Source organism: Saimiri boliviensis, chromosome 20 (genome assembly GCF_048565385.1).
Source record: "Saimiri boliviensis isolate mSaiBol1 chromosome 20, mSaiBol1.pri, whole genome shotgun sequence".
In the NCBI taxonomy this organism is placed as follows: domain Eukaryota; kingdom Metazoa; phylum Chordata; class Mammalia; order Primates; family Cebidae; genus Saimiri; species Saimiri boliviensis.
This window is the reverse complement of record NC_133468.1, coordinates 40,940,771-41,058,526: the sequence shown is the minus strand read 5'-3', so window position 1 is coordinate 41,058,526 and position 117,756 is coordinate 40,940,771. Positions and strand designations below refer to the sequence as shown.

Genomic DNA, 117,756 nt, shown 5'->3' with positions numbered 1-117,756 from the left:
CCGCCTCCTGGGTTCAGGCAATTCTCCTGCCTCAGCCTCCTGAGTAGCTGGGATTACAGGCACGTGCCACGATGCCCAGCTATTTTTTTGTATTTTTAGTAGAGACGGGGTTTTGGTCTCGATCTCTCGACCTCGTGATCCACCCGCCTCGGCCTCCCAAAGTGCTGGGATTACAGGCTTGAGCCACCGCGCCCGGCCCCATTTTGTCTTTTTTTGAGACAAAGTCTTCTCTGTTGCCGAGGCTGGAGAACAGTGGTGTGATCTCAGCTCACTGCAACCTCCACCTCCCTAGTTCAAGCAGTTCTCTCCCTCAGCCTCTGAGTAGCTGGGATTACAGGTGCCTGATACCACACCTGGCTAATTTTTGTATTTTTAGTAGAGACAGGGTTTCTACAGGGTTTCATCTTGGCCAGGCTGCTCTTGAACTCCAGACCTTGTGATCCACCTGCCCCAGCCTCCTAAAGTGCTGGGATTATAGGTGGGAGCCACTGTGCTCGGCCTTTTTTTTTTTTTTTGAGGTGGAGTCTTGCTCTGTCGCCAGGTGCCAGGCTGGACTGCAGTGGCAGAATCTCAGCTCACTGCAACCTCCACTTCCCAGGTTCAAGCAATTCTCCTGTCTCAGCCTCCTGAGTAGCTGGGACTACAGGCACACGCCAGTATGCCCAGCTAATTTTTGTATTTTTAGTAGAGACAGGGTTTCACCATGTTGGCCAGGATGGTCTTGATCTCTTGACCTTGTGATCCGCCCACCTTGGCCTCCCAAAGTGCTGGGATTACAGGCTTGAGCCACCGAGCCGGGCTATTAGGACATTTTACAAAACAGTGTAAGTAAACAAAAGGTTAATCTATCATCAGAGGAACAAAGGTTACAGCTGCCTAGGTTACAGAGCTCTGCCCTGTGACTTAAGTCCCACAGTCTCATTCTTTTGAATCTCCAAATAATTTAAATTTCCAACAGCTCTGACTTTGAATTACTGATTTTTGCTTTTTACTTTTTTTCTTTTGAGATGGAGTTTTGCTTTTGTCGCCCAGACTGGAGTGCAATGGTGGGATCTTGGCTCACTGCAACCTCTACCTCCCCGGTTCAAGTGATTCTCCTGCCTCAGCCTCCCTAGCAGCTAAGATTACAGGCACCTGCCACCACGCCAAGCTAATTTTTTTTTTTTTTTTTTGAGACGGAGTTTTGCTCTTGTTACCCAGGCTGGAGTGCAATGGCGCGATCTCGGCTCACCACAACCTCCGCCTCCTGGGTTCAGGCAATTCTCCTGCCTCAGCCTCCTGAGTAGCTGGGATTACAGGCACGCGCCACCATGCCCAGCTAATTTTTTTGTATTTTTAGTAGAGACAGGGTTTCACCATGTTGACCAGGATGGTCTCGATCTCTTGACCTTGTGATCCACCCGCCTCGGCCTCCCAAAGTGCTGGGATTACAGGCTTGAGCCACCGTGCCCGGCCGCCAGGCTAATTTTTGAATTTCTGTTAGAGATTAGGTTTCACCTTGTTGACCAGACTGGTTTGAACTCCTGATCTCAGGTGATCCATATGTCTCGGACTTCTAAAGTGCTGGGATTACAGCTGTCAGCCACTGCACCTGGCCCGAATTACCGATTTTTACATATCGTATAAACTTTCACATCCTACTTTTTCTTACTTTTGTTGAATTTGGCCTAAAGCTGCCTTGTAAACAGTGAACTGTATCCTAATTTAAATGTGTAAACATTCCACTAAAGAAATATAGAAGTAAAATTTTAAAAAAAGAAAATCAAAGGAGTGTAAACATTTGGGGAAAAGCTTTTAGGCCTTGTCTGTTTCTAGAATCTATGTATTTCACTACGCTAGGGACTCCATTTCCAGTATTAAGGTCCATTTCCAGAAGGTCAATCTGGTGAGCATGAAAAAAGGGGGTGGGGAGTACACACAATTGCGTCTAGACCAGGATCGTAGGACCCGAGGGTCCTCTCTGCATGGCAGAGGCACCTGACGGCCGTACCTGATGTGACCCTGAGAATGACTTTGTGATCTAAGAAGAATGTGTGTTAGGAGCCCTAAGCTAAGGAATCCGGAGTGGCAAGATGTGGGAAGGATGCCAATCTATGGAACCTCGAGTCAAGAGGTCGAACTGGGCACTTGGTTTCTGAGGTCGCCAGCTTGGCCTCCTTTCAAGTCATACTTTCCTTCTTCCCTTTCCTTTCCTTCCTCTTCTAAAGTGTTTTAATACACTTTTTTTTTTTTTTTTTTGAGATGGTGTCTCACTCTATTGCCCAGGCTGCAGTGCAGGGGCGCGATCTCGGCTCACTGCGAGCTCCGCCTCCCCGGTTCAAGAGGGTCTCCTGCCTCCGCCTCCGGAGTGGCTGGGATACAGGCACGCGCCAGCACGCCCGGCTCATTTCGGTGTTTTTAGTAGAGACACGGTGTCCCTGTGCTGGCCAGGATGGTCTCCAGCCCCTGACCTCAGGTGGTCTGCCCGCCTCAGCCTCCCCAGCTGCTGTGCTGACCCGCGGTGCCCAGCCTCTCTCCCTGAATCTTTCTGTGCCTGCAGCGCCAAGGGGGAGCTCCTGGCCCCCGGGGCCCGGGGTCGAGGCTGCGGCCGCATCCCAAGGACGCGCATCCCCGCAAGAGGCTCCCCCGGGGCCCGCTCGGAGTCCGGCTGGGGAAAGCGGGCCGAGGGGCTCCTGGAAGGGACGGGGGAATGCCGCCCATCTCAGGGGTTCAGTCCCGGCCTGCGGCCCCGCATCGTCCAGCCTGGGCCGGGGCGGGGAGCAGACCTCGCCCTTCTTGGCTGGGGCTGAGTGTGGGGGTCCGGCTGCCCCGAAGTCCCAGCCCCGCGTTCCCAGCCCCCGCCCCGCCCTCCCCTCCAGGCCTGGCACTCGCCCTCAACCAACATGGCGCCCGCGGGCTCGGCACGTCCCGCGGCACGCCCGCCGGGCTCCGCCCTCACTGCGCTTACGCCCTCAGGCTGCGGCCGGGCGGCGGCGGGAGGCGGGAGGCGGGAGGCGGCAGGCGGCGGCGCGGGAGGCGGGAGGCGGGAGGCGGCGGCGCGGGAGGCGGGAGGCGGGAGGCGGGAGGCGGCGGCGTGGGAGGCGGTGGCGCGGGAGGCGGGAGGCGGGAGGCGGCGGCGCGGGAGGCGGGCGGCGGGAGGCGGCGGCGCGGGAGGCGGGAGGCGGGAGGCGGGAGGCGGGAGGCGGCGGCGCGGGAGGCGGGAGGCGGGAGGCGGCGGCGCGGGAGGCGGCGGCGCGGGAGGCGGGAGGCGGGAGGCGGCGGCGCGGGAGGCGGGCGGCGGGAGGCGGCGGCGCGGGAGGCGCGAGGCGCGAGGCGCGGCGCGGGAAGCATGGTCCGGGGTCGGGCGGCGGCCTGGGCCGCGCTGGGGCCGCTGCTGTGGGGCTGCGCGCTGGCGCTGCAGGGCGGGATGCTGTACCCCCGGGAGAGCCCGTCGCGGGAGCGCAAGTCGCTGGACGGCCTGTGGAGCTTCCGCGCCGACTTCTCCGACACGCGGCGCCGCGGCTTCGAGGAGCAGTGGTACCGGCGGCCGCTGCGGGAGGTGCGCGGCGGGGCGGGGCGGCGCGGCGCGCGGGAGCCCGGCGGGGGTTAAAGGTCAGCGGGCGTGTGGGTGCGGGGCTGGGGGACGGGGGACGGAGGGGGCTCGGGAGGGCGGTGAGCCCGGGCAGCCTCCTTCTTTTTAAGGGTTCTTTTTAATTAAAAAGTTTTTTTGAGACTGTGCTTGGCCCTGTGGCCCAGGCTGGAGCTCGGTGGCGCAGTCCTGACCAGCAGCTCGAGCGGTCCTCCCGCCCCTGCCCTGCAAGTTTCCTGGGGCCTCCACGCCTGGCTTATTAACACAGAACGAGACAAAACAACCGCTAAGACTCTTCCTTTGTAGGGTCGGTGTCTCGCTACGTGGCGCAGGTTGGTCTCGAACCCCTGGCCTCAAGCCATCGCCCTACACTGACCTCCCACAGCGCTGATGACGGGCGTGAGCCATCCAGACCCTCTGCTGGCCAGTCCGGCCGGAGCCGGGCCGGGGATCCGGAGGAGGGGGCAGTGTGGGCATCCGGAGGTCAGCTCTGCCGGGCCAGGAAGGTTCCTTGGTTTCCGAGTTCAGATATTGGACGGGGTGTGACATCAGGCCAAGGACGCCACCCTTGCTCCCCTCCTGACTTGGATGTGGCCGGCAGAGCAGTGGGACCGGGTGAGGTCTGGGCCGCTTCTGCCTGGGCCACATCCTCTTTTTCTGGCTTGGCGGCGTTTAGTGCAGGAGGAAGAGGCCTGGGTGCCAGCGGGCGCCCCGCTCACAGCGTGCGAGGCAAAGCCCCCCAGCCCCCCAGCCAGCCTTCCTCCCTGTGCCAGGCAGTGGGTCATCTGCCTCTTAGTCACGGTTCTGAGCCTTCTTTCTGGGGGTCTGGGACGTGGCCCTGGGCTCACTCCTCTCTCGCTCCGAGGAGGAACTCGTGGCCACACTGGCAGTTGACCTGTCATCAGCAAGTTCTGTCCATTGCACCAGGAATCCCGCCATGTGTCAGGGCATGTGCTAGGCCTGGGGGCACAGCTGTGAAGCACGCTGGTCCGGGATCCCTTTCGGGGCCTAGGAGCTGATCCCCGCTCTTCTCTCCACAGTCAGGCCCCACCTTGGACATGCCGGTTCCCTCCAGCTTCAACGACATCGGCCAGGACTGGCGGCTGCGGCATTTTGTCGGCTGGGTGTGGTACGAACGGGAGGTGACCCTGCCGGAGCGGTGGACCCAGGACCCGCGCATAAGAGTGGTGCTAAGGATTGGCAGTGCCCACTCCTATGCCATTGTGGTCAGTGTGGCCAGGAGCAGGCGGTGTGGGTGGTGGGCATGGCTGCTAAACAGCATGGGACCGCCAGCTGCCACCCACAGCCTGTCTCCTGGGGTGGGATGGTGGGGGCCCAGCCCTGGGGTGTGCCCTGTGTAGGGGGATGGGTGGCCTCATCTGCCCCATCGGGATGCCATTCTTCCTGTGCAGCTGGCAGGCCTCTGAGTCCCATGCTGCAGGTTATGAGAGGGAGTATCCGATAGCAGGGCCCCTCCTCATACCCCGACCTGCTGCCCCCTCCCCATGTCTCCTGTGTCTGCAGTGGGTGAACGGGATCAACACACTTGAGCATGAGGGTGGCTACCTCCCCTTTGAGGTCGACATCAGCAGCCTGGTCCAAGTGGGGCCCCTGCCCCTCCGCGTCACTATTGCCATCAACAACACGCTCACCCCCTCCACCCTGCCACCAGGGACCATCCGCTACATGAATGATGCCTCCAGGTGGGTACTGTCCTGCCCCAGCCCGTGGTCTTCCTGCTAGGGACAGGGTGGCCTTCGAAGAGCAGGCTCTGGATCTAGGGATGACCCAGGGCAAGGGCCCAGCAAACCACAGTCTTCCCACCCTAGGTACCCCAAGGGTTACTTTGTCCAGAACACAGACTTTGACTTCTTCAACTACGCGGGACTGCAGCGGTCTGTGCTTCTGTACACGACACCGACCACCTACATCGATGACATCACCGTCACCACCGGCGTGCAGCAAGACAGCGGTGAGGGCTTCTGGTAGGATCCGCCCTCAGCGGGGCCCAGGTGGCTCTGTTCCCTGTTGGGAAAGCTCTCCCAGGAAAAGTTTCTCCTGGCATCTCTAAACCCTTACAGGTGCCCATCCACCTACAAAGCCTAAATCCAGACTGTCTGAGCGGGCACAGGCTCCCGAAATCACCTGTGTGGTTGACTTCGCTTGTAGAAGAGGGGTCTGGCCTCAGGTCACACAGCCCAGGGTGGCAGTCCTGCCCCTTACCACGGTGCTACCCTCACACCAGCTCCCCTCTGCCCCTCCTCACGGTGCCAGTGCCGCCCTCACCAGCTCCCCTCTGCCCCTCCCCACGGTGCCGCCCTCACACCAGCTCCCCTCTGCCCCTCCCCACGGTGCCGCCCTCACACCAGCTCCCTTCTGTCCCTCCCCATGGTGCCGCCCCCTCCAGCTCCCCTCTGCCCCTCCCCACAGTGCCACCCTCACACCAGCTCCCCTCTGTCCCTCCCCACGGTGCCACCCTCACACCAGCTCCCCTCTGCCCCTCCCCACGGTGCCGCCCCCTCCAGCTCCCCTCTGCCCCTCCCCACAGTGCCACCCTCACACCAGCTCCTCTCTGTCCCTCCCCACGGTGCCACCCTCACGTCAGCTCCCCTCTGCCCCTCCCCACGGTGCCGCCCTCACCAGCTCCTGTCTGTCCTTTCCCACTATGCCCTCTCGCCAGCTCCCCTCTGCCCCTCCCCATGGTGCCGCCCCCTCCAGCTCCGCTCTGTCCCTTCCCAAGGTGTGGCTCTCGCCAGCTCCCCTCCGTCCCTCCCCACGGTACCATCCCCTCTCCAGCTCCCCTTGCTGCACATGGTGCTCAAGGGACAGGCAGTTTCAGGGGCCAGGTTTGGCAGTTCACGCCTGTCATCCCAGCACTTTGCAAGTGAGAGTACAAGGAGAATCACTTGAGGCCAGGAGTTCAGACCAGGCTGGGCAACATAGCGAGACCATCACCACAAAAAAATTCAAAAGCTAGCCAGGTATGATGATTCGTGCCAGTAGTCCCAGCTGCTGTGGCAGGAGAATCACTTGAGCCTGGGAGGTCAAGGGGTCAGGAAACGATGACCATGTCACTGCACTCTAGTCTGAGCAAAAGAGGGAGACCTTGTCTTTAAAAATTTTCTTTTTCAGCCGGGCGCGTTGGCTCAAGGCTGTAATCCCAGCACTTTGGGAGGCCGAGGCGGGTGGATCACGAGGTCAAGAGATCGAGACCATCCTGGTCAACATGGTGAAACCCCGTCTCTACTAAAAATACTAAAAATTAGCTGGGCATGGTGGCGCGTGCCTGTGATCCCAGCTACTCAGGAGGCTGAGGCAGGAGAATTGCCTGAACCCAGGAGGCGGAGGTTGCGGTGAGCCGAGATCATGCCATTGCACTCCAGCCTGGGTAACAAGAGCGAAACTCCGTCTCAAAAAAAAAAAAAAAAAAAAAAAAAAAAAGATGGGGTTTCTCCTTGATGGCCAGGCTGGTCTTGAACCCCTGACCTCAAGTGATCCACCCACCTGGGCCTCCCAAAGTGCTATGATTACAGGCGTGAGCCACCATGCCCGGCCTATTCCTTTTTAAAATATATCTTTTTTTTTTTCTCCTTTCGATGTTATCTAAAAATACATCTTTTTCTTCTGCTGAGATGAAGTCTTGCCCTGCTGCCCAGGCTGGAGCGCAGTGTGAGATTATTGACAGCTGTTGTGGGGCTGTAGTTCTAAGTTTAAAAGAATTTAGGCTGGGTGTGGTGGCTAATGACTGTCATCCCAGCACTTTGGGAGGCCAAGGTGGGCGGATCTCCTGAGCTCAAAAGTTCGAGACTAGCCTGGGCAACATAGTGAGATCATGTCTCAAAAATAAATAAATAAAAATTTAAACAAAAGTCACACAGCAAAGGTGATACAGTATAAAGTAATTTATTGCAAAGAAAAAAGTATTTTGGAAATTAATTGCAGAATAGGCCAGGCACAGTGGCTCATGCCTGTAATCCCAGCACTTTGGGAAGCCAAGGCTGGTGGATCACTTGAGCTCAGGCATTGAAACCAGCCTGGCCAGCTCGGTGAAACCCAGTCTCTAAACACAAAAAAATTAGCTGGGCGTGGTGGCGAGTGCCTGTAATTCCAGCTACTCGGGAGGTTGAGATGGGAGAATCGCCTGAACCCAGGAGGTGGAGGTTGCAGTGAGCTGAGATTGCCACACTGCACTCCAGCCTGGGTGACAGAGTGAGACCCTGTCTCAAAAAAGTGAAGTGAAAAATACGTGGTTCCCCCTGAGAGAGAGAGTTCAGGGCAGGCTGCTGGTAAGGATGAGACAGTGCTGAGTGTTACTGGGGAAACTCCCTTTCTGGGAGTCTGCATAATTAATTCCTGAGAAACTGGAAGAGGTGTTAACTGTAAGCATGTTCTGGGTCGTCCTCTGGGTGTACACATGTAGTAGCTGTACGTGCCTGTTCATGTCACATCTTCACGCCGTGGTCGGCACATCTGTAGGACACGGTCACTTCCTTGACCACCTATCCTGCCTCAAGGTCACAGCTCATTGCAGCCCCCAACTCCTGGCTCAAGCAGTCCTCTGACTTCAGCCTTCCAAGTAGCTGGGGCCGCTGGGGCTGCTGGGGCTGCAGGCACGCACCACCATGCCCAGCAAAGTTTTTTTTTTTTTTTTTTTTGAGGAGTCTTTCCCTGTCACCCAGGCTGGAGTGCAGTGGCACGATCTCAGCTCACTGCAACCTCCGTCTCCAGGGGTTCACGAATTTCTCCTGCCTCAGCCTCCTGAGTAGCTCTCATTATAGGTAGACACCACCACACCTAGATACTTTTTTGTATTTTTAGTAGAAATGGGGTCTTACTCTGTTGGCCAGACTAGTCTTGATCTCGTGACCCCATGGTCTGCCTGCCCTGGCCTCCCAAAGTGTTGGGATTACAGGCATTAGCCGCCATGCTTGGCCAATTTTTGTATTTTTAGGAAAGGTGTGGTTTCTCTATGTTCCCCAGGCTGCTCTTGAACTCCCAGTACTTTGGGAGGCTGAGGTGGGTGGATCATCTAAGGTCAGAAGTTCAAGACCAGCCTGGCCAACATGGCAAAACCCCATCTCTACTAATAAAGTACAAAAAATTAGCAGGGCGTGGTGGTAGGGGGCACCTCTAATTCCAGGTACTTGGGAGGCTGAGGCAGGCGAATCACCTGAGCCCTGGAGGTAAAGGTTGTAGTGAGCCGAGATCAAGCCACTGCAGTCCATCCTGGGCAACAGAGCAAGACTCCATCTTAAAAAAAAAAAAAGATTTTAAAATTAAAGGAAAGCAACAGAAACGTCGCTGCCTGGGAGAAGGCTGCGGGGCGCTCCCGTTTGTGTGAGACAGGTTGTGTTCCTTCCTCAGCCCTGGTCTCTCTCGCCGCCTGCAGGGCTGGTGAATTACCAGATCTCCGTCAAGCGCGGCAGCCAGTTCGAGTTGGAAGTGCGTCTTTTGGATGCGGAAAACAAAGTCGTGGCCGACGGGACTGGGACCCAGGGCCAGCTGAAGGTGCCGGGTGCCAACCTCTGGTGGCCGTACCTGATGCACGAACGCCCCGCCTACCTATACTCATTGGAGGTAATGGTGGTTTGGGACCTGCTTCAGGGAGGTCTTCTGCCCCCAGCTGGTGGCCCTGGCTTCGGCGGAAGCCCAGGACAGGTGAATGGGCAGGTGCGGTCCTCTGAGCATTCTGATGTTTCCCACCCTTGGTGGGAGGCCGTGTTTTTGTTTTGTTTTTTTGAGATGGTCTCACTCTGTCACCCAGGCTGGAGTGCAATGGTGTGATCACAGCTCACTGTAGCCTTGAGCTCCCAGGCTGCAGCAATCCTCCAGCCTTGGCCTCCTGAGTAGCTGGGACTACAGACACATGCCACCATGACAGGCTAATTAAAAAAATCTTTTTGTGTCCAGGCGTGGTGGCTCATGCCTGTAATCCCAGCACTTTGGGAGGCTGAGGTGGGTGGATCACCTGAGGTGAAGAGATTGAGACCAGTCTGACCAACACGGAGAAACTCCTCTCTACTAAAAATACGAAAATTGGCCAGGCGTGGTGGCGTATGCCTGTAATCCTAGCTACTCAGGAGGCTGAGGCAGGAGAATCCCTTTAACCGGGGAGGGGCCGAGGTTGTGGTGAGCCGAGATTGTGCCATTGCATTCCAGCCTGGGCAACAAGAGCGAGACTCTGTCTCAAAAAACAGACAAACAACAACAGCAACAACAAAACGGTGGGCATGGTGGCTCACACCTGTAGTCCCAGCACTTTGGGAGAACCAGGTTGGCAGATCACTTTAGGCCAGGAGTTCGAGACCAGCCTGGCCAATGTGGTGAAACCTGGTCTCTACTACAAATATGAAAATTTGCTGGGCTTGGTGGTACACGCCTGTAATCCCAGCTACTTGGGAGGCTGAGGCAGGAGAATTGCGTGAACCCGGGAGGCAGAGGCTGCAGTGAGTTGAGATCGCACCAGTGCACTCCAGCCTGGGCGACTGAGACTGTCTCAAAAACACTTTTTTTTTTTTTTTTGAGACAGAGTTTCGCTCTTGTTACCCAGGCTGGAGTGCAATGGTGCGATCTCGGCTCATCGCAACCTCCACCTCCTGGGTTCAGGCAATTCTCCTGCCTCAGCCTCCCGAGTAGCTGGGATTACAGGCACGTGCCACCATGCCCAGCTAATTTTTTGTATTTTTAGTAGAGACGGGGTTTCACCATGTTGACCGGGATGGTCTCGATCTCTTGACCTCGTGATCCACCCGCCTCGGCCTCCCAAAGTGCTGGGATTACAGGCTTGAGCCACCGCGCCCGGCCTAAAAACACACTTTTTTTTGGCTAGAGTTGGAATCTCACTGACACACAGGGCCTGGGGATTCCAGGCATGAGCCACCTCGTCTGCTCAAGGGGAAGGCCTGGTTTTGGAGGGCAGGTCCCAGGATCAGCCAGGGAAGGGCAGAGCCTCTGATTGCTGTGTCTCTGCTTGCAGGCCCAGAGGTGGCTGCTGGGGTGCGTGGGGCCTTCCTGCCGGAGGGCGGGCCGGATGGGGCTCAGGTGCTCACCCCTGGTGCTTTGGCTGTCGTAGGTGCGTCTGACGGCACAGACGTCAGTTGGTCCTGTGTCTGACTTCTACACGCTCCCTGTGGGGATCCGAACCGTGGCTGTCACAGAGAGCCAGTTCCTCATCAATGGAAAACCTTTCTATTTCCACGGCGTCAACAAGCACGAGGATGCGGACGTGCGTTGGGGCTCCTGGGTCCTCATGGGCTGCTTCCGGTCACCTTCCACGTTCGCCTTCTCTGCGCAGCTGAGTGCAGTTGAGCTCAGGGCAGTGAGGCAAATGGCTCCAAACCGCCCGCGGTGGGGCCGGCGCTGGGGCTAGAGAGGGGCTCCTGGGGTGGCTCCAGGGTTTTGACGCTCGGAGGAAGTGCAGCTTCGACAGGGACGGGGTCACTGGGCTCTGCTGTCCCCTAGATCCGAGGGAAGGGCTTCGACTGGACGCTGCTGGTGAAGGACTTCAATCTGCTGCTCTGGCTTGGGGCCAACGCCTTCCGCACCAGCCACTACCCCTACGCGGAGGAGGTGCTGCAGATGTGTGACCGCTACGGGATTGTGGTCATCGATGAGTGCCCTGCCGTGGGCCTGGTGCTACCGTGAGTCCCCACCGCACACCTGCTCCGCCTGCCCAGCCCGTGGGCCTCACCGTGACCGCTGCCCCTTCCCTCCTGGCCCGCAGGCAGCACTTCAGCAACATGTCTATGAATCACCACATGCGGGTGATGGAGGAGCTGGTGCGCAGGGACAAGAACCACCCCGCTGTGGTGATGTGGTCAGTGGCCAACGAGCCTGCGTCCTCCCTGGAGTCTGCTGGCTACTACTTCAAGTGAGTGCCCCCTGCCTGCCCTGGGCTGATCCAGAACGAGATCCTGGCGGGTGGCAGGCTGGGGTGGGCACGTGCTGTCTTTGATCAGCCTCGTGTCCCAGCCCAATGGGAGAGCCCTCTGTACCCGGACAGTTACACAGCTACCCTCCCAAACTGTGGTTTTCCTTTTCTTGTTTATTTTTTTGAGATGGAGTCTCGCCACCCAGGCTGGAGTGCAGTGGCACGATCTGGGCTCACTGCAGTCTCCACTTTCCAGGCTCAGGTGAGCCTCCTGCCTCAGCCTTCCAAGTAACTGGGATTATAGATGTGTGCCACCACGCCTAGCTAACTTTTGCTTTTTTTTTTTTTTTTTTTTGAGACAGAGTTTCGCTCGTTACCCAGGCTGGAGTGCAATGGCGCGATCTCGGCTCACCGTGACCTCCGCCTCCTGGGTTCAGGCAATTCTCCTGCCTCAGCCTCCTGAGTAGCTGGGACTATAGGCACGTGCCACCATGCCCAGCTAATTTTTTTGTATTTTTAGTAGAGACGGGGTTTCACCATGTTGATCAGGATGGTCTCGATCTCTTGACCTCGTGATCCACCCGCCTCAGCCTCCCAAAGTGCTGGGATTACAGGCTTGAGCCACCGCGCCCGGCGCTTTTTTTTTTTTTGAGATGGAGTCTTGCTCTGTTGCCCAGGCTGGAGTGCACTGGCACAATGTCTGCTCACTGCAATCTCTGCCTCCTGAGTTCAAGCAACTCTCCAGCTTCAGCTTCCTAAGTAGCTGGGATTACAGGCACATGGCACCATGCCCCACTAACTTTTGCTTTCTTTTTGAGATGGAGTCTCACTCTGTTGCCCAGCTGGAGTGCTGTGGTGTGATCTTGGCTCACTGCAACATCAACCTCCTGGGTTCAAGGATCCTCCTGCCTCAGCCTTCCGAGTAGCTGGGACTACAGGTGTGCACCACCGTGCCTGGCTAATTTTTGTTTTTTTTTTTTTTTTTTTTTTTTTTTGAGACGGAGTTTCGTTCTTGTTACCCAGGCTGGAGTGCAATGGCGCGATCTCGGCTCACCGCAACCTCCGCCTCCTGGGTTCAGGCAATTCTCCTGCCTCAGCCTCCTGAGTAGCTGGGATTACAGGCACGTGCCACCATGCCCAGCTAATTTTTTGTTTTTTTGTATTTTTAGTAGAGACGGGGTTTCACCATGTTGACCAGGTTGGTCTTGATCTCTTGACCTCGTGATCCACCCGCCTCGGCCTCCCAAAGTGCTGGGATTACAGGCTTGAGCCACCGCGCCCGGCTAATTTTTGTATTTTTAATAGAGACAGGTTTTCACCATGGTGGCCAGAATGGTCTCGGTCGCTTAACCTCATTATCTGCCCGCCTCAGCCTCCCAAAGTGCTAGGATTACAGGTGTGAGCCCCTGCGCCCGGCCAACTTTTGCATTTTTTAGTAGATACAGGGTTGCACCATGTTGGGTAGGCTGCTCTTGGACTCCTGACCTCAGGTGATCTGCCCGCTTTGGCCTCCCAGAGTGCTGGGATTACAGGTGTGAGCCACCATGCCCAGCTAATGTTTGTATTTTTAGTAGAGACGGGGTTTCACCATGTTGGCCAGGATGGTCTTCAACTCGTGGCCTCAAGTGATCCCCCTGCCTCAGCCTCCTAAAGTGCTGGGATTACAGGTGTGAGCCACCATGCTCGGCCCCTTTTTCTTCCTTACAATCATGTAGTTCTAACTCAGCGTTCAGAGGTGGATTTTTCACTTGCGTTAGAGGCAGCAGAGGTTGTAGAAATGCTCCTGGAGGCAGACGCCACACCCCAATTTCGTGGGAGTGCTTTGGGCTGAGCCAAGTCTGCAGCAGGCTCTGACGAGTCATCCCAGTTTGGGCAAAAGACAGTTCAGAGCTCGGGGGCACGGGGCTGTGCTCGGCAGGACTGGGCAGACAGGAGTTTTGTTGCGAAGGTGGTGAGTACAGACTTCCAGGAGCAGGTGCCTGAGGCTTCCAGACAGGCTGCTTTGGGAGGTGGCCAGAGGAGATGCCTGTTTTCTCGGGCAGACATTGGAGGCGTTGCCCTGGCTGGAGAGGGTCAGCCAGGCTGTCACAAAGCTTTGAAGCTTCCTGTCAGAGAGCCTGGCTGTTGGAGAGTATGGGTTTGGAACTTGAGGCTGGTGATTCTGTTCTGTCCTGTGCCAGCCACAGCTTTCGGATGAGCAGAGGAATGATGGGGGAGGGTGTAAAAGAAAAGAAATGGGCTGTGTACGATGGCTCACGCCTGTAATCCCAGCACTTTGGGAGGCCAAGGCGGGTGGATCACGAGGTCAAGAGATCGAGACCATCCTGGCCAACATAGTGAGACCCTGTTTCTACTAAAAAATATTCAAAAATTAGTTGGGCATGGTGGGGTTGCGGGTGCCTGTAGGCTCAGGTACTTGGGAGGCTGAGGCATGAGAATTGCTTGAACCTGGGAGGTGGAGGTTGCAGTGAGCCGAGATCATACCAGTGCACTCCAGCCTGGCGACAGAGCAAGACTCCATCTCAAAAAAAGAAAAGAGCTGAGGAAAGAGAAGAGGAGAACAGGCTTCAACAACCATCTAGGCTGGTGCAGTGACTCGTGCCAGTAATCCCAGCACTTGCGGGGGGCTGAGGCAGGTCGATCACCTTGAGTTCGAGACGAGCCTCTCCAATAGACAGTGAAACCCCATCTCTACTAAAAATACAGAACTTAGCTGGGTATTGTGGCATGTGCCTGTAATCCCAGCTAATTGCGAGGCCGAGACAGGAGAATCATTTGAACCTGGGAGGCGGAGGTTGCAGTGAGCTGAGATCACACCACTGCATTCCAGCCTGGGTGACAGAGTGAGAGACTGTCTCTCGGAAAAAGAATTAAGTCTAGCGTGGAGGCCTTGAGTGGGCGCGGGAGCTCTGAGCACACACTGGTCCCTCTGTCCGCGGCCTCTTCCCTTCATCCCTCCTGGTGATCTCAATTTGGCATAAGGGCTGTTTTTTTTCTTTTCTTTTTTTTTTTAAATTAAGAGACAGGGTCTCTGGCTATGTTGCCCAGGCTGGAGTGCAGTGGCTATTCACAGGCGCGATCCCACTACTGATCAGCACGGGAGTTTTGATCTGCTCCGTTTCCGACCTGGGCCGGTTCACCCCTCCTTAGGTAGCCTGGTGGTCCCCTGCTCCCAGGAGGTCACCATACTGATGCCAAACTTAGTGCAGACACCCGATCTGCATAGCGCACTACAGCCCAGAACTCCTGGGCTCAAGCGATCCTCCCACCTCAGCCTCCCTAGTAGCTGGGACTACCTGGCAAGGGCCGTTTCTTGAAGAGGCTGTCCCTGACTCTCCAGTCCAAATTCTGTTGATTGTCTTGTAGACCCCAGTTCCTGCCACCACTTGTCATTTCTATTCACAGTATTTCTTCTGTTGTTTTTCAGAGTCAGGGTCTTGCTCCGTTGCCCAGGCTGGAGTGCAGTGGTGCAATCACGGCTCATTGCAGCCTCGGCCTCCTGGGCTTAAGTGATCCTCCTGCCCCTCAACCTCCCAGATAGTTGGAACCACAGGTGTGCACTGCCAGACTAAGATTTAAGGTCCCCCTGTGCCGGCCCCGAGCTGTAGTCTTGCTCTGTTGCCCAGGCTGGAGAGCAGTGGTGCAATCTTGGCTCACTATGACCTCTACCTCCTGGGTTCAGCAATTCTCCTGCCTCAGCCTCCTGAGTAGCTGGGATTACAGCTGTGCGCCACCATGCCCAGCTTGGTTTTTTGTGGGTTTTTTTTGTATTTTTAGTAGAGATGGTTTCATCACGTAGGGCAGGCTGGTCTCGAACTCTTGACCTCATATCCACCCACCTTGGCCTCCCAAAGTGCTGGGATTACAGGTGTGAGCCACCAGGCCTGTCCCTAATTTCTAAATTTGTTGTAGAAACAGGGTCTTGCTGTGTTGCCCAGGCTGATCTCAAACTGCTGGTCTCAAGTAACCCTCCTAAAGTGTTGGGATTCTAGGCGTGAGCCACCTCGCCTGGCACCTGCACCATTTCTCTGTGTACATGTCTGCATTCCCGCTGCCCAGGACCTGTGGGCTTAGATCTGAGTCACTCCTGAGCACCTAGCACCCAGCCCCATGCCTGCCTCCCAGCTCCAACTCCGTTTGCTTGATGCATTAATAAATATCCCATCCGAATCCACAACCCATCCACTCCTATGTTCATGAGCTGTTTCAGGGAGTCAGCCTCATTTTCAGCAGTGTTCAGCCCAGTGACCCCAGCTCTGTGTACCTGCAAGGGGGGCCACTCCTCTGAGGGGATAGGATTTGGGGGCTGGGGGAGAGTGAGTGATGTTAGAGAGCTTGGTCTAGGACTAGAGGAACATGTGCCTGTATTGAAATATATCTCCAGTTAGGGAAGAAAGCAGAGGTTCCATGTTTGGTTTTTTCTTTATTTTTTTTGTTTGTTTTGACACAGAGTCTCGCGTTGTGGCCCAGGCTGGCCTACAGTGGCATGATATTGGCTCATTGCAATTTCACCTCCTGGGTTCAAGCGATTGTCCTGCCTTAGCCTCCCAAGTAGCTGTGATTACAGGTTCGAGCCACCACGCACAGCTAGTTTTTGTATTTTTAGTAGAGACAGGGTTAAACTATGTCAGCCAGACTGGTCTCAAACTCCTGATCTAGTGATCCACCTGCCTTGGCCTCCCAAAGTGCTAGGATTACAGGCGTGAGCCACCACGCCCGGCCAGTTGCATATTTTTTATTCAAAGAACTTAAAGTAAATTGTAATGATGTACAGATGCATGCCATGCCTGGGTAATTTTTGTGTTTTTAGTGGAGACGGGGTTTGGCCAGGCCGGTCTTGAACTCCTGACCTCAAGCGGTCTGCCTGCTTCAGCCTCCCAGAGTGCTAGGATTACAGGTGTGAGCCATCGTGCCTGGCCCTGTGTTACGTTCTGGCGGTGGAAGACGCGACAGAGAGGACAGGAGGGTGTCTGAGCCCGACGTGGACCAACGGAACCTGTGTCTTCTGCCTTTTGTGCACAGGATGGTGATCACTCACACCAAAGCCGTGGATCCCTCCCGGCCTGTGACCTTCGTGACCAACTCCAACTACGCAGCAGACAAGGGGGTGAGCCTGGGTTCCCCCTCCCACTGCTTCCTGCTTTGCTTGGGCTTGTCCTGAAGCCTGTTCATGGGAACAGCTGGAAAGAACTATGCTCTGCCAGTGTGGGTTTTTTTTTTTTTTTTTACTTAAAAAGATAGAGACGCCGGGCGCGGTGGCTCGAGCCTGTAATCCCAGCACTTTGGGAGGCTGAGGCGGGTGGATCACGAGGTCAAGAGATCGAGACCATCCTGGTCAACATGGTGAAACCCCGTCTCTACTAAAGATACAAAAAATTAGCTGGGCATGGTGGCGCGTGCCTGTAATCCCAGCTACTCAGGAGGCTGAGGCAGGAGAATTGCCTGAACCCAGGAGGCGGAGGCTGCGGTGAGCTGAGATCGCGCCATTGCACTCCAGCCTGGGTCACAAGAGCGAAACTCCGTCTCAAAAAAAAAAAAAAGATAGAGACAGGGTCTCGCCATGTTGCCTAGGTGGGTCTTGAACTCCTGGGCTCAAGCAGTCCTCCTGCCTCAGCCTCCCAAAGGGCTGGGGTGATAGGCACGCACCACCATGCCCAGCTGCAGCCAGTCTGTGTTCACAGATGGCCTCTGGGTCAGTGACAGTTCTCCCTGCTTACTCCCCAGGCAGTGTGGGTTTCTGAATCCAAGGAGGCTGGGCACAGGGAGATGGGCTTTGTTTGCTCAATTTGGACTCGGCGTTCTTTGCACTTCGATTTAACAGACTCATAAAATGTCAAAGATTTAACGGAGCTTAGAGTTCATCTGGCCCCAGCCTGGCTGATCAGAACTTCTAGGGGACATTTTTTTGAAAGGCCAGGTCTCTGCATGCCGAGATCCTGATGTAGTCACTCCAGGGCTGGAACCTGAGTTTTTCTGTTTATTTTGTAGAGGTAGGGTCTTGCTCTGTTGCCCTGGCTGGAGTGCACTGGTGTCATCACAGCTGACTGCAGCCTTGAATTCGTAGGCCCAAGCGATCCTCCTGTCTCAGCCTCCCAAGTAGCTTGGACTCCAGGTGTGCATCACCACGCCCGGCTAAATATTTTTGTAGAGATGGGATCTCACTACGTTGCTTAGGCTGGTCTCAAACCCTTGAACTCAAGTGATCCTCCTGCTTTGGCCTCCCAAAGTCCGGGATTATAGGCACGAGCCGCTGTGCCTGGCTGACCTTCATATTTTTTATTCCGTTGAGATGGAGTCTTGCTCTGTTGACCAGGCTGGAGTGTAACGGTACAGTCTCAGCTCACTGCAACGTTCTCCTCTTGGGTTTGAGCGGTTCTCCTGCCTCAGCTTTCTGAGTAGCTGACATTAAGGTGCCTGCCACCACGCCCAGCTAATTTTTGTATTTTTAGTAGAGATTGGGTTTCACCATGTTGGTCAGGATGGTCTTAATCTCCTGACTTCAGGTGATCCAACCACCTCAGCCTCTCAAAGTGCTGGGATTGTAAGTGTGAGCCGCTGCTCCTGGCCAGCATTTTTTTTTTTCTTTTTGAGACAGAGTCTCGTTCTGTCGCCCAGGGTGGAGTGCAGTGGTGCAGTCTCTGCTCACTGCAACCTCCACCTCTTGGGTTCAAGCTGATTCTCCTGCCTCAGCCTCCCAAGTAGCTGGGATTACAGGCACCTGCCACCACACCCAGCTGATTTTTGTGTTTTTAGTGGAGATGGGATTTTTCCATGTTGGCCAGGCTGGTCTCAAACTCCTGACCTCAGGTGATCTACCCGCCTTGGCCTCCCAAAGGCTTGCAAGTGTGAGCCACTGCACCTGGCCAGGATTCTTACTAGAAAGAAGTGTGTTCAGGAGGCATGAGAGACTAGCCAGCTGGACACAGAAGCCGTTGCTGCCCAGCCCTGAGCACCGCTTTGCTGAAGCTCGGGGTGGGTCTACGCGGTCGTCTGCTGTGCTCCCAGCAGGGACTGTTCCGGGCCCTCTGCAGCCCACAGCTGTGACGGCCGGGCGTGGTGGCTCACGCCTGTAATCCCAGCGCTTTGGGAGGCCAAGGCAGGTGGATCACTTGAGGTCAGAAGTTCGAGACTAACCCAGCCAACTGATGAAATCTCATTTCTACCAAAAATACAAAAAATTAGCTGGGTGTGGTGGCACAGGCCTGTAATCGGGAGGCCGAGGCACAAGAAGCACTTGACTGTGGGAGGCAGAGGTTGCAGTGAGCTGAGATCGCACAACTACATTCTAGCTTGGGTGACAGAGCGAGACTCTGTCTTCAAAACCAAACAGATTCTCTCTGAGAATGACTGCACCGGCCCCTCGGGTGGGAGCTTCCGTAGGGCGAGGTGAGGGAAGCGTGGTGACGCGTTAGTTCCAGTGCGGTGGGGCCCTGGGCAGTGGCTGAGGATGTTCTCAGCCCCGAGAGGCAGCTCTTCCCGTTCTAGGATTTTTTTGTAGAATCGGGGACTTGCGATGTTGCCCAGGCTGGTCTCCAACTCCTGGGCTCAGTCGGCCTCCTACCTCCGCTTCCCAGTGTGCTGGGATTATCGGCGTGAGCCGCTGTGCCCTGCTAATTTTCTTACTGCATGGGTTGTAGAGCTGGGGTCTTGCTGTGTTGCCCACACGGGTCTGGAACTCCTGGCCTCAAGCCGTCCTCCTGCTTCAGCCTCCAAGAGTGCTGGGATTACATCCCTGTCTCACCTTGTCTGCCAGAGGAGCCCCTGCAGTGTGTGAGTGCTGTCACGTGGTCTGTGTGTGAACGGCCCTGCCGCTCTGTCCTAGGCTCCGTATGTGGATGTCATCTGTGTGAACAGCTACTACTCTTGGTATCACGACTACGGGCACCTGGAGTTGATTCAGCTGCAGCTGGGCACCCAGTTTGAGAACTGGTATAAGACTTATCACAAGCCCATTATTCAGAGCGAGTATGGAGCGGAAACAATTGTAGGGTTTCACCAGGTAAGGGGCGTTGAACTCCGCTTGTGTGTTCTCTCCGCGCAGAGCTGTGCCCACAGCACCGCCTCCTCGCTTCAGCTCTGCGCTCACCTCCTGCCGCCTCGTCCATGCTCCCTCCCCGCCAGCAGCCAGACCTCTGCCCCACTCGCTTGGTCCTCAGAGACGGCCTCCGAACCGGCCTTGATCCAGACGTCTCTTATCATGCGTGTCCATGTGGTCCAACAAATCCAAATTCGTGTGTGTGTGGTTTTGAGACCGGGTCTCTTCTCTCTCTCACCCAGACTGGAATGTGGTGGTGTGATCACGGTTCACTGCGATCCTCCCACCTCAGCCTCCTGAGTAGCTGGGACCATAGGCACGTGCCAAGATGCCTGGCTAAGTGTTTTACTTTTGTAGAGATGGGGATCTTGCTATGTTGCCCAGGCTGGTCTTGAACTTGTGGGCTCAAGTGATCCTCCTGCCTCAGCCTCCCAAATTGCTGGGATTACAAGTGTGAGCCACTGCGTCCCGCCAGAAGTCAAAATTTTGGGAGTCCTGTCACTGGTTTCCCAGGCCCACAGGACAAAGCGCGCCCTCATCCCTGGTCAGGACACGCGGCGGCCTCTGCTCTGTCCTGGGTTTGCGTCGTCTTCGCCCCGCGCTCCTGGCCACTGACCTGTGTCCACTGCACTCGTTTGCTCCCGTGCTCTTGCCTGAGCCATTTCTTTTTCCTGGAATGCTCATGTTGGCACCGTAATCACCAACTAAAAGATCATTTTTCCTTTATTTTTTTTTAAGAGATAGGGTCTTGCTATGTTGCCCAGGCTGGTCTCAAACTCCAGGACTCCATTGATCTTCCTGCCTTGGCCTGATTCCCTGTGCTAGCCTTTTTTTTTGACAGGGTCTTGCTCTGTTACCCAGGCTGGAGTGCAGTGGTGCCATCGTAGCTCACTGCAGCCTTCAACTCCTGGGCTGAAGCGGTTCCCCTGCCTCAGCCTCCTCAGTAGCTGGGACGACAGGCATGCACCACCACGTGCGGCCTAGTTTTAAAATTTTTTGTAGAGATGGAATCTTGCTCTCAGGCTGGTCTTGAACTCCTGGCTCAGACTCGGGAGCCCTCCCCGTGCTCTGCCCCTGCTGCAGCTCAAACCTTGCTCTCCCTGCATTCTTGGCGGGCACTGTCGCTCTGTTTTTGGCTGTCTCTTTGACTGGACTGTGAGCTCAGGAGAGAGGAGGAGTGCCCTTTGTGGTTGCTTCCCAGGTACTCTGCGGTGTCCGACACAGCATGCGCCAAGTATCCGTTGAGGGCATGAGTGAGATCTTAGAGACACTTGGTCCTCTTTTTTTTGAGACGGAGTCTCGCTCTGTCACAGACTGGAGTGGCGTGATCTCGGCTCGCTGCAACTTCTGCCTCCTGGGCTGAAGCCATTCTCCTGCCTCAGCCTCCCGAGTAGCTCATTACAGGCACCCGCCACCACGCCCAGCTCATTTTTGTAGAGTCGGGGTTTCTTCATGTTGGCCAGCCTGGTCTCAGAGTCCTGACCTCAAGTGATCTGCCCGCTTCGGCCTCCTGCAATTCTGGAGCGACAGGCGGGAGCCGCCATGCCTGGCCTCATTTTTTTTGTCCTCACCAAAAATATGTTGCTTTGTCTTACGGGGTGTTTTTTTTTTTTATGTGGTTTCCTGAACCCCATCCAGCCCCCCTTCCCCATCCCAGCCAACTCACACTCGTTTGTCAGAGCTCCCAGGATTCCCATTGGCACACCCTTCTGTGTTTTTTTTTTTTTTTAAAGATGGGGTTTCCCTGTATTGGCCAGGCTGGTCTCAAACTCCTGACTTCAGGTGATCCGCCCACCTCAGCCTCCCAAAGTGCTGGGATTACAGGCGTGAGGCACCACGCTTGGCTTGGCACACCCTTCTTAATGTGCTTATCCTTTGCACAGGGCACAGCCACCCACAGTGGACTGCACTGTTCTGTTTGCACCCTTCAATTAATCATGCTTACTTCTGCAAACTAGTCAAGTAGGGGAAGTGGCTCATGGATATACACGCTTGCTCATCCTCCTTGAAAAGGTAACCAGCTCTGAATCCTTTTCTTTTTGAGACGGAGTCTCGCTCTGTTGCCAGGCTGGAGTGCAGTGGTGTGATCTTGGCTCAATGCAAACTCTGCCTCAGTGATTCTCCTGCCTCAGCCTCCCAAGTAGCTGGGACTACAGGCGCACGCCATCACACCCAAATAACTTTTTGTATTTTTGGTAGAGAAAGGGTTTCACCATGTTGGCCAGGATGGTCTCAATCTCCTGACTTCATGATCTGCCTCCCAAAGTGCTGGGATTACAGGCGTGAGCCACTGCGCCTGGCCCAGCTCTGAATTTTTAAAGTCTTGAGAGGGTCTAGGTCAGCACTGATCCACTCTGTAGTGCTGGGCGTGGTGGCTCACACCGGGAATGCTAGCACTTGAGAGGCCGATGTCAGAGAATCTATTGAGCCCCAGGAGTTTGACACCAGTCTGTGTAACAGACCCCATCTCTACAAAAAATTTAAAATTAGTTGGGCATGGTTGTTCTTGCATGTAATCCCAGCTACTTGGGAGGCTGAGGTGGGAGGATTCTTTGAACCCAGTAGGTCAAGGCTGCAGTCAGCCGTGTTTGTACCATTGTACTCTCACCTGGGCGGCAGAGACTGCGTTTTTAAAAAAATGCTTGCAATGATGGAAATGTTCTATAGCTGCTCTGTCTGAAATGGTAGCTGTTAGCTACATGTGGCTATTGAGGACCTGATACATGACTAGGATGACTTAATTTAAAAATTTCTCTTTTTGAGACAGTCTCACTCTCGTACCCAGGCTGGAGTGCAGTGGCATAATCACAGCTCACTGACCTTCTGGGCTCAGGCGATCCTCCCTCTTCAGTCCCCCAAGTATCTGGAACCACAGGTGTGCACCATCACACCTGCTAATATTTTGATTTTTTAATAGAGACTGGGTCTCACTGTGTTGCCTAGGCTGGTTTTGAACTCCTGGGCTCAAGCAGTCCTCTGCCTCAACCTCCCAAAGTGCTGGGATTACAGACCTGAGCTACCATGCCCAGCCTTGTTTACTTTAATGTCATTTTACATGCGTACATGTAACCCAAGCTGGAGTGCAGTGCTGCAGACACAGCTCGTTGCAGCTTTGACCTCGAGGCTCAAGCAGTCCTCCCACCTCAGCCTCCCAAGTAGCTGGGACCACAGGTGTGTGCTGCCATGCTTGGCTACTTTTAAAGTTTTTTTGTAGGGATGGGGTCTTGCTGTGTTGCTCAGGCTGGTCTTGAACTCCGGAGCTCAAGCGTTTCTCCCTCCTCAGCCTCCCAGAGTGCTGGGATGACGGCCATCAGCCACCATGCCTGGCCCAAAGACGGATTTTTACCTCTAGTGTGGTTTAGCCTTAAGACTGTACCAGCAGATAGAGATGGAAAAGTAAGATGAAGAGAATAGCACATTAACGTTTATAAATAAAGCAGTTACTAATTAAGGTTTTTTTTTTTTTTTTTTTTAAACTTTTTTTATTCTGGGTTACATCATTCCCTGGCTGCCTTTACCCCAGCAGCAGTGAGTCCCGCAGTCACTAGAGCCCCCTGCGAGGACAGATATTTTGGTCACCATCAAGTGGATGTTTATTTTTATCTACCATTTCCAGTGCTGCCAGTTCTGACTCTTGGATTCTCTTTGCCGTGAATCCCAGGACCCACCTCTGATGTTCAGTGAAGAGTACCAGAAAGCGCTGCTGGAGCAGTACCATCTGGGTCTGGATGAAAAACGCGGAAAGTACGTGGTTGGAGAGCTCATCTGGAATTTTGCTGATTTCATGACTAACCAGAGTAAGTGGCAGTTTGGCTCATGGGATAATGTACCTGTCCTCATTTTTCCAGGTTGCCTTGCCAAATTCTGGACAGTCTGGTTGTAAGAGTACTGGAAATGCAGCAGGGGCGCTAGTTTAATCCACATAGGTTCGGGTGAGAGTTTCCTAGGAAAAGTCAGTTGTGCTTAGGCAGCAGGAAAGCAATCAGGCCCTGCTTCCCAAATAGGGTCAAAAAGCAAACAGGAGAGTCTGCTACAGTGAGACAGAAATGGCCAGCTTGCCTTTTTCTTGTTTGTTTCATAGTCAGGGAGGAAGGAAACACTGGGCCTCATGGACTTACTTCTGGGGTACACTCATTATTCCACAGTAGGGTGCGAAGCCTGCAAAGCGTAAGGTATTTCAGTCTGTTTTATGTTCTGTAAAAAGCAGGCTCATTGAATACAGGTGAGTTTCACCATGCCTTCAGTGTCTTCAGGCCAAGCATGGTGGCTCATGCCTGTAATCCCAGCACGTTGGGAGGCTAAGGCGGGAGGATCGCTTGAGGCCAGGAGTTCGAGACCTGCCTGTTTAGCATAGCAAGACCCCATCTCTTAACAACAAAAAAAAGCTAGACATGGTGGCGTCTGCCTATAGTCCCAGCTGCTTGGGAGGCTGAGGTGGACCGATCACCTGAGAGTAGGAGTTGGAGGCTGCAATGCGCTATGATTGCACCACTGCACGTCAGCCTGGGTGACAAAATGACTTGTGGTAAGAAATGAGCTATAGGCCTGCATGGTGGCTTATGCCTGTAATCCCAGCACTTTGGGAGGCCGAGGCGGGTGGATCACCTCAGATTGGGAGTTGGAGACCAGCCTGACCAACATGATGAAACCCCACCTCTACTAAAAATACAAAAATTAGCTGGTGTGCATACCTGTAATGCCAGCCACTTGGGAAGCTGAGGCAGGAGAACTGCTTGAACCTGGGAGACGGAGGTTGCAGTGAGCCGAGATCATGCCACTGTCCTCCTGCCTGGGCAATAGAGTAAGACAGAGTTTTCTCCCTCTTGTCGCCCAGGCTGGAGTGCAATGGTGCAGTCTTGGCTCACTGCAACCTCTGCCTCCCAGGTTCAAGCAGTTCTTCTCCCTCAGCCTCCCAAGTACCTGAGATTACAGGTGCCCACCACGACACCTGGCTAATGTTTTTTTTTTTTTTTTGAGACGGAGTTTCGCTCGTTACCCAGGCTGGAGTGCAATGGCGCGATCTCGGCTCACCGCAACCTCCGCCTCCTGGGCTCAGCCAATTCTCCTGCCTCAGCCTCCTGAGTAGCTGGGATTACAGGCACGTGCCACCATGCCCAGCTAATGTTTTGTATTTTTAGTAGAGACGGGGTTTCACCATGTTGACCAGGATGGTCTTGATCTCTCAACCTCGTGATCCACCCGCCTCGGCCTCCCAAAGTGCTGGGATTACAGGCTTGAGCCACCGCGCCCGGCCTAATGTTGTATTTTTAGTAGAGATGGGATTTCTCCATGTTGGCCAGGCTGGTCTTGAACTCCTGACCTCAGTGATGCACCTTGGCCTCCCAAAGTGCTGGGATTACAGACATGAGCCCACTGTACCCGGCCGCGACTCTGTCTTAAAAAAAGAAAAACGGGCTGCGTTATGTTGGGCAAAGTCCCCTAAGCTTTTCATAAGCCTGTCGAGTGGGGATAGTGCCACCGCCTGGTGGGTTACTGTGGGGCTGCATTTGCTGAAGTACTTGGCAGCGCCTGTGTCCACTCACGGAAGAAACAGTCCGGAACCTTTTGGTGGGAAAGGCCTCCTTTCCATTTAACATTTCCATTTAGTGGGGGTCTCAGCAGGGGTGGCGAGTGTCCTGGGAGCACAGCCCTGACAGGTTGTTGCCAGCTGTGCTCCCCACCAGCCTCAGCTTGGGCCGAATGACCACCAGTGGTGGGCACCCAAGCTGGGCGTTGGCCCCAGAGGATTTTGAACTTCATGAGTAGGTCCCATGTAGGCGCTTGTGGCTGGTCAGGGCCCTGGCTCCCACTAGGAGCTGTCTCTTCAGAGAAAGGCGCAAGCCTTTCAAGGGCAGCTGTCCCAGATACCCCCAGCCCTCTGCCTACCCACTTACCAGGCAGTTGGGTACCGAGCATGCAAACCTTATTTTGCAAGTAAAAGATAAACTTTGGGGATTTGTTTTTGTTTGTTTTTTAGAACAAGTCTCACAGTTTCCCAGGCTAGAGTGCAGTGGTGCCATCTAAGCTCACTGCAACCTTCACCTCCTGGGTTCAAGCGATTCTCGTGCCTCAGCCTCCCAAGTAGCTGAGACTACAGGTGCCCACCAGCACACCTAGCTGACCTTTTGTTTTTGGAGACAGAGTTTCACTCTGTCACCAAGCCCCAGGCTGGAGTACAGTGGCACAATCTTGGCTCACTGCACCCTCCTCCAGGGTTCAAGCAATTCTCCTGTCTCAGCCTCCCGAGTAGCTGGGACTACAGGCATGTGCCACCATGCCCAGCTAATTTTTGTATTTTTAGTAGACATGAGGTTTCACCATGTTGGCCAGGATGGTCTCAATCTCTTGACCTTGTGATACGCCCGTCTCGGCCTCCCAAAGTGCTGGGATTACAGGCTTGAGCCACTGCACCCAGATGACTTTTTGTATTTTTAGTAGAGACGGGGTTTCATCATACTGGCCAGGCTGGTCTCGAATTCCTGACCTCAGGTGATCCGCCTGCCTCAGCCTCCCAGAATGCTGGGATTACAGGCATGAGGCACCACACTTGGCCACTGGGTTTTCTTTTCTTTTTTTTTTTTTTCCATAACAGACTAGAAAACTAGAAAATAACACACCAGGGAACCTGGGTGTGTGTTTGTGCAGAGCAGTGGTATTTAAATATTTCAACCCATAAATTGTCACTTCAGAGCAAGCATCCCGAAAACTGTAAGAGGGCATTTGGCTGAGCGCCGTGGCTTGTGCTTATAATCCCAGCACTTCGGGAAGGCTGAGGAGGGCAGATTGCTTGGGCGCAGTAGCTTGAGACCAGCCTGGGCAACATGACGAGACCTTGACGTAACTTAAAAAGCCAGGCAGCCAGGCATGGTGGTGCATACCTGTAGTCCCAGCCACTTGAGAGGTTGAGGCAGAAGAATCGCCTGAGCCCAGAAGTCGAGGCTGCAGTGAGCTATGATTGTGTCACTGCACTCCAGCCTGGGTGACGGTGAGACCATCTCAAGAAGGAGAAAAATTTTATTTAGTGCCTACTTTGGCTCCCGTGTGGGTCTCACTTGACCCCTCAGAAGTTGTCTGAATCGCTTTGTGTCTGTCTGTTTTGTTTTTTTTTTAGCACCGCAGAGAGTGCTGGGGAATAAAAAGGGGATCTTCACTCGGCAGAGACAACCAAAAGCTGCAGCGTTCCTTCTGCGAGAGAGATACTGGAAGATCGCCAACGAAACCAGGTATCCCCATTCAGCGGCCAGGTCACAGTGTTTGGAAAACAGCCCGTTGATTTGAGCAAGAGCTGCCTCTCGGCTGACACCGCCCGTGTCCTTCCCCCCGAGTCACGGCGACTGCCGCAGCAGAACACGTGTCTCCTGGACTGTTCACGGCTGGCCAGAATGTTTCCGGCCTGGGTTTTGTGGTCCGTCCGTGCTAGCGGGGAACACGAGAGGTGGAAATACGAGATTTTCTAGTATGGAAATAAAGAGTTCACGTGAAAACGGCTCCTGAAAAGAATCTGAAATCATTTCTGTGCGTCGGGCTGTTTTCAGAGCCTTAACTATGTGGACTTTTGAGAAACTCCAACACCCACACCACGTTCAGAGCAGCTGGTTCCAGATGGCATCTGCAGGGACAGCCTCGTGGTGCTAGGGCCGCCGTGTTTGCGGCAAACCCGGCCAGCCTCGGAGTGAGTAGAAGACTTCACTGCTTGGGTGTCTGACTGCGCAGATGGGCTGCGTCCCACATGTACCCACAAGGTCACAGAAGTGCTGTCGTGCTGCGGTACCTCACGGGCTCTGTGCACCGCTTCGCACATAGGTAAGCAGAAGTCTAAACTGGAAGCTCAGAGGTGACCAGTTCTCCCAGGAGTGTTCTGATCTCAGCCGTAGTCAGGTCTTGACAGGAATGGACAGATGAGCATAAAAACACATTGGCCTTATCGTAACAGATGCCACTGAAGGTGGCAAGACCCTTTAAAACAGCTATGCCTACAAATCAGTATTCCATGCCTGTACACCCCGAAATGGCACCACCTGCCCCCTCCCAGAGCACAGTCCTTCCTTAAGGAATCGCTCCTCCCTGTCCTCCCAGGCAAGGTTAGGGCAAGGATGGTACATCAATTCTGATTTAAAGTGCAGTGCTTTGGAAAATATTCCTTTTGGTGTCCAATCAGTGAACCAATACGGTTCTTTTTATTCTTGTTTTTGAGACAGTCTTGCTCTGTCGTACAGGCTGGAGTGCGGTGATACAATCTTGACTCACAGCAACCTCCACCTCTGGGGTTCAAACAATTCTGCCGCCTCAGCCTCCCAAGTAGCTAGAACTACAAGCACCTGCCACCATGCCCTGCTACTTTTTTTTTTTTTGTATTTTTAGTAGAGATGGGGTTTTGCCATGTTGGCCAGGCTGGCCTCGAACTCCTGACCTCAAGTGATCATCCACCTCAGCCTCCCCAAGTGCTGGGATTACGGGCATGAGCCACCGCGCCTGGCCTCCAATAATGGTTCTTGCTTATACAATTTGATTTCCCCGTCTGTGGTTGAACCCCCTCTCTCCACACAGAACCCCCTTTTCAGCTTTCCTTTGCAAGCTCCATGAAACAAAGAATAAAGATAATTTAGCCTGATTTTATTAGGCATTATCAGTCCACTTTTTAAAAATGAGACTGTAGTCAGTTCCAATTAGGAATCTAGGGGTTCCTTTTTTTTTGTTTTCACCGAACTTCAGTTTTTCAAAGGAATCAAATTTTCTGTTCCAGTATGTCAAAGTATAATGGATAAAAGCTGGCAAACATTAAGAAAAATTAAACGTAATAAATGTTTTACAAATTAGGGCAGCCTATTTCACCGGTCTTAAGCTTGAGCACAGAACACACCTGTTGTATTTCCATGAAGTATGGCTCAGCTGAATTTCCAACGGATGTATCTTTCTTGCGGATGCCACCTTTTTAGAGGGTTATACATGGAGTATTCAAGGAAAGCTAAAGTTAAACTGGAAAAACGGTTCATTGAAACATTCTAAGTGTTCACAGAACTGTAGGTAGTGACACTTTCGTCATTAATTCTTGACAATCACAGAGATCATAAACCCACAGGAATTCCACGAACTAGCGGTCTGACTCTGAATCTTCTGCAAGTTACATATCACTTAAAAGAAAAAGAACCCTGTATACCTTAGAAATGAGGTTACAGCATGGACTTCAAGAATATAAGGCTCCAACTGAGTCTAAAAAGACTCAGCTTCTTTTCTGGAATGCAACCCTGCAGTTTAAGAAGAATGGCAGTACAACTTCCACAGGTAACTTCTACGTTTATTTTATACCAAAAAACTTATGTGCAACAAATAAACATTCTTACATATTTACATTCGGTTTTATTTACCAGTTAGCAAAACGGTGCCTTAAATCTCTGATAAAGAATACTTCTATCTAGATTATTAACGGGGAAGTCTGCCCAGTGAACTCCATTTTAAATGAATGTTTCCTCTGGAGCTTAAAGCACTAGTAATGAGTATTTTTGATGGAACATATTAGACAGATCATACACCTAATACTCAGGCCATGCTTAATAGAGTTTCTTAACAAAACATTTCACCTTTTCTGGACAAATTTGTAGTAAAAAGATGTTTAAGTAGCTGGGGCTGCCACACTTGCCCCTTTTGTTTGATGGCAGAAGGGTCGTTGTCACGATTAGAAATCGTGATGCTGCCTCAGGTGTCTGAGGTGTTTCCCCAACGCTTGTGTGTTGGAGGAAGGGAGACCGGAATTGCATACGAGGTCACGAGGTCTGTCTCCCAGACAGGCTTCCAGAAATCACAGTGGGTCTCCTTGTTGGCATCTGTCTAATACTGATTTTCAAGACAAGCTCTCCTGTCACTCTTGGTAGCAATCTAAATTATGAAGTAATTGCTGAAGATAACTACTTTTGCAAACAGTCTTTTTAAAAACTAAATGAAAAACAAAAGTCAACAGTTTTTGTTTTTTTTTTTTTGAGACGTTTTGCTTGTTGCCCAGGCTGGAGCGCAGTGGTGCAATCTCTGCTCACTGCAACCTCCGCTTTACACTGCTGGCCAGCTGCAGCATTTAAATATTCAGTCTAAAACAGGCACGACAATCTTATAAGCTTGTAAGGTCGGTCACTCCCGCCTTCCGGGCAGAACAGAAAGTACAGAAAGGAACCCAAACTCTCTCCAGGGCAAAAAACACCCAATTAACACCCACCAGGGTTCTGCTGCTCACTGAGATACGGGCTGTTATTACAGGCAGCACGTGTTCCTCTCTCAGTGAGAAAAAATGGTGTTTATTCGACTGGGCCATAGGAGTGTGGCAGAAACTTTTATACAACTGAAATAGTGGTTTCCCCAGGGCTTAGGAAAGCAAAGAAAAACTGGAAGGGTCTGGCTGACCATTTTTCTGTTTTCTCAGGTAGGTAAGAGTTGAAGACATTTGCAAGAATGCAACGTCAAGACAAGCTTTAACTATACTTTGCTGATTGATACAAACTAGGATGAAGATCCACTGGCTATTGGGACGTGAGGAACTTGCTTAGCGTAACTGGTGTAACATATACCACAGTTTGAACCATGAAGCCACTTCCACTGTAGCTCAGACAGAAGAACCAGGGGACCGCCCTAGGGGAGCTGGATGCGCCCCCAAGATGGCCTCAAACGCGAGGCTTCCTTCTCCACAGACACCAGACAGCCAGTCAGTGCTTTCTAGAGTTCTTTCACTACTTCCGAACACAACAACAGTACATACAGACTCGAACGGCCATTGAAAGATTCACATTCGTGGGAAAACACAAGCCTTGATGAATCTTGAGTTAAGCTATCTTTTAAGGAACTGGTTAAAACTGGTGAAAAATTCATTACAATTCGGACTTGATACTTGCCTTGGACCAAAAGACCTGTGTTGCGGCCATTAAATAGTTAAGTTGGAAACCACTGAATTGTTGCTGACTACACATTTTAGTTCACAGAACAGCGTCTGTTCCCTCCCTTCAAAGAGAAGGCAAATAAAGCACTCCAGAGGTACCAGCCTCATTGACTATTTTTAACATAAAACGATTAATCACACTGGAAGCAAAACATTGCTGCTGCTTCTCAACCAGAGGAGTAAAATGATCACACAGGACCCTTCTGCAGAGTGCGAGTTTTCTACCTGACGGCAAAGGAAGGAAGGACACTTCTGCCCAAGGTCAACACACAAAGTATTTGGTTTGAGATTTAAGACAGAAGGCACTTTTAACATTCTGACATCAGATGTTAACCACAGAAACGTCCTGTCACACTGTCATTTGGGCTTACTCGAATCCCCTTTCCAAACTCTTCTTACTGCATGCGTGTCGTTATGAGAGCAGCGGCGACGTGACTGTATTTCGCCTTGAGATGTGTCTACCTGTTGCTGTTCCCCCGATGACGCAGACTGCGCAGCGTGTCAGCCCTGAAGGTCACAAATCCAGGATTTCACTCCAAAAAAAATTAGACATCCAAGTGGTTAGTGCAGAGAAACAATTAGCAAGAACACTGGCTCCCACTCTGGAGCAACGGGGCTTACGCTGGTCATTTCCGTCACAATACTGTTTGGTTGACTGGCACCAATATTAAGGAAAAATTATCTGTGTGAAAATTCAATTGGTGGAAGAAACTTTACCTAAAAATGCCATGTTTATATTTCCAGCTTTTCTCCAAAGAAAAATACCCGTCTTCCCATCCTAGTGTCCTCCAGGCCTCGGACTTATTCTGTAAGGTTAACAATTGCTCCAGTTTTACAACCAGACACAAATCTGACTTGAACGTTCCACTTCAATTTCTTCCTTTCAGAAAGTGGGAGATGAAAGGGAACCAACCACCCTATTATTTTTTTTTTTTTGCCCTATAATTTTTGTGATCAATGCTGCCCCCACGGCTGCCAGCACTTCACTCCAGATGCTGTGCATGGGCTATTCTCACTACCTCCTCAGTCCACGCTGAGCCGACAGTTCTTCAGTGCTAACTCCAACTAAACTGTACAGTAAGCTCTGCAGGGATGAATCCAATATTTCTACTTTTATTTACAAATATCACATAAATGGATTCTAGTTGAATCTACATGTTTAAATCCATCAGCTAAAAACATATTACATATTGTAAACATGGCAATATTTAATACAGTATCTATTCTAAAATATTTTCATGTCATGATCACATTTGTTATACCTGAAATTGAATTTATACACTTTAAGGAATGACTAGCAATGGTTGCTCACTTTACAACTGAGGGAAGGGGGCTCGGGCTACATTTTATCATTTCAAAAACATCTTCAAAGTCAAGTTAAAGCTTGTCTTTGATTGGCTTGGCGTATCCTTGTTGTATCCGTATTTAAAATGAAGATTGACACAAAAAATAGCGAGGGCCCGTTCTAATTTACAGGATTTTTAAAAACCAGTTTAAGATTCTTAGGGAAAGTGTTGTGAAGAATTAAAAAAAAAAAAAAAAAAAAAAAAACTGCTGCAAAATAAACGTAATGGAAAAGGGACTTGGGACTGCAGGGAAGAGTCTGTGGCGCATCAGTCCTGCTTGGGCTGCAGCTGCCGTTTCCAGGCTTCGTTCAAGTAAACCAGTCGTTTGTAATTGATGATGAGAAGAACGAAGTTCAGCACGTACGTGAAGACACAGATGATGCAGAACTCCTTCAGCACAAAGTACAGAATGTAGGCCAGGTACAGGGACCCCACGACCGACATGATGGAGGACGTCATGAGGATCAAAGCCGCGACGGCACTTGCTGTCATGCCTGCAAGAGAGGAGACGCGGGCTCCATCAGCCCTGGACCCCCAGACGGGGGCTTTCTGAGTGACAAGGCCTGACACTGTGTAATGTGTTGCAGTGTTTGAAGACTGATCTTCCTGCCAAACTCTGAAAACTGAGAACAGAAATACTGGTCTGTTTTGTTAAAATTATACAGGTTGACTCTGCAGATCAAATGCCAGTTTGTCTGTTTTAGAGATGGAGTCTCACTCTGTTGCCCAGGCTGGATAATCTCAGCTCGCTGCAACCTCTACCTCTTGGGTTTAGGCAATTTTCCTGCCTCAGCCTCTTGAATAGCTGGGATCACAGGCATGTACCACTGTGCCTGGCTAACTTCTGTATTTTTAATAGAGACAGGCTTTCTCCCTGTTGGCCAGGCTGGTCTCAAACTCCTGACCTCAGGTGATGCCCCCACCTCAGCCTCCCAAAATACTGGGATTACCGACATGAGCCCACTGTGCTCAGCCAAATGCCAGTTTTATAGCTGCAATGTTTGATTTCTCAATCTTTCAGGTGAAATATTACTTATTTCAGAAACTGCCCTTAGTTGAAAATACGCACACATAGAAAACATGCACTCTCACAATCACATGAAGCAATGAAGCTGACTTGTGACATCAACAGCCCCGAGTCCCTAAATGAACAAAGGGACCTGAGGACCACAGCCTTTTTCTTCTGAGCTGCACATAGGTGGTGAGAACATCTGTGGAAAAGTAAAATTTGCTTTTCCATGTTTAGATCAAATTGATGAAAAATCCACAATGAGAGGTGACTATACCAACAAGCTGCTGAACAGAGAAAAAGAGTATCTTGATAAACATTTCAGGAAGAGGTCACCCTGGTGGATAAGGGAAACCACCTTTAGCCCAATGGCTGCATGTGGGTCAAACCTGATCAGAAAAATAGTGGGTAAGTGTGCTAAGCCAGGGCTCTCAAGAAAAAAAGGCACCTGAGGCCAGGTGCGGTGGCTCACGCCTGTAATCCCAACACTTTGGGAGGCCAAGGCAGGCAGATCACTTCAGGTCAGGAGTTCAAGACCAGCCTCGCCAACATGGTGAAACCCGTCTCTATTAAAAAATAAAAATAAATAAATAAATAAATAGATCACGCCACTGCACTCCAGCCTGAGTGAAAGAGTCAGACTCTGTGTCCAAAACAAACAACAAAAAAAGGCACCTGAATTCTGGACTCTATCTTCACATGTATTGTTTTAAACTCCCTACAGCCAACAGCATGGAGAATATGTGCATTTATTTTCAAGGACAGAGAAGGCAGAGCATGTTAAACTACCCTCCTACCCAGCGACTCATGGGTAAGGATAACAGAAACAGGAAAAAGAATAACAGGTGCAAGTTTAAAGAAGTCAATCAAAGGGCTGAAATCCTGGTGCCTGTTGGCAACAGGAAGACGCCTGTGGACTGGCTGCAGCACAGCCAAGGGACTGGATGCTTTCCTGGCGCATCAAGACTAAGCTGCTGCTGAATTACTTATCGCAGGACTAGCAAATCTGGCCAGCTACCTGCTTTTGTAAATAAAGTTTTACTGGCACCCAGCCACACTCACTCATTTAAGTAATGTCTGTGACTGCTTCCACACTAGAAGGAAGGGCTGAGTGGCTGCGGTAGCTGGCAAAGCCTAAACTACTTTCTGCCAGGCCCTTTATGGAAAAAGTTTGCTGACTTCACTTATGCTAAACAACTAACATTTCAAAAATTAATGCGGTCACAATTTTATCTAAGAAACTGAATTTCAAAATGATATGGGCAAGTTTATTTCTTCCTCCATACCTCTCTTTTCTCAACTGTAAAACTGGGATAACAGTCATGCCTACTTCCCAAGACTGCTGGACAATTAAATAAGCTAGATAATGCAGGATTAAAGGAGCTAATATAAAGCACTTAGAATGCTCTGTAAATACCAGCTATCCATTAAATACTGTTGTCATGCAACTAGGTACTTGTGGCTCGGGGTAAAATTCCCTGTGGAATTCACAATATGCTGTAACTCTAAATAAGTGATGGTACAATTATGCATGGATTATTCTGCAGCTGTAAAAAAGAATGAAGACATTTAATGTACTGATACGGAAAGATTACCACATATCCATCAAGCAAAAAAAAGAAATGCAAGCTGCAGAACAGTGGATATAGCATTTGCCTTTTATATTTTAAAAAGGAGAAAAATTAAGATTGTGTATTTGTATTTTCTTATATATGCATAAATAAATCCTAAACAGTAACAAGCTACCAGTAGGGGCTGAGTAGCAGTGGAAACTGGGTAAAAAGGGAAGTGAGACAGATTTTTCATTGTGTAACATTATATATATATATATATATTTTCAAGATGGAGTCTCCCTCGGTTGACTAAGCTAAAGGGTAATTAATGGCTCGATCTCAGTTCACTGTAACCTCTACCTCCTGGGTTCGAGCAATTCTCCTGCCTCAGCCTCCCGAGTAGCTGGGATTACAGATGTGTGCCACCACACCCGACTAATTTTTTTTATTTTTAGTGGAGATAGAGTTTCACCATGTTGGCCAGGCTAGTCTGGAACTCCTGACCTCAGGTGATCCGCCTGTCTTGGCCTCCCAAAGTGCTAGAATCCACCGCACCTGGACATTCTTTTAAACTTTTGAACCACGTGAATGGATTATCTATGAAAATAATTACATTTAAAATGTTGTATCTCAAACAGCTTAGAAGGGAGTACAGACGCCATGCTCTGGAAACTGTTATGTTAGTTTGAATGTGTCTCCGAAGAAGGAAGGCAGCAACGTTAAAAAGGCCCGTGAAGTGTCTAAATGCAAGTCAAAAAATGCGGATGAAAAAACATCTGATACATGTGATTTAAAATCTGTACACACCATGACATGAAATTAATGGCATAAACAGAAATTTGGCTGTCACGCCTCTGTCTTCAAAAGTTACTGTAGTCGCCGGGCACGGTGGCTCAAGCCTGTAATCCCAGCACTTTGGGAGGCCGAGGCGGGTGGATCACGAGGTCGAGAGATCGAGACCAACCTGGTCAACATGATGAAACCCCGTCTCTACTAAAAATACAAAACATTAGCTGGGCATGGTGGCGCGTGCCTGTCATCCCAGCTACTCAGGAGGCTGAGGCAGGAGAATTGCCTGAACCCAGGAGGCGGAGGTTGCGGTGAGCCGAGATCGCGCCATTGCACTCCAGCCTGGGTAACAAGAGCGAAACACCGTCTCAAAAAAAAAAAAAAAAAAGTTACTGTAGTCAAAGACTTTTCTGAGGTTCTTTTCTCTCAGGAGAGAATGCCTTGCATTTTTGGGCTTATGCTTCATATTCTTCTCTAGAAACCAACACGATGGAGACATACAGAATACAAAGCGACATTTCTCCTCCTCCCCAGCCACCAGACCCTTTTCTATGCATTTAAATGCATGCATACTATTATACCACAATTTGCTTTGTTCACCAAATAGTGTCTTTATCTTTCTAGGATATAAATATAGATCTTCCTTTTCTTTTAATGGCAACATAGTATTTCATAGTATTGTCTAATTTATTCAATCATTACCTATTTCTAAGCTACTTCAACTTTTTTTTTGGCTATTTTAGACTGTACTGCTATAAATATCTTTGTGCACACATCTTTGTACTTCTGCAAGATATGGAACTGGGCAAACTTGATAGAACTACTGAGAAGAATTTGATTTACAATTTGCCTCATAACAAATCAATTTCAGATAGACAAGTTCCATGTATTTTTAATGAACCAAATCAGAAGAGCTGACATAATGAAATAAATAAAATATTAACAATTAAAATACAAAGGCATTCGTATGCAACAAGATTTTTAAAAAGCAGAAAAATAAAACGCAAAGGCAAAAATGAATAGATTTAACTCAAAAAGTATAAAAACTTAATACAAATTCATAACAACAAAAGGGATAAAGAATGCATAACATGTTTCTAATACATATGAAAATGTACTATTATCAGGATCTCAATAAGTAAATGGGCAATACAAGGAAATTAGAGTAAAATTTAAAGTAACAGGTACTACTGTGTAACTATTAGCAATTTTTCCAGGTGAAGATTATCATTACAGTTAAAAAATAAATTTTACAAAATACTTTTTAAAAACGAAGACTGCTGGAGCTTCAGGAAAACCAGAGAAGTGAGGGAAAAGCAATGTGGTAACACTGGTTAAAATTGAAAATATCTGTGTTTTTTGATCCTATGCCTAGAAATTTATTTTGTGGAGACAATTCAAAGCAGAAAGGAGGAGGAGGTCTTTAAACAAGTTGATCACTGCAGCATTATTTAGAAGCAAAAAGTGGGAAACCTAGATGTTAACAATAACATCTTAGGATAAGTAACACTGTTGCTTATCTTAGGATAAGTAACACTATGTTGAAACACAGTTCACATAAAATTATTATTAGTTTTTGACACAGGGTCTTGCTCTGTCCCCCAAGCTGGAGTGCAGTGGTGTGATCTTGTCTCCCTGCAACCTCCACCTTTTGGGGTCAAGCGATTCTCTCACCTCAGCCTCTCAAGTAGCTGGGATTACAGGCATGTAGCCAGCCACCGTGCCTGGCTAATTTTTGCATTTTCTGTAGAGACGGTCTCTCACCATGTTGCCCAGGCTTGTCTCAAACTCCTGGGCTCAAGTGATCTGCCCTTCTCAGCCTCCCAAAGTGCTGGGATTACGGGCGTGAGCCACCGTGCCCGGCCCAAAATTATTTGTAAAAGCAGAAGACAATAGAAATAGTGGATATGTAAAGGTGATGGGATTATGAATATGGTTTCTTGTTAATGTTTCCTTAATATATGATGTTTTTAAAAGGCTACAGAGTCTTTACGGAAAAACTTTACAGGGAAGATGGGAGTGATCATTACTTTGAATGGGACTGGTTTCTGGACATCATGAGATGCTGCTCTCCATGATTAAACAGCAATTGACATCAAGTTCAACATTAATGTAATAAAAATCTTTGTGAATCAAGTTTTCATAACACAAAAATGTTGTACACACTACTATAAATAACACATGCTTTCATTTAACATCAAGACACTTCAGGGTAAAGACACAAAGTTCTAAATGGATGATAAAAAACTTATTTTGGTATTGATACATACTTACCAAGTAATAACTGTAGTATATAAAATATAAGTCCAAAGACACTGTTTGGCTGGTTTAATACACCATCCTTTCCAAAAATGGAACCCAAAAGACCAAATCCTCGACCCCATCTGTAAAATAAGGAAAACCAATAACCCTATATTTGAATTTTCCTATTTAAAAAATGTAAAATTATTTGAGAATGTTATCCAATTCTAAAATCAACTAAGTTGCCAAATGTCTTAAATGTCCTGTGTGGAAAGAGTGATTTACCCCAAAGAGGGAGGCCAGTCACTAGATTCTGATTAAAAATAACGCTCTAAAATGAACATACCTAAAAATGCCAGTATACCCATCTGATTCTCTTAGTTGCCAATTTCTCTATATTCCCTTCTCCAAAGGGTAGGGCAAAGTATTCTTTTTCCAGTGACATTAGTATTTGCAGAAGGAGATCTCTCTATGCTTAGCCAGGGTCTCTTAACAGTGGACCACTGACATTTTGGACTAGATAATTCTTTGTGCTGGGGGTGTCCTGTGCATTACATAACTAACAGTATCCCTGGCCTTCAACCCAGGTGTAACTACCAAAAACAGTCACAGTCATTGCCAAATGTCCTCTGGGACACAATGGCCCCCAGCTAAAGTCATAGATTAAGCTGTGCTATTTATTCACTCAAAGAATGTAGATTAAAAAGTTGTTTCTTCACAAATTTCACCAGGATATTCATTAAGAAATATCCTGGGAATGTATTTTTTAAATGTAGGGCTAGGTGTGGTGGCTCATGCCTGTAAACCCAGCACTTTGGGAGGCCGAGATGGGTGGACCACCTGAGGTCAAGAGTTTGAGACCAGCCCGGCTAACGAGGTGAGACCCCATCTCTACTCAAAATACAAAAAATCAGCTGGGCGTGATGGCGGGCGCCTATAATCCCAGCTACTTGGGAGGCTGAGGCAGGAGAACCACCTGAACCCAGGATGTGGAGGTTGCAGTGAGCCGAGATCGTGCCACTGCACCGCAGCCTTGGCAAGAGCAAAACTCCTTAAAAAAAAAGTAGGATAATATCAGAAACTGTAGGTCTTTCCTGGAATCCTATCTCAGAAGTAAATACCTGGATATATTATATGTCCTAACAGTTTTTATTTGCAATTAACTTTAAATCTTGCATTTTTAAAACAATTTTTTTCTAAATTGTTAATACTGATTTGATAAAACTTGATACAAGTATCAAACTAACATTCACTTAGAATAAAAAACCTTTGAAGATAATGTTTCAACTATGGATAGAACAAGAGTGCTTCCTAAATACTAAAACAAATAACCAGTTGTGGGGTTAAAAGTCAGTAGAGAAACACTCTAAATAAAATCTAAACTTTGGTTCTGAAGACAATCTGCCCCCAAACAAGGATAAATAAGCTATTGGCACAATAGTTTAACAGCACTCAAGGACCAAGATACAGAGTAAAACCCCTTCATAACGATGATGTTGGGAGATAAAAATGACCCCGATTTTACAAGCAAGTAAAAGCCATGAGGATTTTTATTGTACAATTTCTTTTTTTTTTTTTTTGGAGACAGGATCTTCCGCTGTTGCCCAGGCTGGAGTATAGTCGGAATCATGACTCGCTGCAGCCTCGATCTCTTGGGCTCAAGGGATCCTCCTGCCTCAGCCTCTGAGAGTAGCTGAGACTATGACACTCAGCTTTTTTTGCTTGTTTGTTTGTTTTGTATTTTTTGTAGCATTGGGGCTTTGCCAAGTGCCCAGGCTGGTCTCGAACTAATGGTCTCAAGCAATCTTCCCACCTTGGCCTCCCAAAGTGCTGGGATTACAGGCTGAGCTACGACACCCAGCCTTCAGTTACACATTCCAAATAATATAAAATAATTTCCATTATACTCATTTATTCTTTCACTCATCTAAATACTTATTGAGCACATACTATGTGCACTGGGGCTAAGGGTTGGGGATCCAGAAGTGAACGAGCAAGACAAGGTGCTGCCCTTGAGGAGCTTAAATTCTATTTAGGGAAGAGAAGACAAACAGGTAAGCAAATGACCAAGTTACCTGCAGAAATGGACACAGCTTGTAACAGATACAGGAAATTAGAAGGGGTAACTCTAGATTAGTGCTTCTGGAATTTTAAAAGCGCAATCACTTCGGGGGCTGGTGAAAATGTAGCTTTTCTTTAAGTGGTGTGTGGTGGGGGGGCCTAAGATTCTGCAGTTCCAAAGAAAGCATAACACAACACAAAACACATGCAGGCAATACTGATGCTTCTGGTCTGAGGACCACACTTGGAGATCCACTGTGGACAGAGAAGGGGTGCAGGAAGCTCCTCTATCTGGACAGCCAGAAAGGGGCTTTCCCAGGAATTAAATTCTGAAGAAGTTCTGAGTGATGGGAAGCAGCTACCTCATGAGCAATGAATGGCAAGTCAGAGGCCTTGAGGCAGGACTGAGCTGTGCGTGTGCCATGGAGGCTGGGGCGTGGTGACTGGCGAGGGTGACAGGAGAACTAGGCACAAGTCCAATCGTTGACATTATTTACGGCCTTGTGTGTAGCGAAGAGTTTGAATTTCATTCAAATTGCAATGAAAGACGTTTGGTAGTTTTCACGCTGGAGAGTGAGATATACTTATTTACCATCGCTCTTTGTTGCTTATAAGGAACAAACCGCTGGGGGCTGGAGTACAGACAGGGAGAAACTACATGCAATCAGACCTCTTAGCCCTACTCATCCCAAGCAGGAGTTCAAATGTAAATCACTGCCTTTGGCAATAGAAATGAGTGGCATACTGCCAAAATTATCATGGCTAAACAGATGTTTCACATATTCAAAGCATTGGTCTATGCCTGATTATTCATGTAAGATCACATGGGTATTTTCCTTGCAAACAATGTAATCCACAAAGGAAGATATTATCAAAGTTATACATGCATAAGGTTTCAAAATAAGGTAACAGCAAAGCCTTCTAATACAGAGATGTTCCTTCCTCCAGCCCTCCCCAAGCGCCATTCTCATCCCCAGAGGCATCCACTCTGATGACTGTTAACTGTTTTCACTCTTATTTAACTCGACATTTTTTCTTTTTCTTTTTCTTTTTCTTTTTTTTTTTTTTTAATAAATAAGATGGGGTTTCACCATGATGGCCAGGCTGGTCTTGAACTCTTGACCTCAGGTGATCCACCCACCTCAGCCTCCCAAAGTGCTAGGATTACAGGCGTGAGCCACCGTGCCCGGGCTTAACTCCACATTTCTAAAAATATGTTTACATTGCTATTTCCTTTTTTTTTTTTTTTTTCCCTTTTTGAGACATTCCAGCTCTCTTGCCCAGGCTGGAGTGCAGTGGCACAATCTCAGCTCAATGCAACATTTGCTTCCTGGGTACAAGCAATTCTCCTGCCTCAGCCTTCTGAGTAGATAGAATTACAGGCATCACCACCACACCCCGCTCATATTTGTATTTTTTGTAGAGATGGGGTTTCACCATGTTGCCAAGCTGGTTCGAACTCCTGACCTCAGGTAATCAGTCTGCCTCCACGCCTGGCCCTAAATATTATCTCTTAACTTTCTAATATGGTAAGGCAGAATATTGTGGGTTTTTTTTCTGAGACGGTCTCACTCTGTTAATCATGTTGGAGTACAGTGGTGTGGTCTGGGCTCACTGCAACCTATACCTCCCAGTCTCAAGCAATTTTCCCTCCTCAGCCTCTTGAGTAGCTGGGAAACCACAGGCAAACACCACCATGCCTGGCTAATTTTTGTATTTTTGGTAGAGATGGGGTTTCACCATGTTGCCCACGCTGGTCTTGAACTCCTGAGCTCAGGCAACTCACCTGTCTTAGCCTCTCCAAATGCTGGGATTACAGGAATGAGTTACTGTGGCCAGCCAAATACTGCTTTTTTTTTTTTTTTTAAGTTTAGTATATAATAAAAAACTTCAAATGCATATACACAAAGTGAACAGAAGAGTGTAATAAACACCCATTTATTGTTTTGGTATGGTGAAGAGAAACGGTATTACAAAAACAACAAAAACCCCATGTACCCATCGCCCAGCTTCAATCATTATGCCTTTCTTGTTTCATCTCCACCTCTATATACTTATCGCTTGAGAGTTACTTTTAGTTCTTTAATTTTTAATTTTTTTTTTTTTTTGAGATGGAGTTTCGCTCTTATTACCCAGGCTGGAGTGCAATGGCACGATTTCGGCTCACCGCAACCTCTGCCCCCTGGGTTCAGGCAATTCTCCTGCCTCAGCCTCCTGAGTAGCTGGGATTACAGGCACGCGCCACCATGCCCAGCTAATTTTTTTGTATTTTCTTTAGTAGAGACGGGGTTTCACCATGTTGACCAGGATGGTCTCGATCTCTTGACCTCATGATCCACCCGCCTCGGCCTCCCAAAGTGCTGGGATTACAGGCTTGAGCCACTGCGCCTGGCCAATTTTTTTTTTTTTTTTTTTTTGAGACGGAGGCTTGCTCTGTTGCCCAGGCCAGAGTGCAGTGGTGCTATCTCAGCTCACTGAAACCTCTTCCTCCCGGGTTCAAGTGATTCTCCTATCTCAGCCTCCCGAACAGCTGGGATCATAGGCGCCCACCACCATGCTGGGCTAATTTTTTGTATTTTTGGTAGAGATGCAGTTTCATCATGTTGCCTAGGCTGGTCTCGAACTCCTGAGCTCAGGAGATTCACCCACCTTGGCTTCCCCCAGTGCTGGGATTATAGGCGTGAGTTACTGTACCTGGCTATATATTGCCTTTTTTAAAAAGTTTATTTTGTAAGAGAAAACTTCAAATGCATATACAGAAAGCGAGCAGAAGAGCATAATAAACACCCATTTACTGTTTTGCTGTGGTAAAGAAAACCCAAATAAAAACAAAACACACACACCAAAGAAACCCCCACATACCCATCACCCAGCTTCAATAATTATGCCTTTCTTGTTGTATCTCCACCTCTACATGCTCATCACTTGAGAATTAATTTTAGTTCTTTTATTTAATTTTATTTTTTGAGATGGAGTCCTGCTCTATTGCACAGGCTGGAGTGCAGAGGCACGATCTCGGCTCCCTGCAACCTCCTCCACCTCCTGAATTCAAGTGATTCTCCTGCCTCAGCCTCCTGAGTAGCTGGGACCACAGGCATGTTCCACCGTATCTGGCTAATTTTTTCTATTTTTAGACTTCAACTGATCCACCCACTCTGGCCTCCGAAAGTGCTGGGATTACAGGTACAAGCCACCGTGCTCAGCCACAGGTTAAACTTCTGATTACCTTTACTTACTGATTTGTTACTGGTATTTTGGAAATCATTTGCCTTTTTTGATGTTTAAATTTTTGTTACAATGTGCAATTATCTTGCTTTTACCACTTTAAGAACAGCAACATTTACTCCTTAACACAATAATCTTAAAATTCTCTTTACTTTATACAATAAATAAGTAAATTTGTTTATTTATGAGACGAAATTTGGCTCCTGTTGCCCAGGCTGGAGTGCAATGGTACAATCTCAGCTCTTAAACTCCTGACCATTAAAAAGGGAGAATGGGCTGGGAGCAGTGGCTGACACCTGTAATCCCAGCACTTTGGGAGGCTGAGGCAGGTGCATCACCTGAGGTTGAGAGTTTGAGACCAGCCTGACCAACATGGAGAAACCCCATCTCTACTAAAAATACAAAATTAGCTAGGTATGGTGGCTCATACTTGTAACCCCAGCCATTTGGGAGGCTGAGGCAGGAGAACTGTATGAACCTGGAGGCAGAGGTTGCAGTGAGCCGAGATCTCGCCATTGCACTCTAGCCTGGACAGCAAGAGCAAAACTCCAGCAAAAAATAAAAAAGGGAGAATTGACAATGGAAAGCCTAAAATGGTGGGAGAAACATCTGCCAGGCTTAGAAGGGTGCATGTAAGATGTTCTGAGGAACTTAGTGGAAGATCTGTATACTTATTTGGTAAGTTGCTGTTTTGTTTTTATTATTTTCAGTGTTATTACAGTTATACATATATATAGTTGAAAAAATCACAAAGTGCTACAGGACTCAGAACACAAAGCAGCATTCCTCTGACCCCTGAGGAATCCTCAAAAGCAACTCATTTTTAGTGGTTTTTCTCAATATTTACTCACAAATTTCTTTTTACAAAAATGCCTTATTATTTTTACTTTCTTTCTTTCTTTCTTTTTTGAGACGGAGTTTCGCCCTTGTTACCCAGGCTGGAGTGCAATGGCATGATCTCGGCTCACCGCAACCTCCGCCTCCTGGGTTCAGGAAATTCTCCTGCCTCAGCCTCCTGAGTAGCTGGGATTACAGGCACGCGCCGCTATGCCCAGCTAATTTTTTGTATTTTTATAGTAGACACGGGGTTTCACCATGTTGACCAGGATGGTCTCGATCTCTCGACCTCGTGATCCATCCGCCTCGGCCTCCAAAAGTGCTGAAATTACAGGCTTGAGCCACCACGCCTGGCCTATTTTTACTTTTTAATTAAAAAAAAAATTTTTTTTTTCCTGCCGGGCGCGGTGGCTCAAGCCTGTAATCCCAGCACTTTGGGAGGCCGAGGCGGGTGGATCACGAGGTCGAGAGATCGAGACCATCCTGGTCAACATGGTGAAACCCCGTCTCTACTAAAAGTGCAAAAAATTAGCTGGGCATGGTGGCGCGTGCCTGTAATCCCAGCTACTCAGGAGGCTGAGGCAGGAGAATTGCCTGAGCCCAGGAGGCGGAGGTTGCGGTGAGCCAAGATCGCGCCATTGCACTCCAGCCTGGGTAACAAGAGCCAAACTCAGTCTCAAAAAAAAAAAAAAAAAAATTTTTTTTTTAAGAGATGAGGTCTCATTATGTTGGCCAGGCTAATCTTGAACTCCTGGGCTCAAGCAATCCTTCCACCTCAGCCTCCCAAAGTGCTGGGATTACAGGCATGAGCCACCAGGCCTGGCCACTTATTATTTTTTGATAACCTATCACTGTATGCTAAACTAGACTATGATTTGGTGGACTTTCACTTCCCTCTCCCCCTCCCAATTACACCAGAATTTGTACTTACATCAAAATTTTTGGTTTTATCAGTATATATTGTTTATATATACATGGTTGTCAGTATATTGTCCGACACAGATCCCAAAATGGTCCATCCTAACACAAGATTCTGTAGTGTGAATCAAGTCACAGGTGATGAGTAAACAGACACAACACCAGGTGGCATGGTCCAGACATAATTTTCCTGAGCACGTTAAAAGTGTGGTAGCTTGGCCGGGCGCGGTGGCTCAAGCCTGTAATCCCAGCACTTTGGGAGGCTGAGGCGGGTAGATCACGAGGTCGAGAGATCGAGACCATCCTGGTCAACCTGGTGAAACCCCGTCTCTACTAAAAATACGAAAAAATTAGCTGGGCATGGTGGCACGTGCCTGTAATCCCAGCTACTCAGGAGGCTGAGGCAGGAGAATTGCCTGAACCCAGGAGGCGGAGGTTGCGGTGAGCCGAGATCGCGCCATTGCACTCTAGCCTGGGTAACAAGAGCGAAACTCCGTCTCAAAAAAAAAAAAAAAAAAAAAAAAAGTGTGGTAGCTCACACCTGGAATCCCAGCACTTTGGGAGCCAAGACATGTGGATCGCAGGAGGTCAGGAGTTCGAGACCAGCCTGGCCAATGTGCAAACCCCTACCCCCACCCCCCCATTTCTACTCTCTACTACAAATACAAAAATTAGCTGGGCATGGTGGCACACACCTGTAATCCCAGCTACTCAGGAGGCTGAGGCAGAATAATCACTTGAACCTGGGAGGTGAAGGATGCCGTGAGGATGCAGTGAGCTGTCATCACACCACTGATTCCAGCCTGGGCAACAGAGTAAGACTCTGTCTCAAAAAAAAAAAAAAAGAAAGAAAGAAAAAGGAAAAGAAAAAGAAAAATTCAGCCTGTGATCCCAACACTTTGGGAGGCTGAGGTGGATGGCTCACCTGAGGTCAGGAGTTCAAGACCAGCCTGGTCAATATGGTGAAACCCCATCTCTACTAAAAATACAAAAATTAGGCTGGGCGTGGTGGCTCATGCCTGTAATCCCAGCAGTTTGGGAGGCCGAGGTGGGTGAATCACCTGAGAACAGGAGTTCGAGACCAGCCTGGCCAACATGGCGAAACCTCATCTCTACTAAAAATACAAAAATTAGCAAGGTGTGGTGGCGGGCACCTGTAATCTTAGCTATTTGGGAGGCTGAGATAGGAGAATCGCTTGAATCTGGCAGGCAGAGGTTGCAGTGAGCCAAGATTGCGCCACTGCACTCCAGCCTGGGCAGCAACAGTGAATCTCTGACTTAAAAAAGAAAAGAGGCTGGGCGCGGTGGCTCAAGCCTGTAATCCCAGCACTTTGGGAGGCCAAGGCGGGTGGATCACGAGGTCAAGAGATCTAGACCATCCTGGTCAACATGGTGAAACCCCGTCTCTACTAAAAAAATACAAAAAATTAGCTGGGCATGGTGGCGAGTGCCTGTAATCCCAGCTACTCAGGAGGCTGAGGCAGGAGAATTGCCTGAACCCAGGAGGCGGAGGTTGCAGTGAGCCGAGATTGCGCCATTGCACTCCAGCCTGAGTAATAAGAGTAAAACTCCGTCTCAAAAAAAAAAAAAAAAAAAGAAAAGAAAAGAAAAAAAAATTCAACAAGTCTTTAAACTCTGCCAGTGTTTTTACTAGGAATATCATGGCTTTCATCATCTGGTCACAAGGTTACCTGGGTTTTGAGTGGTCTGCCCTATTTCTGTCCCATAACTTCTGGTACTTTTAAAAAATGCTTTTTGTTGGCGCATCATTACATATCATAAAGTACAAGTGTATAAAGCTCAATGAATTTCTATGAGATTAACACACCCATGAGCCAGTAGCAGGATCCAGAAACACAGCAATACAGCTGGGCATGGTGACCACGCCTGTAATCCCAGCACTTTGGGAGGGCAAAGTGAGTGGATCAGTTGAGGCCAGGATTTTGAGACTAGCCTGGCCAGCATGGTGAAACCTGATCTTTACTAAGTATGTGGCACCCCACGCTTGTAGCCCCAGCTACTTGGGAGGCTGAGACAGAGAACCAGTTGAACTGGTGAGGTGGAGGTTGCAGTGAGCTGAGATCCATTGTGCCACTGCACTGCACTCCAGCCTGGGTGACAGAGCAAGACTGTCAAAAAAGAAAAAAAAAAAAAAAGAGAGAGAAAGAAAGAAAGAAAGACAGAAAGAAAGAAACAGAACAGTATCAGCACTTCAAAGGCACCCCACCCCATGCCCTTGTTCCAGTTACCTCTCCTACCCAGAAGACCACTCTTCTGGGGTTTTTCAAAAAAACATTATATTAAAACCATAATTTAACAAACAATATAGTAAATATAAAATAAGCAAACAAAAATAAAATATATTTAATAATGTATTTTTAAAAATTATTTTTTATAAAGCACATATCCTTATAGCCACCACCCACACTGAGAAACAGAACTCTGGCAGGACATGGCAGCTCATGCCTGTAATCCCGCACTTTGGGAGACCAGGAGTTCAAGACCAGCCCGGGCAGCATAATGAGACTCTGTCCCTACTTAAAACAAAACAAAACAAAACAAAAAAACCCACTTGTTAAGTGTGAAGGCATATGCCTGTAGTCCCAGCTACTCGGAAGGCTGATCACTTGAGCCCAGGAGCTTGAGGCTGCAAGCAGTGAGCTATGATTGCACCAGTGTACTCCAGGCTGGGTGACAGAGTGAGAACCTGTCTTAAAAAAGAAAATAAAACAAAAAGGAAAAAATAAAAAGAAAAGAAATAGAACTTTGCTAGCCCCTTTCTATGGCCCAATGCGATTAAACACCTCTTCTTTCCTCTAAAAGCACTAACTATTCCAACTTTTATCCTTGAGTTATCTAAGGATTTATGACAAGTGAGCATTCCTAGACACTACACAGTTTAATCCTCACTGCCATTTTACTTGATATGTTGTTTAGGATCCTCTTAAGCTATAGATTCCTTGCCCTGGTATTCTCAGGGCTCAATTCTGTGAAAATAAAAATTTCCAGACATGTTATACTGTCCATAACAAAAATATCTAGAATTAACTCTCATTGTATTTCCTTTTGAGCAGAAATTGCTTTTCCTGGAATTAAAATTTACATTTTGTTTGCTTAGTTTTCTGTCACCGGTATTAGTTTTCTGAACCCCTTCTGAGCAATATTTTAAAGAAGATCACCCATGTCAAGAAATGCATGATTTGTGCTTTTCCCTGCAGGTGTCTCTACTGCAGCCCTTGGCCTTCCTGGTACACTCTGGATGACGTGGCATGGGCTGGCTGCTCTCTAGGCCTCCTGCAGCTGTCGCCCTCAGACTTCCAATCTCTTCCCTACACTGATTCTCCCATTTCTTATGTTTGGTGTCTCCATTTCTCCTTGGTTTACTTCACTTGGCGGCACAATCCTCTAATAGCTTCTTTCCTTGCGGAAATACACACTGGAGGTGAAATTTCTGAGATACTGGAAATCTAAAAATATCTTTCTTCTGCTATCATAATTGATTGGTTGTTTGGGTATATAATTATACATCAAAAATAATTTTCTGGCCAGGTGCAAGGGCTCATGCCTGTTATTATAGCACTTTGGGAGGCTCATGATTGCTTGAGGAGAGGAGTTCAAGACCAGCCTGAGCAACATGGTGAGACCCCATCTCTACAAAACATAAAAAAATTAGCCAGGTGTGGTGGCATGCACCTATAGCCCCAGCTATTTGGGCAGCTGGGGAGGAATGACTGCTTGAGCCCAGCAGTTCAAGGCTGAAGTGAAGTAGGATTGTGTCACTGCATTCCAGACTAGGTGAAAGCAAGACCCGGTCTCAAAAACATAAAAACTAAAAGTAGTAGTAACAATTTACCCTCAGAATGTCTTAAAGACGCCGGGCGCGGTGGCTCAAGCCTGTAATCCCAGCACTTTGGGAGGCCGAGGCGGTGGATCACAAGGTCAAGGGATCGAGACCATCCTGGTCAACATGGTGAAACCCCGTCTCTACTAAAAATACAAAAAATTAGCTGGGCATGGTGGCAAGTGCCTGTAATCCCAGCTACTCAGGAGGCTGAGGCAGGAGAATTGCCTGAACCCAGGAGGCGGAGGTTGCGGTGAGCCAAGATCGCGCCATTGCACTCCAGCCTGGGTAACAGGAGCGAAACTCCGTCTCAAAAAAAAAAAAAAAAGAATGTCTTAAAGACAATTTATTTAGTGTCATGATCAGATTATTACATTTGGCAATCAACCGCATCAGTGCAAAAAACAAAAAATCTACATTAAAATTCTTTGTTGGATTGCTTTACAGAGAACAGAAACTAAAATACCCTGTTATACAATGAGTCCAAAATACAGCCCTGGAGTCTTTTGCCCATGCACATGAGCACTGCCTGAAGCACATCTCTGAAGCAGCTGGGCCCTGCCACCACTGTGCCTGGCTGAGTCTGTGTATCCCTTGTAACCTGCGGCTTCCCTGTCCCTGCTCTGGCTACGTCTTATGTCTCTTGCTAAGCCTTATTTCCTGCAGTAATTAATGCCCTCTGCCTCTGCCACAGCTACTGCAATCACCACAGCCACGTTAGTATCAGGGTTTGGCAAAACATTGGCTTCTGCAACCACAGGGGCCAGAGCTTCTGCCTCCAAAGATTTTTCTCTTTATGGGTCCAAAATTTGAAGACTGACTGTTGTAACTACCAAAATCACTGTTACTTCTACCACTTCCAAAATTGCTTCCACTATTACCAAATCCGTGATAGCCAACCCCACTGCCACCATATCCACCACCACCATGGCTGCCACCAAAGCCACCACGACCAAACTTGTCACTCCCACCAAAACCACCTCCACCAGTTTCCAGAACCCTTTGGCCTCTTTGGCTGGATGAGAAACTAGTCATGTCCTGCTGCAACCCGGGCTTTCCCGACTTCACAGCTGTAGCCATTCGCAGGACAGTACTTCTGAATGACAATCTTATCCATGGAGTCCCGGTCATGAAAAGTTACAAAAGCAAAGACCCTTTTCTTGCCACTATCTCAGTCAGCTGTGATTTCAATCACTTCGATTTTCCTATCCTGTTCAAAATAATCTCTTAGGTGATGTTCTTTGGTGTCCTGTTTAATGCCACCAACAAGTATCTTTTCCACAGTCACATGGGCACCTGGTCTTTGAGAATCGTCTCTTCAGACAGCTCTCTTGGGTTCTGGTATGGCCTTGATTGAGAGCTGCACCCATCTCCTCCACAGTGGCAGATGACCAACCCAAAGCCCCTGGAGTGTCTGGAGTTTGGGTCTCAGGACTACACTGTTGTGAGCATTCCCCATGGCTCATAAGGGCTCCCAGACTCTTGACTGTTTCAAGGCTTCCCCAGCTGTTCAGGCTCTTTAGGAGAGGGCTTAGACATGCCCGGAGTGGGGAGAGAGGCCTGAACGATGCTTCCTTGGCAGCACTGAAGGCCACAAATCCTTCAACATTTTTAAAGATACTCTTCCACCATCCTGCTTTCAGAGTTGGCCCTTGAAAAATTTGATGCTATTCTGACCTTTAAATGTGACCTGTTTCTGCTCTAAGAATCTTCTTTTTAATCTGAGCATTATCAGATTTCACAAAGGATGTGCCTTGTTGTGGATGTTCAGCTGTTCACCGGGAAGGGCTCTTTCCATGCAGAAATTCACATTCTTCAATAGAAGGACATTTTCATATATTTCTCTCTCTCTCTCTTTTTTTTTTATAGAAATAGGGTTTCACCATGTTGGCTAGGAAGGTCTTGATCTCCTGACCTTGTGATCCACCCACCTCAGACTCCCAAAGTGCTGGGATTACAGGTGGGGGCCACTGTGCCTAGCCATTTTCATTTTCATACAGTATATTTCTTTCTTTCTTTTTTTTTTTTTTTGAGACAGAGTTTCGTTCTTTGCTACCCAGGCTGGAGTGCAATGGCGCGATCTCGGCTCACCGCAACCTCCGCCTCCTGGGTTCAAGCAATTCTCCTGCCTCAGCCTCCTGAGTAGCTGGGATTACTGGCACGTGCCACCATGCCCAGCTAATTTTTTGTATTTTTAGTAGAGATGGGGTTTCACCATGTTGACCAGGATGGTCTCGATCTCTTGACCTCGTGACCCACCCGTCTCGGCCTCCCAAAGTGCTGGGATTATAGGAGTAAGCCACCATGCCCGGCCTTTCATATACTTCTTAGCCAAATGTTGGTCCTCTAATTTTCTTTCTTTTTTAAAAAAATTTATACTAGTGTGAAAACAGGTCCTTTAATTTTCTTTGATCTTCTGTTTTCCCTCTTTTTCCTTATCCTCCATTTCTAGGAGATTAGCATGACTCTCCCAAACCTGTTAAATTCATTTATTAAACTTATTGCAACCATATGTTTATTCGTAAGTGTTCTCTCTTAGTCTCTGATTGTTCCTTTTACATAAACAGCATCTTGCTTTGTTTAAGGTTATCACTTTTTCTTAGATCTAAGGAGATCAAATCATTTATGTTTAAGTTTACTTACTTCTGGGCTATTTCAATTTTTGGTTGCTCTGAGTTCCTTGGACATATGCCCATGTGTGTCTGTCTCTCATACTAAAGACTTTCCTCAGATGTCTGGGGACCATTCACTGTCTATTCATTTGTAAGATCAAGGCATTAAAAATTGGAGTGCCAGCCAGGCACAGTGCTTTATGCCTGTAATCCCAGCACTTTGGGAGGCTGAGGTGGGGGGGATTGTTAAGCAATAACCCATGAGTTTGAGACTAGCCTGGGCAACTACAAAAACCAAAACAAACAAACAAACAAAAACCAAAACGCACAAAACACCCCCACCCCGCCAAATATTAATTGGGTGTGGTGGCGCATGCCTGTAGTCCCAGATACTAGCAAGGCTGAGGTAGGAGGATCACTTGAGCCCAGAGGTTGAGAGTGCAGTGAGCCGTGTTTGTGCTACTGCACTCCAGTGTGACTGATGGAATGCGACGCTATCTCAAAATAAATAAATAAATAAAAATTAAAAAAAAAAAATCTGAATGCCAATTCCAGTGCTGGATAAAATGGAACATGCCCACTACAAGCTGCTCTTCCTGATGGATTACACCTAAAAACTGGACAATAAAAAAAAAGCAACTAAGGATTCTGAGAGAAGTCAAAATTGGAAGAACAACTAGTACAATGAAGTTTCTTGGGTTCTCTTCCTAGCTTCTTTGCATAACTGCCTAAGGGGTAAGGGAGGTCGGTCAGACAGCAAAACAAAACAAAACAAAACAACACAACCCACAAAACTTCCTTCTGGCCAGAGGATGAGGAAGAGAGATCCATGTGGGCTGCAGAGTATGATGACAGCATGCTTTCACATTCATTTATTTTTTTCCCTCTTGCCTTGCCTAAACGTTGGCCAGCAGGCCAGGCACCTCAGAGCCTGAGAGAAGGCCTGTCTGTTTGCCTGGAAGAAGTGAAAATGTAAAAGGAATCCCGTTGTTTCTTCTCTTTTCTTTCACTGCCTCACTCTTCGGGTGATGCCAGTCACATGGAACCCTGTGACAGTAAAGGAGGTTCAAACTGTCTGAACGAAACCTGTCTTTCTAGCAAGAGGAACAGGGAAAGGGGTGCCTGGGAGCCAGAGACTGGGAAGAAAATCCCAGCAAGAAGAGGACCAGAGAAGAGAATCTCTTAATTCCGTGTAGGAACTAACACTAGTCCCAGACTCACTCCTGAGTGGCACATGCATGAAATAGATCCCAAAGGCACAGCGAAGTCTCTCAGAAATAAACTACGATATAAACCACCACTGAAGTTGCAGACAAATCACTGAGAGGCGCACGTGAGGGCAAACTCAAACAGGATAGCAGATGCTTTTAAAATGGAACTGGCATTGGACCCATCACCCACAGAAGGAGAGACAGAGCTTGTGGTACTGGACTGCCTGTTAAAGCAAAAGATGTTGACAGGACCCAGACTCTTACAGCATAACCTTCAAAATACACTGGTGATGCACTCCAAGATTATATGACATATAAAGAACCAGAAGAACGTTACCAATTCTGAAGAGAAACAAACAAGGATGAAGATATGTCAACCCTGAGATGACACCGATGTTAGAATTATCAGAATACAATTTAAAACAGTTATTACATCTATGTTCCACAAGTGAAAGTAAAGAGAAAGGACTGGAAAGATGCAGAGAAAAAGTAACAATAAAAAACAAAAACAAACGAACAAACAAGTGGAAACTATAGAACTAAATGATATAAGATATGAAATTAAAAATCCACTACATGAGGTCAATAGCAGAATGAAGACACCAAAGGGAAGACTCAGTGAGCTGAAAGATTAACATAAATTACCCAATTTGAACAACGAAGAGGGAAAACATACTTAAAAAGAAAAGAACAGAGACTTAAGGAATAATCTTAAATACCAATCTTATATCTTAAATATAGGATGCCTAAACCATATATATGTTTAACATCTTAAGTTAGGATAGTATCAAAAGGTCTAACATTTATTTCATTGGACTTATGGAAGGAGAATGAGATTGATACACAAAACAGTATGAAGAAATAGTGGCTAACTTCTCAAATTTAGCCAAATATAATAATTTATAGATTGAAAAAAGCAGCAAACATGAGAGCTGATTAAACTCAAAGAACACCACATCCAGACACATCATAACCAAACTACTAAAAGCCAAAGACAGAAAAGCTCTTGAAAGCATCCAGAGAAAAACGACACATTATATAAGCAAACAAGAATTCAAATGCCTACCAATTTTGCCACCTAATTTTTAAATTTTTAGTAGACACAGGGTTTCACTATGTTGGCCAGGCTGGTCTTGAACTCCTGACCTTGTGATTGGCTCACTTAGGCCTCTCAAAGTGTTGGGACCACAGGTGTGAGCCACTGTGCACGGCCTAGACTTTTTCTTAATCACTGAAGGGCTTTAACATTTCTAAGCTTATTCAGCCTTTAAAACAAGGGAGATTCTGTCACTAGTGACATGGATGGGACTGGAGAACATAATGCTGAGTGAAATAAACCCGGCACAGAAAGACAAATACTGCACGCTTTCACTTACATGTGGAAACTAAGACAACTGAACTCACAGAAGCAGAGAGTAGAATGGTGGTTACAAAGGCTGGCAGGGGCAGGGGGGCAGGAGGAATGAAGAGATGGTGGTCAAAGGATACAAAAATCTCAGACGGGGAATAAGTTTTATTTTGAGATCTATTGCACAGCATAGTAAAGACAGCAAATAATAGCGTATTCTACATTTCGAAACTGCTAAGAGAATAAATTTATAATGTTCTCAATCACAATAAAGGATAAGTATTTGAGGAGATGGATATGTTAATTAGTTTGATTTAATGATTAATAATTATACTGGTAAATTATAATATCATGTTTTACTCCATAAATATATACAACTATCAACTGTTAATTTACAATAAAATGGCTGGGCGCGGTGGCTCAAGCCTGTAATCCCAGCACTTTGGGACGCTGAGGCGGGTGGATCACGAGGTCAAGAGATCGAGACCATCCTGGTCAACATGGTGAAACCCCGTCTCTACTAAAAATACAAAACATTAGCTGGGCATGGTGGCACGTGCCTGTAACCCCAGCTACTCAGGAGGCTGAGGCAGGAGAATTGCCTGAACCCAGGAGGCGGAGGTTGCGGTGAGCCGAGATTGTGCCACTGCACTCCAGCCTGGGTAACAAGAGCGAAACTCCGTCTCAAAATAAAAAAAAAAAATTTACAATAAAACGATTTTTTTTTTTTTTTTTTTTTTAAAACAGAGATGGGGGTCTCCTGGTCTCAAGTGATCTTCTTCCCTCGGCCTCCCAAAGTGCTGGGATTATAGGCATGCACCCAACTAATTTACATTACAATTTTTAGAAAACTGACTAAAGATGTATCAAAAGACTTTTTTTTTTTTTTTTTTCAATTTCAAAGCTGTAAGATTGTTGGAAGCAAATGTAACCTTGTGGAGTGGAGTTTTCAATATATGTAGATGTAACACAAATGACAATTATAACATAAGGCGGGGGAGGATTAAGGAATCTTTATATTAATAGTTGTAAGATTTCTATATTCTCCTTAAAGTTGTTAAATATAAAATCTAACTAGAATATGAAAGGTTATGTGTGCATTCTGTAATCTCTAGCGCTACCACCTAAAAAGCAATTCACAGAGACATAAACAAAAAGTAAATAGATAAAATACCAAAAATTACCAATATCCAAAAGAAGGCATGAAACAGGGGAAAGGACAAATGGAAACGGAGAGGCTGACCTAAATCTAAACATACTAACAAGTATATTGAAAGTAAATGGAGCCGGGCGTGGTGGCTCAAGCCTGTAATCCTAGCACTTTGGGAGGCCGAGGCGGGTGGATCACGAGGTCGAGAGATTGAGACCATCCCGGTCAACGTGGTGAAACCCCGTCTCTACTAAAAATACAAAAATTAGCTGTGCAGGGTGGCGCGTGCCTGTAATCCCAGCTACTCAGGAGGCTGAGGCAGGAGAATTGCTTGAACCCAGGAGGCGGAGGTTGCGGTGAGCCGAGATCGCGCCATTGCACTCCAGCCTGGGTAACAAGAGCGAAACTCCGTCTCGGAAAAAAAAAAAATGTAAATGGTCTGAATATACCAATAAAAGACAAACATTGTCAAATTGAACTTAAAAGCAAGAAAGTCCCAAGTATATGCTTTTACAAAAAAACTCACTTTAAATATAGTATCATAGGTTAAGAGTAAAAAGATGAAACAAGTTATATCATATAAATACTAATCAAAAGAAATCCAGAAAATGGTTAAAATGCAAACTTTATATTGAAATAATTTAGCACAAGAAAAGAAAAGGCACAGTGGCTGTATTAATAGCAGAAAATGCAGTCTTCAGAACAAGGGAGCTTACCAGGGAATAGAGAGACACATAACGGTAAAAGGGTCAGTTAGCCAAGAGCCCAAAACAATCATAAATGCATAGGCATCTAACAAGAGAACTCCCAAATAAATGAAACAAAAACTAACAGAACTGAGAGAAAGACTACATCCATAATTATACTTAAAGACTTCAACCTCTCTCTCTCAGTAATGGACAGAACTGGTGGGCAGAAGATCAGAAAAAATACAGAAGGCCTGAAGAGAACCATCAACCAACTTGACCTGACATTTACAGAATACTGTGCCCAACAACAGTACACACATTCTTTACAAGTACACATGGAACTTTCATCAAGACAGACTACACTGTAAACAAAACAAACATATCGTAAACAAACTTCAAGTTTAAAATAACTGAAATCGTACAAAGTATGTCCTCTGACCATAGTGGAATTAAACTAGCAGTCATATAGAAAGACATCTGCAAAATGTTCAACTATTTGGAAATTGAATAAATTTCTAAAAAAAATTTATGCATCAAAGAGGAAGTCTCAAGGAAATAAATTCTGAACTGAATAAAAATATAACAAATTAAAATTAGTGTTATGCAGCTAAAGTAGTGCTGAGAGAGAAATTTATAGCATTAAAATACTTATATTAGAAAAGAACGTCTGAAATCATTAAGCTTCTGTCTTAAAAAACTACAAAAAGAACAGGCCAGGTGTAGTGGCTCACCCTGTAATCTCAGCACTTTGAGAGGCCGAGGTAGGTGGATTACTTGAGCTCAGGAGTTCAAGAGCAGCCTGGCCAACATGGTGAAACCTCGTCTCTACCAAACACAAAACTTAGCTGGAGGTAGTGGCAGCTGCCTGTACTGTCAGCTGCTTGGGAGGCTGAGGCAGGAGAATCACTGGAACCTGGGAGGTAGAGACTGCTGTGAGCTGAGATTGTACCACTGCACTCCAGCCTGGGCAACAGGGTGAAACCCTGCCTCAAAACAGCAAAAACAGCACAAAACTTCCTCCTTAAAAACCCACAAAAACTACCAAAAGAACAATTTAGATCTAAAGCAAGCAGAAGGAAGGAAAACAAAACAAAACTTAGATTGGAGCAGAAATAAATGAAATTTAAAACAGAAAAAAATAGAGAAAATAAATGAAACTGAAGGCTGGTTCTTTGAAATGATAAAGATAATCGATAAACAGGCTAGGTGCGGTGGCTCCTGCCTGTGATTCCAGCACTTTGGGAGGCTGAGGTCAAAGGATCACTTGAGGTAAGGAGTTCAAGAGTTCGAGACCAGCCTAGGCAACATGGTGAAAGCTTGTCTCTACTAACAATATAAGAAGTAGCCAGGCATGGTGGTGGGCGTCTGTAATCCCAACTACTCTGGAGGCCAAGGTATGAGAACTACTTGAATCCACGAGGCACAGGTTGCAGTGAGCCAAGATAACCTGACTGCACTCCAGCTTGGGACACAAAGCGACTCCATCTCAAAAAAGTAAAAAGAAAATCAATAAACCTCTAGCTTTTACTGAAAAACCTGTGACAAAAAAAATAAAAAGATACAAAATATTAAATATTAGAAATGAAAGGGATATCACTAGAGACAGTTATATACATTAAGAGGATAATCAAGAACTCTATGCCTATAAATTTGACAACTTAGATGCAAAGGACCAATACTTTGAAATTCACTAACGCCAAAACTCACTCAAGAAATACAGGATCTGAATATTCCTATTAATAGTTAAAAATCTTATATGAAAACAAAAATGGCAGGTCCAGATGGTTTCGTTGGCAAATTCTACCAAATATATACTAAATGAGACCAATTGTACACAATCTCTTCCAGAAAACAGAAGAGGAGGGAACACTTCTCAACTCATTTTGTAAGCCAGCTTTACTGTGACATCAAAACCATACAAAAGCAGTAAAAGAAAAAACCACTATAGACCAATATCATTCATTGGTCTCAACAAAATATTGTAAATCAAATCCAGCAATATACAGAAAGGATAACAGATCATGACCAAGTGGGATTAATTTAAATGCAAGGCAGGTGCGACATTCAAAAACCTATCAGTGTAATTCATCATGTTAACAGACTGAAGAAAAACCACATGATCATCTCAATAGACGCAGATAATATATTTGACAAAATGCAACATCTATTCATGATTAAAACTCTGCAAGCTAGGAAGAGAGGCAATTTTCCTTGATTTGATAAAGGTCATCTAAAATACTCCCACAGTTAACACCACATTAAATGGGGAAAGACGAAATTCCTTCTACCTAAGATTGGAAGACAGCAACATGTCTGCTCTTTACCACTCCTACTCAACACTGTACTGAAAGCCCTAGCTGGTAAAATAAAGGAAAAAAAAAAAAAATCAAAGGCATCACCTCAGAAAAGCAGGAATAAAACTCGATTTGCAGATGGCACAATTGTCTATGTAGAAAATCCCAAGTGAGGCCGGGCGCGGTGGCTCAAGCCTGTAATCCCAGCACTTTGGGAGGCCGAGGCGGGTGGCTCACGAGGTCAAGAGATCAAGACCATCCTGGCCAATATCTAATAAAAATACAAAAAAAATTAGCTGGGCATGGTGGCATATGCCTGTAGTTCCAGCTACCTGGGAGGCTGAGGCAGGAGAACTGCTTGAACCAGGAGGAGGAGGTTACAGTGAGCCAAGATTGTGCCTGTCGCCTGGTGACAAAACAAGACTCTGTTCACCACCCCCGCCCCCCGCCAAAAAAAAAAAAAAAAAGAAAAGAAAGAAAATCCCAAGTGAGAGACCGAATACAAAAACGAACAATGCCTAAACCATATATAAATACAGAACTCTGACCCACAACCTCTGCAGCCATCAGCCCAGGAAGCCAAACTACAGCCTCTGCAGCAATCAGTCCCAAACAGCCAAAACCTGATCAATAACTGCCTGATTCCCTCATTTTTGCTGTTTCTAAATTAGGACCAAGAAGAGCAAGCCAAATAGGCTCAACTAACAAATCACACAGGACAACTCACTTCCAGTGAGCCCTTCCTCCAGCTCCTCCACGACGACAACTTCCAGCCAGGGCACACCTCAAGTCCTTTCTTTCCTGCACTCTAAAGCTTTTACACCCCTCTTGAAGAATCCCCTTTGAGTCTACGACAAATGCAAACTGAACCGTAAGGAAACAATCTAATTTGTTTAAAGGCAAAAGATTTAAACAAACAAGTCACCAAATAGATACAGATGGCATATAAACATACGGAAAGATGTCCATCATCTTTAGCTATTGGAGAAATGAAAATGAAAATCCCAATGACACACCACGACACACCTACCAGAATAGCAAACACAACAAAATACACATACCCAAGTCCTGGTGAGGATGTGGAGCAACTGAAACTCTCATTCATTCTTGGTGATCACACAAAATAGTATGGAAGCCAAACTAGCAGTTTCCTATGAAGTTAAACATCTACTTATCATATGACCCAGCAATCCTCACCCTCTCTACCCCATTTACTCAAGAGAAGCAAAAAACTTATGCTCACAGAAAAACCTGTTTGGAAACGTTTACAGTAGTTTTATTTATAATTGTCCCACATGGTAGCAATCCAACTGTCCTTCAGTGGGTGAATGGACGAATAAATACTGGTACACACCCTGGACTGTCACTCAGCAGTAACAGGAACTGTTTCATTTCACGTACTCATGCATGAAACCACATGGATGAATCTCAAATACATTATAAGTGACCAAAGCCAGACTCAAAGGCTAGACCCTATACCAGGTGTCCCCAAACTACGGCCCGAGGGCCGCATGCAGCCCCCTGAGGCCATTTATCCGGCCCCCCGCCGCACTTCAGGAAGGGGCACCTCTTTCATTTGTGGTCAGTGAGAGGAGCACAGTATGTGGCGGCCCTCCAACGGTCTGAGGGACAGTGAACTGGCCCCCTGTGTAAAAAGTTTGGGGATGCCTGCCCTATACAATTCCATTTAAGTGATACTCTGGAAAAGTTAGGGATGGGAAAAGGTTGACTAAAAGGGGGAAATGTTCTATGCTAGGCGCACATGCCTGTAATCTCAGCTATCAGGGAGGCTGAGGTCAGAGGATAGCTTGATCCCAGGAGTTCAAGACCAGCCTGGGCATTACTGTAAGACCTCAGCTGAAAAAAAAAAAAGGTAGAAGGAAGGATTGTTCTAATGTTGATGGTAATAGTGGCTACATAACTATAGACATTTCTCTAAACTCAATAGTGGGTATCACTGTATAGAAACTTAAAATTTTCTTTCCATTAAAAAAAAAAATTCAATAGCTCTTGGGGCATATAGAAAATAACCTATATATGGGAGCCCGTTTTCAATCTAAGTGCCTTAGTATAGGTCTAAACAGGCTACATGGAAGTAAAGAGATAAAGAAGCAGAGTGCACTGAGCCATCACTGCTCCCCCACCCCTCCTTGCTTCCTGCCTTCCCTTTGACCCAGCGGGCAGGTGCCTATCGGCTGGGGCCCCCTTAACGAACCTCTTCTCACCCCACCAAATAATTTAGTTTAGGCCAGCTTGCAACATAAATACTTGTATGCTTTCTTATCAGCTAAGTGCAGTCACTAGGGCCGTTAAGACAAATGGTTGGAGAGTCCTGAGACACTTCCAATGCATGGTGGTCTACAATAAAGAAAGATCCTAAAGAACATACTTGAAACCTTAATCCAACTACCAACAGGTGACATCGGGAAGATTGCAACCCCGCAGTACTCAGTCAATGAGCAACTGGGGGAGGGACCTGGGCTGTAGGGAATAAAGTGCTCGTTGAAACCAGCTGGGTGTGCCTGCCGCCAGACACCCGATCTTGCTGGGCCATCATTAAAAATCTCACTTTCGCTGTTTTCTGGGTCTCTGAGTTCATTCTTTGGGTTTGGACAGGTGGGTTTGTTTCTTACAGGTACAAGAGGTTACTGGTTAACATGGATGAATTAAATAATATATAAAATTCCAGAATTCCCTATATATAATGAATCCATATCCATCCTACATATAGTGAATTCTGGGATTTTAATGCACCTATCACCCAGGCAGTGTACATTGTACACATTATGGTTTGTTTTTCCTTTTTTTGAGACATGGTCTCACTCTTGTTACCCAGCTGGAGTGCAGTGGCATAATCTTGGCTCACTGCAACCTCCATCTTTGGATTCAAATGATTCTCCTACCTCAGCCTCCCGAGTAGCTGGGACTACAGGCGCTCGCCACCACGTCCGGCAAATTTTTTTATTTTTAGGAGAGATGAGGTTTCACCACATTGGCCAGGCTGGTCTCAAACTCCTGGCCTCAAGTAATCCGCCGTTCTCGGCCTCTCAAGGTGCAAGGTTACAGGCATTAGCCACCGTACCCGGCCACCCAATATGCCCCTTATCCTTCACCCTTCTTCCATCCTCCCACTTCTGAATCGCCAAAGTCTAGTCTATCACTCCGTTTGCCTGTGAGTACTCACAGCTTAGCTTTCACTTACAAGGGAGAACATACTGGTTTTGGTTTGCCATTCCTGAGTTACTTCACTTAGGATAATGGCCTCCGGCCCCACCCAAGCTGCAGCAAAAGACATTACTCCATTCCTTTTTATGGCTGAGCAGTATTCCATGGTGTATACATACTGCCATTTTCTTTATTGACTCACTGGTTGATGGGCACTTAAGGCTGGTGCCATGTCTTTGCATTGTGAATTGTGCTGCTACAAACATGCATGTGCAAGTGTCTTTTTCATGGAATGGCTTCCTTTCCTCTGGGCAGATACGCAGGAGTGGGACTGCTGCTGGACTGAATGGTAGTTCGACTTACAGTTCTTTAAGGAATCTCCAAACTGTTTTCCAAAGAGGTTTTAATTTACATTCCCACCAGCAGTGTGTAAGTGTTCCCTTGAAGCTTAAAAATTAATTTTAAAAATTAATTAAAATTTAAAGGCAGAATAGAATTCTTATTGTTGGGTGTAGCTTTGTCAATACCCAACAGATGTTACCATAGGTGAATAATTGGGCAAAGAGTTAATTATATCATTAGTGGTCCCCAAAGGTCAATATCTGTACATATTTTTTTCTACAAAAAAAAAGTTTTTCTCAGAAAAACAAATTCCACCAGTCTCCTACTGCTGAGGTACAGATGGGAATGAAGATGCTTCGCTGCTACTGTTCCTGGACTCTGCCTATTTTCTCATGCTTTTTGTCCTTGTGGTTTTACACAATTTCTTGTATTCCTTAACTCTCATTTCCTTGGGTTTCCTAAGGGTATAGAAATAAGCACGTACATTAAATCCATTCTTTTTATCTGGGAATCTAAAATGCACTTATCCAAATTTTATCAAACACCTATATAACAAGCAATAGATGTTAGAAGCAATAAGGGCTCTGAAGGTCTGTACCAACTGAACATATATAGAATCTCAAAGCCCTTACTGCTTCTAACACCTACTCCTTGTCAGTGAACCAGTCCCTACCCTCAAAAAGCTTAAACAACTGGGAGAAACATCATACTCTGAAACATAATAAAATGTAATAAATACTGCAAAGCACCTATGGACTCAAATGAAGAGGCTGAATTCTGCCTGAGGGAGTCAACAGTCACCATGGCATTGGTCTACAGCACAGATGGAAGGGGTTGGAACTAGAAAGAGCGAGACCAACCTGGAGACTGTAACAGTTCGGAGCACTGAAAACGCATCCAAAGACTGAAGAGGTGAGACCAACGGGACCTGACAACTGGCTGAATCGAGGAGCAATGACTGACTCCCAGGCATCCAGGATAACTGAGCAGACTGTGAGGCCATTCACGGGACAAGGAACACAGGAGGAAGAACAGATGACTGAGTTTAGTTTTGACATACCTCTGAGTCACACAGATAACTATGTCCAATAAGCAGCCCAAAATAAAAACCTGAAGGTTTCTAGATGGGTCTGAAATGCAGATTTAGAAGCGTGGTTCTAAATACAACAGCCATGAAGAAGAATGTTCAGGGAGAATATGAGGGAAAGGGAAGATTAGGATAGAGTGCTAGGCAACACCAAAAGTGAAGAGAAGGACCAACCAGCAGGGAAAGCATCCCCGTTGGAAAAACACCGTGAAGGTAATGGAAAACAGCTGGAGTGGTGGGCGAACCAGGAGAACGGTAACAGGAAGGCACAGGAGAATCTAAGGAAGAATGTAATATTCAATAGCAAATGCTGAGAAAAAGATTCACCGAATACAGAGTAACAAGTACTTATAGTTCTTACAAATAAAAACTAAGCACTTCATCATTTGTTACCACATCTGTAAAAATTACTAAATAGATTTTCATCCAATCTGAAGGCCACATGTCACATAAAGTTTGCCATGAAGTGTACTGTCAAAGTCTAACAGTGGTTCCAGTGAAGAATACTGGAGGTTTTATTTGACCAGAGGCTGGCAAACTACAACTCATGGGCAAAACTAGCCCACTGCTTGTTTTTGTAAATAAAGTTTAATCAGAACACAGCCATTGGCATTTGTATTACTCTGGCTGCTTTCAAACGATAGTATTATACAACAGTCACGTAGTTAGTTGTGGCAACAATCCTATGGCCCATGAAGCCTGAAATACTTGCTTTTCTGGCTCTTAGCAGAAGCTGGCCAACTGCAGTATTATGTCATTATTGACAGATTGTGCCAGCCTAGGATGAAAAGACAGCGCTCAGATGAACAGAGGGCAAAGAGGAGTTTGCTGCTAAGTGGCTGACTGGCCACGAAAGGCCTCATAATGGGTGTTTAATTTGGTGCATTCAATGTGGTCCAGGGTCTAGCTTTGGGTTTTACCATCTCAAAACCTTGAAAAACCTTGGGAAGTTGCTATGTGTAGCCTCAGTGAGCCATTTACGAAGACACTAGAACATACGAATACCACAGTCCTTACTGGGAAGCCTACCCAGCTAGGTCACCCTCCACTACAGGCTGTAAGTCCCAACACATTAAAACTTTAGGGTGGTATCAACTCATGCACCCCGTAGTAAGGGGAAGCCTTTGTAATCAGGGTAGAAAACCAACAACCATCCTTATCTCAGAAAGTAGCAGGACCGATCTCGTTAGCCTTGCAGTATCCCTTCCACCTGTCATTGCCGGAAGGTGAGGCTTCCTAAGTCACCTATCATCACATGAACCTCACACTGCTCTGTACTTTCCATTAAAATCTAATTTCTCATCCCTCTCCTGTCCCAAACCTCTCAGCTCTGTCCTCTGAAATCCCTGCTCATTGATCAATTAGCTATTGACTTCAGAAACATATTTCTGCCTTCTTTTACTCTTCCCTGACACATGACTTCTCTGGCAGTCCATTCAGCTGGAAACACTTTTTGGTCTCACACTCCTCATCTGTCAAGGCCAGGAAGGAAAATGCCATCCTTCCTTTTCGTTTTTGCTGCCCTGAGTTTGCTCCTCTTTCCCTCTTGCAAATCTTCCTGCTCTTTGGAGGTGTGTTTCCATATAAAACACACGGCCCAGCCACCACTCTGTGTTGACACCTTAAAGTCACTCTTAAAGTCATAATCACACTTAAAGTCACTCCCTCACATGCTCTTACTCAAGAAAGCCATTTTGTTCCTGGCTCATCAGTCTTTCTTTCCTCCTCAACTACTATCATCTTTTTTTTCTTTTTGAGACAGGGTCTCACTCTATTGCCCAGGCTGCAGAGCAGTGGTGCGATCACAACTCACTGCAGCCTAGAGATCACAACTCACTGCAGCCTAGATCTCCCGAGGCTCAAGTGACCCTCCTGCCTCAGCATCCTATGTAGTTGGAACTACAGGTGTGTGCCACCATACCTGGCTAATTTCTGGAGACAGGGTCTTGCAATGTTGCCCAAGCTGGTCTTGGAGGCCTGGGGCTCAAGCGATCGACCTGCCTTGGCCTCCCAGCCACTGCGTCCTGCTCCTACCATCTTTTTAAGAGATGTCAGCATCACACAGGCAAACAAACACATTAATTACATGCTAGATAACTCCAACTCAGTTACATTTCCTATGATCAAATGCTCCCCTTTATCATCAGCAAAAACAGAGGGAAGAATGGGACAAAAGCAAAATTTGGAGAGAGAGAGTTATGGTTAAAACTTTTACAAAATTGAAGAAAGACACACTAAGCCATCGATTCAAGAAGTGTCATTGTGAGAAAAAAAAAAAAAGCATCAAACCCAAAGCAGGACAAATAAACACATATGCAAGCACATCAGAGTAAATGTTCTGAAAACAAAACTAGACATCTTTAAAAGCAGCCAGAGAACGGGGGAAGAACACAAAACTGTGACTGACAGCTAACACCAACAGAAAGAAAGGAAGCCGAAAGACAATGACTATCAAGCCACAATTCTAGATGCAAGTCTAAATTTCGTCTGAAATTTAAGGTTAAAGAAATTTTCTTTTCCAGATGAATCAAAACTGAATTTGCTCACATCAAAGGAAGTTCCTCAGGCAAAAGAAACATGATCTGACCAGGTGCGTGGTTCATGCTTGTAATCCCAGCACTTCCGGAGGCCGAGGTGGGCAGATCCCTTGAGGCCAGGAGTTTGAGTCCAATGTGGCCAACATGGTAAAACCCCATCTCTACTAAAAAAGAGAAAAAATAGCTGGGGGTGGTGATGTAGCATATCAGTAATCCCAGCTACTTGGGAGGCTGAGGCAGCAGAGCTGCTTGAACCTGGGAGGCAGAGGTTGCAGTGAGCTGAGATTGTGCCCTTGCACTCCAGCCCGGGCAACAGAGCAAGACTGTCTCAAAGAAAAAAAAAAAAAAAAGAAAGCCGGGCGCGGTGGCTCACGCGTGTAATCCCAGCACTTTGGGAGGCCAGTGCAGGTGGATCACGAGGTCAAGAGATCGAGGCCATCCTGGTCAACATGGTGAAACCCCATCTCTACTAAAAATACAAAAAATTAGCTTGGCATGGTGGCACGTGCCTGTAATCCCAGCTACTCAGGAGGCTGAGGCAGGAGAATTGCCTGAACCCAGGAGGCGGAGGTTGCGGTGAGCCAAGATCGTGCCATTGCACTCCAGCCTGGGTAACAAGAGCAAAACTCCGTCTCAAGAAAAAAAAAAAAAGAAAAAGAAAAAGAAAAAAGAAACATGATCCTAGACAGAAGCACTGCAAAGACGGGGAGAATGATAGAAAGGAGAAATTCGAGGGAGACTAAATGAATACTGTGTAAAACAAAATGTCTTGTGGGGTCAAAAATATGCAGAATTAAAATAAATGACAATAATGATACAAAGGGTAGGTGAGTAGTAAATGAAGCATAAATATCCCAAGGTCCACCACGTACTGATAGAAAAGTGATACGACTATTGATTGACATTAGACTTCAATAAGCCAAGGACGCATGGTATAACCTGCAGGTAAGGCTTTAAAATGAACTAGCTCACGCCTGTCGTCCCACCATGTCGGGAGGCCGAAGTGGAAGAATCCCTGAGGCCCAGAGTTTGAAACAAGCCTAGGCATCACAGTGAGACCTGATGCTAAATTTTTTTTTTTTTTAAATTAGATGAACATGGTGGCACACACCTGAAGTCTCAATTACTTGGGAAAGTGAAGTGGGAGGATTGCCTGAGCCTAGGAGTTTGAGGCTGCAGTCAGCTATGATCTCACCACTGCACTCCAGCCTGGGTGACACAGCAAGACCCTGTCTGTAAAAGGTAAATGAATAAGATAATACAGTAAGGGAAAATGGAATAAAAGATGTTTGATTAATCCAAGAGAAGGGAAGGAAAGAGGAAAATGAACATGGCACTGGTAGGAGAAATAGAAATCCTAAGATGTTAGCTTTATATCCAAATATATTCATAATTAAATTGAACATATAAAAAGTCTATAAAAATACCTACTAAAAATACTACTATCAACTCTTGTAGGATGTAGTTAACACTGTGTTTAGAGAGAAATTATAACCATAACTTCAAGCATTAGTGCTAAGTATCAATCTCAAAACACTGCAAAAATTACAGCCAGTTAAAATCCCCCAAAGTAAAAGAAACTAATAAATGTAAGAGGAGCAGTCTATGAAAAAGGAAACAAAAATAGTACAAAGATTAATAAAAGTGGTCAATGTGTAGAAAGACCCATATTTAACTTTCTTTCTTCTTTCTTTCCTTCTTCTTTTTCTTTCTCTTTGCTTTCTCCTTCCTTTCTTCCCTCCCTCCCTCCTCTCTTTCTCTCTCATCTTCTCTTTCTAAGAAACAGGGACTCACTCTATTGCTCTGGCTGGCCTTAAACCCCTGGGCTCAAGCAATCCTCTCACCTTGGCCTCCCAAGTAGCTGGGACTACAGGTGCATACCACCATGCCCAACGTAGCTTTATTTTATTTTATTTTATTTTTGAAATGGAGTTTTGCTCTTGTTACCCAGGCTGGAGTGCAATGGCGCGATCTCGGCTCACTGCAACCTCCACCCTTGGTTCAGGCAATTCTCCTGCCTCAGCCTCCCAAGTAGCTGGGACTACAGGCATGTGCCATCATGCCCAGCTAATTTTTGAATTTTTCGTAGAGACAGGGTTTCACCATGTTGACCAGGATGGTCTCGATCTCTTGAGCTTGTGATCCACCTGCCTCAGCCTCCCAAAGTGCTGGGATTACAGGCGTGAGCCACCACACTGACCTTTAATTTTTAACAGAGAAAAAACAGTGTCAGGAAAGAGAAAGTACACGACACCACAGAAGCCACTTAACCCTCATCTTTCAGATCCCAGCTTTTAACACCTGGACAAGAAGCGGCCTCCCCACTCCTGCTGTTAGCTTTCTATTTTATCCTCTTGTACAACCAAAGCTGTTTTCTTCAAGAGTTTTTATCTAAAATTATGTACATGAATCTAAGTGTTAATCAATTACCATTTCTCCCGTACCAGTCTACGCTTGAGGAGGAGAAGGATCATTCGGCAGTGAGTCCTCAGTGCCTAGCAGGGTCCAGCAGGTGACAGAGACCCAATAACTTATTCAACAATTACTTATTGAGTGCTAGGCACGATATCAGGTACTTGTAACACAATAAACAAAACAGACAAAATTATATGCCCTCATGGAGTTTACACTCTAATGGAGGGAGAAATGAGCAGAAAAACAAACAGAAACAAAGCAGGGAAAGGTGAGTACAGGGTTGAAAGAACTGCAGTCTAAACTTACATTCAAAATTTAAAGGCAAGGAGATCTCACCGAAGTTAGAAAGCAAGTCATGCATGCCCGGCAGGTGTGAGGCACAGCCAGGAAGCCAGGGTGCATGGAACAGAGCAAGCAAATAAAGGGAGGGAAGAGGAACACAAGATACAAGAAAAGAAACACAGGCACAAGGGGAGCAGTAGATGGTGGGGCCTTTGGGCCATGAAGACGACTTTGACACTGAATGCAATGGGGAGCCAAGGGGTGCATATATACAGATCGAGTTTCACTGGTTGCCCAGGCTGGAGTGCAATGGCACAATCTTGGCTCACTGCAACCTCCGCCTCCTGGGTTCAAGCAATTGTCCTGCCTTAGCCTCCCAAGCAGCTGGGATTACAGGCATGAGCCACCATGCCCAGCTAATTTTTTTAGTAGAGACAAGGTTTCCTCATGTTGGTCAGTTTGGTCTTGAACCCCTGACCTCAGGTTATCCACCTGCATCAGCCTCCCAAAGTGCTGGGATTACAGGAGTGAGTGCCCAGCCCACGGTTTATATTTTTAAAGGATCACTCTGGCTGCAGTATTGAAAATAATCTATGAGGAAGAAGGATGGAAATAAACTCAGTCCATTACTGCAATGATTCCAGCAGAGACTATGGTAGCTTAGAGCAAGATGGCTGCAATAGAGGTGGTGAGAACTGGTTAGGTCCACAATATACTCTGAAGGTAGAGCCACCAAGACTTGCTCACAGATTGGACATGCAGCGTGAGAAAAGAAAATGGTCTGCCGGGCGCGGTGGCTCAAGCCTGTAATCCCAGCACTTTGGGAGGCCGAGGCGGGTGGATCACGAGGTCAAGAGATCGAGACCATCCTGGTCCACACGGTGAAACTCCGTCTCTACTAAAAATACAAAAAATCAGCTGGGCATGGTGGCACGTGCCTGTAATCGCAGCTACTCAGGAGGCTGAGGCAGGAGAATTGCCTGAGCCCAGGAGGCGGAGGTTGCGGTGAGCCGAGATCGCGCCATTGCACTCCAGCCTGGGTAACAAGAGTGAAACTCTGTCTCCAAAAAAAAAAAAAAAAGGAAAATGGTCTAAGATGACACAGAGCTGACTTCAGTAGCTGGGAAGAAAAGTTGCTATTTTCTGAGTCCGGAAAAGAAAAGGCTTCAGAGACCAGGAATTCAGAATCAGGAATTCAGTTTCGGACAGTTTGAACTGCCTTTTAAGTGGAAAGGTCAGATAGGGAAACATATGTATGAATTTGCAAATCAAATTAGAGATAAAAATTTTGGAGTTCTCAGCATATAGTTTGGTATTTAAAGTCATGAGACTGAATGACATCAACAAGTAACCTTTGATAAATGTATCAATCCATTAATCAATGACTAATAAACATATGACTGTTAGCCAGCAGAGCTGTCAAGGATGAACAGGACGTGAACTCTGGGGACCTGAGCTTTCTGTTGGAGTGGAAACACAGCTATGCTGTTGTTTTACTTGATTATTATTATTATATTTTTTTGAGACAAGGTCTTGCTCTGTCACCCAGGCTGGAGTGCAGTGGCGTGATCTCAGCTCACTGCAACCTTCATCTCCTGGGTTCAAGCAATTCTCATGCCTCAGCCTCCTGAGTAGCTGGGAAGGCATGTACCAACACACCCAGCTAATTTTTGTATTTTTAGTAGAGATTGGGTTTCACCATGTTGGCCAGGCTGGTCTTGAACTCCTGACCTCAGGTAATGTTCCTGCCTCAGTCTTCCAAAGTGCTGGGATTACAGGTGGGAGCCACCGAGCCTGGACTGTTGTGTTGGTTTTAAAAGAATCTTCCTTTGCCTTCAGATATTCTCATACACCACCTTTGAGAAAAAATTGCATAGCCAACATTAACACAAGATGTATTTCCTCAGTTACCTCTTATTTGATCTCCAAATTTGGTGGCTTTCCTTTTAATTCACAACATAGGTTACCTGCACTGGGGTGAGACAGCACCTTGAAATGATGCTGTGCATGTCTTATCGACACCTGGCTGAGAAAAGTGCCCTTTGTGGAAAGTGAAGATTATCCCAACCATTCCTTTCTCTAGATTTGACTTTTTTTTTTTTTTTTTGAGATGGAGTTTCGCTCTTGTTACCCAGGCTGGAGTGCAATGGCGCGATCTCGGCTCACCGCAACCTCCGCCTCCTGGGCTCAGGCAATTCTCCTGCCTCAGCCTCCTGAGTAGCTGGGATTACAGGCATGTACCACCATGCCCAGCTAATTTTTTTTCTTATACAAGTATTGCAGCTAATCCATGAAGAATGAATGATGGAATAGCACCATTTTGCAACACCTAATAAATTAGTGGATTTAGGCACTCAGCATAAATAAATAGCCTTGCCCCCGCCATCATGCCTCTACTATCAAACCTCTTTATCTAAAACTACCAATTTCCCAGATGGTGGGAACTCTATTAGAACAAAAAAACTGGTTTCTTTAATAAACTGCAAGGGGTGGAAAGACAAAGGGAGAACTTAGAGATTAAAGGCACCATCAGGCCAGGCGTGGAGGCTCACGCCTGTAATCCCAGCACCTCGGGAGGCTGAGTCAGGCCGATCACGTGAGGTCTTGAGTTCAACACCAGCATGGCCTACATGGTGAAACCCCGTCTCTACTAAAAATACAAAAATTGGCCGGGCACGGTGGCCCTCACCTGTAATTCCAGCAATTTGGGAGGCCCAGGTCAGCAGATCATAAGATCAGGAGTTCCAGACCAGCCTGGCCAAAACGGCAAAATCCCATCTCTACTACAAATACAAAAATTAGCCGAGTATGGTGGCAGGCGCCTGTAATCCCAGCTACTTGGGAGGCTGAGGCAGGAGGATCGCTTGAACCTGGGAGGCGGACGCTGCAGGGAGCCAGGATTGTGCCACTGCACTGCAGACTGGGGGACACAGCAAGACTCCGTCTCAAAACAAACAAACAAACATGCATTAGCTGGGCCAGGTGGCATGAAACAGTAATCCCAGCTATCAGGAGGCTGAGGCACAAGAATTTCTTTCTTTTTTTTTTTTTTTTTTTTGAGGAGGAGTTTCACTCTTCTTACCCAGGCTGGAGTGCAATGGCGCGATCTCGGCTCACCGCAACCTCCGCCTCCTGGGTTCAGGCAATTCTCCTGCCTCAGCCTCCTGAGTAGCTGGGATTACAGGCACGCGCCACCATGCCCAGCTAATGTTTTGTATTTTTAGTAGAGACGGGGTTTCACCATGTTGACCAGGATGGTCTCGATCTCTCGACCTCATGATCCGCCTACCTCGGCCTCCCAAAGTGCTGGGATTACAGGCTTGAGCCACCGCGCCGGGCAATAATTTCTTAAACCTGGGAGACAGAGCTTGCAGTTAGCCGAGATCATGCCACTGTACTCCAGCCAGGGCGTGAAGTGAGATTCAGTCTCAAAAAAAAAAATAAAATGAAATCATCAGACAATTGCATTGTGTGTTCTTAATTAGATCTTGATTTAGACAACCTGCAATTTTTCTTAAAAGTATAAATAGCAGGCCGGGTGCGGTGGCTCACGCCTATAATCCCAGCACTTTGGGAGGCCGAGATGGGTGGATCACGAGGTCAAGAGATCGAGACCATCCTGGTCAACATGGTGAAACCCTGTCTCTACTAAAAATACAAAAATTAGCTGGGCATGGTGGCGCGTGCCTGTAATCCCAGCTTCTCGGGAGGCTGAGGCAGGAGAATTGCCTGAACCTAGGAGGTGGAGGTTGCGGTGAGCCGAGATCGCGCCATTGCACTCCAGCCTGGGTAACAAGTGAAACTCCGTCTCAAAAAAGAAAAAAAAAAAGTATAAATAGCATTTATGAAGCAACTGAACTTTTGAATACTGATTGGATATTTGATATTAAGTCATTATTGATTTTCTTTAAGTGTGACAACAGTATTGTGGTTAAGTTAAAAGAGTACTTATCTTTTAGACACGTATAGTCAAATACAAAATAATATTCCACAAAATTTTCTATAAACTTATCTAGGAATGAGAAAATGGATGGGGGCATAAAAAAAGCAAAATAAGTCATAGGTTGATAATTTTTGATGCTATGTGATGAGTATATGAGACCATGATACTCGCTGGTCATCTTTCTTATGTTCTACTTTTTGTGCATATCTGAAATTCTCCAAAGTTTATAAAAAGTTTCTCATTAAAATAAAATAAAAAGTCCAAGCCTATGCCTAGAAAATAAAAAAGAATCTGAATTTACCCTACCTATGTAGTATGGGAATCCCAACGAAAGATTTTATTAACATAAAAACTGTCCTAGATTGGTGAAACGCTACCACCTCCCAGCAGATACAAATGGAAAACTAATTTACTCTATGGAGCTATGTCTACCATGAGGGAACAAAGGACTTTCAGAAAGGGCCAAAAAGCACTGCAGAAAATAAGCTCACAGCCAGGTGCAGTGGCTCATGCCTGTACTACCAGCACTTTGGGAGGCCGAGGCAGGTTGATCACCTGAGGTCACGAGTTTGAGACCAGCCTGGCCAACACAGTGAAAATGTGTCTCTACTAAAAATACAAAAATTAGCCAGGAGTGGTGGCACATGCTTGTAGTCCCAGCTACTTGGGAGGCTCAGGCAGGAGAATCACTTGAACCCAGGAGGCGGAGGTTGCACTGAGCTGCGAATGCACCACTGCACTCCAGCCTGGGTGACAGAGCAAGACTCTGGCTCAATAATAATGATAACAATTTAAAAAAGAAAGTAAGCTCACAATCACAAATTACAAACTGAAGAGTGACAGTATTGGTGGGTTTTTTGTTTTTTGAGACATGGTCTTGCTCCGTTGCCCAGGCTGGAGTGCAACAGCACGATCATGGCTCATGGCAGCCTAGAACTCCTAGGCTCTAGTGACTTTCCCACCTCAGCCTCCCATGTAGCTGGGACCACAAGGCATGTGCCACCCACACTCAGCTAAATTTTGTTATTTTTATTTATTTATTTTAATTTCTTTTTTTTTTTTTTAATAGATGGGTTTCACCATGTTGGCCAGACTAGTCTCAAACTCCTAACCTCAGGTGATCCGCCCACCTTGGCCTCTCAAAGTGCTGGGATTACAGGCATGAGCCACCATAGCCAGCCTAATTGTTGTTATTTTTTGTAGAGACAGAGTCTTGCTGTGTTACCCAGGCTGGTCTCAATCAGTCCTCCTGCTTCTGATCTCTCAAAGTGCTAGACTTGCAGGCTGGAGCCACGACGCCCAGTCAGAGGGAGAGTAAGCAGACAGAAACAAGAGAATCCTAAGAATGAAAATAATAAAACAATATGAGGGTGGAAAAGACTTAGCTTGAAGACAGCAAGGAGAAGCAAAAAGAATGCTGTCACCACCCTCTTGGACTCCATGGTGTGTGGGCTGTGAGAGAATGAGTAATTGTCATTAAAAAGCAGTGCTGGAAGAGGTGAGTTTCACTGAGGTAAGACTGCAAAGGGAAAGATGGGGAGTGAGCCGGGCGCAGTGGCTCACCCCTGTAATCCCAGCACTCTGGGAGGCCGAGGCGGGTGGATCACGAGGTCAAGAGATCGAGACCATCCTGGTCAACATGGTGAAACCCCGTCTCTACTAAAAATCCAAAAAGAAATTAGCTGGGCATGGTGGCGCGTGCCTGTAATCCCAGCTACTCAGGAGGCTGAGGCAGGAGAACTGCCTGAACCCAGGAGGCGGAGGTTGCAGTGAGCCGAGATCGCGCCATTGCACTCCAGCCTGGGTAACGAGAGCGACCCTCCGTCTCAAAAAAAAAAAAAAAAAAAAAAGATGGGGAGTGGAGGATGCAGGACAATTAATTTACACAGGACTTAGAGGGAAGGGCCAGGAGAGACAATGGCAAAAAAGAAGGGCCTGGGCTGGGCATGCTGGCTCATGCCTGTACTCCCAGCACTTTGGGAGACCAACGTGGGAGGACCACTGGAGTCCAGGAGTTTGAGACCAGCCTGGGCAACCAAGTTGAGACCTCACCTCTACAAAAAAATTTATAATTAGCTGGACATGGTGGTATGATGGTACATACTTACAGGCCCAGCTACTCAGGAGGCTGAGGTGGGAGGACTGCTTGAGCCCAGAAGGTGGAGGCCGCAGTGCACAGGGATTGCACCACTGCACTCCAGCCTCAGTGACAGAGTGAGACCCTATCTCAAAAAATTAAAACTCAAATAAAGGCACCAAAGACTTAGCATCTATATATTAATACACTGTACCAAATTCAAAACACATTTTAATTTTTTTTTAATGCCTCTAAACTCAAGAAACAAGGGCTGGAGTCTAAAGTGGGTCATGGGGCCACTCTAAGTCCCACTTGTAGTCAGTCCAGCTCTGTGTTTTGACAGCCTTGGAAACTCTCCCATATACCTAGTATTGGAAGGATGCCCTAAAATTTTATTTTGGCACAAAAAGTCACATTAAAATAACTACCTGAAAATTTTCCTTAGTGATTTCACCCATATAATTTCAATCAGACCCTCTGAATGTTTATCCTGGTAATTGAATATTCTCATTGCCCCCCCCCCCACTTTTTTTTTGAGGTGGAGTCTCACTCTGTCACCCAGGGTGGAGTACAGTGGCCTGATCTCAGCTTACCATGAACTCCAACCTCCCAGGTTCAAGCAATTCTTCTGCCTCAGTCTCCTGAGTAGCTGGGATTACAGGTACCCATCACCACGCCCAGCTAATTTTTGTAGTTTTAGTAGAGACAGGGTTTCATCACATTGGCCAGGCTGGTCTCAAACTTCTGACCTCAAGTGATCCACCCGCCTTGGCCTCCCAAAGTACTGGGATTACAGGTGAGTCACCACACCCGGCTCTTTCCCTTCTGATGGCACAGAATGTTATATGTGAATATCTGGGTGGAGGAACAGCCTAGCTCCTATTTGACTGCTGTGGTACTATGAACAACAGGCCCAGATCTCCCTCCCTTAGGACACATTACATGAAAAAAAACAAAGGGCCTATAACAACAGCACTAAAGAAGGGAACCAGGAATGTTCCTAAGACTCAGAGATGCAACTTCCCTCTACAGAAAATCCACTATCAGAATAAAGAATATGACTTATATTTTGATCAAAATTTGAGTTTTCATAGTTATAGCAGCCAAGATGTGCTGCGACATGCATGTTTTGGAGCTGTGGAGGGAGCAGCCCCACAGGATGCTCTTCTGTTTGCAGTTTTGCTGCTTACACTATTACCTGCTCTTTGAGATACCCACACCTCCCTACCCAATCTTGCCAGTAACTACCACAGTGCTACTCACAGTGGGTTCCATGAACCGGTGGTGCTCCTCCAACTGTTTACTAGTCTATGATGAAAGACATACAGATATGGAAAAGAAAAATTGTCCTATGTTGTAACATTTACGAAAATGTAATTTTATGTACTGAATCTATTCACAAAAACATGGCATATATTTTTTATATTTTTGTCTTTTAAAATCAAATTTTCTAGTACTTTAATTGTATTCTACACAGTACAGATTCCCAACTGATGGGAGGAGGATTCCTCATCGCAATGTGAGAAGCACTGCTGTATTAAATTCTTATACACTAGGCCTCAAGTGCCCAGTTTCGAAGGGTACAGTGATGGCAAACCTAGTCATGGTGTCAGTAAAGCTTCCCTGGAGCCCTCAGCCGTCTGCGGAGGAACATACTGCCTGCCACATGGGGCCTTCATGCATGAAGATTCAGCATGCAGATCCTTTATGAGGTTATTCTCACCGATTCACTGCACAAATCATAAGAAACCGACATGCGATGGAGCCAGCTGAGAAACACAGGACATATGTGGACTGAAATGCATCAGCTGAATCAACACTGTGAACTCAGAAAGAACCACAGGCTCCAGCACACAATACACGGTTCCTGGCAGCTTCCTGGAGAAGAAACAATATAGCTCCAGTAACACAAGCTACTTTCGTAATTCACACCTCACAAACATCTACGCACAGCTCATGCCTACATTAAATGTTCTGAAATTCCAGTTAAAATAATAGATGCCTGTAAATGAATGCACCGGTAAGCTTTTGAAAATCAGAGTGCAATATGATGAAATATAAAGTTACAACATTTTTTTTTTCTTCCTGAGACAGGGTCTCCCTCTATCACCTAAGCTGCATACAATGGCGGAATCGCAGCTTACTGCAATTTCTGTCTCCCAGGCTCAACCGATCCTCCCCCAGCATTGCTTATGGTTTCTTTTTTTTTTTTTTTTAAGGTTTTGGGGTACATGTGAAGAACATGCAAGATTGTTGCATAGGTACACGCATGACAGTGTGATTTGCTGCCTTCCTCCCCTTCCCCTGTATCTGGCATTTCTCCGCATGTCATCTCTCCCCAACTCCCCACCCGCTAATAAGACAAACACTTTTACCTTGATGTTATATTTTGGAATTATATGTCAATAGTGGGTAATGTGCTCTGTTGCGTGACATAACAGATATCAAATAAATTCTTTAAAAAGATGCAGTGAAATGAGCTATTTTCTATGGACTTAATGCACGTGAAGACTGTAACTTTCTTAAGAATTATACAATCATCCAGTCTACTACTTATCAGAGCAAAACTACAAACCGGTGCTGGTCTAAGAATTATCTGTTAGGAATAATCCACGATGGGGTCAGTTCAGAAACTGAGAGTAAGCTTTTAGAAACTTGCACAAGCCAGGCACGGTGGCTCATGTCTGTGATCCCAACACTATGGGATGCTGAGGTGGGAGGACTGCTTGAGCCCAGGAGTTCGAGGCTAGCCTGGGTAAAATAGCAAGATGTTGTCTCTCTATTTAAAAAACAAACAAAACAAAACTTTTATATACATTCAACAAAGCCATAAGATGCAAGTGCACGACCAATGATTTGTCTTGCTAAAGGGAGAGTAAGAACCTATCTAGGTGCTGTCAAGCTCACGTGGGGAGGTGCACATGTCATCACATGTACTCGGCAGGCATGGCAGAATCAAGTGACATGGGATACGCTATGGCTATTTTACCAACTACCTAAATGTATGCAAAAATCTGAGAAAACGCACAGTTTTATTCATTTTTATAACTAGTTAATTTTGCAAACTTTTTCATCTTAAGCATGGTTTAAAATTTGTAATTTAATATGAGTTAAACTAGAGAAATGAAGTTTACATTCTTTGGTTAAACCAAATCTACATATGGATAAACGAGTTTCAGTTGGCTTTGCAGCATCTTTTCCTCTGAACACAGTAAACTACAGGAGGGTGAAGGAAGTAAATCCAAAGAGATGAAGACCAAAGATGCCACACCACTTTGACTCAGGAGTGGGACTGAGCCCTCATATACTGAGTTCAGGACTGTAGCCATAATTAATGAAGTGTAACGTCACAGCATGTTAACTGCAGAGATGAACTGGTTAATGGAGCAACAAAATCATCAAAATTTAAGGGGCATTTAAAAACCAGATATATAGATATAAGCTCAAAACAGAGAGAATTCTTCAAAAGAGTACTAAATCTTAAAGGCTAAAAGGAGCAGATGAACAGTATTGTATCCATAAACGTTTTAGAGGCTTCCTGCCTTAGCACTTTGGATTGCTAAAATGAAAATGCTAAATACAATTGTCAAGAAACAAGTAAATATTACTTAAATTGAAGGATAAATCTGTACTTTCCAAAGACAGCACAGCTTGCTACCTTTGGAAACTAATGATACAGAAAACCGACTTATGAAACAAAACTTGCAAAGTGCTTTTGCTGAACCTTGACAGGTGCACAGATACTGCTAATGCGCTATCTGAAAATGGTGGTGATGTGAAAGAAGAGGTCCTGTTCTCAGTTTTACATCCAACAAACACAACTAGTTCTGAACTGGGTAAACGAGAGTTAGGTTAGCAATAAAACTGGTCTGGAATTTTGTATACAAGAATGTTCTAAGAGCACAGCTACAATGACAAGAAAACACTCTGGAGTAGTTCTCCAGATTAAGCAGCTTGCACCAGAAAGAAAATCACACACTGTGCTGCTTTCATTGACAAGATCTTCGTACAAAAAATGTCAGTTGAACTAAACAGTATGTGTGTAGTGTCATGATAAAAGTCATGAGAATGCAAATACATATTAACAATTATTCTCTTTATTATGTGCCAATAAAAAGGATATTGTTAGTGAATTAACGTTAAAACAATGTTCATGTTAAAATAATGCTATGGAGGAAAAATTTTTTTTTTTTTTGAGACGGAGTTTTGCTCTTGTTACCCAGGCTGGAGTGCAATGGCGCGATCTCGGCTCACCACAACCTCCGCCTCCTGGGTTGAGGCAATTCTCCTGCCTCAGCCTCCCGAGTAGCTGGGATTACAGGCACGCGCCACCATGCCCAGCTAATTTTTTGTATTTTTAGTAGAGACGGGGTTTCACCATGTTGACCAGGATGGTCTCGATCTCTTGACCTCGTGATCCACCCGCCTCGGCCTCCCAAAGTGCTGGGATTACAGGCTTGAGCCACCACGCCCGGCGAGGAGAAATTTTAATTACTGAACAGACTCAGTGCTTCTGCAAAGTAAGAAACAAGTTTGTTTCCAACTTTTAAAAGATGTGAACTGGTTAGTCAACTTGTCTAATATCTTCAGTACTTTTAATTATCTTAATACTTCCTTACAAGGAAGGAAAGAAACATGCTTTCTAACAATAGGTAAGAGTAAAAGGCAAAAATAAGGCCAGACGAGGTGGTTCATACCTATAATCCCAGAACTTTGGGAAGCCGAGGTGGGAGGATCACGAGGTCAGGAGTTCAAGACCAGCCTGGCCAAGTTGCTGAAACCCCGTCTCTACTAAAAATACAAAATTAGCTGGGTGTGGTGGTGACATGTGCCTGCAATCTCAGCTACTCGGGAGGCTGAGACAGGAGAATTGCTTGAACCAGGCAGAAGAGGTTGCAGTGAGACAAGATCGCACCACTGCACTCCAGCCTGGGTGAAAGAGCAAGACTGTCTCAAAAAAAAAAAAAAAAACGCCACAGTTAGAAGCTTCAAAGAACAGTTTTGACAGACTATCACCAAATACGCTGTAAATGTAACAGAACATTTTGAAATTTAATTTTCCAATCAATAAGATCCACACACAGGAAACGTAACAGAACCAAATCTATATATTTCACCTAAAGATAATCTAACTCATCATGGCATAAACTGTGAGAACTGGCTAATGTTGAAAGATAAAGGAGACTTGTTTTATTTTGGATAAAGTAAGAAATGCATATCTTGAACTTGGTGAAGTTTTTTTTAAGATATCTTCCTCCATGCACATGAAGATACCTTGGTAACAATGGTTTCTCTAACTTAAAAATGTTAATAAATCAAAACACAGCAAAGTTTAGCCTTATATTGTCACCTGAAAGTGGTGCTGTGCCTGGGCATGGTGGTTACTGTAATCCCAGCACTTTGGGAGGCAGAGGTGGGCGGACTACTTGAGGCCAGGAGTTTGACACCAGCCTGGTCAAGATGACAAAACCCTGTCTCTACTAAAAATATAAAAATTAGCCAGGCATGGTGGTACAGCCTGTAATCCCAGCCAGAAGGCTGAGGTAAAAGAATCGATTGAACCCGGGAGGTGGAGGCTGCAGTGAGCAGAGGTTGCACCACTGCATTCCAGCCTGGGCAACAATGCAAGACTCTGCCTCAAAAAAAAGCTGGGCCGAGTGGCTGATGCCAGTAATCCCCGCACTTCGGGAGGCCAAGGTGGGTGGATCATGAAGTCAGGAGATGGAGATCATCCTGGCTAACAGGGTGAAATCTCACCTCTACTAAAAATATAAAAAATCAGCCAGGTGTGGTGGTAGGTGCCTGTAGTCCCAACTACTTGGGAGGCCGAGGCAGAATAGCTTGAACCTTGGAGGCGGAGGTTGCAGTGAGCCAAGACTGCACCACTGCACTCCAGCCTGGGCAACAGAGCAAGATTCTGTCTCAAAAAAACAAACAAACAAAAAAAGATACAACTTTTTTTTTTTTTTTTTTTTGGCAACAGAGTAAGACTCTGTCTCAAAAAAAAAAAAAGATATTGGTACCGTCTTCAATCCATCCTAGATAAATTAATGAGATAAGCTCACCTATCACATTATTTCATCACTTTTAATTGTTATAATTGCCAAATAACTATATATATGACTATGCCTAGTTTTTATATATTTGTATTGTATTTATTGATATTAACATGTAATTCAGCTGAATAAATTACTTGAACTTGTATTTTACATGTCTGATTTTTTTTTTTAATACTTCATTTTGCAAACCCAGAGCCAATATCACAACGAATGGACGAAAACTGGAAGCATTCCCTTTGAAATCTGGCACTAGACAACGATGCCCTCTCTTACCACTCCTATTCAATATAGTACTGGAAGTTCTAGCCAGAGCAATCAGGCAAGAAAAAGAAATAAAGGGTATTCAAATAGAAAAGGAGGAAGTCAAATAGAGACATCTACTTGCAGATGACATGACTGTGTAATCTAGAAGATCCCATCGTCTCAGCCCAAAACCTCCTGAAACTGATAAGCAACTTCAGCAAAGTCTCAGGATACAAAATCAATGTGCAAAAATCACAAGCATTCCTATTACACCAATAACAGACTTAAAGAGAGCCAAATCAAGAACGAACTGCCATTCACAATTGCTACAAAGAGAATAAAATACCTAGGAATACAACTAACAAGGAACATAAAGGACCTCTTCAAGGAGAACTACAAGCCACTGCTCGATGAAATAAGAGAGGACACGGACAGATGGAGAAACATTCCATGCTCATGGTTAGGAAGAATTAGTTTCGTGAAAATGGCCATACTGCCCAAAGTAATCTATAGATTCAATGATATCCCCATCAAGCTACCAATGACCTTCTTCACAGAACTGGAAAAAATCACCTTAAACTTCATATGGAACCAAAAGAAAGCCTGCATAACCAAACCAATTCTAAGCAAAAAGAACAAAGCAGGCCGGGCGTGGTGGCTCAAGCCTGTAATCCCAGCACTTTGGGAGGCCAAGGCGGGTGGATCACAAGGTCGAGAGATCGAGACCAACCTGGTCAACATGGTGAAACCCCGTCTCTACTAAAAATACAAAAAATTAGCTGGGCATGGTGGCACGTGCCTGTAATCCCAGCTACTCAGGAGGCTGAGGCAGGAGAATTGCCTGAACCCAGGAGGCGGAGGTTGCGGTGAGCCGAGATCGTACCATTGCACTCCGGCCTGGGTAACAAGAGCGAAACTCCGTCTCAAAAAGAACAAAGCAGTGGCATCACACTACCCAACTTCAAACTATACTACAAGGCTACAGTAATCAAAACAGCATGGTACTGACACTAAAAGAGAGATATAGACCAATGGAACAGAACAGAGGCCTTGGAGGCAACACCACACATCTACAACTGCCTGATCTTTAACAAACCTGACAAAAATAAGCAATGGGGAAAGGATTCCCCGTTTAATAAACGGTGTTGGGAAAACTGGCTAGCCATGTGCAGAAAGCAGAAACTGGACCCCTTCCTGACACCTTACACTAAAATTAACTCCAGATGTATTAAAGACTTAAACATGGCCGGGAGCGGTGGCTCAAGCCTGTAATTCCAGCACTTTGGGAGGCCGAGGCAGGTGGATCACGAGGTCAAGAGATCGAGACCATCCTGGTCAACATGGTGAAACCCCGTCTCTACTAAAAATACAAAAAATTAGCTGGGCATGGTGGCGCGTGCCTGTAATCCCAGCTACTCAGGAGGATGGGACAGGAGAATTGCCTGAACCCAGGAGGCGGAGGTTGCGGTGAGCCGAGATCATGCCATTGCACTCCAGCCTGGGTAACAAGAGCAAAACTCCGTCTCAAAAAAAAAAAAAAAAAAAAAAAGCCGGGCGCGGTGGCTCAAGCCTGTAATCCCAGCACTTTGGGAGGCCGAGGCGGGTGGATCACGAGGTCGAGAGATCGAGACCATCCTGGTCAATATGGTGAAACCCCGTATCTACTAAAAATACAAAAAAAAAATTAGCTGGGCATGGTGGTGTATGCCTGTAATCCCAGCTACTCAGGAGGCTGAGGCAGGAGAATTGCCTGAACCCAGGAGGCGGAGGTTGCGGTGAGCCGAGATCGCACCATTGCACTCCAGCCTGGGCAACAAGAGCGAAACTCCGTCTCAAAAAAAAAAAAAAAAAAAAAAAAAAAAAGACTTAAACATAAGACCTAATACCATAAAAACCCGAGAAGAAAATCTAGGCAAAACCATTCAGGATATAGGCATAGGCAAGGACTTCATGACCAAAACATCAAAAGCATTGGCAATAAAAGCCAAAATAGACAAATGGGACCTAATCAAACTCCACAGCTTCTGCACAGCAAAAGAAACAGTCATTACAGTGAATCGGCAACCAAAAGAATGGGAAAAAATTTTTATAGTCTACCCATCTGAAAAAGGGCTGATATCCAGAATCCACAAAGAATCTAAAACAGATTTACAAGAAAAAAAACCAAACAAGCCCGTTCAAAAATGGGCAAAGGATATGAACAGACACTTTACAAAAGAATACATACACGAGGCCAACAAACATATGAAAAAATGCTCAGCATCACTGGTCATTAGAGAAATGCAAATCAAAACCACATTGAGATACCATCTCACACCAGTTAGAATGACGATCATTTAAAAATCTGGAGGCAACAGAGTGCTGGAGAGAATGTAGAGAAATAGGAACACTTTTACACTGCTGGTGGGAGTGTAAATTAGTTCAACCATTGTGGAAGACAGTGTGGTGATTCCACGAGGACACAGAAATAGAAATTCCATTTGACCCAGAAATCTCATTACTGGGTATATATCCAAAGGATTATAAATCGTTCTACCATAAGGACACATGCACACAAATGTTCATTGCAGCACTCTTTACAATAGCAAAGACCTGGAACCAACCCAAATGCCCATCAATGATAGACTAGACAGGGAAAATGTGGCACATATACATCATGGAATACTGTGCAGCCATATAAAACGATGAGTTCGTGTCCTTTTAGGGACATGGATGAACCTGGAAACCATCATTCTCAGTAAACTGACACGAGAACAGAAAATCAAACACCGCATGTTCTCACTCATAGGTGGGTGTTGAACAATGAGAACACATGGACACAGGGAGGGGAGCATCACACACTGGGGTCTGTTGGGGGGAAATAGGGGAGGGACAGCAGGGGGTGGGGAGTTGGGGAGAGATAGCATGGTGAGAAATGCCTGATATAGGTGATCGGGAGGAAGGCAGGAAATCATACTGCCATATAGTGTACCTATGCAACAATCTTGCATGTTCTTCACATGTACCCAAAAACCGAAAAGTCTACAATGGTTTGGAAATTTAAAAAACTCTACCTTCATTGGTTTGAGAAATACCAGGCTAGCCTTAAGTAGCTACCTGCATTTTGAGTTTGTGTCAACAGACTAAATCCAGATAAATACTGAATAAATCTCCTGTTGTTTTTTTGAGATGGAGTCCTGCTCGCTCTGTCCCTCAAGCTGGAGTGCAGTGGCGCCATCTCAGCTCACTGCAATCTCCACCTCCCAGGTTCAAGTGATTCTCCTGCCTCAGCCTCCCGAGTAGCTGAGATTACAGACATGTGCCACCATGCCTTCTAATTTTTGTATTTTTAGTAGAGATGGGGGTTTCGCAATATTGGCCAGACTGGTGTCAAACTTCTGACCTCAGGCGATCCGCCTGCCTTGGCCTTCTAAATGCTGGGATTACAGGTGTGAACCACCACACCCAGACAAATAAATCTCTATTAAGATTCTGCTAATACAAATTTGAAGAGTATAGGAAAATACCTTAACTGTTAATTTTCATGTGCAGAGCAGCTGTGGCCTCTACGTATCACAGGAGTTAACAGATCCAAAACAATGCTTGCTTGTTTTCCCGGTAAGTAATGAAAGCTGGGACCACAGCACATTTTCATACCTAATTCAGTATTTGCTCCAATGAAACTGTTGTCTTTGATAGCAGAAAGAAACTGATGAAGGAAGATCTTGAAAACAAAACCTATCTTGCTTAGGTTAACCAGCTGAATAAAACTGTTATTGGAAATAATGAAATCTTCTCATTGTAATCTCAGGCTCCATGAAGTTCAAGTGAATTTGAACTTAAAAAATAATTAAACACCTGGCTCAAAGATCTGTAGATCATTAGCCTACCTAGTTGCAATGAAAGTATTAAAGCTTTTTCTCTCTGATTTAAACAAAACAAAACAGAACAGTAGTATTCACAGTGGCGTTTATTGATGTTAATTACAACTGAACACCGGGAATCATTCTGGACTAAGAAAGCAATCTACACTTCTCTTTCTAACTAGAAACAAGAGAAAGCTGGGGGCCATCAGAAGTATTGCTACCGTGAATACTTTTTGGTATGAGGAAATAAATTTAAATCCTTTTTATTTTTTTTTTTGGAGACAGAGTCTCACTGTGTCACCCTAGCTGGAGTACAATGGTGCAATCTTGGCTCACTGCAATCTCCACCTCCCGGGTTCTAAGCAATTCTCCTGCCTCAGCCTCTGGAGTAGCTAGGATTATTAGAAAGGTGGACGCCACCATGCCTGGCTAACTTTGTATTTTTAGTAGAGACAGGCTTTCACCATATTGGCCAGGATGGTCTCAAACTCCTGACTTCAGGTGATCCACCTGCCTCGGCCTCCCAAAGTGCTAGGATTACAGACATGAGCCACCGTGCCTGGCCAAAACCCTCCATTTTTACTTAAGGTTTTAATGATTAATTTCACGCTATAATGTGAAAAGTAATGCGTCTCTAGCAGTCTTATCCCGAAAACTGGGGCTGATTATAAAGCACTACTTTGCTCAGTCTCATTTTCCTTCAAATCACCTGTTTTGAGTAAATATACTAGCTTCATTTTCAACCCCTGTATAGGGCGGGTAAATGCTACTAGGAAAAAAACCATAATTAGCACCAGTACAAATTCAAGGTTTCCAACCTGAGTGTAAGCATTGCTTTGCAATTTTTTTTTTTAACCCATCCCAGGATACAGTCTCCTATTATTCCAAAATGAAATCTCAAATGTCCTCCATTCTGCCTAAAACCCATGCTGGCCCATCTGTGGAAAACGTCAACCATGAATTATGGGTCTCCTCACTTTACCTTGACACCACTGATTTCTGTTGCACTACCTGTGCTTCATTACTATGCATGTCTAGCATTAGGCTGGACTTCTAGGGAAGAGGAACTCACAGTCACTTCTCGGTCCTGAGGGCCAAACTCCAAAGTGTAATTAAGGAAAGAAATGACTCCGATTCTTCCCAGTTCTGAATTTCTGGTCCTCTCAAAAATGGCAGTGTGTTTTCAAGCTCTATTTGTTTTCCTGATCCGGTTCTCCACCTTTAGGCGTCTTACAAAATAGGCCAGGAAGTAAAAAATATCTAGAGATTACTCCCACATGGAAATCTTTGCAAAAAAAAAACCTCTTAAACCTAACTTTAAACTAATAAAAATTTCATGATACTTTTTTTTTTAAACAGGGTCTTGTTGTCACCCAGGCTTGAGTGCAGGCTGGAGTACGATCACAGCTCACTGAACCTCATTCTCCTGAGCTCGAGCAATCCTCCTACCTCAGCCTCATGAGTATTGGGGCCACAGGCACATGCCACCATGTGTCGCTAATTTTTTGTAGAGATGGTGTTTCACCATGTTGCCCAGGCTGGTCTCAAACTTCTGGGCTTACAGTATCTGCCTGTCTCAGCCTCCCGAACTGCTGGGATGACAGGCATAAGCCACTATGTCCAGCACCAATACTACACTTTAATTGTATGTTGAGGTGGCTGGATGCTGGATTAAAGGAAGAAATGGGTACTCCATTTTCTTTTATTTCCCAGTCCTAAGGGGTTTTAAAACACACTAATATTAAAGTTTAAATGCCCTAGAGCTGAAAAAGAGATTTAAAAACTTGACAAGTCTCACAGTATCTGGTATAAGTTGAGGAAAAATAATAAAATGCAAGGTGCTTAATATTTTAAAAGATTTGAGTGAATAAAAAAGTCAGCAAATGAATTATCCCACAATTCAAATAAAAAGGACAAAATAGATTAACAAGATGAAAGAAAAAAAATGTCAGAAATACACAGATCAACTTTGCCAATACTGTGTATAGAAAGAAAACAGTATTTTTTTGACGAATTTATTGAGCATCGAGCATCTAGTATACTACAGCCATGACACAACAGAGAATAAGAAAGACATGGAATGTGTCTTCAAAACATTCACATTCTAGAACAAATGAAGCTGAAGTAGTAACCAAAGAAATGCCTGAAAAAATCTATGCTTATGAAGAACGGGAGCAGGAAGAGAAGAAAAGAAAAAAAAATGTATACATTTTATATTTTAGACAAATTTAAGGCAAACAGATTCTGACAGAATTTCAAAGATTCCAGAGACAAAGTACGTATCCTTCAAACACAGTGAGGATTGGGTGTCTGGTGTAATCAAGTTTTTAAAAATTTGGGTGGCAATGTTTTAAAATAAATACCACATGTAGACAAGGATAAGGTTAAATTGGCACTCCCATACATTTGAAGTGGGAACATAAATTGTTATCATTTTCTAGATGTAAATTTGACAATTCTACTTCACGTACAGCTTAAGAACCTTAGTAACGTTTCTGCCAGACACCGTAGTTCATACCTGCAATCCCAACAGTTTGGGAGGCTGAGGAAGGCAGATCACTTGAGGTCAGGTGGATCACCTGAAGTCAGGAGTTTGAGACCAGCCTGGCTAACATGGTGAAACTTCATCTCTACTGAAAATACAAAAATTAGCTGGGTGTGGTGACACATACCTGAAATCCTAGCTACTTGGGAGGCTGAGGCAGAATTGCTGAACCCAAGAGGCAGAGGTTGCAGTGAGCAGGGATTGTGCCACCACACTCCAGCCTGGGCAAGACTGAGACTCTGTCTTGGGGGGGGCGGGGGGGGGGGGCGGAAATTAAAGAAGTCTCTCCATTGTATTTTGATTTGCAAAATTTCTGAGAAGTCTGCTGTCATTCTTCTCTCTGTTACTCTGCACATGATGTGTATTTTTTCTCTGCCTGCTTTAAAGATTTTCCCTTTATTATTGGTGGTCAATAATTTGATGATGATGTGCCATAGTGTGGTTACCCTTATAGTTATTCTCCTTGGGATTCTTAAATATATGGGCTTAACAGTGTTCATCAAATTTGGAAATTTTCTGGTCATTATTTTTTACAATCTTTTTTCTGTTCTCCCCTTTCCCTCTTTTCTGGGGCTCCAATTACATATATGTCAGACTGTTTCTATCTCTAACAACCGTCCTTGTTATAGTCATTGATGTGCTATCAATTTTTCCATTTTTCTTTCTGTTCTCATTTTGGACAGTTTCTATTGCTGTCTTAAAGTTCACTGATGTGCAGTGCCTCAACTACTGTTAATGCCACCATTGTACTTTAAAATTATTTTCCAACTCCAGATATTCTGTTTAGGTCTTTTAAAATATACCTTCTAGTTCTCTTCCCATTATGTTAACCATTTCCTCTAATTTTTGAACAAAGAACGTATTTGTAATTGCTGTTTTCATATCTTTGTTAATCCCATCATCTCTGTCATTTCTGGATCTAGTTCTGTTGTTCTAGATCAGGAAAATGTTGTCACATTTTCCTGTTTTTTGTATGCCTGGTCATTTTATTGAATGTCTATCATTGTGAGTTTTGTGTATTAGATTTTGTGTATTTCTTTAAATAGCACTGGACTTTGTTCTCACACACAGGTAAGACTCTTTAAATCGGCTGAATCTTCCAAGACTTGCTTTTTCATTGTTAGAGTAGGTCCAGAGTACCCTTTAACTTAGGGCTAATTTAGCCTCATTACAAAAGGCCATGCCCTTTTGGTGCCCTTGTACATACTCTGGCTAATGGCAACACAGACTATTCCCAGCGCTGTGTAAGTTCCAGGAATCATTTGGCCTGCTCCTTTCCAGTGAGGTTCTTTCTCTGGACTCAGGTGCTCTCCTCTCACGCATGTGTAGGTCAGAATTCAACCCGACTTCAGGAGACTCCTCCACCTGCCTCTGGAGTTCTGTGTACAACTTCCACCTCTGTGGTACTCAGCCCCACAAATTATGATAACCCTCCCTCCCTGCCCATCTCCATCTTGTCCTCTCAATTCCGTAACACACCAGGCTTTAATTTGGGTTCCCCATCCCTGCTCTGCACCCTGAAAACTACCTCCAGATAATAAATTGGAGCAACCACAGAACTCGGCAGGTTTGTTTCCCACCTTTCAGTGACCACAGTCTCGTGTTGCCTGTTACCCAGTGCCTACCAATTGCTATTTCATATACTGTCCAGTTTTCTAGTTGCTTAAAATAACAAGGTAAATCCATTCCTTGTTATTCCATCACTGCTGGACAGAATATTTATTCAAGTAACAGTTTCCCAATTTTGGACCTTGTTGTTGCTGTTTTGAGACAGGGTCTCACTCTCGCCAAACCTGAAGTGCAGTGGCTTGTAACTCACTGCAGCCTCAAAATCCTGGGCTCCAGGCATCCTCCCACCTAGGCCTGCCAAAGTGCTGGGATTGCAAGAATGTGAGTGCCATTACGCCCTCAATTTATCATCTAAAGGCTTAGTCTTTATCGAGCACTACCTGCTTATAACACCAAACAGTATTTTTCCTTTTTCTTGGAATTTGCTCTGCTCTTCTTAGTTTGACACTAAATTCTTAATTCGCCTACCTCTTTGGTTATGATTTCTGATTCTTGAATCCTGAAAGTTTTAGGAAAGTTTAGGCAAGTTTCCAAAATCCTATTCTTGCCACATTTTCTTCTACATCTGTGTAGGACCTCACCTGTGAAATTTCAACAACTCCTACAAATTCATTCATGACCTCTTTTGGGGCTAACTCTTAACAGAAGTACTATACAACTGGCCTTGGACTTCATTCACAGAGAGGGAACAAAGGTGAATACAAAATATAATTTCTGTATTTTAAAGTGTGTGTGTGTGTGTCTATGTATATATATATATAATAGACACACACATATATAAACACACACACACACACACACACACCCCCCATTTCTTTTTTTAAAGCAGAGTCTTCCTCTGTTACCCAGGCAGTTCTGTGGTGCAATCTTGGCTCACTACAACTTCTGCCTCCGGGGTTCAAGCGATTCTCGTGCCTCAGCCTCCTGAGTAGTTGGGACTACAGGCACGTACCACCATGCCTGGCTCTAATTTTGTATTTTCAGTAGAGACGGGGTTTCATCATTGGCCAGGCTGCTCTCAAAACTCCTGGCCTTAAGTGATCTGCTGGCCCCAGCCTCCCAAAGTGCTGGGATTACAGGCGTGAGCCACCATGCTGGCTATATGAATATTTGTATTTTCAGTACACACATGCGCGCGCGCACACACACACACACACACACACACATCTATTTTTTAAGTCCCCAATTCTAGCTCATAACTCCAGCTGTTTTTGCAGGCCAGAATCTCACATCACTATTTTCAAAAGCAAGTCACATATCCTCCTTCTAGAGCCTGTCTTTCTCCCTCTGTGCCAGTTAATGATACCCAGTCCTCCCATAAGCTTCAGAGTCATTTCAAGTTGTTCTTCTGTTCCCATATCTAGTCAAAAATCCTACTGCAAACAATGAATTTCAATCCATGAGAAACACTATTATTGCAGAGGGCTCCAGAATAACAATCTCAAAGGAGTACTAAAAAGCTAGCAGAATGAAAAACCCCCCTTTTTCCAGGTCAGAGATATGAGGAAAATCTGCAAGGAGGAAGCCATGCCATTGGCATAGAAGCAGCTTGTTCCTGGCGTAAGGAGGAAGATTTGGAAGAGCGGGCCAAAGCTGGACAGTAAGCCAAGGGGGAGACTGTTGAGCAGAGTCAAGAGACTGGGGACTTGAGCCTGCATTTCGGGGGTACCCATAGATGACAAAAGGAAAAACATTTCATAAACCCAGCTTCAAATGGCGCTTGGCAAAAAGTTGCTTTGCTGCCCAAACTGGCATTTAATATTGGTTGAAATGAAAAATACACACCAGCCATCAACTTTTTACCATGTAATTAACCAGCTCTGAATAATGACATGTCTTTTTACTTTAATGCTCTTTTGAAAATGGGTAACAAATGAACAACGTACAGAATTCAAAAGTCACAAAATAGTATGGACCTGGAGAACATTGTGCTAAGTGAAACAAACCAGTTACAAAAGGACAAACACCATATGATTCCACTTGCATGAGCTGTCTAGAGTAGTCCAAATGATAGACTCAGAAAGTACAACGGTGACTGCCGGGGTAGGCGGAAGTACTAAGGAATTGTTTAATGGCTATGAAAAAGTTTTGGAGACTGGTTGTACAATATGAATATACCTAACACTGCTGAACTGTACCCTTAAAAATGTTTAAGGTAGTAAGTTTTGGTATATGCATTTTATCACAATTAAATTTTTAAAAATTTAAGTCACAAATTACTATAGGAAGTACCACCCAATTGTGCCTTCTGGCCACTCAGTTCCACTCTTCAGAGACAGCCAGTGTTTCGATATATTCTCATCTTTTCAAATATATTCTATCTATACACGCTTGCAAATATATGCCTTTTGAGATAAAACACACGCATACACAAATAATAGCATACCACACGTACTGTCCATGCACTTTGGTCTTTTCATTTACTATACCTTAGAGACTTTACTAAATTACTTGATATAGAACTGCCTTATTCCTTTTAAAAGCTGCTACTAATTCACTATATGACTCTATCAGTTATTTTACCAGTTCCCTACTTACGGGTAATTAGGTTTTGTACAAACTTTTGTGGTTACAAACACAGCAATGAATACCTTCGTGCTATTTTTAACCCCCATATATGCAAGAGTGTGTGTAAATATATGCCTAGGATAAAACTAAAACAAAAGTTATGTGCATTCGTTATGTGTGACTGCATGTATGCACACTATTTTTATCTACATAAAAATGTGTATCAAAAAAAAAGTGTACTGAAGTATAGCACACATTCTGAACAGTACATAATTCTTAAGTTTATAGCTCGATGAATTTTCCCAATATAATCCCACCTAACACAGATATAAAAAACAACAACAAACAAAAAGATTATAAGCCTCCAAAAGCCCCTCATGTCTCCATCCAGTGAGCTCCCCAAGAGTAATACTACCCTGACTTCTAACACCACAATTTGGTCTGTTTTTGAATGTGTATTTCTGTGTTTGGCTCTTTCATCTAACATTATGTTTGTGAGTCATTCATATTGTGTGAATTCTAAGCCATTCATTCTTACTGCTCTATAATATCCCATTACGTAAATACATTGCAACTTACTTAAACTTATCTATACTACACAAGGTATGTGCACTCCTAAATTTTAATTAATTTTATTCAATTGCTCTTCATAGAGTTTAAAAATCTTACCATTAATATATGGAAGTAGCTATTTTCCTACACTTCAGTCAACAGCTAATCAAACTTCTTAATCTTGGTTAATTGGATATTTTAAGAATGCTTTCAGTATAGTTTCAATATGCTTTTCTCTTTTAATGACTGAAACTGAGGAACGTTTCATACATTTATGTACAAAAGCCACTTGTCTTTCCTCTGAACTGTCTCTGAATGTGCCCACTTGTCTACTGAGTTGCTGGCCTTTTCTATCAGCAAGTGATCCTGCTTTGTAAAGGAAATTAGCCCTCTGAACATGCTGCATGGCAGATACTTTTTCCCAGCTTACTACTGGAATCCCAATTTTGTTTATACAAGTTTTTGTCATGCTTAGGTTATCTGTTTTGTTTGTTTGTTTGTTTGTTTGTTTGTTTTGAGACAAGAAGTCTTGCTCTGTTACCCAGGTTGGAGTACAAAAAACAAAAAAATTAGCCAGGTGTGGTGGCAGGTGCCCGTAATCCCAGCTAGTCGGGAGGCCAAGGCAGAAGAATCGCTTGAATCTGGGCAGCAGAGGTTGCAGTGAGCTGAGATCACACTGCTATACTCTAGCCTGAGTGAGAAGGAGACTCCATATTAAAAAAAAAAAAAAAAAAATGACATAGGAAGCTAGTTGTCTTTTTTCCCCGAATGACTACTTAGTTCATCCAATACTATTTGCTAAAGAATTCACTATTTTCATCATATATGCCACTGTTCACCACACAGAACATTCCTATAAATGAGGCTACTTCTGAGCTCTCAACTCTATGCCAGTGATCGGATGCTCAAACTGGTTTGGCTTCAACATACACTTTAATATTTGACAGCACCAATACCTCCTTCAGGAACAGAGTTTCATAATTTTTGTGAAAAACTACATTTTTGTTCTTTCACATAAACTTTGGAATCAAGTTTTGAAAAACCTATTGAGATACTGAGATTACTTTAAAATCACAAATTACATGTGTGTATGTACATATATTTTTTACTATATATATAGTAAAATGTACATATATTTCCCCCAAAGATGGCATTGCACTATATTGCCCAGGCTGGCCTGAAGTAATCTTCCCATCTCAGCCTCCCAAAGTGCTAGGTTATAGGTGTGAGCCATTATGCCTGGCTTATTTCACTAAATTTAAGACATTGTCAATGTAAGATGCACAGTTATTTTATGCTGATTGAAAGAGCTTCTTTAGACTTAAACGCTTCTGTTTTCACATCACATCTGACTTGTGCTTATAATGAAAGGAAAGTTATGTAAAATAAATTGGTTAAGATGCTCCTAACCTAACTTCATAATTACCACCTGGCCAGAAGTACTTGGAAGATATCATCAGTTTTAAGGCATATCTTAACTTTAGAAATCATAAAAGGTTAAAAAAAAAAAAGTATCTTTCTAACAATATAAAATACGGCAACTTAGAAGGCATACTGACATCTTATCAATGTGAGAGCTATCCTATTGAAGAACAAAATATGTTTTAGCATTTATTCAATTCTTTTATGAGCTTCAGTAAAGTTCTGTAATATTTTTCAGAAGTATCTTTCATTTTCTTGTTACTTCTTAAGTTTATCTCACTTTTTCTTTGTAGAGATAAGGTCTCACTGTATTGCCCAACCTGGTCTTAAAGTCCTGGGCTCAAGTGTTCCTCCTGCCTTGGCCTCTCTCCCAAAGTGCTGGGATTATAAGGATGAGCCACTGTGCCTGGCCAGTTTATTTCTAAGTAGAATTTTTTCCTTCAAAAATTGTTTGGAAAATGTACAAAACTTTTATACAGAAAATCATGTAACAATATGGAGAAAAATATTAAAGACCAAAACACATGGAGAAATAATGTTTATGAATCAGAAGATTCAATGGTACAAAGATTTCAAATCCCATTACAGCAGCTATAACTAAAAACAAAACAAAATGAAAAAAATTCAATTATTCCAAACGGATTCAACACAATTCCAATCAAAATCCTAACAGGTATTCTTGTGGAACATCACAGCCGATTCTCAAATGTATGTGGAAATGCACAGGGCGCAGGGCCACACATAACCAAGATTTGTTACCAAGATTTGTTATTCACTGAATATCAAGACATAAAACTAGATGAGTGATTCTCTAACTTTTCGGTTTGACATTCCTGCAAACTACTGAGATTCTAAAATGCTTTAGTCAACATGGGTTATAGCTATTATATTTATTACATTAGAAATTAAAACAGGAAATTATTTATTTATTTATTTATTTATTTATTTATTTATTTATTTATTTTGAGACGGGGTTTCGCTCTTGTTACCCAGGCTGGAGTGCAATGCCGCGATCTCAGCTCACCGCAACCTCCGCCTCCTGGGTTCAGGTAATTCTCCTGCCTCAGCCTCCTGAGTAGCTCGGATTATAGGCATGTGCCACCATGCCCAGCTACTTTTTTTTTGTATTTTTAGTAGAGACGGGGTTTCACCATATTGACCAGGATGGTCTCAATCTCTTGACCTCGTGATCCACCCGCCTCAGCCTCCCAAAGTGCTGGGATTACAGGCTTCAGCCACCGCGCCCAGCGTCTGTCATTTCTAATAAAGTTAAACACTCACCTACCCCATGACCCAGAAATCCACTCCTAGATGTATAACCAAGAGAAATAAGTATATAAGAATGTTCATAGCAGCTTAATTCATGATATCCAAAACCTAGAAACAATTAAGAAAATGAATAAACAAAGTGTAATATAATCATATAACAGAACTCAGCAAGAAAAAAAGAGCAACAAACACCATTGATAAATTGCAAAAAAACAAAAGAAGCCAAACACAGTAGAGTCCATACTGTCTGAGCTCATTTATGTGAAAACAAGCAAAATGCATGTATAGTGGTCGAAGTCAAAAGAGTGTGGATAGAATGGCAGCTTCTTTCTGGAAAAGAGCATGAGAGAACTTTCTAAGGTGATGGAAATATTCGGTATCTTCATCCAGGTAGTGGTTACATAGATAAATTTATATGCAAAATATTCTTTCAGGCTGTACATTTTCGCATTTTATTGTGTATAACATATAGCTCAGTTACACACAAAAACCCATTATGCACCTACCAGAATGGTTAATAAAATGTAACAGATTGGCAATTCTAAGCCTTGGCAAAGAGGTGGATAAGCAGGAAATCTCACACATTGTTGGTAGGAATCTAAATTAGTGCAACCACTCTGGAAAATAGTCTAGCATTACTAAGTAAAACTGAAGATACACAAAAATGTTTATAGCAGCAGTATTCATAATTGCTGTAAACCGAAGACAAATATCCATCAGAAAGAGAGAAGGCTGGGCATGGTGGGTCATGCCTGTAATCCTAGCACTTTAGGAGGCTGAGGTGGGCAGATCACCTGAGGTTTCGTTCAGCCTAGCCTACATGCTGAAACCTTGTCTCTATTAAAAATACGGTAATTAGCCGGACATGGTAGTGCGCACCTGTAGTCCCAGTTACTCGGGAGGCCGAGGAAAGAGAATTGCTTGAACCCGGGAGGTGGAGGTTGCAGTGAGCCGATATCGCGCCATTGCACTCCAGCCTGGGTGAAAAGAGTGAAACTCAGTCTCCAAAAAAAAGAGAGTGAATACAACAATCGTGTTAGATTCATAGTAGAGTATTATACAGCAATGACTAATGAACAAACTGTAACTCCATAAAACACAGGTGAATCTCACAAAATGACACTGAATGAAAGCAATCAAGTAAAGAAAACAAACTAAATGGTTCCGTTAATATATATAGTTCAAACAGCAGAGAAAACTAAACTACCAAGTTTGGGTGCGATCTTAGAAAAGAAAGAAAATGATTCTCATAAAAGTCAGGAGAGAGTTAGCATTTTTGAGAAGGAGGTGGCATATAGGTGATTAGGGGTAGTTAAGGGAGGGCTTTCAGGAGTCCTGGCATTGGTCTATTTAATGACCTGAGTATTGGTTACAGGGTTATGCTTTGTTGATTACAACAAAAGATGCACTACTCAATGATTTTTCTGTATTTTTTTTTTTTTTTTTTTTGGAGATGGAGTCTCACTGTGTTGCCCAGGCTGAAGTGCAGCGGCTCAATCTTGCCTCACTGCAACTACCTCCAGGATTCCAGCGATTCTCCCGCCACAGCCTCCTCAGTAGTTAGCCACCTTGCCTGGCTAATTTTTGTATATTTAGTAGAGATGGAGTTTCACCATATTGGTAAGGCTGGTCTCCAACTCTTGACCTCGTGATCTGCCCACGTTGGTCTCCCAAAGCACTGGGATCACAGGCGTGAGCCACCATGCCCGATCCTGTGTGTATGTGATAGTTCACAATAAAAGAAGGTAAAAACAATCAATGGGACCTGATAATTGATTGAACTTGGGGGGCGGGGGAGAGAGAAAGAATCAGACAAACCCCAGGTTTCTGACTTGCACAGCTGCTTGGGTGCTGACGCCTTTCTTTCCTTTCTTTCTTCTTTTTTTTGTTGGAGACAGAGTCTGGCTCTGTCACCCAGGCTGGAGTGTGCAGTGGCGGAATCTCAGCTCACTGCAACCTCTGCCTTCTGGATTCAAGTGATTCTCCTGCCTCAGCCTCCCAAGTAGCTGGGATTATAGGCACCCGCCACCACGCCCAGCTAATTTTTTGTGTTTTTTGTTTATTTTATTTTATTTTTTTTTAGTAGAGACGGTTTCACCATGTTGGCCTGGATAGTCGTGAACTCCTGACCTCAGGCAATCCACCCACCTAGGCCTCCCAAAAGTGCTGGGATTACAGTAGTGAGCCACTGTGCCCAGACAGTGATGCCTTTCGTTAAGACAGGAAACAGCATTTTTGGAGGAAGAATATGAACTAAATCTTGGACATGCTGAATTTAGAATACTTCTGAGACATCCAAGTAGAGATGTCCAGTAGGCAATTAGGCATTAGCAGACAGAGTTCTCAACAGCAGAGGTTGCGGTAGAGATGAAAATGTTGGATTCGCCCATTACTGAGGCCATGGACATGGCTGTGACTGCTTAAGGAAAGAAGAATGACAGAAGGTCCTAGGGCTGATGAGTGGAACATCAATGTTTAACGGCCAAATATAGGAGAATAAGCCAGCAAAAAAAAAAAAAAAAAATACAAGAGAGAGTGGTAGGAGGAAAATGAAGAACATGTCATGAACCATTAAGCAGGAGGAAAGAATGTCTCAAGAGTAAGAAGTCACTCTGCAGGCTGATGCACAGCTGCGGGGAGGGAGGCATGGATTGTGTGTAATTCTCAGCAAGTCAGATGTTACTCCACCTCTTTCTGGCTAATCTGACACTATAAGAACCCAACAGAAAACCAGTGCTTCTGAGAATGGCTGCAAGCTTTTATGTGCTGTCTTTTGAGGTGAGAAACCAAGCCTGAGCTCTTCTTTCTCCTGATCCTCAGGAAGGAAGAAGGCAGATGTGAGAACACTAGGTCTGTGTGTCACTGGGCAGCGTCACTGTTAAAAGGTCAGCGCAAAGATGCGAGCTCACTTTTCTCCTTCTTCCATGTGACTGAAGTGGCTGAGAAGGCTGTCACTCCCTCCTGTACCCTGCACTGTCAGGGACAGCCAGGGCCAAACCTACTGCTTGAGCAGAAGAGGTCAGGGCAGGTGTCCAAGGCCAGATCAGCAGTCAGCCAGGGCCAATGGGCTTGCTCTGGTTACATGACCCAGTGCAACTGACGCAAAGGAGTGAAGTGTGGGGAAGATCGCGGTGTGTTTGAGAACTGAGGAGATGAAAAGGGTTCATCTCATGGCCTGCTTGAGTTTGAAACAATTTAAACTTAACTAGATTACAAAAAACCAGCATTTCCACATGAACCAGCTGGGCTCATTACACTCTTCTACCCTGGAGTTTGCTGCCCAAGTCCTAGTTAAGAATAAAACACACAGTCCTTTTGCTTTCCATTTGTCAGTGCAGATATTTAATACAAATCTTTCTCCCATGGAACCTATAGACTTGAAAACTGACTACAGATTGGAGACAATTCTGATATTCTAGGGATCCCTGACCAGAATAATATGAAATTACCATAATTTCTCAATTCCTAGTACCACACACATGAATTGCATCACACACACACACACACACACACACACACACATACACACACAGAGGGAAGCTTACCTACCTCTCAGAAAATTGCACAGATTCAACAAGAAATAAATAGTAATTAATGTGTTCCTTAATGGCTGGTGAATAATAATGTTAACTAAAACAAAAACAAGTTTTATTTTTAAACCCACGATTGCTCCCCCCCACCAAATGTTTAAATCATAAAGTCTAAACTGACAGAAGAGCAAATTCATATGGTCCTTTGGGAGGGAAATCTGGGGATTAGAAACCAATCCTGTTATTGGTTGCTTTTTTTTTTTTTTTTTTTGAGACGGAGTTTCGCTCTTGTTAGCCAGGCTGGAGTGCAATGGCGCGATCTCGGCTCACTGCAACCTTCGCCTTCTGGGTTCAGGCAATTCTCCTGCCTCGGCCTCCTGAGTAGCTGGAATTACAGGCATGCGCCACCATGCCCAGCTAATTTTTTGTATTTTTAGTAGAGACGGAGTTTCACCATGTTGACCAGGATGGTCTCGATCTCTCGACCTCGTGATCCACCCGCCTCGGCCTCCCAAAGTGCTGGGATTACAGGCTTGAGCCACCGCGCCCGGCCTATTGGTTGCTTTTTAAAAAAAGATTAAAAAATTACAAAACACTAAGTTTCACAAGTCATAGTATATTCTTACAATGAATACTATGCAAACCCTTTAAAAATGAGATGCTTGCGTGAGAACTAGCTTTGAAGGAGACACAAGGTATTTACAAATTATTCTATTGAATGATAGCTAGTATTTGTGGAATACCTGTGTACTAGGGCTGTGTTGCCTGATTATACACCTGCTGTTTAATTTTTTAATAACCTTACAAGGCAGATGGCATACTAACCTCATTTAACAAAATGGAAGCAGAGGCTTAAGTTCATTATCTAGTATCACTGAGGGAAGACACAGCAGAATCAGGATTTAAAACCATGAAAACTTGATTTCAGAACCTATACTTCCACTCACTGTGCCAGTGTGTCATAAAGTATACATACTTTTGAATAAATTAGTTAATATGCATCAACGGTATATATTTCTGAATATACAGCAGTGTACATAAAACATCAATGTTACATATTTATCTAATATACATCAATGTATGAGATCACAGCTCTTATCACCAAGGATTTTTGGGTTTCTTTAGTAAATTTTAAGAAAACTGTTATGGGCCGGGCGCGGTGGCTCAAGCCTGTAATCCCAGCACTTTGGGACGCTGAGGAGGGTGGATCACGAGGTCAAGAGATCGAGACCATCCTGGTCAACATGGTGAAACCCCGTCTCTACTAAAAATACAAAAAGTTAGCTGGGCATGGTGGCGCGTGCCTGTAATCCCAGCTACTCAGGAGCCTGAGGCAGGAGAATTGCCTGAACCCGGGAGGTGGAGGTTGCGGTGAGCCGAGATCGCGCCATCGCACTCCAGCCGGGGTTACAAGAGTGAAACTCCATCTCAAAAAAAAGAAAAAAAAAAAAGAAAACGGTTACGAATTAACAGTAAAGATGATACAAATAAATGGCAAAAGTAACAAGGAGGCACATCACTGACTGAAAATTTCGAGAACAAAACTCTCACCTCGGCCGGGCGCGGTGGCTCAAGCCTGTAATCCCAGCACTTTGGGAGGCCGAGGCGGGTGGATCACGAGGTCAAGAGATCGAGACCATCCTGGTCAACATGGTGAAACCCCGTCTCTACTAAAAATACAAAAATTAGCTGGGCATGGTGGCACACGCCTGTAGTCCCAGCTACTAGGGAGGCTGAGGCAGGAGAATTGCTTGAACCCAGGGGGCGGAGGTTGCGGTGAGCCGAGATCGTGCCATTGCACTCCAGCCTGGGTAACAAGAGCGAAACCCCGTCTCAAAAATAAAAAAAACTCTCACCTCAAAAGGCACTTTCTTCTTTATATGCTGCAATACTGTATGAAATTTTCACAACAATTATATATTACCTCAAAGAGTTTTTATAAAAAACCAAAACCAAAACCAAAACCCCTCCTGAAACATCTTTCAAATAAAACAAGAGTAAAAGCACTATCTTAATGTATACTCTCAGAAACTGGAAACATCCTTCATATCTAATATAAGAGCTAAGTACAGTTATCAACTTGATTAGTCTTTAATCATCAAATTAATGACAATAAGAAAAAGAGATCATACTATACTGTCAATTGTTACAACAGCCTGAGTATACACATACCATACATCATGATAAAGTCCGTTCCGACCCAAAATTAAAAGGTTAAAAAAGAAAACAGGGAGAGATGATATGAGGCTTTTATTTCAACTAATATTCTAATACTATCTTTGTAATACATATGTTTAGAACAAAACAATGCTACAATGAGCATCTAGGTTAAAACTGTTATCAGAGAGGCAACTCCAGAATAGACAGATACAATACAATATACTCCTTGATGGAAAGACCTGCTAGTGAGAAATGACTCCTTCCCATACTCATCTATAAATTTAGCACAATTCCAATCAAAATCTCAATGGGATTTGTCTTAAAACACATCAAAATAATTATAAAATTCACTTGAAACAGTAAATTTATGAGAATAGCTAAAAAAGAAAAAAAAAAAAGAAAAAAGAAGGCTAGGCACGGTGGCTCACACCTGTAATCCAAGCACTTTGGAGGCCAAGGAAAGCAGATCACCTGAGGTCGGGAGTTTAAAACCAGCCTGACCAACATGGTGAAACTCCATCTTAAAAGAAAAAAAAGGCCGGGCGCGGTGGCTCAAGCCTGTAATCCCAGCACTTTGGGAGGCCGAGGCGGGTGGATCACAACGTTGAGAGATCGAGACCAACCTGGTCAACATGGTGAAACCCCGTCTCTACTAAAAATACAAAAAATTAGCTGGGCATGGTGGCACGTGCCTATAATCCCAACTACTCAGGAGGCTGAGGCAGGAGAATTGCCTGAACCCAGGAGGCGGAGGTTGCGGTGAGCCGAGATGGCACCATTGCACTCCAGCCTGGGTAACAAGAGTGAAACTCCGTCTCAAAAAAAAAAAAAAAAAAAGAGAGAGAATAGCTAAGGAAAATTTGAAAACAAGCATATTTGCTCTATCAGATATCAAACTTCTATTAAAAAGCCACAGGGGAGGGGAGGTAACGGAATAAACAGAGACAGATCTGTCACTGAACAGAACTGAGAATCCAGAAAGAGGCCTTACGTATTCAGGAAGACCTTGTGGCATTTGAAATATGAACAAGTCAGTGAACTGGGAGATGCAAAAGCCTATCCATATGGGAAAAAGTTAGATTCCTACCCTCACACTAGACACAAAAGGAAATTCCACACAAACAAAATTAACTCAGTGTGAAAAAAAATTTTTTACATAAAACATATGAAAAATTTTGAAACATAATCTTATGATGGTAGAGATTTTGCTAAACAAGAAAAAAACAAAACAAAAAAACCCCAAAAGCTATAAAGTGAAAGATTTTCACATTGAATAATGAAGAATTTTTTTTTTTTTTTTTTTTTTTTTTGAGACAGAGTTTCGCTCGTTACCCAGGCTGGAGTGCAATGGCGCGATCTCGGCTCACCGCAACCTCTGCCTCCTGGGTTCAGGCAATTCTCCTGCCTCAGCCTCCTGAGTAGCTGGGATTACAGGCACGCGCCACCATGCCCAGCTAATTTTTTGTATTTTTAGTAGACACGGGGTTTCACCATGTTGACCAGGATGGTCTTGATCTCTTGATCTCGTGATCCACCCGCCTCAGCCTCCCAAAGTGCTGGGCCCTGAAGAATTTTTTTTAAGTGAAAGATCTGACCACGTAAGTTAAAACTTCTATATAAAGACACCATTAACAAAATTAAAACACAAGTAACAAATGAGCAGAAAATACATGTAATACATATAACAAAAGATTAACCACTGTGATATCTAAAGAACTCCTATAAAGCACTAAGAAGAAAAGATGACCCAGAAGGGGGAAACATGGGCAAAGGTATGAACAGGCAATATCCAGAAGACTAATGTAACACCTAATAAACTACAATCTAGGTGATTAAAGAAGCCATGTTTTTTAAAACTCACAAATTACACATATTTACATGATATCAGAATGGGAAATGCCCTTTTAAACTTCAATCTACAGACAAAAATTACCTAGAAAAATCATTAAAATTTTCATAGACTTAAAAAGACCTTTATCGGCTGGGCATGGTGGCTCACGCCTGTAATCCCAGCACTTTGGGAGGCCGAGGCGGGTGGATCACAAGGTCAAGAGATCGAGACCAACTTGGTCAACATGGTGAAACCCCGTCTCTACCAAAAATACAAAAAGCTAGCTGGGCATGGTGGCGCGTTCCTGTAATCCCAGCTACTCAAGAGGCTGAGGCAGGAGAATTGCCTAAGCCCAGGAGGCGGAGGTTGCGGTGAGCCGAGATTGCGCCATTGCACTCCAGCCTGGGTAACAAGAGTGAAACTCTGTCTCAAAAAAAAAAAAGTAAAAAGACCTTTATATTAGCATTTGTCTAAATCAATGTGAAAAATTCTAAGATTTATCTAAGCAGGAGAATAAACACTTAATAAAAACGTGAAAACCTCATTATCAAACAAGGTGATTATAAATTAAAAAATACTTTTTTAAAATGTGAAAACCATTAAACTTCACTGATGCTTGGGGAAAATGCAAATCAAAACAATGACAAGACGGTTTTCAAATATCATATTGGCAAATTTCTAAAAAGTGAGAATGCCCAACATTGGCAAGGGTACAGGGCACCCAATATTCTCTTACATTACTGGTGGAATTTTTAACAACATGGGCAAACAGTTGTAATACGTTCTTGTTTTTTATTTGTTTTGAGACAGTCTCACTCTGTCGCTCATGCTGGAGTACAATGGCACAATCTTGGCTCACTGCAACCTCCGCCTCCCCGGTTCAAGCAATTCTCCTGCCTCAGTTTCACAAGGAGCTGGGATTATGGGTGTGCATCACCACGTCCAGCTAATTGTTGTACTTTCAGTAGAAACAGGGGTTCACTATGTTGGCCAGGGTGTTCTCAAACTCCTGACCTCAGATGATCCACCCACCTCAGCCACCCAAAGTGCCAGGATTATGGCCATCATGCCGAGCCGCAATATGTTAAGTGACGAAAAGACATATTATACATACAGTAAGATCTCAACGATGTTCTAAAATAATAACTATGTATTATGAGTACCTTTATGCCAGGGACCAGGACTGTTTACATGTACTAGTGCACTACATATTCATAATATCCTATCATTACCCTCATTTTATGGAGGAAGAAACTGAGACAAGAGATCAAGTGACAGAGCCAAGACTTCAACTCAGGTTGACTCTAGAGTCCCAGATCTTAACCACCAGCACAATGTACATAAATTAAACAAACTCTTTGAACACAGTAGAGTACACTGCCTACTTTAATTCCCTCTTCCGTCATAGATTTTCTACTACTTTACTTCTCAAATACAAAGATTTTTAAAAGGATCAATAATCACAAGACAGCAACAGTATCCCTGAAATTCCCCTAGAGATACTAACTATAAAATAAAACTTATAAATCATAATCCAATAGTTTCGAATATTTTAGAATAAGAACATTTTTCTAAATGAAATTTTATGTGGATCTATAACATAAGAAACAGGCTAAAGCAGTATTTTATTCTATCAGTGTATTTTAAAGCTCAAATGTGGCTGAGTATGGTGGCTCACGCTTGTAATCACAGCACCTTGGGAGGCTGAGATGGGTGGATCATTTGAGGTCAGGAGTGTTTGAGACCAGCCTGAACAACACGGTGAAACCATGTCTCTACTAAAAATACACACACACACACACAGAGCCAGGCATGGTGGCACATGCCTGTAGTCCCACCTCTCAGGAGACTGAGGCAGAAGAATCGCTTGAAGCTGGGAGGAGGAGTCCGCAGTGAGCCGAGATTATGCCACTGCATTCCAGCCTGGGCAACAGAGTGAGATTCCATCTCCAAAAAAAAAGCTCAAATGTAGAACATGTATAATGAGGACAATAAAATTCTGATTAACACAAACTTCAAACTTTAAATTATGGATGATTAGGCAGTCTTATGTCAAATTTGTTTTATTTTGATTGCATGGTATCAAGAAAAACCTGATTCACAAAGATCAGTAGATGATAAAGCACGTTTTGCAAATGATAAAGAATGTTTTGTATGTGTGTTTTTAAATAGTACATTAATGCTATCTAAGGATTTAATTACACTTGTCCAGAAGTTTTTTTTTTTTTTTTTTTTTTTTTGAGACGGAGTTTCGCTCTTGTTGCCCAGGCTGGAGTGCAATGGCGCGATCTCAGCTCACCGCAACCTCCGCCTCCTGGGCTCAGGCAATTCTCCTGCCTCAGCCTCCTGAGTAGCTGGGATTACAGGCACGCGCCACCACGCCCAGCTAGTTTTTTGTATTTTTAGTAGAGACGGGGTTTCACCATGTTGACCAGGATGGTCTTGATCTCTTGACCTCGTGATCCACCCGCCTCGGCCTCCCAAAGTGCTGGGATTACAGGCTTGAGCCACCGCGCCCGGCCTGTCCAGAAGTTTTTAATGTAGAACATTTTAAAATTAATTCTGTAATAGTGTTAAGGAATGTGAATACTTGATAGTTGTAAACTTTTTGGTAAAAAACATAAACTTTACAATATGTACTAATGCTGATATATGCATAAGGCAGTTACGTTATTGCATAATGCAATTCATTCTAATAGGACTGAATGTACTTATATGTTACATGAGCAAACAAGCACCACCCTAAAATTTCAAAATATCAACATAAAACTACAGTCTTAGTAATCAATAACATTTTTATCCTTTCTTTTTTTTTTTTTTTTTTTTTGAGACGGAGTTTCGCTCGTTACCCAGGCTGAAGTGCAACGGTGCGATCTCGGCTCACCGCAACCTCCGCCTCCTGGGTTCAGGCAATTCTCCTGCCTCAGCCTCCTGAGTAGCTGGGATTACAGGCACGCACAACCATGCCCAGCTAATTTTTTGTATTTTTAGTAGAGACGGGGTTTCACCATGTTGGCCAGGATGGTCTCGATCTCTTGACCTCGTGATCCACCCACCTCGGCCTCTCAAAGTGCTGGGATTACAGGCTTGAGCCACTGTGCCCAGCCCTTTCTAACTCTTGGGGAGGAAAAGGAAAGAAAAAATTTTAATTAAAAAATAAAATGGCTTTTTTTTTCCCCTGTTAGACAGAGTCTGGCTCTGTTGCCCAGGCTGTGCAATGGCATGACCTCAGCTCACTGCAACCTCTGCCTTCCGCTTTCAAGCGATTCTCCTGCCTTAGCCTCCCTAGTAGTAGCTGGGATTACAGGTACGTGCCACCATGCCCAGCTAATTTCTGTATTTTTAGTAGAGAAGGAGTTTTACTGTGTTGGTCAAGATGGCAATCTCTTGACCTCATGAGATTCACCCAATTTGGCCTCCTAAACTGCTGGGATTACAGGCATGAGCCACTGCACCTGGCCTAAAAACTAAAATGGCATTTAAAAAGTTTCAAGTCTATACACAAAGTGAGAAACTCAATTCCAAGGATTATTGTCCTGGGTATTAGCATGATAGGCAACTTACATTTTCTTCCTTTTGCTTATTTTCTCTCAAATATTCAAGATGCTTTTTTTTTTTTTTTTTTTTTTTGCTTTTTTACTTATTTTGAGATTAAGTTTTGCTCCATTGCCCAAGCTGGAGTGCAGTGGTGCAACCTCAGCTCGCTGTAACCTCTGCCTCCTAGGTTCAACAATTTTCATGCCTCAGCCTCCTAAGTAGCTGAAACTACAACAGGTGCACACCCCACCATGCCTGGCTAATTTCTGCATCTTTAGTAGAGACGGGGTTTCATCATGCTGGTTAGGCTGGTCTTGAACTCCTGACCTCAGGTGATCCACCTGCCTCAGCCTCCCAAAGTGCTGGAATTACAGGCATGAGCAACCATGCCTTGCCAACTTATTTTAAAATTACTATAATTAGAAACCTACAGGAATTTGCAAAAAGTACACAGGGCGGTCCCAAGTACCCTGCTCAAATTCCACCAATGTTATAACTTACGTGACTCTAGTACATTGTCACCATCAGGAAACTGACCTTGGGACAATCCCAAGTGTATTCAGGTTTCACCAGTTTTTTGTGCAAAATGGGACTTGAGAATGCTAGGATTTGTATGCAGTATGTATGTGTGTGGTTGTATGAAATTTTATCACATTTCCAGCTTTGAATAATCACACCTGAGATAGAGAACTGCTCCATCCCTACAGAGCTCCCTCATTCTACCACTTTATAACCACAGCACCCCTCATTTTCCATTCCGAACTCCTAGCAGCCACTAAATCTGTCCTCCATCTCTACAGTGTTATCTTAATAATGTTACATAAATGCAATCATACAGTATGTAATCTTTAACTCACTCTATCTGTTTTTTTTTTTTTTTTTTTTTTTTTTCAAGACAGAGTCGTGCTCTGTCACCCAGGTTGGAGTGCAGTGGCAGAATCTCGGCTCACTGCAATCTCCACTTCCCGGGTTCAAGTCATTCTCCCGTCTCAGCCTCCTGAGTAGCTGGGATTACAGGTGTAAGCCACCACACCTGGCTAATTTTTGTATTTTTTGTAGAGACAGGGTTTTGTCACGTTGGTTAGGCTGGTCTTAAACTCCTTACCTCAGGTGATCCACCGGCCTTGGCCTCCCAAAGTGCTGGGATTACAGGCGTGAGCAACCACGCCTGGCCTTTACTCAGTATTACTCTCTTGAGGTAACATGGAGGTACAAATCAGTTGTTCTGATATATTAAAATTTAGCATGATATGCACTTGAGTGTATATAAACATTTATAATATTTTAATGTTTAAAACATTAACATGTAGGTGTATGAAATTCCTGTTTCACTGACACAGAACAAGGATTCTGAGATACAAGCTTTGAAAACTGGTAATCTAATACATATCTAGTACAATCCATTACAGGTTGAGTATTCCTTATCTGAAATGCTTTGGAGCAGAAATACTTAGGATTTGGGATTTTTTCAGGTTTGGGAATATGTGCATTATATACTGGTTGAGCATCCCAAATCTGAAAGCGCAAAATTCCAAGTGTTCCAAAATCCCAAAACTGTGAGTGCCAATATGACACTCAAAGGAAATGCTCACTGGGGCATTTCAGAGTTTGGATTTTTGGATTAGGCATCCTCAGCCTGTACAAGCACTTTACAGAAGAAGGGCCCAGGGCTCAGTGCCATGTCTTACCAGTGTTTTTACAAGAGTATAAGGTTTACAAGAACGCCTGGTTTTGCACTTTCTATGGCCAACCTCTAGATTTCGGTTCTTTGAAACCCAGCTGAGAATGTTACATTCAAATATGACCACTTGCTCTTCTTCTCAAATGACTACAGTTGGCTACCCTTTCAAGTTCTTCCTAATGATAGAGGAAATTAACTCCTCTTAAATTTCCACATCTTTAGCTAGCACCACACCTCAGGTCCAATTCTCCCATCTCTATGAGCAGCAGGTCCACGTGAGAAGGCCTCACTCAGAAAGAGGGACCCCCAACCTGGGACAGATTCAAACAAACTCTTCTCCCTCTCCCTCCCTCCAGGTGCGGAGATTCCCTATCTCATTCCTCCCTAGGCTAACCGGCTAAGATTTCCGGATAGCTCACCCCCACTGCCTATCTGTTAGCTAACTGGGTGTGACAAACCAAGTCCTCACACCTTCAGGTTTACAAGGCAAACACTACAGGAACTTACTTCTTGAATACCAATACCTTCACATTAACTACGCTGCCTTTCCAAACAATGCTCTAAACAGGTAAAAGTTATAATTCAAACTCTATATAGTTTTGTCATACAGACACCAAAAACGGCAGCATTTGTTTTTCAATTTAAAAAATCTGGTTGATATGGTTATCACTCCAATAATATTAGATCTAAATGGAATTTGAAGTAGTGGTAAAAGGTTGGTTGTGGTGGCGCACACCTGTAACCCAGCACTTTGGGAGGCCAAGGTGCGAAGATTGTTTGAGGCCAGGAGTTTGAGACCAGCCCAGCCAACAAAGTGAGACCTTGTCACTACAAAAAAACAGAAAAAAATGAGTCAGGTGTGCTGGGGTGTGTACCTGTAGACCTGTAGACCCAGCTACCTGGGAAGCTGAGGCTGCAGTGAGCCATGACCGCACCACTGCACTCAGCCTGGGGAGACACAGTGAGACAATGCCTTAAAAAATAAAGAAAGGAAAGAAGGCCGGGCGCGGTGGCTCAAGCCTGTAATCCCAGCACTTTGGGAGGCCGAGGCGGGTGGATCACGAGGTCAAGAGATCGAGACCATCCTGGTCAACATGGTGAAACCCCGTCTCTACTAAAAATACAAAACATTAGCTGGGCGTGGTGGCGCGTGCCTGTAATCCCAGCTACTCAGGAGGCTGAGGCAGGAGAATTGCCTGAACCCAGGAGGCGGAGGTTGCAGTGAGCCGAGATCGCGCCATTGCACTCCAGCCTGGGTAACAAGAGCGAAACTCCGTCTCAAAAAATAAAAAAAATAAAAAATAAAATAAAAAAAAAATAAAAAAAAATAAAGGAAAGAAAATAAAGAAAGGAAAGAAGGGAAGGAAGGGAAGGCAGGAAAAAGGAGAGAGTCGGGGAGGGCGGAGGAGGGAAGGGAAGGGAAGGGGAGGGAAGGGAAGGAAGGAGAAGGGAGCAAGGGAGAGAGCGAGGGAAAGGAAGAAAAAAAGAACAGAAGACAGGAAGGCAGAAAGAAAGAGCAGTGGTAACGAGCTTGCACTCCTGAGCCAGACTGCCTGAGTCAGAATCAGGCCCCTGCACTGTACTACCTGGACCAAGCGTTAGTTTGTGCGGCTCAGTTTACTCATCTGTAAAGTGGTGATAAAAGCTACATGCCTCAGGGGACTGCTGAGACTTCAATACAACATGTAAAGCATTTAGACCACTGCCCAGCACACAGTAATTATTATCCAAAAGTATTAACATTTATCTCTGCTACTGTGCAGACTCACTTCTTTGTGGTATCTCTCTATTCCGCTTGGATTCAAAATTTTCAGTTCAACCTGCTTCTAAAATCTCCATACCAAGAAACAATGATAATGTTAAGAATTTTATTTCTTAAATTCATCTTGGTTAGTCAAAACTACTAGAACAAATTCCCGCCGGGCGCGGTGGCTCACGCCTGTAATCCCAGCACTTTGGGAGGCCGAGGCGGGTGGATCACGAGGTCAAGAGATCGAGACCATCCTGGTCAGCATGGTGAAACCCCATCTCTACTAAAAATACAAAAACTAGCTGGGCATGGTGGCGCGTGCCTGTAATCCCAGCTACTCAGGAGGCTGAGGCAGGAGAATTGCCTGAACCCAGGAGGCGGAGGTTGCGGTGAGCCGAGATCACGCCATTGCACTCCAGCCTGGGTAATGAGAGCGAAACTCCGTCTCAAAAAAAAAAAAAAAAAAAAAAAATTCTCATTTACGTCCTAGCAGCTATTAACATTTCACTAAATATAAATACAAGCATTTTAAGTACGGGAGTAATGGAGCAACTGCCAAGCCAAAAGCTGGCTATCTATCAGAACATATACATGACGCACCCCTGTTCAAAAAAAAAGGGGTGTAGGGGGGAATAATACGGTCACATGGATGTTTGTCTATGTGTCAAATGGCTCTGAAAAGTTTCACAGTGGCCTACTGAAAGAGAGAACTGTCTGTTTGGGGGAAGGGATATGAAGACTTTTCACTGTACATGCCTTTTTATCTTTCACATCTGAAGCAGCAAATGCATTACCTAGACAAGATTTAATTTTTTAAATGGGGGTGCAAAGGGATTCATTAAACAAGTACTCTGGAAGCCAGGTGTCAAGCCTCAATTTGCTACTACCTGTGTTATCTTGTGCAAGCTGCTTAACCTCTGAGTCTCAGACAAAGCAAGGAGCAATACATACTTCTAGGTTCTATTATTTTTGAGACGGAGTTTCGCTCTTGTTGTCCAGGCTGGAGTACAATGGTGCGATCTTGGCTCACCGCAGCTTTTGCCTCCTGGGTTCAAGTGATTCTCCTGCCTCAGTCTCCCAAGTAGCTATTACAGGCGCCCACCACCATACCTGGCTGTTTTTCTTTTCTTTTTTTTTTTTGGAGATGGAGTTTCACTCATTGCCCAGGCTGGAATGCAGTGGCGTGAACTCGGCTCACTGCAACCTCTGGCTCCAGGGTTCAAGAGATTCTCCTGCCTCGGCCTCAGAAGTAGCTGGGATTACAGGCACACACCACCACACCTGGGTAATATTTTATATTTTTAGAAGAGACGGGGTTTCACCATGTTGGCCAGGCTGGTCTTGAACTCCTGGCTTCAGGTGATCTGTCCGCCTCAGCCTCCTAAAGTGCTGGGATTACAGACCTGAACCACCACACCCAGCCCTAGGTTGTATTGTAATTCTAGAAGCTGTATTATCTCAAAAGGATAGTAAATAGATGGTACTTTTTATTAAGATATGGGAGAGGTAGTAATCCAACATTTCGTAAAACAAGGCAACTTTTTTTGTGGACTTGATTTTCAAATACAGTGGACCCTTGAACAACACAGGTTTGAGCTGCATGGGCCCTTTTTCAACCAAATGCAGACCTGCATATATAGAGGCCCAACTTTTCACATAGCCAGGTTCTGCAGGGCCCACAGTGGAGACTTGAGTATGCCAGGATTTTGGTAGAAACAGAGGTCCTGGAACCAACCCCTACAGTATATGTCCTATGCATATACCATAGGACAACTGGACTACTTTTACAGTTTAAGAAACACAAATTTGTCAAGCCTATTAACCTTTCCAAATCATCTGTACTATTCTTACATAGAAACCCTTCTTAAAGGGGATCTAATATACAGGAAATACCTATACAGAATATTCTGCATATAAGGGCTGGGGGCGGTGGTTGATGCCGGTAATCTCAGCACTTTGGGAGGCCGAGGTGGGCAGATCACCTGAGGTCAGGAGTTCAAGACCAGCCTGGCCAACATGGAGGGACCCCATCTCTTCTAAAAATACAAAAATTAGCCAGGCACGGTGGTGGGTGCCTATAATCCCAGCTACTAGGGATGCTGAGGCAGGAGAACCGCTTGAACCTGGGAAGCGGAGGTTCCAGTGAGCCAAGATTTCACCACTGCACTCCAGGCTGGGTGACAGAGCAAGACTCCATCTTAAAAAAAAAAAAAAAAAAAAAAAATATTCTGCATATTAGTTTCTCTTGCACAACTTCAAAATTGTTTTAAATGAACATTTTTTATGCTATGCCATGAAGTCAGCAATAAAATACATTAAAATAATGTTTAAACATATAACAACTATATACAAAAAACTTACTACACATAAAGACATTTATTATCAAACACTGAAAAATAAATTAACATCTCCAATCAATGGTAATAGCAATAACTGAGAAAAGACTTTATTTCAGGAACATATATGTTATCACTTTTCATCCTAACATTCATCTGGCAAAGTAGGTTTGTTTGTTTCTTGAGACAGGATCAATCTCTACCATCCAGGCTAGAGTGCAGGGACACCATCATGGCTCACTCCACAGTGACCTCAGTCTCCCTGGATCAAGTGATCCTCACATCTCGGCCTCCCAAGAAGCTGGAACTAAAGGCATGCACCACCATGCCCAGTTAATTTTTTTTTTTTTTTTTGAGACAGAGTTTCGCTCTTGTTACCCAGGCTGGAGTGCAATGGCGCGATCTCGGCTCACCGCAACCTCCGCCTCCTGGGTTCAGGCAATTCTCCTGCCTCAGCCTCCCGAGTAGCTGGGATTACAGGCACGTGCCACCATGCCCAGCTAATTTTTTGTATTTTTAGTAGAGACAGGGTTTCACCATGTTGACCGGGATGGTCTCGATCTCTCGACCTCGTGATCCACCCGCCTCAGCCTCCCAAAGTGCTGGGATTACAGGCGTGAGCCACCACGCCCGGCCTCTCCAGTTAATTTTTGTATTTTTTGTAAAGACAGGGTTTTACCCTGTTGCCCAGGCTGGTCTGAAATTCCTGAGCTCAAGATATCTGCCAGGTGTTAGCCTCCCAAAGTGCTGGGATTACAGGTGTGAGCCAGGCCCTAAGTAGGTGAAAAAAAATCCCTATTTAAAATAAGAAATTGAGGCACCATGAAGATAAGGCCACAAGTCTAAGAACTGGGAGAACCAGAAGACCCCCAAATGCCTTAGATTTGAGCTCAGTATACCAAACCAAGGGGGCAGGGAGGGCTAACTTAATGTTAGCTGGTGGGCTGGTGCAAGTTTGCAGTAGAATTTTCATCAATTTATGGGAAAATGGGGAAAAGTAAGGACACAAAAGGAAACCTTTTTTTTCTTTTTGAGACAGGAGTTTCACTCTTCCAGCCCAAGCTGGAGTGCAATGGCACTATCGCCATTTATTGTAACTTTTGCCTCCTGCATTCAAGTGATTCTCCTGCCTCAGCCTTCAGAGTAGCTGGGATTACAGGCGCACATCATCACGCCCAGCTAATTACGTATTTTTAGTAGAGACAGGGTTTCAATATGTTAGCCAGGCTGGTCTGAAAGCAAACTTTTCAATGTAACTAAATGATTCCATGTAAAGATCTTTTATTCTGGCCTGGCATGGTGGTTCACACACCTGTAATTCCAGCACTTTGGGAGACTGAGGCGGGCAGACCATGAGGTCAAGAGTTTGAGACCATCCTGGCCAACATGGTGAAATCTGTCTCTACTAAAAATACAAAAATTAGCTGGATGTGGTGGTACATGCCTGTAGTCCCAGCTACTCAGGAGGCTGAGGCAGGAGAATCGCTTGAAAGCGGGATGCGGAGGTTGCAGTGAGCCGAGATTGTGTCCAGCCTGCCAACAGAGCAAGACTCCGTCTCAAAAAACTAAAAAATAAAATTTATTGTGAGAGATTCTGTTCTTTCAAATTGAGTGGAAATATCCTTTTATTAAATGGAATGATGGTGACAGGAGACAGTGGTGTGATATTTGTTTTTATTGGCTGTACCTGGTGGAAATAAAAAGTCAGGCTGGGCGTGGTGGCTCACACCTGTAATCTCAGCACTTTAGGAGGCCGAGGTGGGTGATCACGAGGTCAAGAGATCAAAACCATCCTGGCCAACATGGTGAAACCCTGTCTCTACTAAAAATACAAAAATTAGCTGGACGTGGTGGCACATGCCTGTAATTCCAGATACTTGGGAAGCTGATGCAGTAGAATCACTCGAACCCAGGAGGCAGAGCCTGCAGTGAGCTGAGATCATGCTACTGCACTCCAGCCTGGTGACAGAGTAAGACTCTGTCTCCAAAAAAAAAAAAAAAAAAAATTCAGCATTTCTATTGTAGCCTCCTAATTTTGGGGAAGTATTTCTTTAGAAATCTAAAAATCTGGCCCTTTATATTATTATGGCCCCAAAATAATAGGGGACTTTACACACAGATAACATATGCCCCTCAAGATTCTCTCATTAACTTCTACCTTATTCTGTTTGGATTAGGACATTTGGGGATTGTGAAATGAGAATAAAGTTGAGTATAAGTAATCCAAAACCATGTGCTTACACTGGATCCTGGAAGAGGACTTTCTTCAGAATCTTTTTCATCTGTTAACTCTCTGGAATCAAACTTTCTTTTCCTAAAAGAGTCACATCTTTGAGTACTACTGCTACATGGCAATCACTACTCAAAAGAAATTAACTTGAAGTGTCCAATAATCAGCTTTCATTTAAAGTCTCTTTCAGCTTGACAAAATAAAAACTTTCAATGTTTTGTGTACCTACCTCCAAAAGAAAATTAGTCTATACATGTATATGATTTTATATGTACATATACATGTGTGATTTTCATCAGCCTGTTTATAAACTATTTCCAAAATAAGTTGACCTGCAAATTTATTTGTTAAATGAGTAGTTTATAAACTACTTGATTTTTGCAAGTAGTTTATAAACAGGCTGATCAAACTGAACAAATTTCTTAAACTAATTTGACTGTATAGATAGCAAGTAAGTTATTTACTCTTATTAGTATTTTACCTAACCTTTAACAAGCATCTAAGTGAAACTGTTTTATGTTCACAGCTACACAATGAAACACTTTCAGTCACAACATATTTAATTCACATTTAACACTATAAAGATATCCAGTTACCTTTAGTCTTACATGTTCTTATATATACTTTTAATATACTTCTTGATGTTTTATGATGCACACTCAGCTCTTGTAGGATATATGTGAATATTTAGAATATATGCTTATTAAGTGGTTCAAAACTCTTTTTTAAAAAAGAATTTTAAGAACTTAAGCATAAAGTAGTCCTTCCATGCCCCAATGTTAAAAGGTCCATTTACTATAAACTACTTGTTTCAAAAAAATTTTTAAATTGGTAATAATTCTGCTTAATTCCATATTAACCTAGGATCAAGTTATTTTTAGTTCTTGTTTCTTAAATACTTGAAATGTGCTGCTGCATGATGTTCTCCTTATACATTTATTCATTGAATTAACTTCAGGTGGAATGTACTTACGAGTTTAAAAGTCCTTTCCCAAAGTGGAAATAACATAAAAATGTTTGCATAAAAGACATTCGATGGTTCTCAAAGGGTATCTGAGAGTCTAAACAGCCTATTAACTTGGTTCTTAATAACCAAGTACAAATGTGAACTTTTTGTCACATCTATGTACTTTCCCCTGTAAACCGATACCTACATTTCAAATGCATTTTAAAAATGTTTCATTTGACCATGTGATAATTATTTGCCCTGTAAAAAGCTACAGGATTTTGGTTTAAGAGCAAATGAGACAGAGTATCTGGTCCATGAGAAGGCTAAGTGGAAAGATCTGCTCTCTGATGTTTGTAACCAGTAACAAGACAAACTCCAAAGCTACCTTGTTCATGTAATCAACAATACTTGAGTCGAAATAAACTAGGGAACTATACATTTCTGTCTACATACCAATTTACCAATCAACAGGAGGGGAAGAAATTGCTCAAATGTGACTACTGTTAACAAACAACTAAATATTTAGACATAATCTCTATTAAAACCATAACCTATCAAATCTGAAATCATTCCTTCGACTTTTATGTTTTTACATCCCCATAAAAAAAAAAGCAGCCACCTTTAAAATGTAAATTCCTCCCTTTTTGAAAGTAACCTGCCTAGAAATATTTAATGCATTAAAATAACAGACAAACCAATTACAACATTAAAAAAAAAAAACAACAACAACACTAAAATGATCAGTAACGCAAACCAACCGCTCCAGTTTAGCAAAGCGTGCATTTTTCATCTGTTGTGGGTATGCTACTACACTTATAAGCAACAACGTTTAAAAGTCCTCCCAATGCCTAAAACACCACCGTAACATAACATATTTGTCCTTTACTCCAATGAAGCTTAAACTCAGACCCAAACTCAGACCGTTTCCCCCTCCTGGCACACTGAAATATACGAGGGGAAATCCAAGAAATCAGATATGCTAAGTGCCGGTATCTTCTTCCAGAGTCGGGTCAAATTCGTGTTTGCCCGCAAATGTCACCGTCCCAGGAAGTCTGCAAATTCTCACCAGCGCTGGAGTGCAAAGAGGCCCGACCACGGAAACACCTGTCCCAGCACCGGGAAGACGCCGGGAAACGCAGCCCCCCGAGTCCGCGCGAGCCCCAGAGCCTGGGCTGCGGCGACGGGGGGACTCTTGTCCGCGCGTGCGGCGGACGGGCTCCCGCAGCCCCGGCGCGCCTCCCGAGAACCAGGAAAGCTGTCAGGCCGGCCGGGACCCACCCTCCGCGGACCCGGGCGCCCCAGCCCAGCCCGCCCCGGCCTCCGGGCCGCACTCTGCCAGCTCATCCCTCGCCGGCGGCCTCGCGGCCCCGCCGCCTCCGCGCGCGGCCTGGGCTCGGGCCGCCCCGCAGCCCCCGACCCCGTCCGCGCCCCGCGGCCCGGCGCCCGCCGCCCCAGGCCCGAGCTCCCGCCGCGCGCCGCCCGCCCCCGGCCGCCGCCCTCGCCCCGCGCGGCCGCCCCCGGCCCACTCCCCCACGCCGGCTACCTGGAGGCGAGGGCGGCGGAGCACCTCACCCACGGCCCCAGGTCGCAGAGGGCCCGGTGCTCGGGGTCCCGCTCCTTCTCCCGCTCCACGTGGTAGGCGTAGATGGAGAGCAGGATCCCGGCGGCGCACACGGCGTACCGGGCCACCCGCTCCCACCGCGGCACCGACACTCTCAGCAGGACGGGCGCCGCCATCTTCGCCCCGCCGCCGCCGCCGCCGCCGCCGCCGCCTCCCTCCGCCTCCACCTCAGCCGCCGCCGCCCGTCGGGGCCCGACCCAGCCGCCGCCGCCGCCGCCGCCGCCGCCGCCGCCGCGCCCCATTGGCTCGGTCGCCTGCTCCGGGCCCCGCCCCCACAGGCGCGCGGCCCAACCGCCCCGAAACGAGTGAGGCGGGCGGAGCGGGGCAGGCGCGCGCGGACGCGGAGGGAGAGGGCGGAGCGCGCAACCGCCGGGGAGGCCGGATCCGCCGGCGGAGACTGAGGCGGCGCTGCCGCGGGGCGCGAGAGGGGCGGGGCCGGGCCGAGGGGCGGGGCCGGGCCGAGGGGCGGGGCCGGGAGGGAGGCGCTCAGGGGAGCCGCTGCGAGGGGCCTGCTGCACGGAGCCCGCTGTGGGTGACTGGCTGAGCCCTCGGCCCCTCCCTCTGGCGCTGGCAGTCAGCTGCTGTCCTTTTTCCCTTTTTCGCCCTTATCACTTGGTATTTCTTATCCAGTCCAAATCTCCCTTGGCCAATGCTTGGAGCTCCTGAGCCACACTCCTGTGACCTTATCTTCCCACCCGAGCACTTTGTGTTCAACTTCTGCAAAACTTTTTTTTTTAATGTGCAAAACTATGTTTTAAATTAAAAACCTATTTTTAAAACATGATTTATGGGCCGGGCGTGGTGGCTCACGCCTGTAATCCCAACACTTTGGGAGGCCAAGGCAGGTGGATCACTTGAGGTTAGGAGTTCAAGACCAGCCTGGCTTACATGGTGAAGCCCCCGTCTCTACTAAAAAATAATAATAATAATTAGCCAGGCATGATGGTGCACGCCTGTAATCCCAGCTACTTAGAAGTCTGAGGCACGAGGATCACATGAACCAGGGAAGCAGAGGTTGAAGTGAGCAGAAATCACACCACTGCACTCCATCCTGGGCCATAGAGGATGAGTCTCAAAAAAAAAAAAAAAAAAAAATTGGGCCGGGCGCGGTGGCTCACGCCTGTAATCCTTTGGGAGGCCGAGGCGGGTGGATCACAGGTCGAGAGATCGAGACCATCCTGGTCAACATGGTGAAACCCCGTCTCTACTAAAAATACAAAAAATTAGCTGGGCATGGTGGCGCGTGCCTGTAATCCCAGCTACTCAGGAGGCTGAGGCAGGAGAATTGCCCGAACCCAGGAGGCGGAGGTTGCGGTGAGCCGAGATCGCACCATTGCAATCTTGTTACTCCAGCCTGGGTAAAAAATTTACAAATGCCTTGCTTCTCTGTAAGTTGAATTTGAGGTGGCTTATCATAATTCATATCACATAGAAAATATAGATGAGCTAATAAAATTAGTACAAAGAAAAGGAAAACTCACCGTCAGGTGTGGTGGCTTGTGCCTGTAATCCCAGCACTTTGGGAGGCTGAGGCAGGCGGATCACCTGAGGTCGAAAGTTCAAGACCAGTCTGACCAACATGGAGAAACCCTGTCTCTAATAAAAATACAAAATTAGCCAGGTGTGTTGGTGCATGCCTGTGATCCCAGATATTACTCCGGAGTCTGAGGCAGGAGAATCCCTTGAACCTGGGAGGCGGAGTTTGCGGTGAGCTGAGATAATGCCACTGCACTCCAGTCTGGGCAGCAAGAGTGAAAGTCTGTCTTGTTCCAAAAAAAGAAAAAAGTCAGAATAAAATGAAAGGCCAGGAATAAGAACACAGATAAGCAGGTCATAGGGGCTTACACATTGATTAAAATTGGGTCATACATTTGGCTCTGAGCTTCCTGGTGGCCAAAACTAAAAGGAAAACACATGTATGTGCTTTTCTCACTGTCTCTAAGAAGAAACACAGTGTTCTCAGAGATTCTCAGTGTTTCCCTAGTTGCAGCTTTCCATTTTTCAGGGGCTTTATATAGTAATTTTGAGTAATAAGCAATATCTTTGTATTGGTTACCTATTGGTGGGTAAAAATCGCCCCAAATGTAGCAGCTTAATAAACAATAAACTTTTTTTTCCCTCACAGTTTCAGTGGGCTTGGAATCTGGGTGAGGTTAGCTGTATCCTCTGGCTCATGCTCTCATGAGGATACAATCAAGCTGTCAGCCAGGGTTACAGCTCTCTTAAGGCTTCACAATCCTTTTTCAAACTCACTTCCACAGCTGCTGGCAGGCCTCAGGTCTTCTAAGGTTGTTGGCTGGAGACTTCAGTTCCTGTCCAATTGTACCTCTTCACAAGAAGAAGCTGGCTTGCCCCAGGGCTAGGGAGGAGAAAGAGGAAGAGAGAAAAAGAAAATGAGAGAGAGAGATCACAGTCCTTTTCTGTAACCTAATCCCAGAAGTGACATCCCATCACTTTTACATATTCTATTGCTACTTAGAAAATAGTACCTAGGTCCAGCCAGGCAAGAGGGCTCACACCTGTAATCCCAAAATTTTACGAGGCTGAGGTGGGTGGAGTACCTGAGGTTGAGAGTTCAAGACCAGCCTGACCAATATGGTGAAACACTATCGAGACTAAAAATACGAAAACTAGCTGGATGTAGTGGAATATGCTGTCATCCCAGCTACTTGGGAAGCTGAGGCAGGAGAATAGCTTAAACTTGGGAGGCGGAGTTTGAAGTGAGCCGAAGTCACACGGTTGCACTCCAGCCTGAC

General features: G+C 45.3%; 2 protein-coding genes across 12 annotated transcripts; one reads left to right on the top strand and one right to left on the bottom strand.

Moving 5' to 3' along the window:
* Positions 1-3,265: 3,265 nt before the first annotated feature.
* On the top strand, positions 3,266-34,432 carry GUSB (glucuronidase beta). 10 transcript variants are annotated; one of them, XM_074390751.1, is made up of 14 exons: positions 3,266-3,538; positions 4,609-4,794; positions 5,093-5,271; positions 5,398-5,540; positions 8,958-9,145; positions 10,641-10,793; positions 11,030-11,208; positions 11,292-11,438; positions 16,461-16,545; positions 19,261-19,437; positions 23,135-23,270; positions 26,585-27,276; positions 28,553-28,755; positions 29,882-34,432. In XM_074390751.1, exons 1-12 carry the CDS (start codon positions 3,329-3,331, stop codon positions 26,749-26,751), a joined length of 1,950 nt encoding a protein of 649 aa, XP_074246852.1. In that variant the 5' UTR covers positions 3,266-3,328; the 3' UTR covers positions 26,752-27,276; positions 28,553-28,755; positions 29,882-34,432. The 10 variants fall into 10 exon arrangements, with proteins under 10 accessions (XP_074246852.1, XP_074246853.1, XP_074246851.1 ...); XM_074390752.1 differs by having other exon boundaries at positions 28,536-28,755; XM_074390750.1 differs by having other exon boundaries at positions 28,291-28,755.
* On the bottom strand, positions 31,485-115,341 carry VKORC1L1 (vitamin K epoxide reductase complex subunit 1 like 1). 2 transcript variants are annotated; one of them, XM_039460331.2, is made up of 3 exons: positions 114,923-115,334; positions 37,363-37,472; positions 31,911-32,231 (listed from the first exon to the last, which is right to left on the bottom strand). In XM_039460331.2, the coding sequence occupies exons 1-3, from the start codon at positions 115,240-115,242 to the stop codon at positions 32,005-32,007; spliced, it is 657 nt and encodes a 218-aa protein (XP_039316265.1). In that variant the 5' UTR covers positions 115,243-115,334; the 3' UTR covers positions 31,911-32,004. The 2 variants fall into 2 exon arrangements, with proteins under 2 accessions (XP_074246856.1, XP_039316265.1); XM_074390755.1 differs by lacking the exon at positions 37,363-37,472 and having other exon boundaries at positions 31,485-32,231; positions 114,923-115,341.
* Between the last annotated feature and the right edge of the window lie 2,415 nt (positions 115,342-117,756).

Coding starts and splice junctions, on each gene's coding strand:
- GUSB (XM_074390751.1), top strand. CDS start 3,329: ATGGTCCGGGGTCGGGCGGCGGCCTGGGCCGCGCTGGGGCCGCTGCTG. Junction 10,794..11,029: donor ACAAGCACGAGGATGCGGAC/GTGCGTTGGGGC, acceptor GCTGTCCCCTAG/ATCCGAGGGAAGGGCTTCGA. Junction 19,438..23,134: donor CAATTGTAGGGTTTCACCAG/GTAAGGGGCGTT, acceptor CGTGAATCCCAG/GACCCACCTCTGATGTTCAG.
- VKORC1L1 (XM_039460331.2), bottom strand. CDS start 115,242: ATGGGGCGCGGCGGCGGCGGCGGCGGCGGCGGCGGCGGCGGCTGGGTC. Junction 37,473..114,922: donor TCCGCCGCCCTCGCCTCCAG/GTAGCCGGCGTG, acceptor CTTATTTTACAG/ATGGGGTCGAGGATTTGGTC. Junction 32,232..37,362: donor TATACTACAGTTATTACTTG/GTAAGTATGTAT, acceptor CCTCTCTTGCAG/GCATGACAGCAAGTGCCGTC.